This window comes from Convolutriloba macropyga, chromosome 8 (assembly GCF_964194025.1).
Source record: "Convolutriloba macropyga chromosome 8, txConMacr16.3, whole genome shotgun sequence".
Classification (NCBI taxonomy): domain Eukaryota; kingdom Metazoa; phylum Xenacoelomorpha; order Acoela; family Convolutidae; genus Convolutriloba; species Convolutriloba macropyga.
Window position 1 is genome coordinate 21543943 of NC_134475.1, and position 139273 is coordinate 21683215.

Below are 139273 nucleotides of genomic sequence, written 5' to 3' on the forward strand. Positions count from 1 at the left end.
ATGTCAAATAAAGCTCTCTGCTTCGAACTTTTAGTGACCATTGAAATTGCACCCTCGATTCTATGAGGGCGGAGTATAGCAATTAATAATTTCTCTTTGACCTTTTTCGTAGCAGCGCAAAAAGATAAAATTATCACTCAATATGTCTATTAATAGGCATTCCGTAGAAATGTTTTGGGATCAACTTTATTGAACAATTGATGTACTGCGTTGTTAGATAAGAAAATTTTGTTACATTAGCTGGTACAAGAATCACGTGCAAACATCTGTACGGTAAGCGTATATTATACAACTGCTTTGCGACCTATCGAGTTATTGATGGATCGAATCCATTCATAACAGATATTGATAGCAGTACTCTAATATTAATCTAGAAAAAAGTGTTTTTCGCATGCGTTAATGTAGTTATGTCCTACAAACAAAACCTCAACTGTACCTCAACTGAGGATGAGATTACCTCAACTGTACTAGAATGCTACTCTAGTCGAGACCTGGAATTTACGAAAAGACCTATTAACTCCAGGTGAGGGAGGTTAAATATTGAACATAAACTACACGGTCAAGGACCCTAGTTAAATTCGAGGCTAATTCTTTCCATAAGTCCATCCAAATTCTTTTTATATGCAAAATGAGGCAAACTAAAAAGTTCCGACAACATCTGGGTTCGATCTCGTGACCTTCTCCAATCTTACCCAATGCTTAACCAATTGCACTACATGTCCTTAACTTTGAAGGAAATTGAGAACAAGTCATTATAACGGTCGCGAGCGTAATTCCAGGACATGTTTTATTGTCCAGCCAAATTCCAGAACACCTTTATTGTCCAGCCAAACTCCAGAAGAACTTTATTGTCGAGCCAAATTCCAGGACGCATGTTTTAGTTCCAGCCATATTCTAGGACATCACATTAGGTCCAGACAATATCTTTTCATACCCAATATCTGTCGAGGACTGTCTTTTCATATCTTAAATCTGTCGAGAACGGTCTTTTAATATTTCCAGGTCTCGACTAGGGTACTTACTATTAGAAAGTTTACGTAATTGGTATTATTATAGGATAGCTGACATCATAGGCAGCTGTATCTTAGGATTTTTGACGTAATATTCATTTTTAATGACCATTTTTACTCGTAGAACTGCAGCAATTAACGAACACAAAAACTACGGATATCTATAAATTAAATTAATTAATCTAAAGTGCTTAGTTTAAGAGTGCGATTGTCTCTTGCATGCGTTAATATATCTGTCCAATACACAATACTGTTCATTGATATCGGGATAACCTCAATTATTGTGCAGTTTAAGTAAAAGATATCTCTACTGAATGGTCTATACAACAGACAGCTGTATTATTGTTTATTTTACGCAATTTTCAGTGTTATCGAACTGTAATATTTGTAGTTCTTGAATTTACACATTACCCACTTCTGTAAACTACAAAAATTCCTTTAGAGACGTACGTGATTTCGATGACCGTCAATACAACAAACAAGCGAAACTGTCCAATAATAATATCCACTATCAGATCAGAACTGAAACCGGACACTAACTTCAGGCAGTCTTGAAAATTAAATACACAGCGCTGCTGCTCTTTGATACCCGTTTTTGATGGTTTTATTTGGCCTATCGGTCTTGTCTCAGTCCATTTTTAACCCGATACGTCGAAAACCATCAGTTTCATATATCATTAACTTGAAGATGTGCTTGATTTTTGCGTCCATTGATAGAACACTACTATCAGCAAAGCTGAGTATCAGCACAGAAAATATTGTCACCAAGTGAATTGTGTGGCACCTGCTCTGTCACTTTTTCAACATACGGTCTCCGACGTCAATTAGATAATTTTTATTGGTGAGTGGTTGTAAGTATCAATGAAAAGTTCAGTTCCCAGGACAGCTATACTAACACATGCAAAAGACATTCAAATTTGTGAAACATGTATTGTAGACTCAAATTTGGAAGACTCAAAGGAATACTTAGAACGAGACCAAATTCTGCAATTTTATCGGTAATTTTTTTAAAAAAAATGATTTTAAATTATTTTTTTCTTGGTTTTTTTGTTGCTGCAGCCCGTCGTATGATGGAGAGGGAGGTGAGCGGTATCAGCGTTTCATGGGCCTTGTGAAAAAAGCTAAGACTTTTACTCATGTTTTGTTATCGTTGGATATAAGGATCCAAGAGCTATGCCCGTTCAATATAATTGCTCAAAAAAAAAATTTCGAGAGGCCTGTCGTCAAATTTGCCGGAAATATGAGAAGGAAAGATCTGGTCCCAGAACTAATTTCAAAAAACAATATGATTTTCCGGAACAAGCTTGGTAATCAGCTGAACCAAAAGTACAAAAGTTGTCCGACGCGAGGACTTTAGGGACTCCTGTGAAAATCTTTTTAATAAAATTGCTGAAAGGTATCGTCATATGGCTGTTTTAATCCACTCTGTGCTCAAAGAATTTAGCGAAAGTTTGTGATGAGTACTCTCTTAAATGTTAGTGATTGAATTGAAATCTTCGCTGAATTTGTTTGTTTTCTACTGTCACTATTCCGCTCACCCCGTATAACAAACTTCTCGTACAGCATCGTACCTCTCCATTCCTGTATATCACCTATGTTTGCATTTATGAAGTATGTTATCTTTTTTACCGTTTTATTTAAACAAAATAATTTACTTTGGTTCCGAACTTTGTGGTTTCAGCCTTTTCTAGTCTTCGGATGTATCATGTTTCAAAATGATCAAAATATCATTACAAATTTCATCTTGGGCGATCTAATTTGCACGTATTTTATGTCGCGGTCATTCTCAGTAGTTAAATATGCACGTCCGAGTACAACCGAGCCAATTATCAACGTGCCTCACCAATGAAGATCTGGTGGGCGGGTCTGAGAATTGAAAGGAAAAGACTACGGAGAACACGAGTGAACTTCCTGCGTTTTCTACGATTGTGGACAACCTCAATCAAGAAAATTTAGCATACATTCGAGGCCAGTATAAACACAAACTGCTGTATACAGCAAAAAGTGCCGTACATTTGTACTTTTGATGCAATTCCGAGGTTTTAAACAAAAGTTTGCTTTTGGTTTATCGTTTCATTGCTTCTTTCAATTCCAAATAATGTTTAAAATCCGTTTCATGAGCAGGCTTCAGTGTTTTATCAGAAAACAAATATAAAGCGGCAAAATAATGCTGAGTAGAAGTGAGTAGAAATGCTGAGTAGAAGTGGTCGAGCAAGCAAAACCGCGGGTAATTATTGGGTAATTATGCTCTGCATTTTTTCCTTCGAAGCAACATATTCGGTGGGAGTTCAGTTTGTTCAGCAACAAGACATGATGTAATATTAAATGCCCAGATAACCCGCAGTCGAAAGTACTTAATTGGCAGATCAAATTCAGAAAAAAAAACAAATTTGTGCTCGGGTGAGTCATTTCGGATAGTTCGGTAAAACTCTCTGTAATTTTTAAAAAGTTACATGATCATAATAATTTTTATTAAGTGTTACATAATGAAACTTTTCTGGTTCGTTACTGATTTTAGCTGCAGTATAAGTCCGGGTACCGAGTTGATACGAATAATCAAAAAATGTTTACTTCAATTCAGAAATTGAGCAGGAATTAGAATACTTTTGCGGCTAATGCAAAACCTCTATGCCTCCCTCCAAGCCCGGGCAAACAGTTTATGGTCTTATTTAGTCAAATATTTAGGTCAGCATTTATAAGATTAAAAACTACAGATTGTCCAAAAAGTTATGAATGTCATAACAATTTGTGGCATATTCAACAATTCCTCGCATTCAGAGTTAATTTTAATTTCCGATGTTCGATAATAATTAGTAAATACTTCAGACCCGCATGGGCACGTTGACGCGTTATTAACTGTGGTGGAAATTTGAAATTGTAACTGCGGTCAGCATTGACGTTACGTTTACAATAATGACCTCACGTGTATAATAATGTCACTATTGTCAACGCCGCTTGCACAAATACAGGCTTCCTGGATATGTTAATAATCCCGGGTCACCACTTCTTAGTAGTCATACAAGGATCATATATGGTATCATACAAATCATAACGTATTTCCTAGTACGATCCTTGTATGACTACTAAGAAATCATATATGACTACTAGGAAATCATATATGAACCTTGTATGACTACAAAGGAATCATATATGATCCTAGTATGAATAGCAAGAATCATACATCAATTTTTCATAAATTTTTAAAAACATTTCTGTCTTTTAAAAATTTCATTCGGCAGGGACTCACTTATGTGATTCCCCGGCATCACCTTGTGATCCCCCAAAACACCCAAACGTACAATATCATATGCACACTTGGGAACGTAACTAAACAGTAAGACCAAAAACATAAATAGATTTCTGATATTCTTTGAAGCCAGTTTATACCTATAAATGCTCATTTATAAAAAAATATTTGCAACAATTTTTGCAGATAACCTCAAATTCGTTTTTTCTGAATATAGTTAAGTTGGAAAGTTTTTTTTCGCCCACACAAAGCATCAAATGTGGAATGCAAATGCGATATAATAATTTATTATGTACTCTGACTACATTATACGGGAATTTGTCGAACCAATCAATGTTTTATGCGTCATATATGACCTTGTATGATTTCCGGGAAATTTTTTCAACATCGAAAGAAAATGAAAGATATACAGTTTTTAGGTTTTGAATTTTTTTGTATGATCCCTGTATGATTTCTAGGAAATCATATATGATCCTTGTATGACTACTAAGAAATCAAACAAATCATATATGAACTTGTATGAATACTAGGAATCATATATGACCTAGTATGACTACTAAGAATTGTGTATGATGAGCAACCCGGGATAATAAATTGTTTACTGGTGTCTTTACAGAATAAATATGAGCACTTACACAGTTGATCAATACATATAAAAAAGAGCAACAGAAAGATCGCCATTAGACCATAAGGTCCGTTTTCAGGCGTCTCATAGTCGGAAGTGACATTTCATGTTATTTATTTTAAAAGTTATTTTATGGAAATAAAAATTAAAATGATAGCCAGAAAAAAAGGAAGGTTAGTATTAAAATGATTACAAATTGGTTATAATTTTTGATGAATAAAGTTTCTATTTAAAGCCATAAATTAAGCTAGTGAGTTGTTCATTCAGTAAAAAATAGTTTTCCAGCTTTTCTTGAGCAAAGTTATTTAACTGTGCACCGCTCAAATTTTTCACTTTTGTTACAAAATTAGAATCCAGTTTGAGAAAAAGGTTTAAGAGTTTTCGGATTTTATTTGACAGACTGCTTTCGGTAAAAGATGAATTAAGGGGGACAGCTGCAACTCGTTTTTCGCATGAGCACAGTTTTGACAGTTCAATTTGTGTAATGAAGTGATTTATGTCCATGATGCAACTTTCACGTCTTATGCATTTTGTCGTCAATTTGAAAACTTCGTACAGATGAAGCTCCTGGGCAGAAAAAACTTTGTATTTCTCTCTGATGAGCGAAATTGAGTCAAACTTTCGAAAAAAAAAGATTACTCTTAGTATTCTATTAATTTTTGCATCGATTTTCTGCATCGTAGCTTTACTGGCAGTCCCATAGACTAGAAACCCGTATTGAACCACTGGTTTAACATAAGTGTTGAAAATCTTGATCAATTGGCTGTGATTTAAAATTTTTCTCAGTTTATAGAAAAGTCCGCAAAATTGTACCAATTTCTCTTCTACGCGTTTTGAGTGTTCTCTAAAACAAAATTTTTTGTCAATCATTATGCCCAAGTAACGTAAAGAGTTTAGATTTAGAAGGCGCTTTCCGTTCATTGTAAAGACATCATTTCCGTCATGCTTAGTCTTAAAGGTTATGGTTTTACTTTTATCCGTGTTGAGTGTAAGTTTGTTCATTTTAAGCCAGTTTTCTGTTTGAGATAAGATCTGTTGATGTTCCCGACAAGCATTTGCTTTATTTGATTTTGTGTAAACTGAAGTATCATCAGCATAGAAATTGAAGTTCGAGCATGGGCTGTTGGTTTTCAAATCATTTATGTAAACAATGAAAAGAAGTGGGCCTAATGTAGACCCTTGTTGTACCCCGTTTTTGACTTCTGTCATTTGCGACTTCCTTTGTCCAAACTGTACAAATTGTTTCCTAATTTTCCTATATGATTCCAAAATATTTTATACAGGACCCTTTAGTCCATTCATTTTACACTTTTGAAGCAAATTTTTTCTGTCAATAGTGTCGAAAGCTTTACATAAATCTAAAAATGTGCAATAAGTGTGCCCGTATAAGAATGTTTTGATGATCGTATCAACTCAACCAAAGTAATAACTGCGTCAACAGTTCCTCTTTTTTCCCTAAAACCGAATTCTTTGCTGATTAAAGTTTCAAAGTCCTTAAATAGTTAGAAATACGATATAGAATAATTTTTTCTAAAATTTTACCAAGAGTGGGTAAGAGAGATATTGGGCGGAAGTTATTGAGTTCACTTTTTTCACCTTCTTCATGTAGCGGTATTACTGATGCTTTTTTCAATGAGTCCGGAAAAATGCCTTCCTGAAAACATGCGCTAATCAGTTTGGATAATTACGCGCGGTTGTAGCTGCTACAGATTTTATAAAGATGTAGTTAAGATCCATATAGTCTTGGCTGTATTTTGACTTATACTCCTGGACAACTCTAAGCACTTTTTTTGCTCGTTGGTAAAAAAAGCATAGATCGAATTGATTGATTTTTTAATGAACACTCACTTTGTCTAAACTTTTTATTCAAATTTTCACGAATTTTTGCAAAGAAGTGATTGGAACAGTCTACTTACTTTTGATTGAGATTTTGTATTTTTTCTCTCTCATTTCCACTACGATTTCTTAATAATTGAAAAAATTTTCTGTTTGATTTTGCTGCATGCTTTTCTATTATTTTATGATAAAATTGTTTCATTTTACTTTCACCATGCGTTTGACTTTTTTACGTTGTCCTTGGTACTTTTCTTTGGCCTCAGTTGTTTTTTGATTTCATACATTCTCTGAACATCCAATTCTTTTTCGCAGTTTTTCTTTTCAATTGGTTATCAACCCAGATGTGATGGTTTTTATTTTTTACAACCTGCTTAGGAAGATATCTGTCCAAAATTGATTTCAGTAAAATTTGAAACTCTTCAAATTTGTTATCAATTGTCTGGTATTTCTTACAACTTTCCAGTTTTGATATTTCATGACTCAGAACAATTTTTTTTTTCAATAAGGGAGATATCTTTAAGTTTTTGCCAGTTTCTTGAAGTGATGTATTAATATTTGTTTTCCAACTGTGTTACTGCTTGAAACTCAAGAAATACAGAATAATGATCAGTATACATGTTTTTTTTTTAACTTTTAACTCTGCTGTAAAATTGCAAAAAAAAAGATGTCTAAGTTTGATTTTGAGCATTCGGTTTCTCACGTGATTGAATTTTCATCAATTATTTTCATACAACATCATTTCATATTTACCTTTAACGTCTCTCGTTTCTGATTGTTCTTCAAAAAATTGATATTAAAGTCACCAGAGACGATATTATAAGATTGCGGTTCTATTACTAAACGGTCAAAATAACTTTCAATTTTTGTAAGGGTTTCCGTGTTAACTGAATTTGGCGGCATACACATGTAAGTTACATAGATGACGGTTTCGACGGTTCCGTTAACTCTCATAGTGAGTGCCTGAAGTCCATTTAAATTACACGATTTAACATCTTTTGCTTGTAGAGATTTTTTAATAAAAATAGCAACACCACCTTCTCTTTTTTTCTGTTGATATTAACGAGAGGTCTATAACCCTCTAGCAACATTGATTTTGTGTGATGAAATTCCTTGAGCCAAGTTTCCGTCAGACAGGTTGCCGGCGGTTTCTCGCTTATTCTTTCTAGTAACACTTGTAGATCATCAAACTTCTGTTTAGTGAACGAATGTTTTGAAGCATGATTTGGAAACAGTTCGAAATGTTTATCGATAAGAGTTGAAGTTTTAAATTAATTGATTAACTAACTAGCTATGCAGGCCGCCAGACACAGCCTAATGTAAAAAGTTTACAGATGATTTAAAAATTAAAATGGAAAAAAAAAACAAAAAAACAAAAAACTCAAAACAAAAGCAAAAAAGGAAAAAGAAAAGCAAAAAACTTTCAGCAGAATAGTAGTATCAAATGGAATCAATTCCCGCGAAAATCACATGAAGAGAGGAGCAATGATTACAAATCTACTCTTCCTTAACCCCTGTCTTTTCAAAAAGACTGCGTATATCACAGTCCGAAAAGACTACTTGCGGAAATCACAGACATAGTTAGGGACAGAGAACTTTGCTAACCAAAGGTTTTACCAGCTGGTGGTTTTCTGCAGTGTCAGGAGCAATAATAATACTAAATTTTAGAATCCTAATAAAAAAATAAAATTGCTCTTCCGGTTGAACTTGATGGGAAATTTTGAAATATTGAAACAGAAAGCACATTTCAACAAAAATCAAGAACAATTATTTTGATTCAGATTTTGTTTTCTAGTTCTCATCTTATTTTACTATTTTTGTCGTTTGGCAGCGGGAGATCTGACGTCTACATCATCGTCCTGAACATTACGCTTTTAATGGTTGTGAGCTTGTCTAATTCTTCTATTTCGTTCACCCGAACGAATTGAGGTTTTTGTTCGTTGTTTGCAACGAGCACGGAAACAACGCAATTGGGTGTTGTTGTAATTAAGTTGCGTTTCGTCCTCTGCTTTGATTTGAGCCTCACATTCAGGGAGTGGCTCGTTTATAAAGATATTGTTTCCATTGATTGCGTTCTTCTTGTTTCGTAAGGCTCGTCTTTTCTTAAAAATTTCTTTTTGGACAGCAAAGTAGATGAACGTGCAAATAACAGTAGGCATATAGTTGTACTTCAATTGACCCGGTACAATATGGCAGGTTTTCATGCTGGGTCTCTCCAGGTACACTCCAGAAAATTTATGAAAAAATTTCAATGTTTTGAGGGTAGCGTCCAGTACACTTCGACTATCAAATGGGGGGTTAACGATTAAAACGCTATCTTTCCTTGAGTACCGTTCCTGTGCTCTGAGCCTATCGTTCAAGTTTTTCTTGTTTTTTGTTAGCATTTCAATTTTTTGGTCTTGTTCGACAAAAGTTTTACGAAGCTTAGATACTTCCGTTTGTAACTCCTCTTGTATTTGTGATGTTTGTGTGTTGTTTTTACTCACGATACCATTGGACATATCCTCCGTGTTAGTTAATTCCATAGTCCAGTCAATAATAATAGAAAAAAATAGAAGTTCAATTCAGTTGTTTTGATCAAAAAAAGACAAGAAAAGATTCAGTTTCGATAAGCTAGCTAATGTTTTATAGAGTAGAAACATCAAGGTCAAAAAGAAGAAAGAAATAGAGCAACCGCTCGGTATGAAAACTATTTGTGTGATATGTTTCGGGTATTTCCATTTTTAAGGCAAACATCAACTAGTTTTGCTTGCTCACTGTCACTGGAGTCCGCAAAAACATAAGTTTCTGCTCGTAAAACAAAGTTTTGAATAACACTGACATTTGCGGCTAAATGTAATTGCACCAGTTTTTCCCAAAAGAAAGGATCGATGTTTGTAAATTTTGGCAATTTGAATCGCTGCTTCAGTTTTTCGGGTTAAACCTCTGGTCAAAATGCCATAAGGTATCTACAAAGGTTGGATTTAACGAATTGGAGTACCTCAATCCAACTTGAAAAGTAAAGCTCAAATTTTATGTTAATTTTAAAAAAATGACCACAATTTTTAAATCTTTCGGTTCGAAAAATGATTTTCAATTTTTAGAATTGGGCTCATCTTTAGTTTTAAGTTTCAGACAAAGATTATCTTTTTGTACAACACAAGTTTTAGGGCTAGATTTCTCTTGTAGAACTACTTTTTGCATCTTTTCAACTAACTGCCCAGCGATAGCTTTTTCATATAAAATAAAAGATAGACAGCTATTCTTGCAGTCATCACTTTCTAGAGCTGTGAACGGTCTTTTCATTTTCAGGCAAGATTCTTTTTTACTTGAAGGTTCGTGCAAGTTCTGAATCGTGTTGCAAGAGTGTAGAGATTGTCTAAACATTAATGAAGTTTATTTGGATGTGTCAAGTTTTTCGAACGTTCGGTTGCGCTGCAACTTTTTTGAACTAATTATAAACGGAATGCACTCACATGTTTTACTGTTATACTACAGAACCTTATTTCTCATAACAAATCATATCAAATCTGAATATAACAGATGAATTACTATCAAGTCAAGCTTTTCTCTCTAACAGCTACCAAACACCTAATGATAAGTAAACAGTTCTATTTATAGTAGCATATCACGTTATTGACATCACGTTGCGCGCTGTGCAAAGTAGTTATATTATGGCTGGTTTGAGAGATCAGCAACGGACCAAAAACGAAGCTGAGAACTTTAAGCGATACAGAGATAATCTCAATCCAGAACAGCTGTATGAGCAACTCAATAAGGACTTGAACGAATTCAGAAATCTGAAAGTGAATGCCGCTTTCATCGGAGCCGCCAAATCGGGGAAATCTTCCTTGGTCAATGCTGTTTTGGGTCAACCATTAGCGCAAGTTGAGCCCAATGAGACGGTTGAGAAACCAGCTGAACCTTATCAGGTATTATAACTATTTGTTCTTCGCCCTAGTCGAGACCTGGAAATATTAAAAGACTGTCCTCGAAAGATATTGGGTATGAAAAGAATTTGTCTGGACCTAATGTGATTTACTTTGGCTGGAACTAAGACAACTGTCCTAGAATTTGGCTGGAACTAAAACATAGGTCCTGGAATTTGGCTGGACAATAAAGGTGTTCTGGAATTTGACTGGACCACAAAGGTGTTCTGGAGTTTGGCTAGACAATAAAACATGTCCTGTAATTACGCTCGTGACCGTTATAATCACTTGTTTTCAATTTTCTGCAATCGGTTAAGCATTTGGGGTGATTTAAGAAGGGCAAGAGTTCGAACCCGGATGGTGTCGGAACTTTTTAGTTGGCCTCATTTTTGCACATGAAAAGAATGTGGCTGGACTTATGGAAAGAATTAGCCTCGAATTTAACTAGGGTCCTCGACCGTGTAATTTAATTCAATATTTACCCCCAACCTGGAGTTAATAGGTCTTTTCATAAATTTCAGGTCTCGACTAGGGCGGTAGCTTATGATTCTGAGCAGTACAATCTGTGGAATTTTTTTCAGGAAAAAAGATATTTCTTATTTTTGGCTTATAAATTTTTTTACACTCCAATTTATTTGGAGTGTATTTAAAACCGGAAGTAAAAGTCAATGCAGCATGTGATAACTAAGTGTTTAGGTCAAATGGTTGAACGAATTGAAGAGCAGAGAGAGAGAGAGAGAGAGAGAGAGAGAGAGAGAGAGAGCGAGAGCGAGAGAGAGTGAAAGAGAGAGAGAGAGAGAGAGAGAGAGATGAGAGAAGGATTTTCTAATCATACTTGGTTTTTGAGAACGAAAGGCTGCGCTTTTGGAGTGTGTTTGGGCGTTGTCTTTTTTTTACCACTTAGGATGAGTTCTGGTGGAGCATCTCTTTTTTATCGAGAATTTTTTGGAATGTTTTTAAAACAGAGTGTTAAAAATAATGCAGCATGTGATAACTAAGTGTTTAGATCAAACGTCTGAAAAGCAATGAAGAACAGAGAGTGAAGAGTATTTTTTGATTTCACTGCCTCTTGGAGAGACAGAGAGAATGAAAAGTAGGTGTGAAAAAAACTTTGCTGAGCAAGCAAAAATTTTTTCATCATGTGCTGGTTCTTCGAAGCAGATTTTTTAGTTTTACTTCGACTTTTCAGGCAATGTGGTTTATCAAGTAACTGCATGCTTGGGAGCTTTTTGATATTTATGTGCAGTCTTGATTTATTTTTTTGATTTCGCCGCTTTTTCTTCTTTTTTGTCGGTGGTAATTTTTTGAGTTCATAGTGAATCTCGGAACTGTGTAGAACAGTTGCTGACTTTCCTTCACAACCACGTGAAATTGTCGTGAACCAATAGTAACGAATCAGACAACTAGCTTGAATTTGCTCAAGTAGTACCTTAAGTCGCGATAAAGATTTTAGTTATAATGCAGGTAGTTCGAGTTTGAGTTTTAGTTTTGCATTTTTTCCGTATGATCTTCACGTACGATGAATGATTACAAAATATATTGACAGGCTTAAACATTTTGATACGGCTTTGAAAAAACGCAGCATTAAATTTCGCTTGTCATGCTTGCCATTTATTGGTCCTCGTTTTTCTTGAAAACGCTTGTTTTTTAAGTAAGCTGTAAAAACAACTCCGCTTGGTATTAAAGACGAGAGCTTCATTTCTGGTCTTTTGTAAAGTCCCGTCGCTCGCTCAATTTTTCACTGATCGAATCACAACATCAAACCCCTCGATGGTCTCAGTAACTCGAGCAGATTTATGATCTGTTTTCGATCAACCAAACAAAACCAAACAAAGTTTTTCCATACGTCCTTATTTCTGTCGAGAATTTGAAATAGGAAAAAACTTTTTACGAAATATCTCACAAATGAACTTTAAATCTTCGTCTCTGAAAAATACATTTCATCCAGTACCACTGCCAATCAAGTGCACGCTTCGTCAGGGTATACCCAGTTACCGATCCAAGTAGGTTTAAGAACTTCTGGGCAACTCAAGTCGACTCCCCTCTGATCGAATCAAGTCCCTCCTTGTCTAGACCTGGAGTTATTAAAAGAACGTCCTCGACCGATATGAAGCGTAAAAGAGTGTCTTGTACAGATTTTTGATATGAAAAGAATTTGTCGAGACTTTCAATGATGTCCTCGAAATTGGCTGGAACTAAAAAAAACTAAAAAACACCGTCCCTGAATTTGGCTTGATAATAAAATGTGTGCTGGAACTTGTCTGAACAATAAAACTAGTCCTGGAATTTGGCTGGACAATAAAACGTGTCCTGGATCTACGCTCGCAACCGTAGCACTTATGAAAACAATTTGCATTGACTTTAACTAGGGTCCTCGACCGCGTCATTTCATTCAGTATTTACCCCTCTCTCACCTGGAATAATAGGTCTTTGAATAATTCCAGGTCTATAAAAGAACCTGCCCCAGCTTTCTCTGCTCCAGTTGGTCTCATCAGAGCAAATTTTGGTTAGGATGGCCTGGTACCACAGGTGCCCAGAGCCCCCAAAGAGTCTGATCAATGCTCGTACACTTCATCATGAGAGACATTCAGCAAGCATGAAAGCTGTATTTTTTTGGGGGGGGGGGAGGAGAATTTGCGTTTTTCCATATAAATTTGTGGTTTCTTTAACTGAGTCGAGTTTTTGCAACTGCCTCTGATATCATAAATGTGGTTCCAATTAAAACAGTTTATATTCATAAAAAAACTAGGATAACCGAAACTAAAGTAAAACAAAACTTGTTTCATAAACGGACTTATGAAAAACTTTGAATTGTCGAATTTGATACTTTGAAACTTTGAATCTACAACTCAATTTATTGATTGTATTCAAGCAAATTCCTTAAGCAGGCACATTTAAAACAAAAACAAAACAACAAAAAAGGGCAACATCAACTCTAAAAACCTATTTTCCCGTATCTGTACACGAACATCTGAGCAGCTTTTTGAAAAAAAAATCGCAAATTTATTTTGTTGCTTATTAAAACGAAAATTATTTTTTGAACAAAAGTCAGCTTTTTTCAGAAACCAATCTTTCTGGTATTCCTTTATTCCTCTGTCTCAATTCTAGAAAGTTCATTCCATATTCTCAGATATCTTCTTTATCATACACGCTGTTCCCGATGGTAGAAATACGGAATCGTTAGTTTTCATTCGACATATTCATGATCTTTAAAAACACTTAACGGAAACCTTTATATATATTAAACCAAAACGACCATATCCTTTCGGCCAAAAAATGGATAGATTTTCGTGAAAAGTCTTCCCATTGTCTCTGTCATTAAAATGCCTTGATTTGAATAGTTTTGTTCTGAAATTAACTTAAAAAAGCAGAAATTGCGAACACAATTTTATAAAAGACAGCGACTGCGAGTAATCTGAATTGTATTTGGACCCTAAACAACGGTTAGACCTAAACCGGCTTTTCCATTGCTGTTTGTCCAATAGGAAAACGTAATTACTCCAAATGTTTTGGATATTGTGGATCATGTAAAAAAAAGAATATCAAAAATAATTGAAGCATTTTGGATTATTATTGAGTTAATTTAACAAATATTCGTCAAAATTTTAATTCAAGAGCGCTCTCAGAAAAAATCAAGCCAAACGAGCCCTTTTCGAATCAAGAAAAATTGTGTCAGTAGTTTTTAGGTGTGTTTATTGGTCAAATTTAAACAAAGTAGACGAAGAAGCTTATTTCGTGTTACTTTCAATGAAAAAGGCTGATTATCAACAATTTTAGTCTAAAAAATTTGACCAAACAGCCCAGCAATATATTTTTATCCTTTAGAGATAAAATCAAAAACACAATGGAAAATGTGAAAAAAAACAACAAGTTTAAGTCCTGTGTTCACAAAACTCTAAACCTCAATAAATTTGTGGAAAAATAAACAAAAATCCAAAAAAAAATTAATTGCAAACTCTTTTCTGGACAGGCTTCTAGTGATACCACTCACAGGACCCTACGATGAATATATAAATCGGCATAATATGACTGAACAAAAAAACCAAAATGGAGTTTGTAACTCCTCTTTATTAAAGTGGATCGGATCAAAAAGATGAAAATCTTAAAAACTTAGAGAACTAGAACAGACTACCTACTCATATAAGAATTCTAAAGATGTCAACAAACTTTGAAGACGGGTATAACGTCCTCTTTTCAGCGAAATTGAAAACAAAATGCTCTTAGACTTACAATTTGAATCCTTATTCTTGTCTAGAGAGTGAATACGTTCTCGATTGCTCTAACTTAAAATCAATAAACTTTGATAATTGCTACTATCTTCACTAAATATTTGTGAAAATTTAACTTAACGGTTATACTCATGAGCTAACATGTTTCCTCTTGAAAAAAGTACTGCAGAATAAAGCAAACTCAAAATTTAGCAAATACTAACAAAAAGTAAAAAAAAATTGGGGTGTTCACGTTAACAGAGTTCATAATCTGATCACGTGTGACATAAAAAGCAAACAGAGGTGGGACCATGACCAATACATGAGTAGAACTGAACATAACACGTACAGCTACAACTTGTTCATACTCGTTCTATGCCGCGAAATTCATGTTGTATTCGAATCTTTGTTCAACGAGATTCTAAAATTTCAATTCTATGAAGTTCACATTAAGTTCCCAGATATCTTTTTTATCATACACGCTGTTCCCGGAGGTAGAAATACAGAATCTCTAGTTTTCATTCGATATATCAAAATTTTTTTAATACATATAACGGAAACCTCTATATATGTTAAGCCAAAACAACCATAAGCTTCCGACCGAAAAAATTGGATGGGTTTTCATGAACGCCTTACGATTGTCTCTGTCACTAGAGTGCTTTGATTTGGATAGCTTTGTTTTGAAATTAACGTAAGCAAAGCAAAAAATGCGAACACAAACACAAAAAAGACACCGACTGAGTGTAATCTGTACTTTAATTGGAGCAAAAACAACGATTAGACCGACATCAGCTATGCCATTGCTGTTAGTCCATTTGCAACACGTAATGGTTCCGAGTGTTATGGATAATGAGGATCATGCAAAACAAAGAATATGAAAACTAATACACGCATTGTGTATGATTATCGAGTTAGATTCCTCAAAATTTTACTTCAAGAGCACTTCTATGAAAAACTCAAGTAAAACTACCCCTTTTTGAATCAGGAATTGCTGTCTTTATTGGTCAAATTTAATGTAGACGAAGAGGCTTATTTTGTGTCACTTTTAATGAAAAAAGGCTGAGAAAAGTATCAACAGTTTTAAGGACAAAATTTGATTAAACATCCCAGCAACACTCTTGCATCTTTTAGAGATAAAACCAAAAAGACAATGAAAAATGTGAACAAAAACAACGAAATTAGGTCCTATGCTCACAAAACTTTTAACCTCAATAACTTTGTGGGAAAACGAAATTCAAAAAATTTAATTGGATACTCTTCGCTGGACAGGATTTCTAATGATACCACTCACAGGACTCTACGATGGATATATCAATCGGGATAATATGACTGAACAAAAAAACAAATTGAGTATATAACTCCTCTCCCATTAAAGTGGATCGGATCAAAAAGATCAAAATCTTAAAAACTTAGAAAACTAGAATTTATCAAATTGTCTGAAATGAGGAATTTATGAAATTGGCATTTTTCAAATTGGCTGAAATGAGGAATTTATACCTGTCTTCATAGGCTCGTTGAGAATGAGCTCAATTATAGAACTCTTATCTGAGTAGATAGTCTGACTCAGATAAGAGTTCTATAATTATCAACGAGCTTATGAAGACGGGTATAAATTCCTCTTTTGTAACAAGCCAATTTGACAGATGCCGTTAAACATAAAATTTGAAGCCTTTATTTTATTTGTATATTAGAGTGAATACGCTCTCGATTGCTCTAACTTAAAATCAGTAAACGCTGATGATTGCTATTATGTTCGATAAATATATGTGGATATTTGACCTAACGGTTATACCCCTGATATTACATGTTTTCTCCTGAAAATATAAACTGCATACTGCAACAAACTCAAAACTCACAAAAAGTGGAAAAATTGGGGTATTCAGGTTAACAGAGGACATAATCTGATAATGTGGGACATAAAAGGCAAACGGAGGAGGGGCCATGATCAATACATGAGTGAAACTGAGCATGGCACGTACAACTACGACTTGTTCATACTCGTTCTGAGCGGCGTAGTTGACGCTGTATTCGAATCTTTGTTCAACGAGGTTCTAAGGTTTCAACGGAAATTTTTGGTTGTGCGAACTTGTATTGACGAAGATATTCGCCGAGGCGCAAATCAAAATAGAGAGGAAGCTCATGTTTTTGGATCTGTCCGTACCCAGTTGCTGGGGAACCTCAGAAATTTGGCACCCGACCGGATGAACGATTTGCGGCTGTTCTTGGTGAATAATTACGATACAGATCGTCACGACTTTGCCCAATTCAGACAAGCGCTGCTAGATATGTGCCACGTTGCAAAGCGTGAGGCTTTAATCTACCAGCTGAACGTGACATGTGATCAAGTTCTTCAGATGAAATACGAGGAGCTCAAGAAAAGGATCCCAACAGTTTCTCAATTGGCAGCCATCAGCACTGGAGTGCCCGTACTCGGATCCTTTATGGAATCAGCAGAGGTCATTTTGACAAGAGAAATTTTTACCTATATGCAGCAGTTTGGGTTGGACCGCGACAGTGTTCAAGCTCTTGAGATTGCAAATAGGATTCAGGGAGGACAACTGGAGGAATTCGTGCGAAGATCTCTCAAAGATCCAGTTTTAACAGGAATCAGAGAGGGAACTTTGGCATACTCCCTGGCTGGCAATCATAGAACTGTGCAAGCTGTAGAACAAGTTGCAGCTTTTACAGCTGGGATGGCTGCAATTTGTGCAAAAATGGGGGGTGCCCTTAACTCATGGCAGGCTGGGTTACTTGGGGCTCTGTGGTAACAGCTCTGTGTGTTGGTAGTTATTTGTCTTCAGAGAACTCTACTTCACAGCTATTGCGGATATTGACTGAACTGCACAGGGTGGCGGGAGATAAAGAAAAGGAATGTCGGAGGCTCAAAGTGCAAGCAATGCAAAGATGCCAATGAGAAAAATTATGTTTTCTTTTCTATCATGTTTTTCTTTTGCGCCCGTCACCTCCCGGATCGAGATGTCAGCGCCGTTTCAGCGCATTATTTATGTAACAAATGCGCTGAATGCGCTGAAATGCGCTGAAATGTGGAGAAGGCGCTGAAAATTCAAAATTTCAGCGCAAAAAGCTTACCTAATAATGCGCTGAAATGCGCTGGAACGTTGTAAGAAATGCGCTGAATGCGCTGAAATGTGGAGAAGTCGCTGAAAATTCAAAAATTCAGCCCAAAAACCTTACCTAATAATGCGCTGAAATGCGCTGGAACTTTGTAAGAATTGCGCTGAAATACGCAGATTTTTCTAGAAATTCAGAGCAAAAACCTTACATAATGCGCTGAAATGTGCTGAAATGCGCTGAAACTTTGCATGAAATGCGCTGAATTTTCAGCGCATTTCAGCACACTTCAAGGTCATTTCAAGCTCAAGGTCATTTTAAGCTTCCAAATTTTTGGTTAACCAAATCGCCCACATTTTGCAAGTTTTGTCAACTTCATAAAATTTCAGGGCAGTGCTACAAAAGCATTTGTGATAAAAAACTTTTTGCCTATAAATCTTTGATGTCAAAGAATGAAATCGAAGACAGAAAATTAAGAAAAACCGACTAGCGTTTTGAATAATTATATCTCATTTACATCTCGATTTCCCATTGCAAACACATGGAAGAAATTCAAGTTTGTTCAAGAGTTCCTGATGTCAAAAAGATACCTTAATCTCTCCTCTCCGCCTAGTTATTTTGGCTATATGGCAAATCGTTACCTTAGATTCTCTTAAACTTAAGAGTAACAATCACAACAGACCAACTACTCAAGAACAAATCCTCTAAAAAATGTTTGGAAGAACGACTTCAAAAAATTACAAAATATGAGAAAATACTTGGAGGACAAATATTTTCCAACTAGTGCACAAACGCAAAACTGATAATAAAATACAACGATATACGCGTACTGAAAGGCCGCTTTAGCATAAATTTTTACATTTTCTCAACTTAATCTGGGCCCAAAAGTCATTCATTTAGAAATTTATTGTTTACAGAGGATTAACAAAACTTGTTCCCGGAACATTAACAAACCCAAACTTTAGATTATTAATTGGAAGCGCGGTTCAATTAAATTATTATGGCAAAACCGAAACTCTCATCTTTTCAATGAAATTTTGAATAATACCAAGCAAAAGTTTAGCGTACTCAGTTTGATCATTATGATGGAAATCAATATGACAAGATTGAGAATCAATATGAGAAATGAATGGGATGAGAATGGTTACGGACTAATACAATTTTGAAAACATTTTGGTGCCTATTTTCGACTCTTCACAAAAATTTTCAAAGAATTTTGTACCAAAAATTAAGAAGAAAAGTAAGCGGACAACGATTTTGTCTGAAAGTTAAATCTTTTTTCTCAGGAAACCCCAACAGTACTCATTGCTTACGATAGGTTTACAGAAGCAAGACAACACTCACTACTATCCTTTCAAATAGTACCTCCAGTTCTCTAATATGAGGATTGAGAACTTCATACTACTCTTGTTTTGATTTTCTAGAGAGACATATCTTCTGTCGAGAGATACAAAAGAAGCACAGAAACAGCATGGAAAATTGATATAACTGAGATGTCTTTTAAGAATTTCATTTTTTCAGGGGATATGGAGACTTTAAATTTTTCACTTTTTAATTTTCCACGCTTCCGCTCAGCCAATATGATCATTTAATCTTTGCTGTAGGAAATTTCTTGGTTATCGGGGATTTTTAAAAACTCAGGATTGGTATCTTTAAAGTTTTCAAACTTTGAATCAAAATATGCTCAAAACATATTTAAACTATTTTTTTTTCCAAATATAAGTTCGAGCGTTTACAGTCTAAAAAAATTGCGTTAAATTAACATATGGTTGCTCGGAAATTGATGATAGAGCACATCTAGTTGGAGGATTTTTTGTGGACTTGTTCAGCTAATTATTTTAACTACACAAAAAATTAGCCTCATTGTAGTGTTAAAATAAACTGATGCTACTTATCTAAAGCTTAGAACAATAAGGCTTAAAACAACTGCTGCCTAACAAATGAAGTTTCGTGATCATCCTAACTGTCCAAAAAGGAAGATATGAATGAACAATTGTAAATTCTTTTTAAGGTTGAATTTTTTTTATTACATAAAAATTTCTCGTAATTAAACATCCTTAGGAGCTAGCCTGGTCTAATTGCTGCGTTAATGGCAGTGTCACATTAATATAGCCGTACCACCACACAATTTCTCTGATTACTTTCAGCTTTCAAACGTGACAGACAGGTAAATACGAGTGGTATTCAGTTCAATTTTAAACCTATGCTAGTGTTAGTAGCTTTGAAGTGTAAAGAGTGCCTAATTTGAATAGAAAGTCTAAAATTATGAAAACGTCAATTTTCAAAATTTTGAGCTTAAATGAGGTAATTTTCAAGTTATTCTGTACATTTTTTAGCTTTTTATTTAACATAACTTCAATCAAATTTGATATCTTTCATTTGAAGTTTTTTGCAGGCAACAACTTTTCAAATCATTTTTCCGAGGTATTTTCTTTTCTTATGTCACAAAACCTGTAGAAAATGAGCCTATTTTTTCGTATTTTTGCAAAAATAATTTCTTTTTAAAAATTTTCAACGAATTTTGTACCAAAAATTAAAAAGAAAAGTAAGCGGACAAAGATTCTTTCTGCATGTTGAAACTTTTTTCTCAGGAAACCCCAATTCAACAGTACTCATTGCTTACGATAGGTTTTCAGAAGCAAGACAACACTCACTACTATCCTATCAAATAGTGCCTCCAGTTCTCAAATATGAGGATTGAGAACTTCATACTACTCTTGTTTTGATTTCTTAGAGAGACTAATTTGAGTAGAAAGTCTAAAATTATGAAAACGTCAATTTTCAAAATTTTGAGCTTAAGTGAGGTAATTTTCAAGTTATTCTGTACGTTTTTTAGCTTTTTATTTAAAATAACGTCAAGCAAATTTGATATATGTCATTTGAAGATCCTTTTTGCTTGCTCAAAATTGCTTGGATGATTTTACTGTCGAGAATATATGAAATTTGTTGATAAAATACGATCATTTTCTATTCTTTCCTTTATATATTTTGTCTTTTTGCTTCTCTTTGTCTCTTTTCTGTTTTTAGTCTTTGTTAGGCTTATTATTTTTTTCTGATATTAGTTGGCCTAACAAATTATAGGGACAACTTCAGCATAAATAAATTAAGGCAATTTACCTAGGATGTTTGCCGCCATTTAAAAAATTTGGAAATTTTGTGTTTTGTTTTGTTTTAGTTGAAGTAAACTAAAAAATACTGGCATCCAAAAAATAAACATCCATAAACTTCTTCAAAATTGTCAGTATTTTGCCATTTTTAAAATTTTTGACAGTTTTTGTTGTCCTTATACCTGCCTTGATATGTCTCCCTTGCATAAAGAAAGAAAACTTGGTCAACAATACAATTGTACCCAAGTATTGACAATGTAAAAGCTATTTTTAATTTTGATAATAATTTTCTAAACTGTTTTTCTTGTTTTTAGATTGTCCAGTCCAATTGGTCCGCTAATCAACTGTAGGTTTTTAGTTTTCATTCAATTATTTTTGAATTGCATTTTCAGACTGTTCATTTTGCTTTTCCAGACAAAAACAAATTGTTTGGTTTTAAGAACTTTCGCTGTTTTTTCAATATTTGGCTGGACATCTTTTTGATTTCCCTAGGCTAGTTTTAATGTTCGCTCAAAATATTCAATCAGTTTACCTAGAGCAGTTGCTCAGCAAATAACTCTGGAAAGAACGGTGTCAACCTCGAAAAACTAAAATGAAAGTACTTTTATACTCTCTAATTGGGAGACACTTCGATGCACTTTGAAGAGTAACAACATTCAGTTTTAAAATTCTTTTAATCTAAATTTCTAACGTTTATCAAAGCTACTAATAATGCGTTTTTTTTGGTTTTATTTTCTGACATAGATCTCTATTTTGGAAGCTCTGCGGTTTTGTTTTTGGCATTTTTTCAACATATTTCTGACAATGTCCCGTCTTTTTATGTGTTTTCCGGACCGATTTTTGACAATTTTGTGGCGTATTTTAGTCTTATTTTCGACTATTTCCCCCAGTTTTGCAGCTTTTCTGTGAACTAATTTTGACAATTTCTTGGTCTATATCTGAACGTTTTTGGAACTTGTCAAAACTTGGTCATGATGTCTAAGTATAACTGCACATCATAGCCTAGAGAAACATTTCGACATGCACGTCTTAGTGAAGACTTGCAATTAGACGTGTACGTCGTGACTAAAACTTGCACTTTGACTGCCAGGACTGAACGGCAAATCAATATCAGTACTGGGCACGTCAAATTGCAAGTCTTATATCAGTACTGATTCAGAGCTATGATCATGTCACTTTTTACACTTGCCAGTATAAATGCAAGTCTTGGCCTAGACGTGCAAGTCTAAATGCAAGTCTTGGCCTAGACGTGCAAGTCTAAATGCAAGTCTTGGCCTAGACGTGCAAGTCTAAATGCAAGTCTGCGCTAATTGTAAAAAGTGACATAAATAAATTATATTAGCAGTCTAAATGAAACGCTTTGACGTGCAAGTTGAAATGCAAGTCTTGGTTAAAACTTTGTAAAAATCCAAAAAGACTCTCAGTGTGCATAAACAGCGAACATTTTGAGAAGGCGATTTTCTTCATACTATTACAAACCGCTTGACTTGAAAATGTGTTGAAAATTTTTTTTGGAATGCATTCTGAAGAATCGAGTAATCAAGCAGATATAATTTAAGCAAAGCTAGCACCATAATGTTTCAGGAGCAACGCTCTCTTTGAAAATGCGTTCTCGTCCAATGTCTTGATTCCTAAGATACTGAGTTGGGAATAGCACTAGATATCCCTGAACTTCTCGAGTGAGCCTCAAGGTACACGTTGTTTTCTGAGCCGGGTCTTCTGCTAGTTTGGGTTTCCGTAAATGATCACGCAGCTCCTGAAATCATTTCAGGAGTAATTTTAAAATCATTTTCGGAGCATCGGGTAAACCGATATTTAAAATAACATGTGTGCAAATTTTTCATTATCATGTGAACGAAAAGGTTAGTTTCAGCCGAGTTACTAGGTGCTAGTATCGTTTCAGAACCTCACTAATACGAGGTGTTTTTGTTTCGGGATCCCGAGGCTAGGAGTCAGTGCTATAATTTAGATGAGAACTTAAGAATACGCCCAGAATGCCCTTTTAATGACCAGGCTCACATCAAGCTACATTTTACTATGACTCAAAGTAAACTGATTTTATTAATATAGTTGAAGTAGATTTGCAGTAAACAAATTGAAGTAAACTTTTTGAAGTAAATATGAAGTAGATTTGCAGTAAATACTTGAAGTAATTTTTTATTAGACTTTTTTGTGTTTTGCATTATATCGAATAGTCAAAATACGACATCATCATAAAGTTGAGTAAGAATTTTAAAAAGAGAATTGAATAACTATGGTTGAGTACTGATTTTTTCCTGGTAGTCAATTCCGGTGATATAAAACACTTGATAAAAGTATAAACCTTCTCTATCAATTGCCTCCTCTTTTGTTGAGTTTCTTTTCTTTGTTTATTTCAAAAAAGGACCTCATTTTTACAAAAAAAATACTTTTTTATGAAATACAATATTGTACTTCGGTTACATTCTGAAAACAATAATGAACGTCAAGATTTATGACCAAGTCAAAAGTTTTAAAACCTTTCGGCTGTAAAACGGAAGAGCCAAAATAACTGATCTCAAGCATCGACTTCCTTAAAGGAATCTGAAGCTCTTCAGCTGGTGTCTAAAAACAAAAGGAAACAAGGAGGCTCGGTAATGTACATTCGCACAAAAAGTTCCGACCCCGCTCATCCACATTTCATTTTTGGCATAATTGTCTACCAAATGAGGAACAGAAGGAGAACCCCCAAAAAATCAAGTAATTTTCAAAAAAAATTGGTGTATGAACAAAAATATCGCCTCCAACTTAAATACTTCAGTGGGATAAATAAAAACCGCATTAGATTGATGATATCTGCCATTATTAAGAAAGCGAGGCAAGACGAAAAACAAAATCAAACAACAACAACAAACTTAAATTACATTCAAAATTTGTGTCAATTCAAAATTTGTGTCAATTTTTTGTCAACTTAAATTACATTCAAAATTTGTGTCAATTTGTTCAATTTTAAAGCTGGGCTAGAAATAGACAAAAAAGAATAAAAACAGCAAAGTTAATAAATTTGCTCTTTTTTATAAAAACAATTAATTTAAAAATCAAACCAATAGACAAACCAATAGATATCAAAAATCAAACAAACCAAAAGATATCAACTGAAAAAATCCAAATGATGTTTTAACACCGATGCCTATATAGGAAGGCATTAAAACCTGTCTTTATTCAAATTCTCATGCAGGTACAAAAAGAACAACAAATAGATACAACAAACAAAAATTCAGTTGAAACTTGCGATAAAACGTTGTCGAAGCCGTAAAGCCACATTTTGCCCCTCAAAATATGTCTGGTTGCGTCGTCTTCGAATGTCAATGATGTATTATGTGACCACAATAATGTGTAATGTGTTATGTGACTCATTATTGTAACTAGGTAAAAATTGTCAAAAAAGAAAAAGGGGTAAAAAAATAAGAAATACTTTAGTATTTTTCCAAAACAATTATTTTTGAAGTCATGAAAGTCATCAAATACAAAATGACAAAATTAAATATGTTCATTTCGTGGTCCAAAAGAAGCCCTTGAGGCCTGTAGTTTTTCAAAATAAGTCCTCAGTTTACAAAAAGAACATCAAACAAAGACAAAAATCAGAAATTAGTTTACTGTTTTATTGCAAAAAACCCGTTTCGAAGCCAGAAAGGTCATTAAAAATTCTGTAATTTCTTTAGATTTTGCACACTTGCGCCTGCACTTGACAATATTAGTGTCAAATGTGACCTGTAAGAGGCGAGACTAAGGAACAAATACACATAAAAAAAAGAACAAAAAAAGCAAAATCTAAAAGAAACAAAAATGCGAATCAGCTCTCTACTCAAATCAGAATATAGGCTCATCTAATCAACCATAAACAGCCAATGAGACCTGTCATTCTCCAGGAAATTTTGTACAAATAAAAGAAAAAAAGAGAACGACAGTTGAAGACAAAAGTAAAAAGGTAGTATCAAAGCCCGAAAGCCATAACTTAACCCGTACAACTTAAAAAATAATAAACTTCAAATTAGTAGAGAGAAGAAGTATTTTTTCCTTGCTAATACTGAGCTACAGGTGGACCAAATTAAGAGAAAAATATTGGCAAAGTTCAAAAAGCCATTATTTAAATAGAAATCAAAGTTTAAAATGTCAAAATGACCACATGCTTTCGAGTAAAAACCAGATAAATTGATTTGGTACCACTTAGGAAGCCAGTTTAAACTATCACCAGTGAGCCTTGATTTGAATAGTTCTGTTTTTTATTAACATAGGAAAGATCGATTTTTCTTTTTTTAAAAAAGACCGACTGATTAAAATCCGTATTATTTCTGGATTGATAAGTCCAAGACTAGGCCAAAATTAGCCTTGCTATTGCTGTTTTTCTATCAGGGACACTTCGATTTTTTTAGATATAGTTAACCATAGAGAAAAGTGAGCAAAAAACGGCAAAACTTTAATTCCAGAACACTCTCAATGGAAGTGGAAGTAAGACCAGCCCCATCAGGAGTTTACAAAGAATTGTGTTAGTGTTTTTTGGTTGCGCACTGCCGGCAAATTTAATCAAAGTAGAACAAAGAAACTTATTTTGAGCATTTTTTTTAAAAAAGGCTGAATTTTGAAATATTTAGCCAAAATTTTTTTAAAAAATCAAATCAAAACAGTCAACAATATTTCTCGTCTTTTAAAATCAAATTAACAACACTATTGTTAACATATTTATTTAAGCAATATTGACTAAATTTTAGGCAAAAATTCCGGAAAAATGTGAAAAAAATAAACGAAAATCGGTCTAAAATTCACAAAAATTTAAACTACGATAACTCGCTCTAGAAAACGAAACTCAAAATATAATCTTTATTAATTCCATTTTCTGCGCTGGATGGGCTTTTTAATGATAGCACTCACAACTTTCTACAATGAATATATCGGTCGGTCATAGTTGACTGAAAAAAACTCATTTGAGTATATAGTTCCTCCCCCTTCAAGAGGTGTCGGAACAATAATTATATAAAATTAAAGGATACATTGAATATTTAACTACGAGTTTTAACTACAGAAGTTTTAACAATGAAACTTTTGGATTGATCCCTAACTGTTTATAACGAAAACAACAAAATAATTAAAAATTAAGATTTCGCAAATTAAGAACAACTGTTTTTGGAAAAAATTGAACGCTCTTGTTTGTCCTCAAAACACAATTGTAAATCAAGATTTATAGAACAAGAGAAACGGTAACTTTATCTGTTTTATTCAAATTTTTTCATCCATATTTTTCAATAAAATCCTCCAAGAAGAAATTTAATCGATGATAAAAAGTCATGAACTCACAATCCCTGAGATTAAGCCCATTGCCTTCATCACTTTTGCAAAGGTCATAATATGTTTTTCCGGAGCCGAGATTTTAGGGTCAATCACTGCTTATTTTTAATGAGATCTGGGCTGAATGCGTTGAATTCTTGTAAGAATTTTGGCTAACGCTGTAAAAAATAACATTTAAACAAACTCATCGCAGTTCTCTGCAGAAAATTAAATTGCATTCAGCGCTTTTACCTTTAAAGTTGATAGATTTTGGAAGAAAAAATTGCAATACAACGACCCGCACTGTTGTTTTCTTTTCAAAAACTGATGACAAGGATTACGCAAAACTCACCTCGAATGAGAGAATGTTGTCGGATGGTACGGCGTTGAACACTTCATCGTAAACTTTAGTGTTCTTGGCAGCTGTGGCAGTCCAGACCTTCTTGAAGAAATCGCTACTCACTGGGTCATTATACTTCACTGTTTCGTCTATCGTCATCAAGTGCTCGCGGAACAGCTTCTGTCTCAGACCCCAGCAGAACCTAAATTATACTGCATACAGTTATCAAGTTTAAGCAACGATGTTGGAGTAGGAGTTCAAAGACCAAATCAAACGAAATGTGCAATTTTTGATGTTCAATCTTAGCGTATATATAAGAACCTCTTTTCCATCACATCAGGTGAATAAGAAACAGCGTTGGTGAAAAATAAGATCGTTACAAAACTCAAAAGAACTCTTATTTATAGCGACTACAACCATGGCTCCTCCTGCTTTTATAATTGAGGGCAAACTCTGGCGAAAATCACAAAAATGCTTGTCAGCGTCAGGAATTCTACGTCTAATTCCGCAGTATTATGTTAGAAATCATCTGCAAAAACGGGTCTTTCCCATTATAGCCCCCCCCCCCATTATGGTATAATTACCATGATTGGGGGGGGCTTTAGGTTATCTGACCGCTAAGCTGGGGGGGGGGGGGCTATAATGGGAAAGACCCGCAAAAACTTAGTGGGTAAAAATATTTTGATAAACAGTGTTGAGAAAAAAATTGACTTTTGACTTACTTGCCGGCTGCGTATGGTTTTCCATCCATTTCCGACTCAATGAATTCTTCATCTCTGAACACAAGTGCCATCTAAACAGAGGGATCTGTATCGTTTGGACCCCCAGCTTAGTGGGTGCATATTGTTTGCACCCTCAGACGCATGTGCCTTATTTTCATATAATGATTTACAATGTAACGACACGTGCTCTGTAATGGGGGGGGGGTTCAAAACGTACTGGGGGCACAAACGCAAAAGATCAAACAAAGTGTACTCTTATTAGAAAAGGTAGCTATGTCAATGCTCTAATGTATCAAAAATTTGTCAGGTCAAAAGTTTTATCATCCATCTATTTTAAGTAATATGCCTTATTTAACATGATCTGATCGGCGGCACCTATTAACAGGGAAAAAATCAACATTTTAAATGATGTCGCATGATGTTTAAATGTGATTGGTTAGGGCTGTGCAGCGCATTTGGTAGCCTGAAAAGTCAAAGAACATTTTTAAATGAAATAAAGCTCTGGAATTTCATAGCATACAGTTGGAAACGAAATGTGGCAATTAGAGAACTGAAATAATTACTCTCAAATAGCCACAACACTTCTGTTTGATTATCCCTGTTGACTTAAAGTAATCTATGATAGAATGAAGAGGTAAAAAGCTACTTAGAAAACGGTTACAGCCATTCGTAACCAACGAAACGTATTTATGAATTGAAATCTTGTGTCTGGAACACGCGCTTATTACCTTTAAAAGATTTTAGTACATTTTTTGGAATTTCAGAGAACCCCTCCTGGACCTTCCTGCTTCATGACCACGGTCAGTCAATTTCAATCTCATTGAGTTGAGCAGTACTTTAGTTGAAAGCAACCCAACGCAAAGGAAAGGACTAATCAATTCTTAATCTTACGATGCAGACAAAAAAACTCATGTGAAACCCCAAAGAACAAATGTCTTTATTTTTCCGGAAAAATTAATATATTTTGGGTTGCAGACAGAACTCTGCTTGCAAGCTCTTTTTAGTGTCTCAAAAAACAACCAAAATGAAATACTTCTGAATTAACGGCTGCAAACGTTCCTTCTTTTGGCAGCCAAGTTTCCAGACATCACTGCAAGGAGTTCTTTCAATAAAGTTAGACGTTAGACTCAAATTTTAAATATTGTCAATTATTTCTCAGTATTAGCACCGAAACCATTCTTTTAAACACTTCGAAAATAATATTTTTAATCAAAAGAAGAAGCAAGCTAAATCCCACAACAATAAAATCTGAGATTATTTGTCACAATTATAGTCGCCAACGTCCGCAAAGCCGCTTTATCGACGCCATTTAATTTTTTCAACAAAAACAACCATAAAAGAAACATAACCAACTAACATAGGGCATATTGCTTGCAAGCAAGCGGCGAGCGTTTGGCTTCCGTTGTAGTCAGCTAAAGTCAAAAATGCTAGCATTCTAGGGGAGCGGAGGAGCGCAGTGAGGGTGGTCAAGAGATGGTGGTCGTTACGAGAGATGCTCATTGGAGGGGGTGGACGGGCGAATGTTAGGGGGTCACTGAGGGGGGCCAAACTGCTAAGATTGAGAACCGTTCTTCACGCCATGAAATTGTCTCCAAAAACAATTCCGTTTAATTGCATATTTAGCGACCAGTAAAGCGTAAGGCTCTACGAGAGCTGCTCGGCCACTCAATGCTCTCCGGTCTTTACCTGTTGGTCCCATTTTTATGAACAAAAAGTTAAAAGGGTCGAATGAAATTTGGTCAAGCGAAAAATTGCATAAAAGTATAACAGGACAAATATAATTGTTGCGAAAATTCTTTGAGAGCGATTAACTTAAAAGTTACAAAATGCAGAAGCGGAATCAGAATGATAGTCAGTTTCCCGTCAGTATGTTTAAGGCGAAAGACATTTCAATGAAAAGCCAGCTTGATCTGACGAAGCAAACAGTTCAGTAGCGCTTGAAATTTGTCATTTCTCTGCAGATTGAGAAGACCAGAATTTAGGGAAAAAAGTCAAAGAAATGTCGCAAAATATGATGAAGCAGCAAACAGCAACTACATCAAAACACATTCACATCAATTTTAAGAAGGTAAACAAAATTGATCCACTGTCTCAACGAACTTCAATTGCAGACTGATCTTTTGTATAACCACTGCCAACTCAATTAGTCGTCCAGCTGTATCAGTTTCGATTCAATTGGATGAAATTTGTCTCTACAATCAACTCCAGTTCCAGCATACAAAACGGAAAACAAACAGCCAGTCACCGAACAACAAAAAAAGCAGCACTATACATATCAAAGTTATTGTGGCACATTTATCTTAACTCACCCACGGCCCTCTTAACTTGCATCTAACAAAGCTCAAACTAATTTGTTTCATAAAGCTAAAATCCACGATCGCTATTAACGATCGAAATTATCGTTCAATTTTTATATACAATAAGGAAAATATGCGTCACAGGCGTATCAATTTCAATGAATACCTCGCTGTCTCTGTCTCCCATGAGACTCCTGTCGTTGATGTTGGCACTCCCAATGATGGCCACTCTGTCATCCACTATCATCATCTTGTCATGTGCAAAGATGATCTCACTCACCAGTCTCTCGTTCAGGAAACTGTGTGTACGAAGACCACACACCTGTCACAAATAGGCACACACGCTTAGAGAGGTAAATTGAATATGGGAGCTTAAAAAAGTGACAAATATGTTCAGATAACTGACATTGTGCCTTCGTTGAAATGAAGAATTTTTCAGCCTCTCTGGAAGTCGGGTCTTTCCCATTATATCCCCCCCCAGCTTAATGGTCAGATAACCTATAGCCCCACAATCATGGTAATTATACCATAAGGGGGAGCTATAATTTCATGGGGGGCTATAATGGGAAAAAAACCTTCGAAGTCTTCAAAGTGAACAAAAAATCTCTATTTGCAGAACTGTATAAGTTAAATGGTTTTTTATAATTAAATTTGAGAGTCAGAAAGTCAAATTTTCAACAAAGCCTACATTGTCAATAATCCCAATGTTTATGCTGCACTAACTAAATTCCCATTTTTTTCCCTCCTTGTTGAGACAGATGTTGACAGATCTGCCCGCAGGGAAGGATATATTAATTTATCTCAGCGCTATCAATGTAAGCGTCAAAGCAGTTTAAACGTTCATTATTTAAAAGTTTATACATTTTTTTAACATTAAGTTTAGAATTGTTCACTGATGTTTACTAGGTTTGTTAAAGTAAACTATATATCCCTAGTTGAGAAATTTTAAACATAAGAAATCGTCGGTATCGTCGTTCTTTTCTAGTCAAAAACGACAAAATTTCCTATGAATTTTTTGTCGCTATCGTCGTTTTTGTTCGGTATTTAACATAAGAAGGATTCGGTATCGTCGTTTTTATACGTAAGAGAGATTCCATATCATCGTGTTAAAATTTAAGTGAGATTCGGCATCTTTTAGAGAAACACCAGGATTTTTAAAACTCCGGGTCTGAAAAGCAGATCAGTCCAGCGGACTGAAGAATGAAAACGATCGGCACTGGGTGTTTTTGCTTATTAATGTTTACCTAAAGAGACAGTAATTTGATAGTATTTTTTCAATCAATTTTCCTATGCTGTTCATAGAATCAACGAACCGATATGTAGTCTGTGACAGGAATTCCCCTCTGAAATAACCGACTGAAAAGATTGTCTCTCCCTCTGCACAGAGTTAGATACATCCAGTTTTGTATCTTTTGGGGCACAGCTCCCCCCGTTTGCCCAATTTGACCCGGAAACCCTGGCACCAATGGCAGCACAATATAAACCCTGAACGTCTTGTTTTTGGAATGCGCTTGTACAATTTTCTCCTCAATTTTCGCAGCTATTTGGTTGAAAAGTACAATTCCATTGTAGCTTGTTGATGACACAAAAAATTGATTTTCAATGTAAATATAATGCTCGGCTTTATCTATTGCGTTCATGTATGCTTCGTAAATTGATCTTTCAACCTTCGTTTCAAAACCTCCCGACCACGGACCCAGAGACCGCACGACTTGACATGTCGCTAAAAAGGTATCTTTTTCAGTATAAAGTTTCTTGAAAGCTTGTGGGTGAATAGATCGTGTGCTTTTGGGTATCAAAAGCGGGTACGAATGATTCTGGACATTGTAGAGACCAAATCTGCGGCTTTTGTAAACAGCTCTGATAAAGTTCCATCTCTGGATGAAATGTCGGGCGACGTCTCGGGCACAGGCTCCGTAGACCACACTTGAAACGTCGTGCCAGGGCATTCGTGGTGTTGTGTTACGGTCTATTACGTTCTCGAATGGCCGACTAACATCGGTGTGATCTGATTAAAAGACGATCGAAATATGTTCCCTTAATTAGATTAAGTTGGATCATCTAATGCACGTGGAACAGTGTTGTGGTTAGGCAAATACAAACAAACTTGAATTTAATCAACTGTGGATTGGGCAGGAGTTAGAACTATACATTTGGCAGTTTTCAGAAAGTGTCAAAGAAACCTAGGACTTCAAAACTCTTAATTATAGTCAAAATGTTCATTGGAGCTACTCTTAATGTGATCAAACAGCGACTTAATTTTATGTCAAAGACGTCGGGCATGGGGGGAGCCCTTCGTAGCTGAAAGCTCGTAGGGTTGGTACGCAGAACTCGACTGCTTTATTGACATTGTAAAAAACATTCCGCCTTAAAAGTCTAAAAAACAGAGGAAACATATTTTTGTTCTTTCCTTTTCTGATGATGTTGACGTAATCTTGTCCAATCCAGAGGTACTGGTCTGGTTGTTCATCAGTGTCTTGCTCTGGATAGTCGATGTCGTCAATAGAACTCTGTTGGCTGATGTTACTTGACTGTCTCTGCAGATCTTCTGAGAATCGGATATGCTGTTGTTGTTGGATTGGACTTGGCCTCGACGTTCCTGAAAAACAAACAAACATGAAACTTGAGTAGGACAGTTAGTACGTTTAGAGCTAAAATGTCAAAAGCATAGAATTCTTACCCTCTTTCGTATACTAGTAAATGGCTCGATAAAACCAGACTGTGCACTAGGAACTGAAAACTGCTCATTTAATTGCTATATGGTGAGTTTTGTAAAGCCCAGTTCAATGAGCGATTTAATTTTGCCCAAATCTGTATACAAAAATTTTACGACTATTACTCTATAATGTGTAACGATTATCCAAAAATTTAGCAACAAAGTTAGAAACTGATATTGCTTTATAAAAATGTTAACTATGCTTTTATCTCACTGTGCAAAAAGTTCTGAACTCATTGAATGAATCACTAATAAGTTTTACTCGAAAATTAAATCTAAACCAGAAACAAGACGGCTAGCGCAATTCTGTGCGTAGGACAGAATGCTCCAACATACCTCTCAAGTTTGCAAAAACAACTTTTAAATTCTGCCAGAGAAACCGTTGGGAGTATCCGAAAGCGACTTATATGCATTGGAGAAAATTAATTGTACTGTTTGAACCAAAAACATGCACTCTTTTTTCAAAAGAGCAAACTCTAGAAAGATAAGTGTAGTACAATCAGAGAGACAAATACACAATAATACAAACAAACACAACACACATTACACAAACAAACAACAACACACAAATACAAAGCCCAACATAAAAAAAACATTTTTAAAAAAATTATTGTTTTGCCAATTGGTCACTACTCAAGGTTCGTCACGGTTAATTTAGTTCCTCTTTGTTTTTTCTAACCGGACTTTTTGAGGCAATTGTATCGTAACTAATTTTGACACTAAAGGTTGAAACGTAACATTTCAAAGTTTTTTGAAAATTCTTTTCAATTTTGATCATTCGTGAGTACCCTGGGACAATTAAATTTTCAAATCACACAGCAATGTTAGCAGCGGGATTTAAAAACAGATTTTTAAGATTGAAAACATTTGAAGCTGCAATTTGCAGCAAATAGTAAGTAGTATTTCTAATTTTTCTTTGCGATAGTTTTTGCACTCTGCCTATATTTCTGTCTAACATGTGCACTATCTCTCTCACACTAAATATCCCTTTCTCCCCCTCTCGTACACATGTACCACACACATAAAAAACGCACGCGAATAAATACAAACACAGACAAAATTAAATACAATCACCAAAAAATTTTTAAAGTTTTCATGTATTAAATTTTATTGTATTAAAACCTGACAATCCTTAAACTCTCTTATTTTCAAATTCGTCTCTACTTCTATATACGAAATAAGATTAGTTCAAACTATCCGCTCTGACATTATAAAGAATACAAATAAAAGATAAGAAGAGATTTTTTTAAATGAATTTATTTGATTTGATGTTCGTTTCGTGATACTGGCATTTTTACATTTCCAAGGTTTTGAAAACACTCAAATGGTTAGTTTGGATAAATGAGAAGAGGTTTTCGCAAAAAGAACTCTAGAATTTAGAAGAGATTACATTTTTGTGATTTTAGTTTTACATTTTGGAAGTTGATTTTTCTATTTTCAGAGTTCTAAATTGCGCGAAGTCTTCAATTTCACAAAAATCTTTTTGATACGGCAAAAAATAAATCTCACAATAAAATTTAACCAGCAGAAAACAGAAAGACGGATAGAAATGTTTTTAAGCAAAATTTTGTGAAACACTTACTCATCCTTTTTGGAAATTTTCGGTCGAGTAGGTTAATTTTTAGGCTTGAAACTGTAAAGCATTATTGAAAAATCTCCATTTAACCTAACTAAATTCACTACAATATTTTTCGTTTATGCTAGTTAACATGTGCTTAATTGCTTAATTATTTGCATATTCCTTTGTTTTCCACTAGTTTATTAAACTAGTTTATGATCATCTTTAATTGATCATGTTACATAATGGAATGCATTAATTGTCATGGTTAGTCCTACCTTTAATTAGACTATGTATATAACATTATCCGAACAAAAACATTTAATGATTTGTTCAGAGAGTATGATGGAAACAAAATTTTGAGTACGAGAGGAAAAGGAGACAGTTCCGTTCTGAAAAAATATACCGGGCAAAAGTGGATTTGTCTCTTGCAAGTCCTCACTTTCCTCGGGCACCAGTGGCGGACGACTCTTGGGTCTCTGCTTTCGTCTGTTTGCCCTGAACCTGGGCATTGACATTTGAGACATGCTCCTGGCTCGATTCAACTGGCGCCTCATCTGAGAGAAAGTACTTCTGGGTAGACGTTGGAATATGTGGCTGGCTCTCTTTCGGATACTTCTGGGCACGTTGTGGTCTATTGGCATGGCGTCTGATCCTCCTGTGTCGCTTAATCGATGCATCCTTAAGAAAGGATTACTTTTAAATCCAGGGGTAAACAGTTAGATTTAAAATAAAAGACAGAAACTCAAATTCAATAAATGCTTCTTTTTAATAGCCGCGAAGCGCTAGCGGCTATTATTGGGGACATTGTTTCATTGTTTTTTTTACGACTCGAAGAGGAGTATTGGTGGAGCGTCTTTTTTGATCGATAATTTTTTGGAGTGTATTTAAAAAAGGATGCAAAAGTCAATGCCTCTTTGGAAGTCAATGCAAGGACAAACAATTGAATAATTGAACAGCAGAGAGGGTGAATTTCGTTCATATCGCGTTTTTGAGAGATCGAGAAAAGTAGGTGTAAAAAAATTTCGCTAAGCGAGCGAAATATTTTGATCACGTAGGGCATTTTCGAAGCAGCTTTTCTAAATTTTACTTCATTTTTGGTAAAGTGGAATTCCTAAACCATATTAACAAGTTACTGTACGATTGGCAGCCTTTTTGACCATTTCAGTCATATATGACTGTTTCATATGCAATCTTGTTTCTTACATTTTTTTCTTTACATTTTTTCTGACTTTCAGAATTATTTTTCATGTGTAACGGTTATCTCAGAGTTGTTGACAGGGTAATGGTTTTTTTCTTAATTTGTTTTTTCCATGATAGTTTGTTTACTTCGGTTGTTGCTTCAAAATGAATAGTATAAAAAAAGTACAGGTACCAATTATTGGTGTACTAGTGTAAGCTATTTTTTTGCTTCGAGTCGATTCTGGAGTCTACTGACTATGTTTTTTTCTATTGGTCTTCGGCATCGACGATTCTTGCGGCCATTGACTTTTTCATTTTCAGTGACTTCTACAGCTTTGCAGTTAAAATTTGTGTGCGGTAGACCATTTGTTCTGCTTTTATATTAGTTGCCTCTCTTACCTCAATCAAAATAAACACTTCTGAACTCACTTAATGAACGTTAAATTTTATAAACATTTATTAGTTAAAGGTCAATAGTGTGCATCTAAGTAGTGCCCTAATTCTTGAGTAAAAGATTTTTGAGTTTTTGAATTTTCGAATATTAATTTTGAACAAGCTCTTTTAGGGTTTCAAATCAAACCCAAAAAATCTTGGGGTCTATGAAAGGACTGGTAGTTAATCTGTCTATCTTATTTCTTTAGTTGTTTCAATTACATTGAAGGCCACAAGCGTCGCTTAATCGATGCATCCTTAGGAAAGGATTAATTTTAAATCCAGGGAGAAACAGTTAGATTTAAAATACAAGTCAAAAAATCAAATTCGATAAATGCTTCTTTCTAATAGCCGCGAAGCACTAGCGGCTATAATTGGGGACATTGTTTTTTTACGACTCGAAGAGGAGTATTGGTGGAGCGTCTTTTTTGATCGATAATTTTTTGGAGTGTATTTAAAAAAGGATGCAAAAGTCAATGCCTCTTTGGAAGTCAATGCAAGGACAAACAATTGAATAATTGAAGAGCAGTGAGGGTGAATTTCGTTCATATCGCGTTTTTGAGAGATCAAGAAAAGTAGGTGTAAAAAAAATTTCGCTAAGCGAGCGAAATATTTTGATCACGTGCGACATTTTCGAAGCAGCTTTTCTAAATTTTACTTAATTTTTGGTAGAGTGGAATTCCTAAACCATATTAACAAGTTACTGTACGATTGGCAGCCTTTTTGACCATTTCAGTCATATATGACTGTTTCATATGCAATCTTGTTTCTTACATTTTTTTCTTTACATTTTTTCTGACTTTCAGAATTATTTTTCATGTGTAACGGTTATCTCAGAGTTGTTGACAGGGTAATGGTTTTTTTCTTAATTTGTTTTTTCCATGATAGTTTGTTTACTTCGGTTGTTGCTTCAAAATCAATAGTATAAAAAGTACAAGTACCAATTATTGGTGTACTAGTGTAAGCTATTTTTTTTGCTTCGAGTCGATTCTGGAGTCTACTGACTATGTTTTTTTCTATTGGTCTTCGGCATCGACGATTCTTGCGGCCATTGATTTTTTCATTTTCAGTGACTTCTACAGCTTTGCAGTTAAAATTTGTGTGCGGTAGACCATTTGTTCTGCTTTTATATTAGTTGCCTCTCTTACCTCAATCAAAATAAACACTTCTAAACTCACTTAATGAACGTTAAATTTTATAAACATTTATTAGTTAAAGGTCAATAGTGTGCATCTAAGTAGTGCCCTAATTCTTGAGTAAAAGATTTTTGAGTTTTTGCATTTTCGAATATTAATTTCGAACAAGCTCTTTTAGGGTTTCAAATCAAACCCAAAAAATCTTGGGGTCTATGAAAGGACTGGTAGTTAATCTGTCTATCTTATTTCTTTAGTTGTTTCAATTACATTGAAGGCCACAAGCGTCGCTTAATCGATGCGTCCTTAGGAAAGGATTAATTTTAAATCCAGGGAGAAACAGTTAGATTTAAAATACAAGTCAAAAAATCAAATTCGATAAATGCTTCTTTCTAATAGCCGCGAAGCACTAGCGGCTATAATTGGGGACCTTGTTTTTTTACGACTCGAAGAGGAGTATTGGTGGAGCGTCTTTTTTGATCGATAATTTTTTGGAGTGTATTTAAAAAAGGATGCAAAAGTCAATGCCTCTTTGGAAGTCAATGCAAGGACAAACAATTGAATAATTGAAGAGCAGTGAGGGTGAATTTCGTTCATATCGCGTTTTTGAGAGATCAAGAAAAGTAGGTGTAAAAAAAAATTCGCTAAGCGAGCGAAATGTTTTGATCACGTGCGACATTTTCGAAGCAGCTTTTCTAAATTTTACTTCATTTTTGGTAAAGTGGAATTCCTAAACCATATTAACAAGTTACTGTACGATTGGAAGCCTTTTTGACCATTTCAGTCTTGTATGACTGTTTCATATGCAATCTTGAGCTATTTTTATGATTTCGCCGTTTTAAGACGTTTTTTCAAAGGTGTTTGTACTCTTTTTCATATTTTCACTGATTGGTGTTACATAGTTGGTTGAATTGAGCTTCTATGTTTGTTTTCGTGGCCTTCTGACACGGCAATATCAGTTAAAACTTGTTTTAGCAAACTTAAATAGGCTAAGTTTAAACTATTTGTTTAACTTTTTCCTTATTCGGACATTCTTTTTTCTTACATATTTTTTTCTTTACATTTTTTCTGACTTTCAGAACTATTTTTCAGGTGTAACGGTTATCTCAGAGTTGTTGACAGGTTTATGGTTTATGGTCCAAACAATTAAAAATTTTGAGTTGTTATCTCAGAGTTGTTGACAGGTTTATGGTTTATGGTCCAAACAATTAAAATTTTGATTACATATATCTTGTGCTCAGTTTTGTTCTTTACTTATGCTCAATTTTCCTCCTTTTTCGAAATGTATAGTTGGTTATGTTTTGGTGGTATCGTTTGAGAGTCAAATTGTGAACTAAGTTTAATTATACCAGACAATCTATCATACTCAATGCTTTTCGAGTTGCAATTTAAATAAGTTACCAAGAATTTTTTTCCTAATTTGTTTTTTTTTCCAACCGATAGTTTGTTTACTTCGGTTGTTGTTTCAAAATGAATAGTATAAAAAAAGTACATGTACCAATTATTGGTGTACTAGAGTAAGCTATTTTTTTTTGCTTCGAGTCGATTCTGGAGTCTACTGATTATGTTTTTTTTTCTATTGGTCTTCGGCATCGACGATTCTTGCGGCCATTGACTTTTTCATTTTCAGTAACTTCTACCGCTTTGCATTTAAAATTTGTGTGCTTTACATCATTTGTTCTGCTTTTATATTAGTTGCCTCTCTTACGTCAATCAAAATAAACACTTCTGAACTCACTTAATGAACGTTAAATTTTATAAACATTTATTAGTTAAAGGTCAATAGTGTGCATCTAAGTAGTGCCCTAATTCTTGAGTAAAAGATTTTTGAGTTTTTGCATTTTAGAATATTAATTTTGAACAAGCTCTTTTAGGGTTTCAAATCAAACCCAAAAATTCTTGGGGTCTATTAAAGGACTGGTAGTTAATCTTTCTATCTTATTTCCTTAGTTGTTTCAATTACATGGAAGGCCACAAGCGTCTATTTTCCGGCAATCTGCTGGCTATGGTCTATTGTACTGGGGGTGAAATATACCCAATATTTTATCCTAATGTTGAATTTACCACTACGATTATCTAGCATGATACTTTGCTTATGCATTTGCCTCGTGCGCCATGGCCATGCCTCAGCAGCCGGTCGGATTTGATATGAAGCTATTACAATGGGAATAAATTATCCGCTTAAGTATGATAAATCATGCTTGTAATACCGAGTGCTAATTTGTAATCGGATTATTGAGCGAAAAGATCAAAGGGAATAAATTGAGTAAATTGGCATTGGGTATATTGGCATATTGGTTATTTTGAAATTGGGCACATTGTGGAGTAACGAAAATTGGGTAATTTTTGGACTATCGGAAAGGTACACCCATTTTCTTTCTGTGGTGTTTAACTGGATTCCACCGATCATTTTATAGCGCAAACAATCGCCACCTCAAAAAAACTATGTATCCTTTTTCACGTGCTTTTATAGGCTCTGAGTTTTATTTCCTTCTCATCTCAAAAGTTTTAGGAGACGCTGTCTGTCAATTTGACTGCTATTTTTTTTTCAAATAGGAAGCGTCTGCTAATGCGTAATTCGCTTATTTCAGCTCCCCTTGATTTGAAGAGGTGCAAACAGAGAACATCATTGGCTACTCACATATCATCCCATCGTCCGAAGCAGATATCGATTCCACCAACATACGCGATCAATTGATCCACAACCACAATCTTCTCATGATGTGCCCAAAGAAGAGTCCCAATGTACGGATGCCTCATAACCTTAATGTTTGGGTGCAAGGACGACAGAACCCGTTTTGCATCTTTACTCTGCAACCCAATTGCCCATTTTATTTCCTTGTACAGTAAAATATAAACCCTAACGCCTTGCCTTGCTTTAGTCTCCAAAACGTGATCAAGTCGATACCTCGGATCTAATTTATGTTCGTCACCCTGGTCGTATTTCCTTATTAGGTAATAAGAGGGCGTCAGCCACCAATCTGTTATGAAAATTTCTTCACGTGCACTCATTAAAGCGTGATATAGCGACTGAAAATACTTAAACCCATCAATGAAAAACATGCAACGACTGTTTGGACGTTCGGGTGCAAATGATTCGTTCGGGCCTGGTTTTGCGTATTCACATGAAGCTTTGAGTCGCTTTAGCGATTCGTTCCAAGGTCCGATAGCTTTTTCGCTAAGTTGATAAACTGAAGTTTTGTTATAGCTTGTCAATTGCAGTTGATTTTTATTAATTTTTTCCACCCGGAAAGCTTGATCGATAAGCAACACATCCACAACTCGAGATCCGACTACGTGTAAAATGCAAGAATCTTTTTGTAATAGCCAGCCAGCTAAAGTAAATTTCCAACTCATAAAAGCTTTCACGTGTTTCGTTCTCCTTCGTCTAACTGAAGTTTCGATTTGTTTCTGGCCGAGATCAGGAATGAATGAGAAAAAAGAGCACTGTAGGAATCGAAAGAGGGCTGTTTCGTTTGCATGGTGTTTGATCAGGGAGTTTAAGTAGGCTAGAAGTTGAACCCTGAATGTCGTCAGCTCCTGAAACAAACTGAATTGTTCATTTATTACAACTAGATACCTGTAGATTACATCTACAAATGAAAATTGTACAGCTCTAAAAAGGTACTTTTCAATTTAATGCATAGTTCTACCTCTTATTCTCTTCTGTAGAAAGGAAGGGATGCATATGCCAGGCCGTTTTATATTTCTGCAATAAGTTCACACCTCTTTTTTTCTGCATAATTAAAAAATATAGCAGGACAAGTCCTGACGTACAATTCAAAGAATTTTCATTGGCTAAACAAAAAACTGGACCTAAAAAGGACTATGAATGAATTGGGAAATCCATTTCTTAAAAAATCAGATTAAAATAATTTAAAAAAAACAGAAAATCAGTTTCAAAATGCCGCATGTGAACAAAAAAACCACTAGCGAGAAATGAAGTTTGGTTCAAACCAAAAACTAGGCCTAGAATGAACAATGAATGGATTGGGAAAACCATTTAGAAAAAATCCCGTCCAAAATATTGAAAACACAGTAAAAATCAAAATGAACTTGCCTCATGTGAACAGAAAACACTAGATTAGAGCAAAAAAATTTACGCCGCAAAACCCTTGCTTTTTCGCTTCACTTCCTGTTTTGGCAAGACCAAAATCACTACTCCGATTTGACTTCAAAAATCATGAAAATGTGTGAACAGACCATATAAAAAGACAGCGCCCCAATACAATTCAAATTCTTTGAACTGTAATAAGGGGCACCAAATCTCATGAAGAGCAGATTTTAGCTCAGAATAAAAAAATTAAAGCGTAAACATTTTTAAAATTGATCTGAAGAAATAAACTTCTGAAGAAATGAAGATCTGAAGAATTAAACTTCTGAATAAATAATTTTTGTCAAATTTTGAAAATTTTCTGTTTCTAATTTTTTTTTTTGAGGAAAAGTTCATCTCAATTCCACGTCTCAAATCAAGATTTTTTTTTCGAGTAGAACCAAGAAGCTGAAAGATTGGTGCAAATAGGGTTTTGAATTAGAGATTTCCCTCTTGCGAGTTTATTTTCCAAACTCGCCCGATTTTTAGGCTTTCAACTTAAAATCCGTGGTCCTCTTGATGATACAAAATTTTACTCCATTTATTTCCTATACGAAAAATTGTTAAAATTCCATTCAAAAACAGAAATTATTTCGATAAACGCAACAATTTTTCTTTCATAACTATTTTGGGCAAAGCATCCACAATAGATCAAATCATCTCCAAACTTTGTTTTGCAATTATAATTTTTTTCAAATTGCTTCCCTATATAAACAAATGCTACATCGTCCTCTGCATTCACTGGAAGTGGCAGTGACAATTTCTAACTGGAAATTTTTGTAACATAAAAGATGCTCCCTTGATTTACAAAATACTATCGTAAATTATAGGGACCTGAAATAATAAAATCTTAAGGTAAAACGTATTGCGGAAACCTTTTGACGAAAATGTTATCGTTCCGACCCACTTTAGTGGGGGAAAGAACTATATTCTCAACCGGGTTTTTATTTTTTCAGTCAGTTTTCGCCAATCGATATATTCATCGTTCAGGGTTGTGAGTGGTATTAATATAAAAATTGACAATCGCAGAATTTTGTTTTTAAGAGTTTTTTTTTGAATTTTGCTTTTTTTCTGAAAAAATTGTAAGAGATAGTATAATTGATTTTACGCGTAAAGATAAGAAAGAGTCGGTGAATTCTTTCAACCAACTGTTTTGGAAAAATTTTCAGCCAATTATTTTTAAAGAAATTCAACATTCCCCATTTTTTGTAAGAAAATGTTTCATTTACACCTATTTGGCCCAATTCTTCCAGTTTCACCGGTGATACAGAAATAAAGACTGCTTACATATTCTTTCTTGTCTCAGATTGTACCCCCGGTTTCAAAAAAAAACAAAAAATAGCAAATTGTGGTCTTTCGCTAATTTAAACACATATTCATGAGAAAAGCACAATTTATCTTTAATACATTAGGATTTACGTTTGCCAAAAAACTTGCGTAATATGTTAAATATGCGAAATTGCGTTGTTTAAAAGCCGCCCGGCAATAGCGAGACCAGTTTTGGCCTCATCGTTGATTTATCCAATAAAAAATGTTCAAACCTGTTTAAAATTTTTGTGCAATTTTTTCACCCCAATTACTAGAAAGTCTTTTTTCAAATATAAGGTCTTTTTACAATTAAAAAGAGGTCCACTTTGTTCGAATAGGGTCCAATGAAACAATAATTTGTCTTATGGGTAAAGCTAAAGGTTTTATGGCTCCAAAAAAAAAATTTTCGTAATTTTTTAATGAATTCTTGAGGTTGGATTAAGTAGGTACTCTTATAACTAAGTCTAATTATTCAAAAATTTAGTTTATGATCCCGGGAGCTTTAAACGCAACTATCTAATGCTTTTTGATGTATATGCTTTTTTGATTTTATAAATGGATAAGTATCCAAAATTCATCGTATATTCTTGATATAATAATTTTTGGTAAAAAAAACAATTTCGGTATCATTTGTTACAATTTTTTTGTTTTAATGGAGAAGAAGCAGCGGTAAGACCACTTTAAGTATAGATGTGTACTTCTACAGTTCAAAAACTATTCGGATGTGGCGCTTTATATATTTTTTCGAATTGCATTTGCTTTATTATTTTTTCTTCACATTCAATACAAATTAGACTGTTTTCAAAATAAATCTCAATTATTGACAAGTCAAAATTACGTGCCAGTAAGTATGCATAACAATTTCAGCGAATAGCATATGTTTTTTAACTTCAACGCCGGTTGCACGAAATTGTTAGTGAAAATTTGAATTATGTCACTATTCAGTGTTGACGTGCAGACTTTATCACAATAATGATAAGTACAATTGGCTTACTAAGTATTTTGAAGTTACACGTTAATCTATTGACATTTTCTAGTTGGTGGGTCTGGGTTTAAGTGTCTTAATGTTTTGAAAAACTTTTAATAATGGTTTTTTGAGATTTGCCACAAGCAATCTACTTTCTGCAAACTTTTAGGATAATCTCATTATAGAGATAAATCTCATTCTTTTTCCAGTGTATTATAATGTAGTCTTGAATGGGTGTTTAAATTTTACAATGCATTTTTGGCGTTGGTACTACGAGTACTTACTTATTTTTTTTATTTTTTGACATTTTCCATTTTTTGAGGTTCACTTTTTCTGCCTTTTCCGGTCATCTCATTATTGGCAGATTAGTGGGAAGTCTCATATCACAACAATGGCATTTAAATAAAGCGCTGTATATTTTATTTACATTTGTTGTAAATTTTGATCTTATAGGCGCTGACACCGTTTCCACGCAAAATTGAAATGACTTTTTGTCTGTATTTGTTCCTTTAGTAGTCGTATGGGAGTTTGATTAACAGTTTCAAAAGTTCTGTTTTAAGGTATAAAAGAGCGTTTGAATAATTTCCATTGATAGCTAATTGCTTTGAGGACTTTGAATTTATTATTTTTTAAAAAGTGTAAGCGTATTTTCTAATTTTGTCCTTTTTGTTTTCCGTGTACTTGTTAATTATTCTCAAAAAAGACAGGTCCGATATCTTTTCTGGTGAAATGCAAGTTGTTTGGTTTATTTCACTTTTTTATCTGACACTATTTTTGACTTTTTCAATAAGTTTTTTTCAAAAAACGGATGGACATTGAGTTTTGGTCGTTAGTATTGTTTGTTGTTTTTATTTGATTTTGTTGTTGGTCTTGCATTTTAAGCGCCTTAATGGCAGTTGTCATCGGCCCTAATGAGTTTTTGTTTTTGTCGTATAGTGGCAAAAATATGATTGATCATGGTTGGAACGTTATGTGCAAATGCGCATTATTGAGCCCCCTTGTCAAATTGATATTTTGAGGACTTGAGGGTCATCTTTCTCTGAGAGAATTTTTTGTAGGTTTGACTAAAATTGAAAAGAAAAGATTTTGCAAGTTTGAGGCTTGAAAAATAATAATAGAGTTAGTTCTTCTAAAATTCCAAACTCAACATAAAAAACATATTCAATCAAGTAGTTTCAATTAAAAGATTTTTTGGTTTCGACCCCTTTTGAGGGGGGGGGGAGGAACTATATACTCAAATGGGTTTTTTTTTGTTCAGTCAATTTTGGCCGATCGATATATTCATCGTAGAGAGTTGAGACTGATATCCTTAGAAAGCTTGTACAGCGCAGAATATGGAATTTATAAGATTTTTTTGATTTTCGTTTTTGACAGGGAGATATCGAGGTTTAAACTTTCGAGAAATCAGAGTGAATTCCGTTGATTTCATTCACCTTTTTTCGGAATTTTCGACAAAAATTTTGCCAACTTTGATAAAATTTAAAACAATTTTTCAAAAAAATGTGGTTGATTTTACGTTTACAGACAAAATATATTGTCGGCTATTTTCACTGATTTTTTTGTCACAAATTCCGGCTGAATATTTCACAAAATTCAGACTTTTTCATCAAAAACAGCACGAAATAGCTTTCTTTAGTCCACTCTGATTAATTTTGCAGTAAATGCACACCCAAAAACCACTAACACAATCTTTGTAGACTGAAAAGGGGGCTAATTTCACTTCATCTTCCGTTGAGAGTGCTCTGTAAATAAAACTTTGCCGTTTTTTGCTAACTTCATTCGTTGATTATCAAAAACGCAGCACTTATTTTTGATTTTTTAACTAACAAAATATCTATATCAATGATATTCCAAAACTTCAATATTCCTAATGGACACTCAGCATTAGCAGGACTAGTTCTGTACCAATCTTGGACCGTTATAATCCAAAAATAATTCGGATTGTCGTCAGTCGGTTTTCTATAAAAAAAAATCGATCTTTTTTATATTAATTAAATAACAGAACATTTCAAATCAAAGCTCACCAGTGATAGGTCTTATTGGCTTCCTAAATACACGAAATTAATTTATCTAGTTAATTGCTTGAAAGCTTATGGTCGTTTTGACTTCTAAAATATTTGATTTTTAAATAAAAAATGGCTTTTGAACTTTGCCTCCCTATTTCTCTTAAGTTGATCAACTTCTGGCTTAGTGTCAGCAATCAAAGAGTGCTCCTTCTCTCTGCTGAATTCAATTTTAGTCTTTATTGTGAATTTACGCCTTAAGTTATGGTGTTCTGGCTTTGATACTACTAGATTTCACAATTTTTTTTTAATTTTTAGATATTTGCCCATTTTTCCTGTTTTCTAGTTTTGTCAAATTATCAAGTTATTGTCAGTTCATATATCACATTTTTCGCGTTCAAAAAACGCACAATTCATAATATTTAAATCCTTAAAGATATAGATTGTGGTTCTTCACCGCTTCGACAGTACTTTCTCGAAGAATTTAATTGAATTTTTTAATTTTGTCTCAGAAGATAGATAATGGCTTTGATGACTTTGAAAACAATTGTTTTCGAAAATGAAAAAAAAACATTTCAACTAGGCAATTTTGTTCCTTTTATTGTCTGTTTGTTACCTGGTCTCATTAATTAAAGGGTAAAGATGACATTATTTTTGTCAGGGGATGACCTTCTTTGACCTTCTTTTTGTAGACGTAGGATATTGTTACCAAGTTTCATTAAAGAGAGGTCACAAAATACATTTCAAGGGAAGGTCTCAAAAGAGATTGGTGTCACAAAATCTAATGTTTTTAAAGAATTCGTTAAGACTTTACTGGCTTCGACACGGGTTTTTCATAAAAAAAGTAAATTAGTATTTGATTTTTGTCATATTTGACGTTCTTTTTGTAGACGTAAGACTTGTACTGGATAATTTCAGGTCTCGAGGGCTTCTTTTGGAAGAACAAACGAACCTATTCAATTCTTTTGTTTTGTAATTATGGCTTTCATGTCTTTGGAAATAAATTTTTTTCGATAAAAACAAGTATTACATAATCTTGATTTTTTCTTTTTGGTCCAATTATTACCTAGTTTCATTAATGAGAGGTCACATAATTCTTTTCAAGGAAAGATGTCAAAAGAGATTGGTGTCACAAAATCTAACGTTTTAAGAGAATTCGTTATGACTTTACTGCCTTCCACACGGGTTTTTCACAAAAAAAAGTAAATGAACTTTTGATTTTTGTCATATTTGACGTTCTTTTTGTAGACGTAAGACAAATTCTGGATAAGTGAAGGTCTCAAGGGCTATTCAAATTTTTCATTTTGTAATTAATGGCTTTTATGTCTTTGGAAATAAATTTTTTTCGAAAAAAAACAAGTATTACATAATTTTGCAATTTTTTTATCTAATTATTGCTTATGCCATTAATGAGCGGCCACATGATACATTATCGGTGTTCGACCAAGGTGCAATCGAACATTTTTGGGGGGGAAAGTATGGCTTTACGGCTTCCGAAGCATTTTCTAGCAAGTTTTAATTGATTTATTGTTTGTTGTCCATTTGTTTTTCTTTTTGTAACTGCATAAAAAATTGAATACCAAGAGTTCTTAATTCAGTTCTAAACAAGCATTGGTAATTGTAAACCTATTGGATATTTTAGTTGCTGCCTAATGGTTTTCATTACTTTGAAATTAATTGTTTTTTTTTAAAAGCAGCGAATTCTCTAACTTTAGAGTTTCTGTTCATTTTTGTCTAATTGTTACCAAGCTTCATTATGAACTGGTGAATAACCGTATTTTATGGTGAATTACAAGTTATTTCGTTTATTTTCAGTTTTGTCTGACGCTATTTTGACGTTGTTATTAAGTTCTGTTTATTAAAACGGACATAAACTTTTGATGTAATTAATGTTTGTTGTTGTTGTTTGATTTTGCCGTTCGTCTTCGCTCGCTTTCTTAATATCGGCATATCTCAACAATCTAATGCATCTTATTTTACTCCACTGAGTTATTTGCTTTGGAGGCTCTCCTTTCGTTCATACACCAGTTATTTTTTTGAAAAATTCTTGAATTTTTTGTGTTTTTCCATCTGTTCCTCATTTGGTAGACAATTATGCCAATATTGTGGATGAGCGGGGTCGGAACCTTATGTGCAATCGCACATTACCGAGCCGCCTTGTTTAATTTTTAAGTTTATACGATTGATTTCTCGTGTTGAACATCACGTTTCACTGATAAGCATTGTTCTTTTACAATAAATGATTATGCTTGGAGTTTCTACAACTGGTTAAAAGATTAAACGAGTTTAAAGTTTTCAGTTAATTTTACTTTGTCAAAGAAGGTCAGTCGCTCTTCAAGAAAATTTCACAGAAAGTGCTTCAAGTTGTTCTATTGATGAAAATAGACTTTTCTAGCAAAAAAGATCCTTTTTGATATGCTTGAGATGTTTTTGCAACATACTACGCCACAAACAGACTCTCATAGGCTGTCTTGTAAGGCGCTATACAATTTTGTTCATGGGGAAAGAAATAACCTTTTCAAACAAATGTGAACTTAATTCTGACTCATCTTGCTTTCTTTAAACAGAACAGCTAGTTTTAGTTTACAAGGTGATATGCTACAATCTGTTAAAATTAGGGCTCCCTAGAACTGAAGTGCAGAATTAAACTCCAAATGTAAATTAGCAATTGATTGATTGAGCAAAATTTTAACGATAATGCGACACAACTCTTCCGCGTTAGATTAACCGCATAGCGAAAAAACTTAACTTACTTGGTGAAAGAAAAATAAAATTAATAGATGGAAAAAGTACATGGCTAACGTCTCCGAATTTGGGCACATTATCCTGGGCACGGTAGAACAGTTTTGAAACATCCGGGAGGTGTGGCATGTCCATTTCTGAGGTCTCTCTCTGGGCAATCTGGCGCATCTTGGTCCTCGCTCTGGCAGCGATGAAACTCCTATTCAGCGTCACAAGATCCACAAAACTCTTCTTTACTGACCACGTTGTTTCTCCGTGCTTCAGTTGCAACTCAATCCTGGAATATTTTGCATTCAAAGAAAGAAGCCTGCTTGCGACAGTTCGGAAATTTTATAGCAGGCCATACTTACGTAGTAAATCGGCACTGAATTATTATAGTTCAATAAATATTTTTGTGATGGCCATAATTTTATCATGTTGATCTTTACTATGTCAAGGTATAAAACCAGAGAAAAACTTTCAGATTTCTCAAAAATCAGACTTCTCTTCAATTTTTGGATCCTCATCTCTTTTCTGAAGCTTTTCGAATTGCAAAAAAACTCAAATTGCAAAAAAACAGTACTTTGTAAGAGATCAATAAGTAAGAACGGATTTTATGCAACACTTTAAGAAACTTTCATTATCAACAGACGCCCGTACCGAACGACCATTTTCCATCAGACCAGATTCGGAGTCTTTCCAGAGGTCTTTTTTTAAGAAAAAAAGCTGATGCGGTGACACTTGGTGATGATGCAACAACCACTGAAAAAATTTCAACTTATGGTCCCAAACAAGGTCATAGATGGATTATTCTAAGTCAATTAACGATTTAAATATTTCAAGAGAAGAACATCTGATCTGAGGTACACAATAATGCAGTTGGAGAAATGATTTATTCAAAAGTGAATCGGAACGTCATTCTGAGAATAACTGAAACGGTCACATTCATAACTATTTCAATTTCCGACATAATTGGTTGACCTTAATTTCGATAGTTAACTCCCAATTGATTGTAAAATTAACAGAGTCAACTGGTTTGGAAAATAAAGTCCTAAGAACTTTCGCATTGCAGTACAAGAAAAATTGTTAAAACATAGATGGCAGATTGCCAGAAAATAGCTGCAATAGCTTCTTAGATCTGCAGTCTCAATAAGAACAGTAAAAAAAAGACAGACCAAACAAATTATTCTTTTCATTGAATGCTGAGATGTTAAATTTGGATTAAAAATCTGTATAAGTTATTGCTGCCTCTATAAAAAGCTCTCAGATAACTTTCTTTTAGAGTGGAGACACACATTCACTTGGCCCTATCTCTTTGAATGAAAGTAAAACAAAGTCAGTTTTAGAGTCAGGAAGTCATTTTTGAGAGTGAGGTAAGTCACGTGTGACCAAAATTTTAATCACTCGAATGAACAAAAAAACTCGCTCCACTAAGAGCGAAAAATGACGTCACGCACGCACTTCAGTTGAAATAGCATGAACGACTGAACAAAAAGCAGATTTGAAGTGGTTGTGACGTCATATGGTCGTAACAAAAATCTTGACGACGAAAACAAAAAAAGAGAAGGCGAATAATAGCCCCAGCTATCGCTGTGCGCCTATTAAAAACTTGTAGCTCATAATTTTTCTTCGATTTGTCAGGGAGATATTGAACCATTTTTTTGTTTTATTTCAATCTTGATGTTCAAAAATTAGAAATTCTCTAACACGAGACAAACGAATTGAAAATTATTTTAGACAGAGTTCATATCAAAAGACAAGACAAAACTTGATCTACTCTACAATTCTAATTTTTGATGTCAACCTGATACCCGTTAACAATTTGTTGAAAAGAATTAACTGATGAAGATTTTATGCATATTTTCATTTAGAAAAAAAAGTAGATGAGAAAAACATCAGTAATTAATTTTTTTTCTATGTCTAACGTCTGAAGACATCGCTTCAATGTGTTTTTGCAAAATACTGTCTTTGTTTGTTTTATTTTTGTTTCAAATGAGTTTTCGTCGGACTGATTGATCTTGTTGGACTTCAATTTCCTTAGGAGCTGCTCTTTGTGGCAACGTAATTAATTGACAATGAATGTGAATTCTATCAAAATGAAAATATTAAAGAAAGTTCTAATCAGAGTTGGTCCAAAAAATAACTTCAATTTGAGCTTCGCAAACTTGATCGTTTTAAAAATGTTTTCCTAACGGAACAATAAAAAAGTTGTGACAAACTTAAGAAGTATGTTGGAACATCATTTTCCACGCAGAGGCTCGCACGAAGCGTCTTGTCTTTATGTAAGATTTGGTGTCATCCCTAACCTAATTTGAGCGACTTTGTCCTTGAACTCCCTGGAATTGGGTCTGACATATCTGAGGTCATCATCATAACTGAACTTGACCTCCTCGACTGAAGGCGGCGTCTCTCCAAACACTGTCACTTTCTTCCTTAAGTCCCTCGAGAAGATTGACTTGTACGTCGGGGTGGTAGGCATTGCTAGAAAATATAAACTTCTATTGAAAGATTTCATTTTTAATATCTTAATACTTTATAAAAAGTAAACCCAAATTACAAACTGCCAGGGAAAATTGGCCGTGCTCGATACAGAAAGTGGAGTGTTTCCTATCATGAGCGTGGTGGTCAAATCATGAAAATTAAATTCCACCGCAACATTGCGTTCTTAAAAGTAGATACCACATTTTAGTCGTACCTTTTTGCGTTTTTTGAAAGCGCATTACCCTCCGAGAGACTGGAAGTGGAAATATAAATTAAGTGGAAATATACCAATTCTATAGTTTAACAGCAGAATAATTCCTCAATTTTGTAGATGTGCTCAAAAATTAGCATGTAAATAATATGGTATAATTATAATCCGTGCCTATTAGTTACAATTAGCTTTCGTTGAAGAAAAAGGTTTCAGGACAATTTACCAAATTTCAAGTTATGCAATGCCATTATACCCAATGCCAACTTTAGTTAAACCTATTGTTAAAATTGCCAGAACGACTATATAATTAAACAAGGAGGCTCGGTAATGTGCGATCGCACATAAAGTTCCGACCCCGCTCATCCACAATTTTGACATAGTTCTCCAGCAAATGAAGAACAGATAGAAAAACCCAAAAATTCAAGTATTTTTCAAAAAAAAATTGTTGTATGAACGAAAAGATAGCCTCCAAAGCGAATAACTCAGTGGAGAAAAACATGATGCATTATATTATTGAGATATGCCAATATTAAGAAAGCGAGTCAAGACGAACAGCAAAGTCTAACAACAACAACAAGCATTAATTACATCAAAAACTTTATGTCCGATCAAAAAAACAAAACTTAATAACAAAGTCATAATATAGTCAGATAAACCTGAAACTAAACAAAATAACTTGTAATTGGCCTGAAAAGATATGGGACCAGTCCATAGTAAGGTTTGGTAACAGTTAGACAATAAAGAACAAAAACAGTAAAGTTGAAAAATCGCTTAAAACTATTAAAAACAATTAAATTCAAAGTAATGAAAACCATTAGAAATCAACTGACATATCGCATAGATTTACAAAAACTAATGCTTCTATAGAAGGGGATTAACAACTGTCGGTATTACATTGTTTATGCTGTTACGAAAAGAACAACAAATAGACAACAAACAACAAATCAATTAAAACTTGCCTGAAAATGATTTCGAAGCCGTAAAGCCATTATTTGGCCCCCAAACTATGTCTTATTGCACCTTTTTCGAACGCTGATAATGTAATATGTGACTTCTCATTAATGAAACTAGTTAAAAAGTAAAAAAAAAGGAAAAAATGGCAAAATTAAGTAACGCTTGTTTTTTTTTACTTCCAAAAACATGAAAGCCATTAAATACAAATTGAAATAATTAAATAGTTTCGTTTATTCTTCAAAAGGAAGCCACTGAGACTTGCAAATATCCAGAATATGTTTTAAGTCTATAAATGAACTTCAAATATGACAAAAATCAAAAATTAGATTTTTTTATGGAAATTCTGTTTCGAAGCCAGTAAAGGCATAACGAATTCTTCAAAAACATTAAATTTTGTGACACCAATTGTTTTTGACACCTTATTCGGACAACAATATTGTCATATTTGGCCGGTAATTAACAGACTAGGGAACAAACAGACAATAAAAAGAACCAAATTGGGAGATTACTGAGTTTTTTTTTTAATTTTGGAAAACAATTGTTTTCAAAGTCATTAAAGCCATCAGCTATCTACTAATATCAGAATATCGGCTCGTCTATTCTTCCATGAAAACCAAAAAGACGGGGTCCTTGTACAGCATATTTTTTAAAACTAAATAGACAAAGTAAAAAAGACAGTTAAAAACAAAATTAAAAAGTTCAATTAAATTCTTCGAGAAATTAGTGTCGAAGCCGTTAAAACCGTAATCTAAATCTTTAAGGATTTTAATATAATCTACTGCGCCTTATTTTAAACGCCAATAATTTGATATATGAACTGTCATTTACGTGATCATGCGACAATTATAGAAGAATTGAAAAATGGGCAAAAAGCCAAAAATTAAAAAAAAATGTAAAATCTGGTAGTATCATAGCCAAAAAACCATAACTTAAAGCGTAAAACCTCAACAAAGACTGAATTTAAACTCATTCGAAAGAAGAAGCATTCTTTCAATGCTGACACTAAGCTACAAGTTAACAAATTAAGATAACAATTGAGGCAAAGTTCATTAAGCCATTTTTTATTTAAAAATCAAATATTTTTAAAAGTCCAAAAGACCAAACATAAGCTTTCCAGTAACGAATTAGATAACTTATTTTGGAGTTGATTTGGAATCCAATTGGACCTATCACTAGTAAGCTTTGATTTGAAATGTTTTGTTATTTAATTAACATAAAAAAGATCATTTTTTTAATAAAAAAACAGTCTGATACAATCCAAACTATTTTTGGATTGTAACAGTCCAAGATTGGTCCAAAGCTAGCCCTGCTAATGCTGTTTGTGCATTCAGAACACCTAACTTTTCGCATGCCATAGATATAGATATTTCGTTAATTAAAAAATCAAAAATAAATGCTGGGTTTTTGATAATCAACCAGTAAAGTTAGCAAAAAACGGCAAAGTTTTAATTACAGAGCACTCTCAACGGAAAATGAAGTTGAAATTGCCCCCTCTGGAATTAAAAAGATTGTGTTAGTGGTGTTTGGGTGGGCACTTCCTGCAATATTAATCAAAGTGGACTGAATAAACTTATTTCGTACTGTTTTTGATGAAAAAGTCTGGATTTTGAAATATTTAGCCAATTTTTTGACGAAGAAATTAAATAGAAATAGCCGAAAATATTTTTTGTCCTAAAAATAAAATCAACAAGACTTTTTAAAAAAAACTCTAACAAATTTTAGCAAAATTGGCGAATTTTTTCTGTCAAAATTCCGAAAAATGTGAATAAAATGAACGGAATTCACTCTTTTTTCTAAAAATTTTAAACCACGATAACTCCCTCTAAAAAAACGAAAATAGAAAAAAGCTTTTTAATTCCAATTTCTACGCTGGACAAGCTTTCTAATGATATCAGTCTCAACTCTCTACGATGAATATATCGATCGGCCAAAATTGGCTGAACAAAAAAAAACCCATTTGAGTATATAGTTCCTCCCCCCTCAAGAGGGGTCGGAACAACAAATAGCCGACTATATAAATAAATGACCCGTGGGACTTGATTAGAAGCGATATGAAATACATCATTAAAAGTGGGCTTGCACTGTGTTAGGTACTTAATTGTTGGCATTTCAAAGGAGTTTTTAAATTTGCAAATTGTTATTACGACGGAAACAAGAATCAATTTCCACATTTGAGAAAAAATAGTTTCATAATAAGGAAAATAAATGCAATGTGAAAGCTGCTTTCGCGATCAAGCGCAAATGGGCAAGCGAAAACGTGGGACACATTCTTGGTAGGAACAATTATTTCGATACCGGTACACGTTTGTAATGAGTCAATTTATGAACTGTCTCCATGAAGCATTCTTAGGAAAACATGGGGGCAAAGAGTAAACTGAGCATAATATTTCTAGCATAACAAGAAGAGATTCTAGCTCAAAACAGAGCCTCCAATTTGAACTCCTGTATCTTATAGGCAAAATATGACGTAATCACATCTTCTCTCCAGGTCTGCTGCTATTTGGTTCAAAAGTATAGTTGTAATACTTCTCATTCTGTCACCGAAAATTGTTGTTATCTCACCTAATTCGTCTTCAGTCCAGGCGTAAATATTCTCCTGATCATCTGCATCTAAGTCAATAGAGGGTGTCAACTGATCTCTGCTAGTTGCATCTGCAGTGGCTACAGCTGTTGAAGAACCATCTTCAGCTTTGTTTCCTTCATCGTCTAGTTCAGTTGTCCTGTCTCCTTCTGTCGTAATAATAGGACGAGTAGCTCTCTTAGTGTCCCAGAATAAATCATGGATGTTGATTCCTGAGCTTGGTCTGAAACAATGCCATCAAACAGAATTGTACAACTTGGAGCAGAATTTCTTTGATCGCAATGAAATAGTCATGTCCGATTTCGATTTCTTATAAGTCGTTAGGTTATTTAGTGACCTTAAAGCTCTGTGAAGCTCTATTAATGCGCAATACCTTTGAAGACAAAAGCTACATACTACTCAATATTGTGACAGCAAATAAGAGCGGAAAAGATAAAACGAGTGGTATTCGGCCAAAAAAGGTATCAAAAGATAATGCTGACCCTAAAATGCATATGAAGACTACTCCTTGTCTCAAAAGAACTTTCTGCTTTTCTCTCTAAACAATAATTTCGCGCTGGATTTATGCATGAACCAAAATGTCAGATGGGATTTTATTGAGTAAGACTGCTGTGATCGTTCCGTAATCTGAGCACTGCGTATAAGATAGTCAGCAGGTGTGTCACTTCATCAATTACGATACAAAAAAGCGAAAATTATTCATCAAACGTCAATTTGTGCTGAAGAGAATGTTTGATATTTACTAAATTAAGAAAAAAAACTGATAGCGTGAAGAGATGAAAATAGTTGCAGCTAAATAAAATATTTTGGCTTAATCAAATCAATTGGGGTGAAACTTCTACCTAAAATGCTGTCTTAAGAATACAACATCTTAGATTAAAGCCACTTTACAAGCTAATCCGTAGAAAACTCACTTCATCCAAAATCTAAGAATAAAGCAATGAAAACAAAAACAAAATCGTACAGCCTGGTAATTGATCTGTAAGCGCTTTCTTTTAATGCATTTTCTCATGTCGAAATCAGTTTCTCATTTTGAAATGCCTAAGATTTTGAGACAACGGACGCTCTTCTGGAGTAAGTAAAACTTGAATCCTGCCACCGGTAAAATACTGGGCCGCTAGCAATTATAAGTGTCCCTGTTCAACATTTCTTAGTAGTAGTACAAGGATCATATATGATGTCAAACAAATCATTTCTTAGTACTATCCTTGTATGACTTCAAAGAAATCATAAATGATCGCTTTAAGTTTTCGTGGGAGAAAAACAAATGAGAAGGCTTAACTGCAAATCATATTGGGAGCAGTTATTGCATAACTTGTATGAAATCATTTATGATCTTTGTATGACAACCAAGAAATCATTTATGATCCTTGTATGACTACAAAGAATTCATATATGATCCCTCTATGACGACTAAGAATTACATCCATGTTGCTAGTGGAGGTAAAAGGAGCATAAAAGAGGGAGCATTGCAGATCATTTTGTGAGCAAAAATTACCTAAGATGAAGTTATTTAAAAAATATTCTATGTATAGTTTCTGCTATTTAATCGACTTACACTTGTTTTGAATAAAATTGATAGATTTTTCTGTCATTTCTAGACTTTTTTTCTTTTTGCCCATACGTAACATCAGGAGGCATAGTATCACTTTCTCATGGTTTTTCCTTCAGCTACTCAAAGTTTTTAAAGGAAGCGTCTATTTTTTTTGACACCGCCAATTCTCAAGTAGCAAAACTATTTCTTCGCACTAATGGAACCATTTTTCACTCTCAGCTGTAGTTACATTTTGGATTAATTTTGAAAATTTGTATGTTATTGAGTCTGACAGCCAAACATAAGAAACTATATTATTTTATCTTGTTATGTTTAATTTAATATAACGTCCTTCCAAACGCTGGAAGAATGGATAGAAATGAGAAAGCAATGAGGATTTGCGAGAATTTAAGAATATTAAATCTATTAATTTCCAAAACAAGAGAAACTGACAACGTCTATTTTTTTAAAGTTGGTTTGATAATTTTACTTAATCGAAAAAGTAATAGAAATTTTAAAATGATGCCTCTGTTGAATAAACCAGTCTGTAAAATGAGGGCCTTAATGTGCACACAAAATGTTGAAAGCGATAGAAAATACAGCTCGAAGATGATCGAAGTATTTAAATTTTGTTTAGTCTTCTCCTCGTTCTCTCGAAAAAGTGTTTCTTGTATTTTCGTGCAAATCAAGAGTATCACAACTGATCAATTGAAAAAAGTTTTTATCGATTTATTCCTTTTCATCTGATTTTGCTCCTTTAAGCTTGACCGTATTCCCTGTATCAAAAAAAATTAAGTGAATGGATCGAATTTCTATTTCTTGGCAAGGGTGGCAATAATGAGCCAAAAAGGGGAAAAGTCTAGACAAACAACTGAACTAAATTTAGAAAAAAAATTAATTTGTTCTTTATATAATACAAGTAAACATAACACAAAGAGTTTTTATACTATGCAATTGAAACCATTAGTTTTTTTCACACAACAATAGGCGAGCCGAGTCAGGCTCACAAATATACCTATTTGTCAAAAGGAAAATGCAACAAATTGGCAAAAATTAGTTTAAAAATCATCCTTTTCTCCACTTTTCTTCACAAAAACAGTTTTATACCACAGAAGCTGTAGTTTTATGGTATCTTCAAAGCATTTTGAGCAAAATGCGGTCGTTTCAATTCCCAATGAATGCGAAAAGACAAAACGAAACGCAAGAATAGATTGGTTATTGGCAAAATAGCTGAAAAACTTAGCTGAAAATAGCTGAACTTAAATGAAAAATTTTACCACATATTAATTAATATAACGTAATAACAATTTTATCGCAACAAAATTTTTTATTACAAATTTTCCAACGTTTGACAGCGGAGCTGATCGAGTAATATAATTAGTGACATTTGAAGTTCGAAAGACTTCTGAAAAAACACACCTGTCAAAGTCTCGTTCTGTTGATATAATCCTGAGAGATCCCCCTCTCAGTGGTTTTCTGTAGTCTGGTCTGTCAGCAGGAGTCCTTGAGAAGACGGAGTGTGAGTGGTAGAGTGCCTTCCTATTGGATGCCATTCTACCCAATACTCCTCCAGAATGTCCCTCTGTCTTCGCACGAGATCCAGGGCGATCACCTATGAAATTTATGTATGCTATGCAGGATCTATTTTGTCGAATAACAAGTTTACGTCTCATGGACCATAGTCGTAATTAACCATGAGTCCGGACTGCAATGTGGAGCCGAATGGCTAAATAGGATGACGAAAGGGGGCACCAGGAGGCACAAAACTTTTTACGGTAAATTACCTTAGTTGTTTTTACCGACAAAAAGTTTTTATTCTCAAAAAATCTAAATTCTAAAAGTCAAATATTTCTATTGGTAGTTAAATATCACAAAAATTCTCTAAAGCCAAGAACCGCTGCTAAATTGTTACTTTGCGTTCAACGGATGCAATTAAAAAATAATTTCTGGACCGAAAAATCAGAGAGCAGCTCAAAGTGTTAAAATGTTTGATTTTTATCTTCTCTACGCTTTTCAAAACCCTGCCGATTGCCGGAAAATAGCCACCCTTGATTGCAATAACCAAGATTGGGATTGAAAGAAGAGAAAAAAGCTAATGAAGAAAGTGATTTTTGTACATAAACAATTTTAAAGTGCAAACTATTTTGATGTCATTTTGGACCTGAACATACTCCTGTTTCGCAGTGAGACAACACAGGGGCTAGTGTCAATACCAATAAGCATTAGAGATGGTAACCAAGAACAAAGTTCGAGTAATGGGCATATAAAATTGGGCTTTATGGGTTTATCCCGTTTCTATTTCTGATTTCGTTTTTGATACTGACTCTGTTCATTTTGAATTGCTTTGCTGAGCAACTGCTGTCTGAAATACTTTTTAGCAAAATGAGAGAAGATTGAAATTAGCCTAGAGAAGTCAAAAAGATTTCACATTAAATGATGAACAAGCTGTGAACTAAGGGAAAGCAAAAAAACAACAATCGACGAAGTAAAAAAACATAGCAAGACAAGGCCTCACGAACAAAAAATTTTCTTTGACTAAACAAAAACCTAGACTTACAACGGACTAAAAGTGAATTAGGGAAAAAATTTCGAGAAAAGTCAGTTAATAAATTTTTTTTAAAAAAAATCTGAAAATCAATGTCAAAAGTCCGCATGTGAACAAAAAACCACTAGCGAGAAAGTGATATTCAGTTCAAACAAAAAACTAGGCCTAGAATGAACTATGAACTGATTGGGACAATCATTTAGAAAAATCCTATCCAAAAATTGCAAAAAAAAAGAAAAAAATAAGGTGAAATTGCCGTATGTGAACACAAAACCAATAGCGAAAAAGCGAATTTTTGTTCAAAGACCGTTTTCTAACTCTACTTTAAATTTAGAGTGAAAACACAATCAGGCCACAAAACCACTCGTTTTTCGTACGAGTTCACTTCCTGTTTCGGAGTAACCAAAATCACTACTCCCATTTGACTTCAGAAACCATGAAAATGTGTGAACAGATCTTTAAAAAAAGACAGCGCCCCAATAAAATTCAAATTCTTTGAATTGTAAAAATAGGATCTCTATAATAGCCGGCTGAGATTAAAAATGATATGACATGTTTCTTTCAGTTTCTGGCACGTTAAAGCTTGATTAAGAATCGAATCAAGGCTTTTTGTTCGGGAGTAAATATATTGTCATATTGGGCTGGACTTGAAAGATAATTTTTTGCTAATTCAATTAAAAATTATACTGTTTTAAACTGAATTAACATAAATGTCACATATTTGACCGAGATTACCCAAAAAATTACAAATCTTTTCAATGATTAACTCTTTCTTATCTTAGAATTCTGAATTTTCAACTAAACTTAGAATGTTTAGATTTGAAAAAAGAACATCTGATAAAGTTTATCAAAACCATGTCGTTTTTTTGTTTAGGCTGGAATTAAATGTTAGCAATTGTTTTCATTAAACCAATAAAACTTAAAATGCATTAGAATTAAAGAAATTGGTGCAACTTTAAAAGAATAATTAGTTCAATTTACATCTTTTTTTGCTCTGCTTTAGAATCAATATCATCTTTGTGCTGTGTGCTTGAGCGAAGACTTTTTGTTTGATCTAAAATCGCTTGTTGTTTTCCATAATTGCAACTCAATATAAAGTACTTCTTGTACAGGCAAAAACAAATCTACAATATAAAAAATGCAATCAAAAAGTGAACCACAACATGTACAAAATTTGGATCTTCATTAGCCCCATCAAAAAAAATCAAATCAAATAATGAATTCCTCTAAATCAAATACTTTGTACACTACAAAATTTCTCCATCAAATTTAGTAAAAAAGAACGAAGCTTGGTGAGCATAAGGATTATCACCCACTAAAGTGGTTCAAAAAATTGGTTTTTCCAATGAACTCGGTGCTAGAGTCCGAAAAATTACAAAGAACTTGTCAAGATAACTGAAATATCAATTAAAAAATTTTTTATGTGAAGACTAAAACAATTTTCATAACTAATTTCTGGCATACACCGAAACGATAAAAATCTCAAGCAATCCACAACACACTTAGATCAACCATTTTTAGCAACTTCGTCAAATTGATTAGCCATAACAAAACATTGAAAAACCGGTAGTTATAAAATCCTTCAGTTATGAATACTTACTTCCGCTAGAGGCGTCATTGCTGGTCAAGCCTCCCCCTCCTCCTGCTCCGCCAATCGAATCGATTCGATTTTGGCGAGTGAGAGTCCTTTGTGATAACGAGAAATTCATTGGCAGGAGTACATCACGTGACTCTCCTTGGTCAGGGGACATATCTGCTAAAATGGAGACGATTGAATATATTAACCCAATCAAACTACAACGCTTACTTGTAGGATAAATCGTACAAAAAATCATACAACGTCATCACCGTGCTCTAGAAAGATTTTGTGCTATCATTGCGAGATACTCATCAATTTTGTACGGCTTATAGAAGATCCGTTTTTCTGAAGAACCGTTTTTATGAAGAACCGTTTTTCATAAAATTTTTTATAAAATTAAAGTTTTTCAAAAAAGTTCTTCTTTATAAAAGCAATTAGGCTACCACTCTAGAAAATTCTAGATAGTTCCTTTCCCAAAAACGGTTTACGTTCAACGGCTTCAGAGGTTTTTCGACATTATCAAACGTGTCGCCCAGAAATCAAACTTCCGGCTGTGAAATGTGTGATGGGTAAGTAAGTATACCCTAGTGATGAGCGGATTCAAATCTTGCAAGAATCTTGCAAGATGATTCAAAACTTTCAAGATTCTTGCAAGAATCTTGCAAGATATCAATCAAGGCAAAAAAATAAATCGGGGTACAAATGTTTTAGGAAACATCTTTGAAGCAAACTTTTGTTTATTAAACAAATTACAAAACCGAATTCAATGAAAAAAAAATTAGCTCGGATTCAAAAACTTGCAAGAATCTTGCAAAAATCTTGCAAGTTTTTGAATTCTGGAAAGTTTATTTGTGTGTAATTGGTGGCTGAAACTAACTGAATATTGATTTATTTTGATTTATTTTGTCTGGTTTAGTCGTTTTGTTTGTTTCGGAGAACTGTGTAAGTGCGGTTTTTTTGCCGTACTGAATCAGTACTCCTATAGCTTATTTCAGTAACTCCGCCACTGCCGGTCCCCAGCCCGGAATGAAAAAGGAGGAGGGATGAACCACAAAAATCATACTGGAAAATCTCGAAAAAGTCGGTTTTTTAACTGGACTGAATTAGATTTTCCGACAGTAGCTTAACTATTTCAGCTCCATCAACCGCCGAGTGCAGCCAGCGAACCAGGTAAAAAAAATCGAAGAATTCAAAATCTTGCAAGAAACTTGCAAGATGAATTCATAATCTTGCAAGATACTTGCAAGTTGAATTCAAAATCTTGCAAGATTCTTGCAAGATGATTCAAATCTTGCAAGAATCTTGCAAGCTGCTTGCAAGTAGTATGCATTCCCTTCCAAGATTGCTTGCAAGATTCTTGCAAGATTTTGAATTCGTCGATCACTAGGGTAGGTAAGATTTCCGAGAACCGAATCCCATTGGAATTTACGGGAAACGATGCATCGAGAGACTTTAGTTGCAAATTGCTTTCCAAAAGGGATCTCCTACAAGTCATACGGGATGTGATTTAGATTCATATTTAACCCATTTCGGTGTAAAAAAACAAGTTTGTTGTAAAACTCAGCTTTTTGTCTTTTGCATGTTTCGTTGCATTGAATTGATTAATTTATAAACGTTTGTTCTATAACGAAAAAAGGAAGCAAAACAAAATGGGCAAAAAATAAAAGTAATAGGCTCTCAGAAGATATCAAATTACTTAAAGATGCTTTCTAGCTCCAAGCCAAAAATTGGTAAGGAAACCTAAAATTGTTTTTCTTACCAATTTTCTCTTGTTTTCTTTCCATTTTTCTATTTCTCTCCTTTTCTTTTCATCTCAGTTAGTTATGAGGTTATATGAATTCCAACAACTTCAGAAAATAGAGAAAAATGGGGGGGGGATATGGTTTTCATGGCTGCATCCGTAATTAAAACCAATATTTGCATTCGTTCTACTGTTTTTCTAAACACAGCTCTTATTTTAGGGTTGATCAAGACAAACATTATATAAAAAACAACACTCTTTGCGTTATAATTAAACTGTTTGACAATTTTCAAGGAAAAAATTGTGAATTTTAGGGTAATTATTATATTCTGCAGCAAAAATTTAGCTAACAGCGTATATTCCTTCCGATCAATTTTTAGTAGATGATTTTTTAATAAATGATGCGTCAAACCAACCAGTTAGCCCTCTCTGTTTTTGAGAAAATGATAACAAAAGTTTCAGTCACATTAATAAAATGTCTCTCAGTGAACATTCTAAATATCCAGAAACATGAAAAAGAGCATTGCCGAGGTGATATTAGATTGTTACGTCATAGAAAATTATATCCTCCATGTTCAGACAAAAAAGTTATCTATAAGAACTTACAAGTCTATTGACAAAATTAAAGATATTTTACAAGTCGATGCTTCATCTTATGAAAATTTGCTAGTCAGGTGAATAACTCACATTCCGTCAAAGTTCGCTCCACCCACGTTTCGTCATCTTGGTTTTCTTTGCCCATACATCCCTTTTCGATGGCAAAAGACAAAAAACAGCGGTGCGTTTGAAACAAATAATTTCAAACAAAAACTTCGTAAATTTTTGAATTATAATATTAACAATATTGTAAACTAATTTAACAGAGTTCATCACTGCTTAGTTTTATTTGCAAAGTTTTAAAGCCTTAAAAGATATATGCATTCTCCTTTTCAAATTTATTTTGACTGATTTTACTCATTTTTTATTTACGTTGTTTACTATATTCACTTTAACTACCAAAAATTTTTCTCCACCTGGTGGTTGCTTGCCGCATTCTGAATTATTATTTTAACTTTCTGGTATTCATTCTCAATTCAAGCAGAACGGTTCTGTTTAGAGAGTTTTCAAAATTTAATCAAAAAAACTTAAGAATTTAAAAGTTGAAAAATTATTTTGCAAGGACTCGAACGATAAAAGTTTATGTTTGAAAAAAATTTATTTCTGCAAAAATTTGTTCAGGCGATCCATTACCTTGTGAGAACTTGTAAGAGAACTACGGAAACCACGCTGTTAATTTCAAGAGTAAAATTTATTGTCCAAAATTATTGAAACTTAGCCGTCGAAAAAACCAGAAATTTTACAGCATCTGCGTCCCCCAAAAAACACAGCCGGCAGATTGCCGGATAATAGCAACGATAGATGCTTGTGGCTTTCCATGAATTGGAAAAAATAAAGAAATAAGGTAGACAGATTGACCACCAGTCCTTTTACCTAAAAGCTAATGAGCTCTACCTAAGCACACAAATTTTAACTGCAAAGCAGTAGAAGTCACTGAAATTGAAAAAGTCAATTGCACGAAGTCAGGTCGCAAGAGTCATCGATGGTGACAACGAATTAATAGCATAGCACACCACGTCCTGACGTACAATTCAAAGAATTTTCATTTACTAAAAAAAGACTAGACCTAGAACGGACAATGAGTGAATTGGGAAACCCAATGTAAAAAAAAAACAGATCAAAAAAATAATAGGACAGGAATGCAAAGTTAAAATACTGCAGGTGAACAAAAAACCACTAGTGAGAATTTGGTTCAATTTAGAAACTGGGCCTAGAATGAACCAGGAATGAACTGCAAAAACCATTTAGAAAAAAAATCCGATCCAAAACTATGAGAAAACAGTTAAGATCAAAATGAAAGTGCAACATGTGAACAAAAAATCACTAGCGAGGAAGCGAATTTTGTTCAAACACCGTTTTCTCACAACACTTTAAAATTCGAGTGAAAAAATTCCACGCTGCAAATCCACTCGCTTTTTCGCTCCACTTCCTGTTTCGGTGTGACCAAAATCACTACTCCATTTTGATTCAAAAATAATAAAAATGTGTGACAGATCTTAAAAAAAGAGAGCGCCCCCAATACAACTCAAATTCTTTGAATTGTAAAAAATCACGATGTCCCCAATAATAGCCGCTATCATTTATTTCTTCTAAGGCAGAAAGTCCAGCCTTACTTCAAGTTTAAGAAAATTTAGTTTTTTTCTATCGGGAACACGATGTTCGAGATAGGGATAAGTCAATCGCTTCAGCGTTTTATGAGTTTTCCACTAACAATATTTGCAGCACAAATTATTTGCAAAAATATTGATCGACAAATATCCAAGCTTGCTGTTACCGAGTAAAAAAGCGATTGAATATAAAGCGAGACATTACACATATATTAAAATGCGTACAAAAATTGTTCCAATTTACGCATAAAACTCGGAAAAAGTTCGTATAACCGAATTTTGAGTAAATATAACCACGATATGTACGGATTAAGGTAGTTTTCGGCTTATTATTTCTAGGTTCTCTACACGATTGTTGGCTGATTATGACCCGATTTTTACGTCAATAACATCAGACAAAAAACCGGTAAAAGAGCATCGAAAAAATCCTGCCGTCTAAACTCATTTGTTGCTATCATCGATGAGTTAATACGCTGCTTTATATCGTTTGTATAGACTGACTATATCAATTTGAACGACGAATTAAACCTATTCGAAAGAGTGTTTTACACCTTTAACACTTGCATTAAGTTCCTAATCCATATTTAATAGGGTTGGTGCAATTACGGCTTCACGTGCCAGCCTCAATATGCTTGAAGGTATTTTATAATGGGCAAATCAAAAGAATTGTTCTACTCACATATTGATACAAACGATTCAATGATTGGTTCCAAACTTTTTCTGCTTTTCTTTTTCCAACACAATTAAGTTTAAGCGCCTCCTGCAATGTTTTGTACACAAAAAGCCAATTACTTTTAGGGCGTAATTACCCGTTGCGGAATAAGCAGACGGAATAAATATTAATAAATCTAAATTTGAGAAGATAAGACCAAATCAAGTCACACCAAATTAAACTTGAAGTGTTTTGAGAGCAGAAATACGCCTTTTACCTGTGGGAGGAATAAAGAGACTTTGATTTCATAGCACTCGAATTTGATCGGAACAGATATAAAAGTATCACAGTTATTAACCGTTTCCTTCCTTGTTCCTTATCGTAAATTGAGGAGGAGACAACAATTGGGAGAGAAAAAGTTACGGATGAGCGCTTTTGGGGAAAGTCTTCTGTTCGGGTGCAATGGTGTCATTGTGAGAATCGTTTGTAATGGAAAACACGTTTTGGAGGTAATTCGTTTAACAAAAACAGATGTAGCAGAAAATGTTTTTAAAAAATACGTTTGAAACATGGCGTGTACCATTAAACCATTTCAACAACTATGTTCAACTTTCGCACAATCACTTCTAAAAGTTCGTTGAGTTTCGAATCGTTTCATATAAAAAACAATATTGATTCGAAAAAAATAAGGTGTAAGTGAAAATGTCGTCTTCTGATTTTCTGCTAGGCTCAACAGTGAGGGGACTCTGTCGCCCAGAAGATCGATCAAATAAAATAAACCAAAGGTTTTGAATTGGTGAAGCAAGCGTTACTTTGTTACTCTGCGATTTCCCCTCTTCCACTCTTGTAAGCTGTTGCAAATTAGATTGCCTTGAAATAAGTCAATTCACAATGGGGCTCGTAATATCAATTCTAGTTATATGGATAACAAATGTAAGACAATTACTTGCACATCAATGGAAAGGACAAACTCGAAGACAATTTATAATAGTAATTAAAATAATGATAACAATAACTGTGGTTCACTTCCCAAATGAACTAAATCAAAAACCGCTCACAGTATCCCAACTGGTCTTGCAATTACAAACTTCCAAAGTTCAATCTCACTCTAAATCTCTTTAAAGTTTAGTCCCACTAAATCAAAGCTTTCTGTCGCTTGTGCAGAAAACTCTCTTGTGTTCAAACTTTAGAATTCTCCAACATCTCTCTCTTTCTCTCTCTCTCTCTCTCTCTCTCTGCCTAAATTTCTCTGTGTCACTTCAATTTATACTCAACCAATACGCTCTTATCTTAAGCAAACAAACTTTAATCTCTTAAGTAAACAATGCAACTTACACTTAAATTTGTCACATTCTGTGGGAGGGTTTTGTTTGCTATGCAAACAACCAATATCAAATTATGCTCTGTCATTCAACTGCTAGCAACCATTGTTCAATTTTCTTCTTATCTTAAGTACTCGACTTTTGGACTCTTATGTAAACAAACCCACTCCGCTTTATCTCATGTTAATTAAATACACTCTTGGAACTTAAGTAAACACCGTAAGTCATTCTGACAGATTGATACATCCGCAGGAGGGGTTCCCTTCACTAAACAAACAGATTAACGTAAAAGTCCGCGGTCCTTATCGCTCTTATTTGCGCACACAAATTTGGCGCCAAGTCAATTTCGTCGCTTTTGTTATTCAAAGACTATTGGTCTCCATGTGTAAATATACCACTAATTCATGCTCGCTAAAGCTAAAATAATGGCTTGGTATGCTTTTCCCAGCATTCCGTGCAATTCCCTATACAAAAATTAGTCAAAAACCAAAATTTCCCAAAAACCCAAAAATTTGACCTCCAGAGGTCAATTAGAGGTCAATAGTCGAAGATGAAGGGTCAACTTGGTAAAAATAACTATTGGCGCGGAAAGTCCTTCCATAGTTACACCGACCCACCAATTTTTATGACCTAACTCCTAATAGAACACGAGCAGTGACCGCGCACACTTTTCATCGACCTCCCGGATGACCCCAAATTTCCAAACTTAATAACTTGCGAAGTAGTGGTCAAAACGTCTTCGGGTAAAGTTTTATAGTAACTATAGGGTGCCACCAACTTGCCTGCCAAGTTTCATGACCAACGGATCAGCCGTTGCGAGTCGTTTGCAATTTAAAAATTTTTAACGAGTCGTGGGTGCCGAAACCCGAAAAATCCGAGTTCGTCAAAATTGACCGGGGTGATTATTTTTTGTCACTAACTGTCTCAGGTTATCATATTAATACCATTTGAAAGTCATTCAGCCGCTCAAAAAGGCTAATTTCCGGTTTTCGGCTCTTGGGCGTCCCGAAGCACCGACTTCCGGTCGCACCCGGAAGTTAAAAATAGCACCACTAGAAAGCACTTGAAAAGTTACACTCACCCTCCAATTTTCATAAGGCCGCTACCAATACTCCACGAGCAATTCAAATTTTACGTTCCGCAGCACGGGCGTGCGCTAGTTCCGTGCAGGTTGGTGTGGGGTCAAATCCGACCTCAAAATCGGATTCCTCGTACCCAAATTAGTCTATCGGCCAATTTTCAGGTCAATCCGACGTCAACTTTTCGAAAAAAGACTATTTCAATTTAGGTGCTAACTACATTCCTGTGATAATTACCAATATACCTAAAAATCGCCTTTTTATATCCTAAACCCTCCCAAGATCATGCAAAAACATTAATTCATACGTGCAGGACATTAAAACTGATTAATCGCCTTATTTCTGACTGAAACATTCATATTTCACAGTAAAATATCTAAAAACCTTCCAATCACACTATTTCCGGTGTTAATAGCTGGAAGGTGGGTGGTCGGATTCGCCTGAAAACTATTCTCGCAATAGAGGACCACTAGGGGTACCTTCCCATCATTGACCGTTTATTACCCCATAACTCCTTCCCATCCTGGGGGGGGGTCGGACAACTTTTTATCGGTAGGGTATTTCGAAAAACTGATAAATTGCCTTTTCTTATTTCAAAATGCAAATAAATTTCTCACAAAACCTTCTAAACCATTACCATGATCACCCAATACATTACTACATCAGTACATGCTGGTACGACTGCTTCATACCGTTAATTCGTCCTTAAACTATTAAATTTATACTTAAAACATCAAAAAACCTTCTAAAAACACCACTACCGGTGCCAATAACTCACATCAAAAACACCGTAATCGGCAGCGCATCCCTATTATATATGGAAAATCATTAGGGGAACATCCGTACAAATTTTCGGAGTACAACGATGACTATAACTTAGAGAGTTTAGGGGTACCAGGTTTGGAGTTGCCAATTATTTTGTAAATTTGAAATCACACTTTAATTTGGTTCAAATTGAAATTCCAATTCTGTTCAAAGTATCTAGATCACTTCAAATGTTCGATCTCTACTTTTCTTCTAAACTTAAATCACTCATTTCGACTTTGGCCTGATGCAGAATTTCAACTTTGCTAAGTAAACGAAAGATATCGACAGCTCGATATGCTTTTGTTCATCAATTTGTTTGTTTAAGATATATCACTCAACTCCCCTCTCTGGCGCCTTCAAAACAATAACCCTTTAAGAAAGAAAGTTTATTTCAAACACCTTATTAATTTGTCTAACTTGACCTAAATTATTTGACTTAACTAGCGCTATCTGGTTATGAAATTTCTATTGAGTTTATTCTTATGCTTTCTACAGAAAAGATGTCACAGATTGTGTTATCGGCACCAGATTTTGATTTCCTGAATAACGAAGCCACGTGAAAGTTTGAACAACATTTATTTTTCAGCCGTGGAGCTCCGATGAGGTAAATGATTAGAAAACTTTAGTTCTAGCAATTTTTTCCTAGAAAATATATCTAGCCTCCACAGCTCGAAGGAAAAAATAACAACAGGAAAAAATTTGTTATTTGTAGTTAACGCACATAGATATAAGCTTCACCTATTGAATTCAAAAGTTGATTAAGTTTCGAGAAACCTATAAGAAAAAAAATTGCAAATGGCGACGTAAAATTCACACAGATAGATGTCTCGACTATTTTGTTAAATGTTCATTAAGATTTTAGAGGCTTTAAACTAATCAAATTGGTAATTAAAAATAAAATTCACTAAATTGGTAAATTGCGACGTAAAGAAGTAATGCGCATATAAAAATATCTTACCCAATATGTTAAATATTAATTATATCGTCAAAATTAAAAAGAATTAAAAAACCAATAATTTGGTAAATTATGACAAGAAGTGCTGTACACAAATAGATGCTTCACCTTTTGCGTTAAAGATTGATTAATTTGCCAAAAAGTTTACAAGATTAAAAATTATCTAAGTTGACAAATGTCGACAAGAAGTATAATGCACACATATATAACATATTCACCCATTGTGTTAGTGACGCCAGTTGAGTGTGGTCTGGACTGTTTGTTATTGGTGTGGTTGGGTGTAGTGGTGTTGTGGAGTCTGGAGTCTTTATGTTCAGCAGAAGAAGCTGTCTCATCAATCACTTCGCAAACAGACTGCCCGTCTACTCCATTCCCTTCTCCCTCTTTACCAACCTCACCTGAACAAAAATGGGTTTAACGGTTTCATAAGGCTTATTGAAATTTTATATAAAAATGGGCAAAATTAGAGCACCTAAAAATGCGAACCTAAACGTAACGGGTGCCTAGGTTGGCAAACTTTACTAACGCATCGAAAAGTGTTTTTGGGCACAAACTCCTAACCCAAGAATCCTTCAGAGAATTTTTTTCAGTGAGCTGCAGGTGCTAACGATCACCATTATCTCCATCATGCAAATCGTTAGAAAAATTAATCAGCATAGATAGATGTATCACCCAGTGTAATAAATATTAATAATTTTTGAAAAAAAATAAAAGAAAAAAATTGTATATGGTCATTTTAAGTGCATTTACCGACACAAGAATGTAGCAAGACATGATTCATGACTGGAAAAAAGGCTGTTTTGCAGCTTAGTAAATAAACTTATTAAATTGTCAAACTTGGTGTGATAGTTAAATGTTTGTAATGATTTAAAAATTTTGTGAAGGCAAGTTTTAGAGGCAAGTTTTTATGTAACTTGTGAGGAGATTGCGATTCCACATCTTAAATTCAGCGCCAACCAAGGTCTTCTTTTGGCGGATTACCATGCGCGGAATCTGGCGGGGAACTTCAACATCTTGTCGCTACCCGGAGCACATATTCAACACGCTTACACCTTCATTCCGGCCGAAGGTACCCTCGAAGTAATAGTCATTTTCATCGATGGTAACGGGTTCAAAACGTCCACCAGGTCACCCCAGTAGGTTGCCTAAGACCTTTTTGAGGTACCTGACTTCATCTGTAAGAGAACAAAGAGCAGCGTTTTTGCTCTGAGAATACCCAAATGAGAATATATTGAAAGAAGTAGAGCGAAAGTCAACATCCTTCAAGCGAAGGCAGAGATAAAATTGCCGGAGGTCAACCAAGCAGCCTAGTGGAAATACCGAAGAGTCCGCAGTTTTGTGACAAGAAAGCACTATTTATGCAGCGACAGGACACGCTTGAACGACACCGATCTGAACAATATCAAGAACCCAAGTTTTGTACAACAAATACAAAAAGGAACTGAACGACGCCGGCATCACGAAGGCGACAACGTGCCAAACAGACGACTGCCTGTGTGCTGCTCGCTTCTGGTAATTATCGGTAAGCTGCTATTTCAATTCTTCATTGATTGTACAAAGGTATCCTTAGGTGGCACCTTACAGTCAATAACTTGTTGCAACTGCAGCCACCCAATTATCGTGCAAAAGTACCCTCAGGTGACATTGCATAAACTGTCCCAGCCTTTTCATTTCCTCGATTGATTGAGCAAAGGTACCCTCAAGTGCTACAGTTCAATCATTCAAGGGAAGAAGCTGTCGAACGCGCCGAAGAAACACACCCGCGACCGAGAAGATGTACCATTGTGTCTCGTGAATTTTGCGCCTCCACCAAACTCCGAAATGCACTGCTCTCCCCAGGGTTGCGATAAACGGCATTCATGAGCTCGGGATGTATACGATGATGCTTTGCAACACATGTGTGAACAACAAGAAAGGCGATAACATCATCAAAGGTCGAAAGATTTCAACAGTGAAGGAGCTGAAAAAAAAACTGAACAATTTCAGTGTATGGAAGCTAATTAACAGAACTCGTCAGCATTAGAATTGATGTTGCTATGAACAAAACATGGCAAAGTTGAGAAGATGTACACTTCTGTTGTAAGGCGCAATCTCAAGAAGGAGGTGGTATCAGAAACCCACCAGTCAGCAACACTGCAAGAAAAAGCGCAAGTCACATCAGTCATTGCCTTAGAATACGGCGGGTCCAAGAAGACCCAGAGACATCGAAAGCAGATAACATGATTCCAACCACAAACAAAACCCTAACTCAGTTGGCGTGAAAACCGATATAATGGAAGTTTGCACACTAGGGAAACTTGAGTAAAAGCAAATAAAACGTCTTACATTGTTGATAACTGTCGCAAACAATTGTGAATCGAGTTTGATTCAGGCTGAATCAAAAACAGCGACCAACTTTCTGCTAAGCGCATGTTTTTTCGGCCTGCAATGTCAAGAGAGGGAGCTGCAGCGGAAACTTAGTAATGGAGAAAAGGCGTTCTCTGCTTGATGAAGGAGAGCAGAGGAAACAGTTGACGAAAAGGAATCTGCAACTTTTCAACGAAGAGTGCAAAAGTGGATATAGAAGAGAAGGACGGAACATCAACAGAGAGCATATGACAAGGTCTCTTGAGTATTCTTCAACAATACGCGTAGCCTGTTGAATTTTGAGAGACGTGCGAACATAGCAAACGCAATTCTGACCGAAAAGTACCACATTGTATGTCTATATGAAACTTCGCTGAAGTCGAAGATAAATTGTCTGAGTTACTCCTAGATGGTATCACGATTTATAGATCTGATAGATTAGATGATAACGAAAAAAATGCGCATGGTGGTTCGCTCATTGCCAAACAGAGTTTCCCTGAATCTAATGATATAAACCACGACCTCCCGGGCTCTTGTGTAGCATGTGGCAAAAAACTGGCAAATATGGAAACTTGTTATTAAAATATTAGAAATCGTCATTGGAAAATGCTTGAAACGTTATGCAAGCCAAAAAAATCTTCGCCTTTTAATTTCGTTTCTAGGACTGTAAAAATGTTCATTTTCTAGTCACGTAACGATATCTCAAAAATAATCAAAAGATGATCTTTAAAGATTTCTTTCACGAAAATATCCTCTTCCTAGTTTTATCAAATTTTTGCTTTGATAAAATGTCTAGATTCCGCTTTTCGTTCTTTATAATCAAGTATAGATTTCAAAAATTTTTATCATAATTGTCTAACAAACTTACAAAAACTACTGGGAGAGTAAAATTTTAGGAAAATTGAATGAAACATCGGTCTGGTTGCCTGAAAAAGCAAAAAAATTTAAAAAATTTTTTGATATTTTGAGCCTCATTTTGTACTCTAGAAATCAAACATTTTGAAAGTCTCTGTTAAGTAATTGATTCAAATTGTGAAAGGCGTTTCAAGGGTACCACATTTGTATCTCACCAAAAAAGATATCACGTGGCCAAAATTGACTTAACGAAGACAAAAAAAGCAGGGTAGCGTAATTTTCCTAGCTCCGAAATAGATTTGCTGATTTCTCATTTGCATTCCCAAATCTCATTTGCATTGAAACGATCAAATTGCGTGATCTCTTGCGATCAAATTGAAACGATCAAATTGCGTGAAACAACAACTCTTTCTAAAATGTAACAAAAACGACTTTAAATGACGAAAGCGCCCTTTTTGGGGAGACCAAATGGGGAGATAAAACTATTGCTTTTATTTTCGCCTCGTAAATGGTATAAATCGATGTAGTACAACACACCTCAGATATAGTTCAAATCCAAACATTCCTATTATCAGGTAAAAAAAAAAACAAAGTTACGCACTTATGATAAACAAGTAAGGTCGCTAGTCAATATCTGTCTATCAACCAATCATAGACGAGGTATCACGAATGACCACAAACGAGTTCTGAGTCTGATTGTATTTGATGACAACCAAGATTCTTGTGATCATGTGCACTGCGTTGCCTAATTTTAAGAGATCAACGTTATAGAATTTTGTAGTTCTTTTTTTCACCACAATTCATTTGACCCCCACTTATTTTAATTATCTTATTATTTCAAACTTCATTTTTCCCCGCACACTGTTTCCCACTGAATCCCTAATTTCTGTTGTCAAAACTACAATTCGGTACCAAACCCTACGTATTCCTAATATTCAAATCCAATAGTACCAATTATACAATGGATTAAAATCGGTAGGAAATGACAGAGGAGAGAAATGACAGGAGGCAAAGTTATAAAGGGTGAAAAAGCGGGGCATCAAATTTTTCGAAATATCACGGAGCTGAGCAACTCGTGTTACCCAATTTTGCACCCTCCATACATGTTTAAGAATATAAATGCCGAATGTCTTTTTTATATTCCATAAACGACATACACGAACAATGCATATTTACAAAAACCACGAAAAAGCCAAGGGGCAATAACAAAGAAGTTCCAACTGATCAAACCTGGTGATGCTTCATCATCAGCAGCTTCTGCATCAGTAATAATCACAGGTATTGCTTTGGGACCCTGGCTGTTACTGTTGATACTCTGCCTCCCTATCAAATCCTCGTCCAAAAACCCAAAACCCAACTCATAAATCAGCCGTGAACTCTCCTCTAAATCAGTTCCATGCTGGCTTCCAATTGACGGATTTTTCGTAAGAGATGCCATTTTTGGAACCGACTTCGTTGTCTGGTAACTACAAACGAGTGTAATCCTTCAGTTTTGTTTACTATCTACGGCCAGAATTTGACTAGGTAACATTTTGACACAAGTTTGATGTCTCAAAGTAGATTTTGTAGATTTATACAACTTCAGCTCAAGTCCGAGTCACAGTTGGTACAAAATTCATTAAAATTTGAGAGAAAACATGAACGAAGCAAAGTTACACTTAAGCGCAGATCGGTCAAAATTGTTAATACATTTGCATAGCTAACCAAACAAGTGAAAGGTGATTTTACGTTGAGCTGTTATTAATGACGCAAATTTGGACCAAATGGTAGAAAGTGTAGCATGAGTTAGCAAACTCATAATTAGGGCAATATTAACTAATAAATCGCATTTGATTTAATAACCCATGTGGAAATATAGATTGTTATTTGTTCTATTATCTATGTTCTTACGTAATAATTCCTGCAAGTTCTATTTTAAGTAATAGGCTATTACAGAAAGGAGTACAATTTTAAACATTATAGGTAAATGAGAAGAAAGAGTTAACGAATTACTCGTAATAATGTCAAAAAACATCAGCTGGAAATTTACAACATAACTGCAAATGGTAAAGCGCTTATATACCTAATCACATACGAAATATTCCCTGCCGAACGTAATAGAAGTGAACTTAATTTGTAACTCATAACTGAGGTATAAATAACCAGGTAAGTAACTTAACGGAACTTCAAATCCGTAACAGCTGTTTTAGGGTAAAGTTTTGCAATTCGTCAATATTCTCAAAGAGGCCATAAATGGGATTTCGAACGCGCGATAGCCATTAAGTTTTGCTTATAAAGCTATTTGCTCAAGTATTATTTCCGTTTCGATATCGAAAGTCGCCGAGTTCCCCAAAGATCTGCGCAGATTCTATTAAGTTATCTTTCGAAATAGCGAATTAAATTCTGCATCTAAATATACTCAAGTAACAACTTCATAAAACTGACTAAGATCAAAGGATAGGCTTCAAAATTCTGCAGAAGCAGAAAATGAATACCTTTTATGCCAGTTTGAAAATATTAACAAGCCGATCGGCGATGTACTTTCGCACTTGTTACAAAAACATCACTAGCCAAGCAACTTATTTATTGGTTACGTGACTCTGATGAAGTCACTGAGAAAGTCTGGCATTAATCGAAAACCGCAAAGTGATTCTAGATATTTGCCAGAATTTTGAAGTAACTTTAACAGAGTCACGTCACCATTTTGAACACGCGTTGTGCAAGTTGAGTCAAAAACAATTTACTTGCAAAAGTGATTACAATTTTTGATTGCGTATAGAATATATCTTTCAGGATCTATACCCACATCCAATCAGCCCTTTTCTTTTCCCGGTGAAAATCTTTTGATGAACCATTTTTTACGTTGACTTTTGAATCATTTTTATATCTTTTCCGTCTGTGCCCCTCAAGCATAGTGGGTGCATATTATCTGCAACCCCCAGACGCATGAGCAAATTTTTTAAAAAGTATTTTAACATATAATAGCATATGCTCTCTGACTGGGGGATAAATTCAGAGTAGAGAATTAGAGTCTCATCATTTGAAAGCTCGTCCAGCGTAGAATTCGGAATAAAAAAGATTTTTTGAAATTCCGCACTTTTCGAGAAGTCATTGAGGCACAAATTTTCCTGAATATTTCACTAAATTCCGTTATTTCTGTTCACATTTTCTGGATTTTTACTGAAAGTTTTCGTCAATTTTGATAAAATGAACAAAAATTGTTAAAATAATGTTTTTAAAAATGATTGGTTTGAGTTTTTAAGACAACAGAGTATTTCTGAACCATCTGGTCAAACTCTTAAACATAAATTTTTGGCTAAGTTTTGTAAAATGCATCACATTTTTCAACAAAAATTGCACCAAATTCAAATCTCTAGCCCACTTTGTTTCAAATTGAATTAAGGATAGACATAAAAACTAAACATTCCATGAAAGTGCCGAAGAGAATTATTTATACTTCCGCTTCCTAGGAGGGTTCTCTATTATTAAAATTTTGCGGTTTTTTGCTAATTTAACACGATAAATAACCATAATGCAACTTTTTTTTGACTTTTATTTGTCAAATTATTCACATCTATAAAACTAGGACAACTGATGTGACTTAGCAGACAGGGACAGCAGTGGGTTGGTTCTTTTTGGGATAATTGAGGATTCCTACAAACTAAATATTATTCGGATTGCTTTTGGGCGCTGTCTTTTTCGAAAGTATTTCTGATTTTTTGTTCTCTCATATTAATCACAGACCAGATTTTTTCAAAACGTTTTCTTGCCAATTAGGGGAAATAAGCACACTTTATCTTTTCAGTTAAAATCTCATAGTTTCTTTGGCTTTAACACAGTTTCTACTTAAAGTTGTTGGTGAAATTGTTCGATTTCCTTCTGTAATCTGGTTTTTTATAGACTAATGACTAATTCTCTTCCATTATAGTTTCAATTGGCTTAATGAATAGTTATAGCGTAATCTATATAGTAAGGTTCAGTTGAAATGTTAAGGTTGCTCTAATTTAAAAAAAAATTAATAAAAAAAAATTTTTCTGAGCATTTTCTCTATCATATCTTCTTTTTGTTAATCAACATATAGCTCAGTGTCTGCCGAGAAAAGTCTTATTAGGTTTCTCTTGACTTATATGTTAGTCATTAATGCTTCGCTTTGTGTTTTACGGAATGGTTTTTTTGGCTTCGATACTAAGTTTTTTTAAGTTTTGTTTTTGATTTTTAAATCTTTGCATAATTTTGTGATTAAGTTTTTGTCTAGTCAATTCAATCACCATAACAACAGGTCATATATACCATTATTAAAGATGCCAGAGGTTTCAATGAAAAACTGCTAATATTTGTAATACATTTTGGATTCCCTATTCTCACACCGATTCAACACCGTGTTCTCGCAAAATTTGTTGGAGTTTTTACTTTTGTCGGTATTTTCGGAAGACTTAAGACATATTCTCTCAAAAATCAAATCAAGTTAGTCTCCTTTGGAGGTAAAAACAGAACCAAATAAATATTTCAGTCCATTGCTAATGACTTTCACGACTTATGTAAGTTGTTTCCTGAACATTTGAACCTAACTTATAAACTTACCATTCTTTTACTTTCTGTCTGCTTGTTACCTAATCTTATTAGCAAAAAGTCTGACAAAATTTTGTGTTAAAAAGTAGCGCATTTGTACGTGCCTAATGTTTAAAGTAAAAAAAAATTGAGTTTTAACAAGTTCGACATCGTTTTCTCGGAACAATTAATTGAGTTTTTCAATTTTGTCGGTATTTCTGAATTTGCGGTTCTTTTGTCGACTTATGACGTATTCTGAAAAGTGGCAGATGTCTCAAAGACTTCCTGTAAAGATATAAGGGATAATATTGGACGGTTTGAATTAATACTTGATGATTTTCATGACCATAAGATTAAAAATTTTTTTTCAAAAATCAGCTTTTTTGCAATTTTACCTCTTTTGTTTTTTTTGTCTAATTGTTAAGTAGTCTCATCAGTGGCATGTGGTATAAACCATTGTTGGCAATGAAAAAAGCGCAATTGAACATAACCACTTTTTATGAGTGAATTATGCTCTAGACGGTTCCAAAATTGTTTTCTCGGAAAATTTAAATTAATTATTTATTATTGCTGTATTTGTCGTTTTCGTCGTACGACCTATAATGGCTAATTAAGGACCTTGAAGGCTTTCTATTATATGGTGGTTCAACTGAGAATATTGGACGATTAAAATTGACAGCTGGTGGTTTTCATGAGTTTACAATTAGTTGTTTTTAAGAAGTTAACTACCGTTTGTAAAATTGCAACTTTTCGTACTTAGGTCTAATTGTTTAAGTACTCTCAGCATTGTAAGTGACATATCACATTGCTGGTGTTGATAAAGCACAATGAAAATTATCTAATGTTTTCAGTGAATAGACTGTACCCCAACTTTACGGCTTCGAAACTATTTTCTCGAAAAATTTAATTAAGTTTTTTTGCTCTATTTGGGGTTTTTTGTAGTCGATGACCTATTAGGTATAACTAAAGGTCTCAATGTCTGCTTATTGAGGTACAACGGAAACAATTCAATGATTTCCGTTAATGAGTTATGATTTTCCTGATTTTGAAACCAAGTTTTTTCAAAAAATTTTATCTTATTTTTTAACATGGCCATTTTCTCTTAATTGTTACCTAGTGTTTAGAAAGGGCAGATTCTATATCTTGTCTAAAAAACATTTAATGGGTAGTTTTGTTAGATGTTTTTGACTTTGATTTTAACTGTTTTTGTAAATAAAATACATTAAATTATGATAGTAATTAATGCGTGTTGTTTGTAATTTATTTTGTTGTTTGTCTTGTCCCGTAGTCCTTTTAATGGCACGTCCCGTAGGCCCTCTAGTAGATACGTTATTGTATTCATTCGCTGGTTTGAGTTTAAAGAATTTGTTTGTTTCTACGGCAGTTAATTTTGTTGGAACAATATGTGAGTTTTGGAGTTTTGTTCATCTGTTCCCCATTTGGTAGACAGTTAATCTAAAAATGTGGATGAAAGGGGCCGGAGCTTCATCTGCTAACGCACATCAACAAGTATCCTTGTTTATATATCAGAAAAAAGTTCATTTTTGTCAAAAAAGACGTCAGACAAAGATAAAACACTGGTAACCTTGACTGGAGGTAACCTGCAATGGTTGGAAAACCTCTGGAGAAGAGTGATTGAAGTGAAAAACGAATCAAACCCTGAATTCTATGGAACTTCAATCAACATGTGTTCCTTTAGTGGGGCTGTATGTAACATCTGCATATTTAATTTCAAACGAAAAGCGCGTTTCTACATATGGAGTACTTTAAGATCTGGCACTTCGAGTGGATACATCCGCCATTCTAAAATCTGGCACTGTTAGGATCTGGCATTTTAAACTTTCCCGTAAATGTTTCGACAAATTTTGAAAAAAACTGAAATTGTTTAAAAAGTTCCTCACTGTTGAATTTGAGCTTTCACAGCGTGCGTAGGAAAAAACATCAGCATAAAAACTGAGATATTTAAAACTCTTTTGTATTAGTTGTTCATTAGTCATCGTAAAGGTCCCTGTTTAAGTTTTATTACTAGAACAGTCATAGTCACATGATGTGCAGCTAAAACTAATAACACAAAGACTGAACAATATTAGCCTTAGCAAATGGCTTTCTTCATTTACATCAGCTAAGCATTTTACTGCAATAAACTGACTTGACCAGTAAAAAGCATGTTACCGTGTTTTGCGTTTTAAATATTCTTGAGCAGTAAATTGTTACTTTGTCTTGTATTGAAAATTACTCCTAAGCAGTAAACTATTTGTTATGTGTTTCGTATCTACAAACTATTGAAGCTGCAATTCAATTGTTATAGGCCCCACATTCTGGTAAATCAACTTGTGAGTACAAAAGACAAAACCAACATAAGTTTAAGTTTATCATTCTCTTTTGTAAAACAAGTCTTATACAAATATCTTTGGCTCCAATTTGATTCCTTGTCGGAGTGATCTGGTTAAGATTTAAGGATCCCGGATTTTGTGATCTGTAGCAATCCAGTCCATTTCGATACTGAAAAATTTTAAGATTAGCAAGTAGTCATCAGTCGAAATTGTAATTTGCAATAGTAAGAATATAGCAAATACACAGTTACAAATGCCAACTGCAAAAACGAAACATCTGGATAGGTTTTGAACGACTAAAACGAACGGGCCGTGTAAAGCTCTCATCGTCGCAACCAAATTGGAGAGCAGCCGGATCATTACCAACAGGGATTTATTTTCACATTCACTTTGATACAAAACTGACAAGATCTTCCATTGCCAACAAATCCGATACAAAACTCAAAACGAATTTTAAAAAAAGATTAAGTTTTCTGTCATTCTGACAGCTTCATTAACGTGACAGCTTCCCTGAAGAAATGGGACATTTCCTGTTACCACCCAAGCACTATGTAGATGATATTTTTGCATCACGGCAGCAGAACTAAATATATTCCTAAATAAAAGCACACTGGTTATTTTTTTACTGCCTATGTGATTGAAAGACGAGAAAACTTTTTACAAACAGTTTAGAACAAAATTAGCGAATTCTTTCAGACAAAAATTCAAAAATTTGATAAAAACATAAACTTCCTTTCATCCAAATATTAAATGCAAAACGTTATTTCCACATATACTTTAATTTCGAACATAAGATGTGATTAGATTTAGTAAAGGCAGATTGCTCGTATTTTCACATTGAAATGTAAATTTATATTATAAGTATGCTTAAGCAGGTACAAATAGGAGAGTGAAAATGTGGGACTGCGACAGAAAAGGTCCAATAATTGAAAACAGTAAAAACACTAAGTTTTGGCGAAGAACCGCTTTTCGCTCCTATGTTACAATAGAATTTATGAAGGAAAAAAACAGTCAATTCTCAAAAAAAACTTTAAGATTTTCTTCACAAATTTTTTTTAAATCTAAACTCCGACGTGAAGGAGAAATATTCTGTCTTCTTAATACTAAATTTAAATTCTAAGGCTCTTTGGACAATAAGTTTGCGGAAACATTTTAAATCAATTCCGTTTCGTCATCGTTTGGTGTTTCAAATAAAAATTACTGATTGTTTAAATTATTGTATAAATTAATGATTGAAATTTATTGTTTTCTGGTTCACGGCCAAATTCAACCCGAAGACTTTGTTTTGGAAGTGATTATATTTATTTTTATATATGTATTTATATATATATATATATATATATATATATATATATATATACATATAAACGTATATATATATATATATATATATATATATATATATATTTATATATATATGCATATATATATATATATATATATATATATGTATATAAATAAATATATATGAATATATATATATATATATATGTATATATATATATATATATATATATATATATGTAGATATATATATATAAATATATATATATATATATATATATATATATATATGTATATGTATATGTATATATATATATATATATATATATATATATATTGATTATATAAATTTATAAATATATATATATATATATATATATATATATTATGTATATTTATATATATATATATATATATATATATATATATATTTATAATTATATATATATATATATATATATATATATATATATATACATATATATATATATATATATAAATATATATCAAATTTAATTTCAACTTGTACTGTATTGAAAAAAAAATTGTTTAAGGGCTTTGAAATGATACCTTTTGTTATTCGTCGCAAAATGTATCTATCGTTCAAAACTGCCCGAGTTAGGAAATGTTCTAACATGTATGTAAGAAATGCAGTTGGATTCGCTGACTTCTCACAAACTTCAGCGCAAAACTCTTGCGGTAATTTGCGCTGAAATGCGTTGAAACTTGTAAGAAATGCGCTGAAGCCCTTTGAAAATTTAATTTTCAGCCTACTTTTTTTTCAAACTATTCTCGTGTTGACTGGGTTTCAAGCTCTGCTCAGAAATTTGCTTTATTTATGAGAGAAGCGCATTTCAGCGGTTTAAAGTGCATTTTTAACAAAACTGCATTTCTTACATATTTGATCTTAATTGAAAAATTAAGATCAAACTAAATGGTAAGAATTTCAGCAATCAAACCTATAAAGCGGTGAAATTCTGACAATATTTACAATAATTTGCAGAAATTTAAGAGCATTTCTTACAAAGGTTGAGCCCGTCTGAGCGCATTATTGAGTAAAGATTTCGAGGTGAATTTCTGAGAATTTCAGCGCATTTCATAACATAATTTCAGTTCTTTCAGCGAAAATTCTTACAAAATAATGTTGCTGAAAAAGCACTGTCATCTCGACCCGGGTGTCTTTTAAAAAGTGCTTAACCCCTACTTTATGGAAGGCTCGAGCGTTGATTTCATTCGGGTGCAGCAGTTAAGAGTAAAATTTTCTATCGTTCAATTTTCCGTCAAAATGAATGCACGAGAGCAGATCCGAAACTGAAGTCTGTCCATAGAATTTTCTAAATGAAACTCTTCCCTAAAATTTTAAAGATTGGCAATGTTCACCAGTTGATCAAATGCAAAGATATTCAAATTAGCCCTTTTAAATACTAATCCAATAAAAGCGCTGAAAAGGTAATGTCTTTTATGGGCAATTTGAATAAACTTATCAGACTCAAAGCCCTGAGAATATTGCTAGTATACATGAACAAAAATAGCTTTGACTGTGAAAAAATTGTGAAGCCGCAGACACAGACAAATCTGCTGTTATAAAATGCTGGATTTATTTTGAACATTTTGAACAGAACTGAAAATGTAAATGAACAAAACTATTTGAAGTCGTTTTTAAAAATTTATTGTGATGTCTGAACATGCAGTTAATGAGCTATAGCGAGAAATGATTTTAACTACCCGAGTCCAAAACAGAAGTTAATCTTGTAAGATCTTGCAAGACAGAGTTATTCTTGCAAGACAGACTTAATCTTGTAAGATCCTTGTTAGAATCTTGCAAGATTAACTTCTTTTGGAAGAATCTTGCCATTAGGACAGAAAACAGCCAAAACTTGCTAAAATGAGGAGCTATTGGAAGTTGACAACACCATCCCGTAGAAAAAGAAGTTTAACCCATATGAAAAAAAACCATTTCAGACAGTTGTTTTTTTTTAATTTCAGACCTACGATCAAAAATTCTTTCAACTTGCCCTCTATGTCTCATGTATTATACATACATTGATGTCTTCCGGTGACCTCTTTCCTAAACAAACACCGCCGTTTTTCGAAAGTGATGAATTAAAAAATCAGAGCTCAAATACGACACAGGAATGAAGTCTAGTACGTAGTCGAGCCATAACGTCAAAAAAAACAAATTAACAAGGCAAATAAAAAACTTCCAGAAAAATTTTGAAAGCAGAAATATAGTGCGCTAAACAAAAATAACAGAAGAAAAACGAATCAGAAGTATCCAAACACTTGAGTAGCAAAGGGCAGTATATCTTGAAAACGCACAAAGAAAACAAAGCTTTAAAATTTAATCAACTACTTCAGATCCCAATTTTGGATCCAATTTCTAATTTTTTCTCATTACCTTTGATGCAAAAATTGTCAGTGGAACAAATGACCAGGCCAGGCGCGTTTGTAAACTGAAAGCACTTCACCCGTCAGACAATAAAAAATTGTTGTGTATCCACGTTCCGATACAATCTCTTCCCATCATAAGGTTTTCCACGTTGTTCGGCTATTTCAGGAGTCTTTGCGACGTCTTTCGAATTTCACTTGACATAATATTACATTTTTCATAATTTCACATTCGTCAAAGACGTCAGACATTAAAGACTGATGTAAATCTACGTTCCGGTACAATATCTTCCCATCCTAAAGATTCTCACAATGTTTGGCTATTTCCAGAGTCTTTGCGACCTCTTTTGAATTTCTTTTGACAAAATTTTTATAACTTCATATTCGTCAAAGACATGTTACAAACAATTTTACAAATTATTGTAACTTTTCAATCAAACTTTTTACCAACTTCAATCATTTTATCTATTATTAAAAAAATAGCCACAATATTTGTTTGAAGCTAAGAGATCATTTATATGTAACGTATCAGCCACACTAATTGATTTTTTCCAACTAACGTTCCAATTTTGGTTATTTTCGTTTTGACAATTCTTGTCGCCCTTGATTCAAACTTAGGTCCCTTTTATCCCCAATGACTCTTAAGAATCTTGCAAGATTAGTATCATTTGAAAGAATCTTGCCACCAGGACAGAAAACAACCAAAACTTGCTAAAATGAGGAACTAATGGCAGCTGACAACTCCGTCCCATAGAGAAAAAGTCAACCCATATGCTTTTTAAAATTTCAGACCTACGATCAAAACTTCTTTCAATATGCCCTCTGCATCCCAAGTATTATACATACATTGATGTCTTCCAGTGACCTTTTTCCCCCTAAACAAACAACAGCGTTTTTTGAAAGTGATGAACAAAATCAGATATCAAATACGGGATCTTATTACTTTTGATGCAAAAGTTGCCGGTGAAACCAATGACCAGGCCAGACGCGTTTGTAAACTGAAAGCACTTTACCCGTCAGACATTAAAAAATTGTTTCATTTCTGTACGTTCCGGTACAGTCTTTTCCGCATCTTAAAATTTCCAACAATGTTTGGCCATTTCCGGAGTCATTTTTTACAATCGTTTTTAGCAACTTCTGTCATTTTATCAACTTTTAAAAAAGCCACAATACTTGTTTGAAGCTAGGAGATCAATTACAAGTGAAGATTCAGAAACACCATAAGATTTTTTTGAAATAAGATCAACGAATTTAGTTTTTTTCTAATTCTGTCGCCCCTGATTAAATTTTTGGGTTTTTTACCTAGTGACTGTGTTATCCCATGTAATTTATGATGTTTGGAATAGAGTTATTGCGATTTGAAATTATTGGAAATTTAGCCGTGCAAAGTTTTTAGAGGTAAGCCCATCAAAAATTTTGACAGATTTTGTAAAAACAAATCCGTAAAACGTTTTCCGAAAAAAATTTAACAGAGCAGTGATTAAAAACAGCAAATAACTCCAATTTGAATGCCAAATGTTTTTCGTTGATACATACTCCGGTTAGAAATAATTTATATATTTGTTATTTGCAAATCTCAAAACGCAAGAACCGCTTTTGTCTATTCTTTGTTCGACATAATGACTAGATTTTAAAAGATTACAACAATTGAGAGTTTCAAAGCCTAATACTATGAAAAAAAATAGTTGCTTCGGAACCATAGCTCAGCTCTCCTCATTTTTTAGACGACATTGGTTCTTGTATCCAAATAATTTTGGGCGGAACAGTTAAGGTTTTTGTTAAAATTCATTGAACAACATTGAAAACCTGATCACAAGAAATTTTACCGCACACGCTAAACCCAACAGCAAAAATTGAAAATTGGTAGAAAAAATAGTTTTGCCGTTGAATTGAAATTAGCGCAGATGTCTAAAGTTTCTCTCTACAGAAACGAAAAAGTATTTCTACAGAAACGAAAAATAACGAAAACTCAAATAAAAAGTTATTTCAAATCAAATATCCATTACCTCCATACAGTGTTGTCAATTGTCAACAAGCATAATATTTGGTGCCAAGTGAAATATTGTATGGACATTGACGCTGATATGAGCTAAGAAATGACTTGATTTCGTACGAAATTAAGAGAAAGTTTTCCTGGAATCTAGAAAAAATTGCAAACGTAAACTCGAAAAACCTTATACAATGAATGGAAAGTTATCGTAAACATCGTACAAGAGATTCATATTGGTCAAATTTCCAACTTCTGTAAGTTTAGTTAGTCCTTTCAATATGAAATGTTTTTTGTGGAAAAAGTGTATACAAGACACGTTAAAAAATGTTATACAAATTTTTGCAACTTTTCAGTCTTTTTAGCAACAATTATCATTTTGACTATTTCTAAAAATCAATTAGCTAAAATACGTGTTTGAAGCTAGATGATTTATAAGTGAAGTTTCAGCCACACCATTTGATTTTTTTTTAACCAACTTTAGGTCAATTTTGCGTTTTGTTTTTGTTTTCTTTTCTAATTTTGTCGCCCCTTATATTTTAGGTCTCTTTTGTTCGCAATGACTCCGTTATACCACTTAATTTAGGATATTTGGCAACAAAACAAAAAATGGTATTGTTGCCGGTTGAAATCATATATCTATTACCTCCATACAGTTTCGTCAGTTCCCAGGTTGAGGTCCTCGCTCAAAATGATCTATGAAAATACCCATCCAGACTATTTTTGCTTATGAAAATACCCAGGCAGACCAAAAATGCCTATGATCCAGACTTTGCCTCGTTCAAAACTTTGGTGCGTTTATGTGCTCGTTCAAAAACGCTTATGAAAAGACTTGTACAGACAAAAATGCGATATGATACAGACTTTGGCTCGTTCCATTTATGAAAAGACTCAGAAAGACCGAAAAACTTTATGATCCAGACTTTGGATCGTTCAATTTATGAAAAGACTGGAGCTAAGAAATACCGACAAAAATGGCGTACGAAACGTCGGTATTTGTCGGTTTTTTGTCGGTTTCATCGGTTCTGCATGTATGAAGCGTTGGTTTTTGTCGGTATTGTAGAAATAATCCCAAGTTGAGGAGTCCGCTCAAATTCCGCTCAAAAAATGCAAGAGATGACCGGAATGAGCGGAAACTGACCGGAATGAGCGGAATCGATAAAAAATACTCCATAGTCAGTATACTCCATACCCAGTTTGGATCGATTTGGACAACTCGTCAATCTAACGAAATAGACCTAATTTTGAAATTTAAATAATCGAAATATTTGAAAATTTCCGTACGAAAAGCTAACTTTTTTCCTAGACAAGCTATAGCAAAATTTTTTTTTGTTTTACACTCTAGGTACTCGTGGTATACTCCATACCCAGTTTGGTTCGATTTGGTCAATTCCTTGACCCGGTGAAAAAGACATTTTTTTAAATTTAGGTATTGGAAAAATTGTTTTATAGTCATTTATCATTTATTTTTTATCATTTATAGCCATTTAGCGATTTATTATGCTTTGTTTTGTTTGGCAGTAGAGTTAAAGTTTGGTTTTTTACCTAAAGATTTACTCAAAATCTCCTATAGTTGTTTGTTTGTAACTCCGCCTTAGCCGGTCCCCAGCCCGGTTGAGAGAAGGAGGAGGGGAAAACACCAAAACATACTGCAAAATCTCAAAAAGTTGTTCGTTAGTCCAAACACTACCTACATTGAGGTTTTGGCCAGAGAAAGACATAAAGTCAAACTAAAAGGAATCAGCAACAAAGCAATTCATATTCCTACTATTTATTTTTAAGAAAAGCAACATTTAGGCTCCGCTGGTCAGCCGGCAAAGGTCGGCATGGACTTTTGTTATTGTTTGGCATGTAAGTTGAGCCAATTGGACCTAATGAACTCAAATAAAACAGTCATATATAGTATAATGCAAAAATGTCACTTTTCATAATGTTATCAAAGCTGTAAGTAGATAGAAAACCTCTTAAAAGCTTGTAGAGAAACTTCAATTGTCGGGAAAAAAATTTTCGACCCCAGTTTTATGCCGCTAGCTATAAGTTGCTTTCAGTACTAAGGCCCTTCTGCTATAGGAGGTCCCTAAAAAAGTTTGAAATCTTCATAAAAGTTCCAGTTAACATTTTTTGCGGCGCCATTATTTAAACATTTAAAAACGTTTAGTATCACATCATAGATTTTACCATTGCAGTATATACATGATGTTAACGTGTGACTGGTCCACAAATACTACCTACATTGAGGTTGTGGCCAGAGAAAGACATAGAGTCAAACTAATAGGAATCAGCAACTAAGCAATTCATTTTCCTACTATTTGTTTTTAAGAAAAGCAACGTCTTGGCTCCGCTGGCCAGCCGTTAAAGGTCGGCATGGACTTTTACTATTGTCTGGCATGTAAGTTGAGCCAATTGGACATAATGAACTCAAATAAAACAGTCATATATAATATAATGCAAAAATGTCACTTTTCATAATGTTATCAGAACTATAAGTAGATAGAAAACATATTAAAAGCTGGCAGAGAAATTTCAATTCTCGGGAAAAAAAATTTCGACCCCAGTTTTATGCCCCTAGCTATAAGTTCACTTGAGTACTGAGGCCTTTATGCAATAGGAAGTCCCTAAAAAAGTTTGGAACCTCCATAAAAGTGCCACTTAACAATTTTTGCGGTGACATATTTACACATATAAAAACGTTTAATATCACATCACAAATGTTACCATAGCAGTATATACATGATGTTAACGTGTGACTGGTCTCGAAATACTACCTACATTGAGGTTGTGGCGAGAGAAAGACATAGAGTCAAACTAATAGGAAACAGCAGCAAAGCAATTCATATTGCTACTAATTATTTTTAAGAAAAGCAACATTTAAGCTCCGCTGGCCAGCCGGTAAAGGTCGGCATGGACTTTTACTATTGTCTGGCATGTAATTTGAGCCAATTGGACCTAATGAACTCAAATAAAACAGTCATATATAATATAATGCAAAAATGTCACTTTTCATAATGTTATCAGAACTATAAGTAGATAGAAAACATCTTAAAAGCCGGCAGAGAAATTTCAATTCTCGGGAAAAAAAATTTCCACGCCAGTTTTATGCCCCTAGCTATAAGTTCACTTCATTACTAAGGCCGTTTTGCTATAGGAAGTCCCTAAAAAAGTTTGGAACCTTCATAAAAGTGCCACTTAACAATTTTTGCGGTGACATTTTTTACACATTTAAAAACTTCTAATATCACATCAAAAATGTTGCCATTACAGTATATACATGATGTTAACGTGTGACTGGCCTCCAAATACTACCTAAATTGAGGTTGTGGTCAGAGAAAGACCTAGAGTCAAACTAATGGGAATCAGCAACAAAGCATTTCATATTCCTACTATTTATTTTTAAGAAAAGCAACATTTAGGCTCCGCTGGCCAGCCGGTAAAAGTCGGCATGGACTTTTATTATTGTCTGGCATGTAAGTTGAGCCAATTGGACCTAATGAACTCAAATAAGACAGTCGTATAGAATATCATGCAAAAATGTCACCTTTCCTAATGTTATCAGAGCTGTAAGTAGATAGAAAACCTCTTAAAAGCTGTCAGAGAAAATCCAATTGTCTAGAATAAATTTTTCGACCCCAGTTTTATGACCCTAGCTATAAGTTCACTTCAATTCTAAGGCCGTTATTCTATAGCAGGTCCCTAAAAAAGTTTGGAACCTTCATAAAATTGCCACTTAACAATTTTTGCGGTGACATTATTTACACATTTAAAAACGTTTAATATCACATCAAAAAGGTTACCATTGCAGTATAAACATGATGTTAACGTGTGACTGGCCTCCAAATACTAACTACATTGAGGTTGTGGCCAGAGAAAGATATAGAGTCAAAACTAATAGGAACAGCAACAAAGCAATTCATATTGCAACTATTTATTTTTTAACTAAAGCAACATTTAAGCTCCGCTGGCCAGCCGGTAAAGGTCGGCATGGACTTTTACTATTGTCTGGCATGTAAGTTGAGCCAATTGGACCTCTTGAACTCAAATAAAACAGTTATATATAACATAATGCAAAGATGTCACCTTTCATAAAATATCAGAGCTGTAAGTAGATAGAAAACCTCTTAAAAGCTGGTAGAGAAATTCCAATAGTCGAGAAAGAACTTTCGACCCCAGTTTTATGACCCTAGCTATAAGTTAATTTCAGTTCTAAGGCTTTTCTGCTATAGGAATTCCCTAAAAAAGTTTGGAACCTTCATAAAAGTGCCACTTAACCATTTTTGCGGTGACATTATTTACACATTTAAAAACGTTTAATATCACATCAAAAATGTTACCATTGCAGTATAAACATGATGTTAACATGTGTCTGGCCTCCAAATACTACCTACATTGAGGTTGTGGCCAGAGAAAGACATAGAGTCAAACTAATAGGAATCAGCAACAAAGCATTTCATATTCCTACTATTTATTTTTAAGAAAAGCAACATTTAGGCTCCGCTGGCCAGCAGGTAAAAGTCGGCATGGACTTTTATTATTGTCTGGCATGTAAGTTGAGCCAATTGGACCTAATGAACTCGAATAATACAGTCATATTTAATATAATGCAAAATTGTCACCTCTCATAATGTTATCAGAGCTGTAAGTAGATAGAAAACCTCTTAAAAGCTGGTAGAGAAATTTCAATTGTCGGGAAAAAAAATTTTCGACCCCAGTTTTATGCCCCTGGGTATAAGCTCACTTCAGTTCTAGGGCTTTTTTGCTTTAGGAGGTCCCTGAAAAAATTTGGAACCTCCATAAAAGTGCCACTTAACAATTTTTGCGGTGACAATATTTACACATTTAAAAAAGTTTAATATCACATCAAAATGTTACCCTTGCAGTATATACATGAGGTTAATGTGTGGCTGGCATCCAAATACTATCTACATTGACATTATGGCCAGAGAAAGACATAGAGTGAAACTAATAGGAATCAGCAACCAAGCAATTCGTATTCCTACTATTTATTTTAAAGAAAAGCATTATTTAAGCTCCGCTGGCCAGTCGGTAAAGGTCGGCATGGACTTTTTTATTGTCTGGCATGTAAGTTGAGCCAATTGGACCTAATGAACTCAAATAAAACAGTCATATATAATATAATGCAATAATGTCACCTTTCATATTGTTATCAGAGCTGTAAGTAGATAGAAAACCTCTTAAAAGCTGGTAGAGAAACTTCAATTGTCGGGAAAAAAATTTTCGACCCCAGTTTTATGCCGCTAGCTATAAGTTCACTTCAGTGCTAGGGCTGTTCTGCTATAGGAGGTCCCTAAAAATTTGGAACCTCCATAAAAGTGCCACTTAACAATTTTTGCGGTGACATTATTTACACATTTAAAAACGTTTAATAACACATCAAAAATGTTACCATTGCGGTATATACATGATGTTAACGTGCGGCTGGCCTCCAAATACTACCTACATTGAGGTTTTGGCCAGAGAAAGATATAGAGTCAAACTAATAGGAATCAGCAACAAAGCAATTCATTTTCCTACTATTTATTTTTAAGAAAAGCAAAATTTAGGCTCCGCTGGCCAGCCGGTAAAAGTCGGCATGGACTTTTATTATTGTCTGGCATGTAAGTTGAGCCAATTGGACCTAATGAACTCAAGTAAAACAGTCATATATTATATAATGCAAAAATGTCACCTTTCATAATGTTATCAGAGCTGTAAGTAGATAGAAAACCTATTAAAAGCTGGTAGAGAAATTTCAATTGTAGGGAAAAAATTTTCGACCCCAGTTTTATGCGCCTAGCTATAAGTTCCTTTCAGTACTAAGGCCCTTCTGCTATAGGAGGTCCCTAAAAAAGTTTGAAATCTTCATAAAAGTGCCACTTATCATTTTTTGCGGCGCCATTATTTAAACATTTAAAAACGTTTAATATCATATCAAAAATGTTACCATTGCAGTATATACATGATGTTAACGTGTGACTGGCCTCCAAATACTACCTTTATTGAGGTTTTGGCCAGAGAAAGACATAGAGTCAAACTAATAGGAATCAGCAACAAAGCAATTCATATTACTACTATTTATTTTTGAGAAAAGCAACCTTTAGGCTCCGCTGGCCAGCCGGTAAAGGTCGGCATGGACTTTTATTACTGTCTGGCATGTAATTTGAGCCAATTGGACCAAATGAACTCAAGTAAAACAGTCATATATTATATAATGCAAAAATGTCACCTTTCATAATGTTATCAGAGCTGTAAGTAGATAGAAAACCTATTAAAAGCTGGTAGAGAAATTTCAATTGTAGGGAAAAAATTTTCGACCCCAGTTTTATGCGCCTAGCTATAAGTTCCTTTCAGTACTAAGGCCCTTCTGCTATAGGAGGTCCCTAAAAAAGTTTGAAATCTTCATAAAAGTGCCACTTAACATTTTTTGCGGCGCCATTGTTTAAACATTTAAAAACGTTTAATATCATATCAAAAATGTTACCATTGCAGTATATACATGATGTTAACGTGTGACTGGCCTCCAAATACTACCTTTATTGAGGTTTTGGCCAGAGAAAGACATAGAGTCAAACTAATAGGAATCAGCAACAAAGCAATTCATATTACTACTATTTATTTTTGAGAAAAGCAACCTTTAGGCTCCGCTGGCCAGCCGGTAAAGGTCGGCATGGACTTTTATTACTGTCTGGCATGTAATTTGAGCCAATTGGACCAAATGAACTCAAGTAAAACAGTCATATATTATATAATGCAAAAATGTCACCTTTCATAATGTTATCAGAGCTGTAAGTAGATAGAAAACCTATTAAAAGCTGGTAGAGAAATTTCAATTGTAGGGAAAAAATTTTCGACCCCAGTTTTATGCGCCTAGCTATAAGCTCCTTTCAGTACTAAGGCCCTTCTGCTATAGGAGGTCCCTAAAAAAGTTTGAAATCTTCATAAAAGTGCCACATAACATTTTTTGCGGCGCCATTGTTTAAACATTTAAAAACGTTTAGTATCATATCAAAAATGTTACCATTGCAGTATATACATAATGTTAACGTGTGACTGGCCTCCAAATACTACCTTTATTGAGCTTTTGGCCAGTGAAAGACGAAGAGTCAAACTAATAGGAATCAGCAACAAAGCAATTCATTTTACTACTATTTATTTTTAAGAAAAGCAACCTTTAGGCTCCGCTGGCCAGCCGGTAAAGGTCGGCATGGACTTTTATTACTGTCTGGCAAGTAAGTTGAGCCAATTGCATCAAATGAACTCAAATAAAACAGTCATATATTATATAATGCAAAAATGTCACCTTTCATAATGTTATCAGAGCTGTAAGTAGATAAAAAACCTATTAAAAGCTGGTAGAGAAATTTCAATTAAAGGGAAAAAATTTTCGACCCCAGTTTTATGCGTCTAGCTATAAGTTCCTTTCAGTACTAAGGCCCTTCTGCTATAGGAGGTCCCTAAAAAAGTTTTAAATCTTCATAAAAGTGCCACTTAACATTTTTTGCGGCGCCATTATTTAAACATTTAAAAACGTTTAGTATCATATCAAAAATGTTACCATTGCAGTATATACATGATGTTAACGTGTGACTGGCCTCCAAATACTAACTTTATTGAGCTTTTGGCCAGTGAAAGACGAAGAGTCAAACTAATAGGAATCAGCAACAAAGCAATTCATTTTACTACTATTTATTTTTAAGAAAAGCAACCTTTAGGCTCCGCTGGCCAGCCGGTAAAGGTCGGCATAGACTTTTATTACTGTCTGGCATGTAAGTTGAGCCAATTGGACCAAATGAACTCAAATAAAACAGTCATATATTATATAATGCAAAAATGTCACCTTTCATAATGTTATCAGAGCTGTAAGTAGATAGAAAACCTATTAAAAGCTGGTAGAGAAATTTCAATTGTAGGGAAAAAATTTTCGACCCCAGTTTTATGCGCCTAGCAATAAGTTCTCTTCAGTACTATGGCCCTTCTGCTATAGGAGGTTCCTGAAAAAGTTTGGAACCTCCATAAAAGGGCCACTTAACATTTTTTGCGGCGCCATTATTTAAACATTTAAAAACGTTTAGTATCACATCATAGATGTTACCATTGCAGTATATACATGATGTTAACGTGTGACTGGTCTCCAAATACTACCTACATTGAGGTTGTGGTCAGAGAAAGACATAGAGTCAAACTAATAGGAATCAGCAACTAAGCAATTCATTTTCCTACTATTTATTTTTAAGAAAAGCAACCTTTAGGCTCCGCTGGCCAGCCGGTAAAGGTCGGCATAGACTTTTATTACTGTCTGGCATGTAAGTTGAGCCAATTGGACCAAATGAACTCAAATAAAACAGTCATATATTATATAATGCAAAAATGTCACCTTTCATAATGTTATCAGAGCTGTAAGTAGATAGAAAACCTATTAAAAGCTGGTAGAGAAATTTCAATTGTAGGGAAAAAATTTTCGACCCCAGTTTTATGCGCCTAGCAATAAGTTCTTTTCAGTACTAAGGCCCTTCTGCTATAGGAGGTTCCTAAAAAAGTTTGGAACCTCCATAAAAGGGCCACTTAACAATTTTTGCGGTGACATATTTACACATATAAAAAAACGTTTAATATCACATCACAAATGTTACCATTGCAGTATATACATGATGTTAACGTGTGACTGGCCTCCAAATACTACCTACATTGAGGTTGTGGCCAGAGAAAGACATAGAGTCAAACTAATAGGAATCAGCAACAAAGCATTTCATATTCCTACTATTTATTTTTAAGAAAAGCAACCTTTAGGCTCCGCTGGCCAGCCGGTAAAGGTCGGCATGGACTTTTATTACTGTCTGGCAAGTAAGTTGAGCCAATTGCACCAAATGAACTCAAATAAAACAGTCATATATTATATAATGCAAAAATGTCACCTTTCATAATGTTATCAGAGCTGTAAGTAGATAAAAAACCTATTAAAAGCTGGTAGAGAAATTTCAATTAAAGGGAAAAAATTTTCGACCCCAGTTTTATGCGTCTAGCTATAAGTTCCTTTCAGTACTAAGGCCCTTCTGCTATAGGAGGTCCCTAAAAAAGTTTGAAATCTTCATAAAAGTGCCACTTAACATTTTTTGCGGCGCCATTATTTAAACATTTAAAAACGTTTAGTATCATATCAAAAATGTTACCATTGCAGTATATACATGATGTTAACGTGTGACTGGCCTCCAAATACTAACTTTATTGAGGTTTTGGCCAGTGAAAGACGAAGAGTCAAACTAATAGGAATCAGCAACAAAGCAATTCATTTTACTACTATTTATTTTTAAGAAAAGCAACCTTAGGCTCCGCTGGCCAGCCGATAAAGGTCGGCATAGACTTTTATTACTGTCTGGCATGTAAGTTGAGCCAATTGGACCAAATGAACTCAAATAAAACAGTCATATATTATAGAATGCAAAAATGTCACCTTTCTTAATGTTATCAGAGCTGTAAGTAGATAGAAAACCTATTAAAAGCTGGTAGAGAAATTTCAATTGTAGGGAAAAAATTTTCGACCCCAGTTTTATGCGCCTAGCAATAAGTTCTCTTCAGTACTAAGGCCCTTCTGCTATAGGAGGTTCCTAAAAAAGTTTGGAACCTCCATAAAAGGGCCACTTAACAATTTTTGCGGTGACATATTTACACATATAAAAAAACGTTTAATATCACATCACAAATGTTACCATTGCAGTATATACATGATGTTAACGTGTGACTGGCCTCAAAATTCTACCTTTATTGAGGTTTTGGCCAGAGAAAGACATAGAGTCAAACTAATAGGAATCAGCAAGAAAGCAATTCATATTCCTACTATTTACTTTTAAGAAAGCAACATTTAGGCTCCGCTGGCCAGCCGGTAAAAGTCGGCATGGACTTTTATATTATTGTCTAGCATGTAAGTTGAGCCAATTGGACCTAATGAACTCAAATAAAACAGTCATATATAATATAATGCAAAAATGTCACTTTTCATAATGTTATCAGAACTATAAGTAGATATAAAACCTCTTAAAAGCTGGTAGAGAAATTTCAATTGTCGGGAAAAAAATTCGACCCCAGTTTTATGCCCCTAGCTATAAGTTCAATGGAGTACTGAGGCCTTTCTGCAATAGGAAGACCCTAAAAAAGTTTGGAACCTCCATAAAAGTGCCACTTAACAATTTTTGCGGTGACATATTTACACATATAAAAACGTTTAATATCACATCATAAATGTTACCATTGCAGTATATACATGATGTTAACGTGTGACTGGTCTCAAAATACTATCTACATTGACATTATGGCCAGAGAAAGACATAGAGTGAAACTAATAGGAATCAGCAAAAAAGCAATTCGTATTCCTACTATTTATTTTAAAGAAAAGCATTATTTAGGCTCCGCTGGCCAGCCGGTAAAGGTCGGCATGGACTTTTATTATTGTCTGGCATGTAAATTGAGCCAATTAGACCTAACGAACTCTAATAAAACAGTCATATATAATATAATGCAAAAATGTCTCCTTTCATAATGTTATCAGAGCTGTAAGTAGATAGAAAACCTCTTAAAAGCTGGTAGAGAAATTTCAATTGTAGGGAAAAAATTTTCGACCCCAGTTTTATGCGCCTAGCTATAGGTTGCTTTCAGCACTAAGGCCCTTTTGCCATAGGAGGTCCCTAAAAAGTTTGCAACCTTCATAAAATTGCCACACAACAATTTTTGCGGCGCTATTATTTACACATTTAAAAACGTTTAATATCACATCAAAAATGTTACCACTGCAGTATATACATAATGTTAACAAGTGAATGGCCTCCAAAACTACCTATATTTAGGTTTTGGCCAGATAAATACATAGAGTCAAACTAATAGGAATCAGCAACAAAGCAATTCATATTCCTACTATTTATTTTTAAGAAAAGCAAAATTTAGGCTCCGCTGGCCAGCCGGTAAAAGTCGGCATGGACTTTTATTATTGTCTGGCATGTAAGTTGAGCCAATTGGACCTAATGAAGACAAATGAAAGAGTCATATTTACTATAATGCAAAAATGTCTCCTTTCATAATGTTATCAGAGCTGTAAGTAGATGGAAAACCTCTTAACAGGTGGTAGAGAAATGTCAGTTGTCGGGAAAATACTTATCGAACCCAATTTTACGCTCCTAGCTACAGGTTCACATCAGTTCTAAGGTCATTCCGCTATAGGAGGTCCCTAAAAAAGTTTGGAACTTTCATAAGGGTGCCTCTTAACAATTTTTGCGTCGCCATTTTTTACACATTTAAAAACGTTTAATATCACATCAAAAATGTTACCATTGCAGTATATACATGATGATAATGTGTGGCTGGCCTCCAATTACTACCTGCATTGAGGTGTAGGCCAGGGAAAGACATAGAGTCAAACTAATAGGAATCAACAACAAAGCAATTCATATTCTTACTCTTTATGTTTAAGAAAAGCATATCGGTACAGCTGCAAAACTAAAATGCAAAAAAGTTTTTGTATAATAACCATTCCAAGAGGTGACCATGTTATTATGAAAGCACGAAGTGCATAATTTATTGGTTTTCAAACGTTTTCGACGCATTTTTTAAGATAATTTGTACTAAAAACTGAGTTTTTTGGAAAAAATATGACCATGTCCAATGATGTTTATTCTAGTTATTCATCAACTACTGATTTAAATTGGCTCAAAATAGTCTGAATAGCTTTATTTTTAGTGCATCTTTATTGCAGAAAAATATTTTCATGGTATATATTGAGTAGATTGTAACAATTTGGCTTGAAACTGGAAGAAAATTTAACCTTACATATTACCTCATTAAACAGATTTATTGATATCTTCACGATTACCGTATCAATTGGTATGTTCGTAGGCTTGTTATCTTGCTCAATTCATGTACTTTGTGGTAATAATTAGATACCAAACTTAAACAAAAAGTTTTGTGTTCAAAAACGCAAACACTCGGACTTTATTACTGCTTTTTCTGTGCATTTCGGTATAACCTGCAAAAACGATTGTTTTGGAGTTATAGAAACTGAAATTTCGTATGACAAAACTTTCTGAATGTCAGCCATGATATGCTCAAAGCACGAAGTCTGTCATTTTTTGGTCAACCAGCCGTTTGAGACATGCATTTTGATATAATTTCAACTGAGCTGGGATAATTTTAAAAAAAAATTACTACGTTTAAAGTTGTTTTCATTAATTTCTCAATAACTACAGAACCAAATTTGCTCAACATAAGCGCAATCGCTTGGTATTAAGCACCTCGTTACTGCTGATAAATATTCTCATGACAATTGGACAGTGGTTTGTAGTATTTTGGGGGTAAACTAGAGAATTACTCCAAAACCTCGAAATTCATGATGGTCGAAATTTCGGTGTTGTAAAACAACTGTACTGGATGTTTTTAATGGTTAATTAAGTTACAATAACATGTCCTGAACGCACCCATATCATTTTTCAGTGCGTTCCCCGGCAGGAAAACACCAAATTTCGTCTCTGTAGCTCTGTAACTGCCCAAATTGAGGTGTTTGGTAGCAAAGGTGCATTTTGAAATTTTTCGGGCAAGAATGGTCCAAAAATTATGTTCTATAGCTTATTTTACTCCTTGTTATACGTAGAAACTAGGTACTAGGTGCTCCATATAGGTAATTAGTGGTCTTGGTGGTGAATTTTGCCTCTGCAGGTGGTGCAACCCCCCTTGAGGTCTTGGGGGGTACCAAACGTGCATTTTGAAATTTTTCGTGTACGGATGGTCCAAAAGTGATGTACTATGGCTTGCTTTACTCCTTGTTAGATGTAGAAACTAATGACTAGGTGCTGCATATAGGTTTTCAGCGGTCTTGGTGGTGCATTTTGCCTCTGCAGGTGGTGCACCCCCCCTTGAGGTCTTGGGGGGTACCAAACGTGCATTTTGTAATTTTTCGTGCATGGATGGTCCAAAAGTGATGTACTATGGCTTGTTTTACTCCTTGTTATATGTAGAAACTAATAACTAGGTGCTGCATATGGGTTTTCAGCGGTGTTGGTGGTGTATTTTGCCTCTGCAGGTGGTGCACCCCCCCTTGAGGTCTGGGGGGTACCAAACGTGCATTTTGAATTTTTTCGTGCATGGATGGTCCAAAAGTGATGTACTATAGCTTGTTTTACTACTTGTTTTATGTAGAAACGAATAACTAGGTGCTGCATATAGGTTTCGATTGGTTAGTATTTTAGAAGTTATTAACGATTTTCGATCTCGAACCTCCGAAAATGACCACATGCTCACTGCTCGATCTTTAAGTTTTCTGTAATCAGAGTGTTTATGTTGATAACCGGTTAATATGAGTTGCGATATCATTGCACAAAACTTTTAAGACTATGTTGAATGCTTTTGATGCACCCTTCGGGAAACTATAAACGAACTAGCGTTTGGTGCCAATTGAAAACAGGGCATAGCGACTGAATGCTCGGTTACTTTTCATTGGTTCAAGGAGTTGTCCAAATCGAACCAAACTTGGTATGTAGTATCGCCTGTGTAGTTAGAGCATAGGAAAAAAGGAATTTTTGGTATAGTTTACCTAGGACGAAAGTTAGTTTTTTATACGGAAATTTGCGTACTTCTCGAATAACGAATATTAAAAAATAGGTCTTTTTCATCGGGTCAAGGAGTTGTTCAAATCAAACCAAACTTGGTTTGTAGTAATCCCAGGGTAGGTAGACTCTAAGACAAAAAGATATTTTGGTTTAGCTTGCCTAGGAAGGAAGTTAGTTTTTCGTACGGATATTTGCGCTTATTTCAAATAAGCAATTTTAAAAAACAGTTAATTTTTATCGGATCTTAGAGTTGTTTAAAGTGAACCAAATTGATATCCCGGCCTACCAGTACTATTTAGGTTGTAATGCAAAAAGAATGGTCCGCCTAACTTTCATAGAAAAAAACTTCGTATTTCAATCGGAAAAATCGGCTTTTTCGCTTATTATATTTTAAAAAATAGTTAAATTTTATCGGATCTTAGAGTTGTTGAAAGTGAACCAAATTGATATCCCAGACTACCAGTACTATTTAAGTTGTAATGCCTAGAGAATGGTCCGCCTAACTTCCATAGAAAAAAAGTTCGTATTTCAATCGGAAATATCGACTTTTTCGCTTTTTCTATTTTCAAAAATATAGAAATTTTATTGGGTCAAGGAGTTGTCCAAAGTGAACCAAACTTGGTATGGAGAATCCCCAGTGTAGGTAGACTCTAAGACAAAAAAAGTTTTTGGTATAGCTTGCCTAGGAAGGAAGTTAGTTTTTCGTACGTTAATTTCCGATTAATTCGAATAATTAATTTTAAATAATTTTAAAAAATATTTAAATTTTATCGGGTCAAGGAGTTGTTCAAAGTGAACCAAACTTGTTATCGAGTAACTCCTGCGTAACTAGATTGCAAAACAAAAAGAATTTTTGGTATAGCTTGCCTAGGAAAAAAGTTAGTTTCTCATACGGAAATTTGCTATTGTTTCGAATAACTTGAAATTATTGAATTTTAAAAATAGGTCTTTTTCATCGGGTCAAGGGGTTGTCCAAATCGAACCAAACTTGGTACCGAGTATCCCAAGGGTAACTAGATTGTAAAACAAAAAGAATTTTCGGTATAGCTTGCCTAGGAAAAAAGTTAATTTTTCATACTGAAATTTGCGAATTTCGCAAATAACGAATTTTAAAAATAGGTCTTTTTCATCTGGTCAAGGAATTGTTCAAAGTGAACCAAACTTGGTATCGAGTATCCCACGGGTAACTAGATTGTAAAACAAAAACAATTTTTGGTATAGCTTGCCTAGGAAAAAAGTTAGTTTTTCATACGGAAATTTGCTATTGTTTCGAATAACTTGAAATTACTGAATTTTAAAAATAGGTCTTTTTCATCGGGTCAAGGAATTGTCCAAATCAAACCAAACTTGGTACCGAGTATCCCAAGGGTAACTAGAACGTAAAACAAAAAGAATTTGTGGTATAGCTTGCCTAGGAAAAAAAGTTAGTTTTTCGTACTGAAATTTGCGATTGTTTCAAAAAACTAATTTTAAAAATAGGTCTTTTTGATTAGGTCATAGAGTTGTCCAAAGTGAACCAAACTTGGTATGGAGTATCCCCAGGGTAGTTAGACTCCGAGACTAAAAGAATTTTTGGTATAGCTTGCCCAGAAAAAAAGTGAGTATATCATACGGAACTTTTTGAATTTCTCGAAAAAGGAATTTTAAAAATAGGTCTTTTTTATCGGATCAAAAAGTTGTTCAAATCAAACCAAACTTGGTATGGAGAATCACCAGGGTAGGTAGACTCTGAGACAGAAAGAATTTTTGGTATAGCTTGCCCAGGAAGCAAGTTAGTTTTTCATACGGAAAGTTGCAATTATTTCGCTTAAATTGCAATTATTGAATTTTAAAAATTGGTCTATTTCGTCGGGCCAAGGAGTTGTGCAAATGGAACCAAACTTGGTATGGAGTATCCCCTGTATATATAGAGTCTGAAACGAAAAGATTTTTTGCTATAGCTTGCCTAGGAAAAAAGTTAGTTTTTCATACGGAAATTTTGACTTATTCGCTTATTCTATTCTCAAAAATATAGAAATTTCATCGGGTCAAGGAGTTGTTCAAATCAAACCAAACTCGGAATGGAGAATCCCATAGGTACCTAGAGTGTAAAACACAAAGAATTTTTGCTATAGCTTGCCTAGGAAAGAAGTTAGTTTTTCATACGGATTTGTGCAATTATTTCAAATAAATAATTCTAAAAATTGGTCTTTTTCGTCGAATCAAGGAGTTGTCCAAATCGAACCAAACTCGGCATGGAGTATCCCCTGTGTACCTTAAGTCTAAAACAAAAAAAATTATTGCTATAGCTTGCCTGGGAAAAAAGTTAGTTTTTCATAGGGAAATTTGCTATTATTTCGAATAATTTTGCGATTATAATTTTAAAAATTGGTCTATTTCGTCGAATCAAGGAGTTGTCCAAATCGAACCAAACTCGGCATGGAGTATCCCCTGTGTAGGTAGAGCATAGGAAAAAAAGACTTTTTGGTATAGCATGCCTTGGAAAAAAGTTAGTTTTTCGTACGGAAATTTGCGATTGTTTCAAAAAACTAATTTTAAAAATAGGTCTTTTTGATTAGGTCATAGAGTTGTCCAAAGTGAACCAAACTTGGTATGGGGTATCCCCAGGGTAGTTAGACTCCGAGACTAAAAGAATTTTTGGTATAGCTTGCCCAGAAAAAAAGTGAGTATATCATACGGAACTTTTTGAATTTCTCGAGAAAGGAATTTTAAAAATAGGTCTTTTTTATCGGATCAAAAAGTTGTTCAAATCAAACCAAACTTGGTATGGAGAATCACCAGGGTAGGTAGACTCTGAGATAGAAAGAATTTTTGGTATAGCTTGCCTAGGAAGCAAGTTAGTTTTTCATACGGAAAGTTGCAATTATTTCGCTTAAATTGCAATTATTGAATTTTAAAAATAGGTCTATTTCGTCGGGTCAAGGAGTTGTGCAAATGGAACCAAACTTGGTATGGAGTATCCCCTGTATATATAGAGTCTGAAACGAAAAGATTTTTTGCTATAGCTTGCCTAGGAAAAAAGTTAGTTTTTCATACGGAAATTTTGACTTATTCGCTTATTCTATTCTCAAAAATATAGAAATTTCATCGGGTCAAGGAGTTGTTCAAATCAAACCAAACTCGGAATGGAGAATCCCATAGGTACCTAGAGTGTAAAACACAAAGAATTTTTGCTATAGCTTGCCTAGGAAAGAAGTTAGTTTTTCATACGGATTTGTGCAATTATTTCAAATAAATAATTCTAAAAATTGGTCTTTTTCGTCGAATCAAGGAGTTGTCCAAATCGAACCAAACTCGGCATGGAGTATCCCCTGTGTACCTTAAGTCTAAAACAAAAAGAATTATTGCTATAGCTTGCCTGGGAAAAAAGTTAGTTTTTCATACGGAAATTTGCTATTATTTCGAATAATTTTGCGATTATAATTTTAAAAATTGGTCTATTTCGTCGAATCAAAGAGTTGTACAAATCAAACCAAACTCGGCATGGAGTATCCCCTGTGTAGGTAGAGCATAGGAAAAAAGACTTTTTGGTATAGCATGCCTTGGAAAAAAGTTAGTTTTTCATACGGAAATTTGCGAATTTCGCGATTAGCGAATTTTAAAAAAAGGCCTTTTTTATTGGATCAAGGAGTTGTTTAAAATGAACCATATTGATATCCCAGACTACCCGTACTATTTAAGTTGTAATGCTAAAAGAATGGTCCGCCTAACTTTCCTAGAAAAAAATTTTCGTATTTCAATCGGAAATATCGACTTGTTCGCTTATTCTTTTTTCAAAAATATAGAAATTTTATCGGGTCAAGGAGTTGTTCAAATCGAGCCAAACTCGGTATGGAGTATCTTCTGTGTAGGTAGAGCATAGGAAAAAAAGACTTTTTGGTATAGCATGACTTGGAAAAAAGTTAGTTTTTCATACGGATATTTGCGAATTTCGCGATTAGCGAATTTTTAAAAAGGGCCTTTTTTATTGGATCAAGGAGTTGTTCAAAATGAACCATATTGATATCCCAGACTACCCGTACTATTTAAGTTGTAATGCTAAAAGAATGGTCAACCTAACTTTCCTAGAAAAAATTTTCGTATTTCAATCGGAAATATCGACTTATTCGCTTATTCTTTTTTCAAAAAAATAGAAATTTTATCGGGTCAAGGAGTTGTTCAAATCGAACCAAACTAGGTATGGAGTATCCCCTGTGTTGGTAGAGCATAGGAAAAAAAGACTTTTTGGTATAGCATGCCTTGGAAAAAAGTTAGTTTTTCATACGGAAATTTGCGAATTTCGCGATTAGCGAATTTTAAAAAAAGGCCTTTTTTATTGGATCAAGGAGTTGTTCAAAATGAACCATATTGATATCCCAGACTACCCGTACTATTTAGGTTGTAATGCTAAAAGAATGGTCAACCTAACTTTCCTAGAAAAAAACTTCGTATTTCAATCGGAAAAATCGGCTTTTTCGCTTATTATATTTTAAAAAATAGTTAAATCTTATCGGATCTTAGAGCTGTTGAAAGTGAACCAAATTGATATCCCAGACTACCAGTCCTATTTAGGTTGTAATGCCCAGAGAATGGTCCGCGTAACTTCCATAGAAAAAAAGTTCGTTTTTCAATCGGAAATATCGACTTTTTCGCTTTTTCTGTTTTCAAGAATATAGAAATTTTATTGGGTCAAGGAGTTGTCCAAAGTGAACCAAACTTGGTATGGAGAATCCCCAGTGTAGGTAGACTCTAAGACAAAAAAAGTTTTTGGTATAGCTTGCCTAGGAAGGAAGTTAGTTTTTTGTACGTTAATTTCCGATTAATTCGAATAATTAATTTTAAATAATTTTAAAAAATATTTAAATTTTATCGGGTCAAGGAGATGTTCAAAGTGAACCAAACTCGGTATGGAGTATCCCCTGTGTAGGTAGAGCATAGGAAAAAAAGACTTTTTGGTATAGCATGCCTTGGAAAAAAGTTAGTTTTTCATACATAAATTTGCGAATTTCGCGATTAGCGAATTTTAAAAAAAGGCCTTTTTTATTGGATCAAGGAGTTGTTCAAAATGAACCATATTGATATCCCAGACTACCCGTACTATTTAGGTTGTAATGCCAAAAGAATGGTCAACCTAACTTTCCTAGAAAAAATTTTCGTATTTCAATCGGAAATATCTACTTCTTCGCTTATTAAAAAAATGATTTTTCAAATAGGAAAAAAATCGGTTTTTACTTAGGTGCCCCTTTCCCTGTGCCCTTAGAGGGACTTTCCCATTATGTTGTCTGTCTTCCTTGCCTTTATATGTTATGGTGCTACATTTTGTTGTTTTGGTGCTATATTTTTTTTTTTTTAGGTTCTGGCTTATCCGGAATCTGTTTGTGTCTTTTTAGCTATCAGAGCCTCTGTTTTTTTCTTGGGCTGCAAAGGAAAACTCGCCTAAAGTGCGGACAGTTTTTCTTGCAGTTTGAGATAGTAAGAGGTATCACGAAAAAACCTGGACACATCATATTTCTTAAAAAAGGTTTATAAAAAAGATGTAAAAAAGTGTATGGTGCAGACTTTAGCTCGCCTATGATAAAGTTTCTAGCTCGTCTGTGTTGCAGAAGTGGTGCGTCTATGGGACAGGTTTTGGCTCGTCTATGCTGCAGAACTGGTGCGCCTATGGGGCAGTTTTTGGCTCGTCTATGGGGCAGACTTTGGCTCGACCGTAAGTACTTGGTGCGTTTATGTTGCTCGTTCAAAAAAATTCCTCGCCTGTGTATGTTTGAACGCACCATACCCCCTGTGTGCGTTCGAAAACGGTCTGCGTCATAAACGAGCACAAACGATAACCTCGACCTGGGTTGTCAACACACATATTATAACAGGTGCCAAGTATAATTATATTGAAATAAACGCTGATATGAGCTGAAAATTGGCTTGATTTATTTTCAACAAATTCATTAAAAAAAACGAAAATTGTAGTGCAAGCTAAAATGTAAACGTAAACTAAAAAAACCGTAAACATTGTATAGAATTTTACTTAAGATGTTCATATTGAAGTCTTTTACAGCACTTAACTCTGCACAAATGGAGAATTGGACATCAAAACAAGCAGGATATCAATGAAGAAAAGTATCTTCAAATCTCGAAAAATCTAAAATTGAGAAGGATGACAAAGATACAAGGAACTAATACATTATCTTCAACACCAGAGCGTGAAGCCTAAAGAAATGAAATCTAGCAAAAATAGAGAGAACACAAATTAGAAACTGTAATATTTTTTGCTATCAAAGTTTTGGCAGCATCTTTTGGCAGCAGGTCTCAGCAAAATCTTAATTCAACAAAAACTTGGAAAAATGGAGCCAGTTTTTCTTATTAGGCCGCATTTATCGCAAAACTAGTTAGGTGTGATAATGGGGTTAACCATAGTCTATTGCTCTTTAAGGACTGAAAAAGGGCAAATTGTATTATTCTGCAATGTTTTAACATAATTCTTTGATAAAGACGAGTTGAGAAAATTTGAGAAAAATATTTTGAGAAACATTTAAACTTCAATGATTCTCGGAAAAACAGAACAGAGTCATCCAGCTAAACATTTTAAGCCAGAGGTACTTTCTAATTAAATCAATTGTAATTTCCAACCATAAATTAACCGATGGGACTGGTTTTTCCGATCGAACAAATGCGAAAGTGAGCAAACAGCTCCTCCCCACTTTGTGGGTTGGAAAAACTAATGAAACGAAAAAATGTAACTTACTTTACAGTTTCCTGGTACAATGTACAGAGCAAAGCTTCTGAAGTAGTATGTGTCGTATTTTAAAAAATTACCACCGACTTCGCCACGCGAAGACACACTTTCATTTTGTGAATGGATTTCGCTAGGCCAAACGCTTACTAATTCCTACCCTTGATTTTGCAGAGCGGGATCAAAGAGATTAAGGCAGCAGAAATTGAATTAAGAATTAAGAACTCTAAAATTGAAGTGGTTGTCAACAATGGAAATCAGCTTAACATACATGTATACAAGGCGGGAAATAGCAATCAACTGAATAAAATCGGGAAACAAGAAATAAGGTCGAGGGGTAAATAAAGGATGAAGGGCAAAATGAAGTGAGATTTAAAATATTAAATTTTATCAAATTCTACAGCACAAATTAAAAACAAATAAATGAAAAATTGCACAGGTATCACATACCCCATTGAGTGAGAATAAAACTGTACAATTAGGACAATTTTTTAAAAATAAAAACGATATTTATAAAATTAATACTTGGTCACCGGTCAAATATGTTGTAACAATATATTTACTGGTTATCATAGCTAGTACAATGTACTATAATATAATGTTAGTTTTATTTAGTTCAAACGCAGTTTATCAGAGTTTTCTTGGTTTTCAGCCTGGTAAACCGTCATTGAAATGGCGTCTTTTTCGAGGGTCGGGCTTCTATAGTCTGATAGAGCACGAACTCGCGGTTCAAGAAGCAAAAACTGTTCCGATCACCGCCGAGATGATTGGTTCTTCCGGAACTTGCTCGGCTGTTGACTTGACAATCTACCACCGAAACGTCTGGTGTTTGAAAATTTTCAACATCGTTTTAAGGGCTTCGGCCGGATGAACATTTATCGTTAATGGTCTTGGATAAGGACGGTGGAGTTTGCTGCGGCGCTGATATCGGGGCATTCGGAGGAGGGATGATTAATTCGTTTGGCTCGCCGATGCTTGTTGGCTTCTGAGCGCCGAAAAGTTCGTAAGTTTGGGAATGCGACTCCGTATCGAGCGTGCAATGTTAAGTCTTGAAGAAGATACGCCGCTGCCTGCCATTCGTCGCTGTTTCAATTTTTATCACTTTTTAGTTTTCGTGTTAATTCGTTTACATGGCTTTGTATTCTTTCTTTTACTAGCTTTTTGCTAGTGCGCGGTCCACGACGGTTGGCATACACCTTAGGGGTGTCTGGCATTCTTGTTGTGTTCCAAATTTCGTAATATCACTATAGTGGACAGTGACAGTCACCTTCCCCGGTTCTTTAATTGTTGATGTTGTTGAGCTGACCTTGATAATGTTAGATCCGGGAGCGATTCCTGCATATAATTCTACGAGATTCTTCTTCGATCGTCGTTTCCCATGAACTTTCCGAGCTAGTTAGATTTTCAGGGCGCGTTCCAATATTAGTATGGGTCTGCAAAGAAGGAGAAATTGGGGCTCTTTTGAAGGTGCGGTAATCCATGGCCAATTGAAATTCCGCTGGCATATCTGCAAGAACATAAAATCCAATTTGAAAACTGTACGTTCCTGTCGTATCATCGCTTATTATTTTAAAAATACAGTGATTAGCGGTATCGAGGTCTCAATTCAATTGCCTATATGCGTATTTCAGGTCTAATCTAGAAAAAAATGTGGTGTTTTGCAACTCGGGATCACTAATTTGTTGAGGAATAGATTCGATGAGCGTATCGGTGTTCGGCATTTGCGTTTTGTTTTTGTGTATTGTTTTATTGTGTCTTTTAAAATCAAGTGAAAGTTTTATTGATTAAATGAATAAAATTTTTGTCGAGACAATTTGTAAGTTATATTGGGTATTTTAATCAAATAATTTTTAAGTTCAGTATTTTTGTTATCTTGCCAACTAATGGGCATGCGTCTCCCTTTTTTGTGTCGAGGCTGGAAGTTTTTGTGAAATTTAGATTTTGTTACATGAGTTTTCGATCTTCCAATACGAGTTATTAAATCTAGAAACTAAAGAGCTATCTTTTCTTTAAACGCGAATTGTGGTAAATTATTTTTATTTGATTACTTTGTTGCCATGAGGATTGTGTGACTGCAAGTCCTAGTTGATCAGAGAGATCACAATCGATAAGTGGTTTGAGGTCATCGTCAACGACTGCGAAAGTGGCAGTATAAGTATGCCAGCCGTTGCTTCCGTGGCACTTCCGGAGTCAACGAGTATATTTGTGGAAAAATTTTCGATTTTGATAGGCAAGTTAAGAGGTTCTTTTTTTCTCGAGATCGTCGTGAATAGTAGCTACCAAGTTATCGTCGCCGCTACTGTAGTCGGATTCGTAAAGTGCGGACAATGATTGCAGAAAGTTTAGAGCTCCTCGGGATTAGGTTCTTCATCTACTGTGTTGACTGACCTTTTCTTTGGGTTTTGAGATTTCTGATTCTTTTGTTTGAGTTAACTTTTGCGAAGTGGTATAACAAACGACAAGTGTTGCAAAATTTATCTTTTGCTATGCATTTGTCCTGGCGATTTGGAAGCCACGGTCCCCCACAATTTGAGCAAAATTGCGGGGGTGGACGGTTGCCTAGCTTATGGAAGCTATTCGAAAGAGACCAATTCGAGGAGCGGGTACTAGGCGATTACTGAATTGCATTCACACTAGCCGGAATTAGAGTCTTGTTTTGTGCTTGGATTTGATGCTGATTTTGCATCCCGAGTTCCATATTGATTGATAGCTCTGAAGCTTTTTTCGGCTCCACTGTCTGTTCTAAAAACTCCTTTAGCATTTCAGGGTTGATTAAATTAGTGATGAAGACGTCTCCGGTCCAGGTTTCTTCTTTGTTCTGGAAATCACAATTTTCAGCAAATTCCTTGAGTTTTCCATAGAAGTGCTCCACAGTTTCTCCACCGAGTTGTTTTGTGATGAGGAAAAAGGTGTCTGTCAAAAGTTATGCTCCTGGGCCTGAAAAATACGTCTTCTACGATTTTCCATAATTCAGCAGTTCTGCGGATGTCGATCATGATATGGGGGTTCTTGCTGTTGAGGATCCAGGCCAATACAGAGATAGAGAAGGAAGATTTTCGGTTGACGAGAGGCCATGGTTTGTCTCCGCATATTATTCCCTTTTCGATTCCCTTTTCATCTTTTGTTGAGCATTTCGGGCCTTGCGTTCCGGTTCTGAATGCGCTGAGAAGATTGATTGAGAAGTCTATCCAGAATGATGTTGTCGTTGGCGAGCAAGGCTAGTTAATATTGTACCCTTCACTTTTTCTATTGGTGAGATGGGTTGGGTGTAGGCTTATCCCAAAAGCCGTCAATTCCTAGTGGAGTTCTTTCGTTGCCGGCTGCGCTATAACAAACTTTATTAAATTACCGTCGACTTCGCCACTCGAAGACACACTCTCCATTTGTGAGTGGATTTCGCCAGGCGAAAAGCTTACTATTTTCTACGCTTGACTTCGCGAAGCGGGATCAAAGAGACTATGGCAACTGAAATTGAATTGAGGAAAAATGAAGTTGTTGTCAACAAATGAAATCAGGTGCACAGAAATGTCTCATCACGAGGTGGGAAATAACAGCCAACTGAATAAAAGCGGTTAACAAGAAATAATGTCCAGGGGTAAATTAAGGATGAAGGGCAAAATGAAATGAGAAAAAAATCACATCGTATCAAATTTTACTGCACTAAATAAAATGACTGAATGAATAATTGCACAGGTATCACAGTATGAATGACTATGATAACTAGAAGATTTTTTAAATCTTGAAAACAAAATAGATGATATACAAATTTTTTAAACGCTTGCAAATAAAATTTGTTAAAAACTCACATAGGTGTTCTTTGACCTATTCCTATTTGAATATGTTTGATTGAAATACGTATGCAAAGTTTAAGTTTTTGAAATCTTAAAAAGGGCAAAGACACCAAATCAATAGTGTTGGTAAACTTAAGTTAAATTTGGTTCAAACTTCTAACTTAACTTTCTTCTTTATAGCTTCTATTTCAATTTAACGTTGTCAAGTAAGAGTAATTGATAATAAATTCTAGACAACGTAAACCAAATTTTTATATCAACATGAAATTAAACACAATTGAGCCATTTACACAAAAATAATTTTCTTAGATCTAGAAACGCAGCAACAATTATGTCTAAAAACGCGGAAATAATATTGTCAGTTTCAGTCAGGTTCATTGAGGGTTTAGTCAGTTGTGTAGAAAAGACTACTAATGTGGAAATGCAACCACTAAACTTATCTTATGTTCACAATTTCGGCTTACATAGTATTTTATCTTTAAAAAAGAATATATATATATATATATATATATATATATATATATATATATATATATATACCCAGGTATAGGTATGGACTTATGAAAAGACAATGCTCGACCAAATTGCACTATTAAAAGACAATACTCGACTCATTTGAGCTATGAAAAGAGTTTAGCTGGACTTTAAGACATATAAATCAACGTTTTTGAAGAAATTCGCGAAAATTCGCGAAACACGTAGTAATTGTAACCATCAGATGACAAAAAATGATAAAATATACTTCTTGATAGTTGATGCGGATATATTACATGACCCAAAGGGATTTTAATTTACTCGTTGAATATTGCATCTTACTTATTTTTCAGATATTTTTTTTCTGTTGAATTTTGTCTCAAAGTTACGCAATATCAGGTACGTTAAATTAAACTGAATGTTGACTTTTCGTTAAGCTTCAAATTTTAAGCTTTTTCTTCTATTGTCTGGCGTATTTAGATTTGAGCCAATTAGTTGGTTTCACTTGCTTCTCTATATTTTTTGGAAGTTGTCTAACCTTGGACGCTAACGCATTGGTAGCAAGAATCACGTTTTTTAGGGGTCAAATCTTTTCCTTCGACAGTCACAAAGTTAATTGCATTTATCTTAGGTTTTTTTTGGCAAATACTTTGTAATGGTTCTTGAGTTCACTTACTAACTAGAAACAATATCATAGAACATGGGCATCTTTTAAATCGTTAAGGAGTTTTTTACACTGAAAATAGACTAGTCGAATTTCGCTACGTTAAGTAGCTTCTTTACAGCTTTTTTTGCGATAATATACACAAAGAAGGCCAAGCCAACTTCGGTATTGTGTCTCTTGAGGGCCTCTCTGATATTCAAATTTAAAAATGTGTTAAGCGTTCAGCATGTTGTTGAGATTAGTTTTAAGAATCTAAGAGGGCTCATGCAATAACAAAAATTATATTTACCGGAAGAAAGGGGAAATCACTTCCTGTGCGGTAAAATCATAACAAATATTTTAAAATAATTTTTCATGAAAAAAAATTTGTTCAAAATCTGCTACCTGAAGCTGGAAGAATTAATTAACGGTTTGTGGAGTCAATTTTCCTGTACATCAGTTCCCATTTGCGTAGTTTTTAATTGGCGGAGTCAGGCGTATTCTAAATTGCGACTTCGAGGTAAACAACAATTAACTCGTTTTGACGTACACGTGCTGCTCACAGCATTTCGGTGACAGCCATTAAAAACTGCTTTAAACGAGGTTTGAAATCTGTTTGATGTGCCGGAGAAATTTAATCAACAACAGCGCTTTCTAACAAAAATACATAAAGAGAAAGAACATCAAAGTATCGATTATGCAGTTGGCGTGAATATAGCGTTTTTTTAGAATAGAACAGCAATCCATCACACGGTCTTTAAATGAGCAGGAGAAATAAGCCTTAGTGTCAACGCCTCAAGTACCAAGCGTCACAGAAAAAAAGCAAATGACAAGAGATCATTAACGGAAGCTCATAAAACACAAAAAGCAACTAAAACACCGTACATGGAGAAAGATCTTTAGGAGCTTGATAGCAATCCAATGAAGCCAATGAACCTAAAGCCCAACAAAAAAAGCTTATAACATAAAGATCATTTGCAAATTAGCAATGCATATCACCCAGCAAAAACAATAGATAGACTTTTAAGAAAAACAGACTAGAAGAAAAAAAACAGAACGAACTATTTTACACACCCAATTATTTGCAACATGCCTAAACATCAGGAACTACAAGTTGATCAAGTGTGTAAAGTGTTCAACTGAAGCGTTGCTAGAAAGTACACACCATGTTGCGAGAAATCTATTGAGTACAAAGTTAGAAAATGGCATAAGCGAGCAAAAACCATAACAACGCTATCATCAAAATTGGCGTCAAAGTCACTAAGACCCAACCGAAGTCAGCTATTTACCACTAGAAAACGTTTACAACTTTATATCTTTACCTTATATCTTACAAAGGAGCCGAGTAAAATACGATGAATATAAATAATTAGCCACGTCACATTTTGAACCCTAGATGTTGTGAACCCTAAATGTTGTGAACCCTAAATCTTAGAAAACAAAGCGCATCTGGTTGCCTCACATTAAACGGTTACGTCCTGGTAGAAAGCTTCAACTCGAAAATTTAAAATTATTTCATTTAAGGATCTTGTCGATTCCTTCGATACATTGCATTTACTATTTTTTTCATGTTCTGATAGTTCCATCAAAACCAGTTTTTGATAGTTCCTGTTTTACAATACTAACTAGAAACAATTTTCGAAACAAATTGAAATAAATTTTTTGTTAATATCGAGGAACAAGGGCATTTTTTTAAATGTTCCACAAATTTTTACATAGAATGTGTTCTTGCAGAATGTCGCTATGTTCATTAGCTTCATATCAGCTCTTTTTCAATTAGATACACAAACAAGAGAAAACAAGAAAAAAAGAAGAGAAGAGAATCGAAAAGTTTTTTTCTGTACATGACCTAGCCGACCTCGTTATTATGTCTCTTAAGTATATCTTAAATAGTGAAATATGAATAGTTTGAAAACTGTTTATAATTGACTAGCTTTTGATAAGAATTTTAATACATTTCTAATGATAACTGGTCGTAATTTGTGCCGTTGAATGAATTTCCAATTGAATCCTCTCCGAAATGTAGCGCCCTCAGGTAAGTTTTAAAACCTTGTATCTAACAACAAATTTGCAACTATAACCTGTTTTTTAGTTTTGCTCAAATTATTTTGATGACATCTGAATGACTACCACTTGTTATCAAGAGTAGTGATAATTTTTTTCTAAATAATTATACGGCCAAGCTTTAGTGCAATCGATTTTTGAGTTGGTTGTCGTCAACAATTTGTTCGATATAAGCTATGAAATCAAGGTAACTGTTCTGTAGGTTACTGGAGTTCAGATAACCAACTTTGAAACAACTGCTTTCAGCTTTTATGTGTTGTTGAGATTTGCCTTGAAAGTCTTAAGAGCGCGCGCGCAAATGAAAACTTTTTACATGGGGAAATGCGAAAACAGATCCTCTACAGTAAAATGAAAACAAATATTTCAAAACTCTTTTTTATGGAAACAGTTTTGTTCAAATTCTGATAACTGAAGACGAACAATTAATGAACAAATTGTTGAGGCAATTTTCTGTACACGAGTAGCCACTTGAATTTAACTTTAACTGGCACAGTCAGGTATCTGTCAATAAAACAAAAACGGAATAAATAGAATCCGATCACCAAAAATATTAAAAAACAATGACAGAAGCGCTACTTGGGTTGTTTAATAGCAAGAAGAGTACTAAATACTGAGAAAATCAAAAAATTAAGTCAGGAAGTCTTCGAAATTAAATAAGGTTTGAACTCGGAATATCCCAAAAAGAATGCCGTTAACGTCTTTCATGCCATTAACTAGTTTCAGAAACATATTCACTAATTTTCAAAACAAGTAAGTTGATTTGATTAAACCAATCACAGGCAGTTACTTTAAAACAGTCACTACTGAGGACCGCAAACAAGCCAAAAAACAACCAAAAATTCAGAAAATCAGATTTTCTATTACAATTTCTCGTAACAAACTGTTGCGAATTCTTTAAAACTATTAAACAGATTCTGAGCACTGAAGATTGGTTAATTGAAAGTAGTTGAGGTCAGTCAAAACACCACTAAAAAACAAAGTAGAAAAGGCACAGATACCCGAAAATCTCTGGAGGCGTCATTTCTTTCTGCCAACTGTGCTAGAAAAACTTTTCGCTGTTATCAATGCAATGTTTCAGCTTTTGACATTTTCTCCAAAAAGTCATTGAACGAAACAGAAACAAGGTTGAATTTCCAAATGAATGCAAAAAATTCATTCATAACGGAAACACTACCGCTATGTCGGTCACCGTTTTGAACTAATCGTTCAATGTAATGCCTCTAAGAGAGAGACTGAATTTGCCACTCAGAATTACTTTTCAATGATTTTAAAATGACCGAGAAGCGTAAACAGACCCCTTAGAAAGCATAAGCAAGAAAATGCTTGACCTAGAATCTGAAGCATTGAACAGACAAATGACCTGACTATACTTTCACAAACAATTAAGCAAATGGCCCTTGAAAATCAAAAAGAATCAAAAGATAAATTAAGGTTATATAAGAAAAATATCAGTGTAGAATTTTTCAAAACCATCAAAATCATAAAACATGAAATAGAAATCCCCTTTCAAAACCTGTAACTACAAAACCGCTAAACAAAAAATTGAATCAAACGAAAAATTATCAAATGTAAATAATTACCGAAAAATTCTGGTATGAGGTATCAAAAGTAGTTTTAAGCATCAACGCCTTGAACATCATAAGCTAATAAATCCAAACTTACATGAAAATATTGACAAATCAAATTTTTTTGATTACTAAAAAAGAAACAAAAGATCACAGTTTTGTATATTGCAATTAACAAACATTAACAAGAATTTGAAGATTGTGATTAAAACACAAGCAAGGAAGAAAGTTTGAAGTGAGTTAATTTGGCAAAGAAGTTTGTTGCGAAGATCCTCAAAATCAATAAAATCATGACAGCTGTAACATGACATCTGAAAACTAATTCTGAATCTTTTTTTCACGTTCAGGTTTCACAAAAACTTAGCTGTATAAAATTTTTATTACCTAGGCCGTTTGGTAGTCCGCTAACAACAGTGCTTAAAACATTTTATAAAGCAAATTTTACATAATAAGAACTTAGACTTAACCTTAGCTCCTTACCAGTTCATCCCGTCTACGAAACTGGCTAATAAAAAATTCAAGAATAACTGGAGGATTGCACAAAACTTAAAAAAGAATCGATTTTGAAAACAAAATTCTACTTTCCACAAATGCCAGAAAGTGTCCTCTTCAACAAGCACTTTATCTGCAATAGTTTTTTCCTAGTTACATAACCAAACTGCAATAACTTAATCAATATTTTCAAACAAAATCTGCAAATCATAGTTAAATACAAAAAAAAAACAAAAATACACCCTATTTTCGCTATAAAAATTTTTCCGAGTTTTCATGCTCGAACAAAATGACAACGCAAACATCACTCCCAAGTTTGTAGTCGGAGCAAGAAATAAAGAACAGATGCAGCCGTTTCAAGTCCGAAAGCAACTCTATAGTTTGCAGATGTACTAATTTTTAGCTTGGTCTGTTGACTTATAATTTTGGTAGAAGAGATCACTGACTTTTCGCTTCAATTCAGAAAGTTTCAATTTGATATCAATGCAAATAGCACTAGATTGAAACATTTTAGCAAATCCATAATAATTTTTTGCCTATATACGCACAAAATAATTAAACTATTCAAAATCTTTTGAATCGATAAAAATAGAATAATTGAGTCACGATCTAAGGACCTTAATCACGATCTAAGGACCTAAAGATTAAATAAACAACTGCTATTACCATGAAAAATATCTTCAAAGAAAATATATTTGAGAACAATTAACAATAGCATAATTTTACCAACAGAAAAATTGCGATTCGGACTAAAATTTCTGTTTACAGATAAATTATGGCGGGCTGTAACCGGAAACAACATACGTGTTCTCCAGGAAAAATGCAAACCCTATGATAATTCGCCAACCTAACAAAATTGCAGAAAAACCCATCCAAGCAAAAACTTTTCCAATACTAGTTGTAAATTCAACACCGTTTTCGATTATAAAAGTGGCTTTGAAGTCACATGAACATAACTGACTAACGCCAGGTTAATTTCTCTCAAACGATAGACGAGCGTCTGGCTTCGTGAGCTTATAGCCTCGTGTTAGACACATCAGCTTGAGAGCTGGCAGATCATTGGGGGTCTCAAGAGGTTCGAGCGTTCGGGGTTACAGTACGCGCTGAATAAGGTGGAGGGGGTGGGTGGGGGAGGAGTAAGGAGATTAAATGGCATGGTCATTCTCTAAGAACAGCCCTTTACGCCATGAATATATTCACAACAACAGTTTCGGGGAATCGCATACTTTGAGGCCAGCAAGGCTCTAATCTAAGAGAATTGCTCAGTGGCTTAATTGTCTCCGGGCTTCACCTGTTTTTGCATTTCTAAGAAGTCAAATTGTCAGACAAAAAAAATCAGGCAAAAAGAAGGGAGAAAGAAAATTGTAAATAATAAAAAAAAACGACCAATAGGAACAACAAAAAACAGTTTGAGAGCATTTAAAAATGCGGAGAACATCTATCTTTTTTTAAATTTGACAGCTGAAAAAGCGGAGAATCAAAATAAAAACTCAAACATTACTTCGAACAGTCAAACGACTCAATGAAAAATCTATGGGTCCTTACGCCAATATTATTCCGCAGCTACTTTTGTCAAAGTAAGAAATGGCATGAACAAAAAAACTTCTTTTTGCTTTTTATTCGATCAGCATTGTGACGTAGTATACTTTTCACGCAGGTTGTTTCATGTCTCAAATTCACTGCAAACCAATTATCATCCCAAACCCATTCTGCGACACCAAACCCATTCCAGTCTACAGTGATGATCCCAATTCTAATCTTTGAGTCATAAGACAGCTCTTGATTTCAATCTTTTCAGTAAATGATGCGTCGCTTAACTGATAGTCATAAAAACGAAAAGATCTTCAAAAACTCAGACATGCGTAACGAACGGTTCGTAAAACTAAAACGGAAAACTGTATTAAAATTAGTTCAAACAACAAGGTAAAGAATCAAAATTACAAACAGCATGAAAATCAAAATCTATAAAACATCAACATTGATTCCTAGTTCGCATTCAAAGAGACAAATGAGTCATTGTGCTCAATTTCACATGAAATCACTCAAAGTTTGTATTAACGAAATCTTGCTTTATTTCTTTTTCCATGAGGTTGCATCAGTTTTGCACGTTAATACTCCTGACTACCAGCTGTTTTCGGCTTGCTTTGACTCTTCTTAGGCAGCAGAACAGCCTGGATATTGGGTAGCACTCCACCTTGTGCAATGGTTACGCCCTAAAATAGTATATTTTTATTGCAACAACAGCTATACGTTCATTTATTTTTGTGTAAAAATCCTGATGTGAACTTTGTTTAAATTCAACTGTTTGCTTTTGCACACCAAAATTTTCCACTTGTTTTTGCGTTTGACTAACGCTCATTATTCTAACACTTCGTTGTACCAGCTAATGCCCTTTGTCGGTTCTAGCTTTGATAGTCCGTTCACGTCGTTCCCTTATAAATGCGAGCCGACATCGTTTTCCGAGCCACAGCTTTTGATTAAATTTAGTCCAGGCTTCCACAATTGGAATTGAAGTTTAAATCTCAGATTCATTACTCGAAGTCAATTCTTAAAATAGTAAACAAACATAACCGACTAACGTCGGGCGAATTGCTCTCAAACGACCGGCGAGCGGTTGGCTTCGTCAGTAGCTAGCCACGGTATAGTGAGGCTAGCTTCAGCTTAATTGAAGGGGCATTAGGTGAGCGCAGAGGGGGGGCATCGGGGGTCTTTGGCTGCACGGGGCCCTTACAGCCTGAAGGATGTGCAGGTGTGGCGATTGGGGGTGTGCGGTTGTTGTGTGTGTGTGGGGGGGGGGGGTCAACCTCTAAGAACCAGCCTTCACACCATGAGTATAAGTCTTCAAAACAGTTTCTGTGAATCGCATACTTGGAGACCAGTGAGCTGACAGGCTCTAAGAGAACTTAATGCCCGCTGGGCGCTAACTGTTTATCCCGTTTTAGAGGACGAAAAGTTGAATGGGTCATAGGGAAAATCGGTCAAGCAAAAAATTGCAAAAAGGCTAACAGGACTGATATAATTGCTAACTTCGTTTGAGAGCAAATAAAAAGGACTGTACTCAAGAGTCGAGTCCTCTTACTTAGAAGTCCTATGTGCGAGCTAAAACTGTTCAGTACCACTTGCTGGATAAAAATTGGGTTTCAGGACAATTTACCCCATTCCATTTTACCCAATGCCATTTTACCCAATGCCAACTTACCCAATTTACCCTATTGCTCAATTAACCAGCACGATCATTTAGCCAACTATAAAATAAATGGCCCGTGGGACTTGAAACTATCACAACCGAACATGGGATTATAATGTCCATAAATATTAAAAATCATCCTTGAAGTAGCGACTGTAATTTGTAATCGGATAATGGAAGGAAAAGATCAAAGAGCATTGGGTAAGTTGGTATTGGGTAACATGACATTGGGTAAAATGGCAGGTTGGGTAAAATGACATGTTGGGTAAAATGTCGTAGGGTAAAATGGCATTGGGTAAATTGTCATGTAACCAAAAATTGGTGCCTAAAATTGCTGAACAGAAGACCAAATTATCCTGATAAGTGACTCACCTGCAGCAGTTTGTTCAGTTCCTCGTCATTTCGGATGGCCAGTTGCAGGTGTCGCGGAATCACTCTCGACTTCTTGTTATCCTTGGCAGCGTTACCCGCCAGTTCCAAGATCTCGGCAGTCAAGTACTCGAGAACGGCGGCCAAGTACACTGGTGCACCCACGCCCACTCTCTCACTGTAGTTGCCCTTCTTCAACAACCGGGTGATTCGACCCACTGGGAACTGCAGTCCTGCTCGAGAGGATCGGGTCTTCCTCTTTCCCATTCCACCTGCCACCTTTCCGCTCTTGGCTCCACTTTTGCCTTTGCCACCAGCCATGTTCGCTTGTCTCAAAGTTTATAGGTTAGAATCGGAAGTTGATGTTCAACGAAAGCCGAAGCCACAAAAACTATCTGAAAACAATTAAAATCTAAAACCACTTAATTAATGATTTTTAGCTTTTTAGACAAAAACAGAGAAAGACAATAGTTAAATAAATGTTCAATTTCAACTATACACAGGAAACTATTTATAAACATTATTTAGCTAACTAGATAACAGAAAATAGTATTTGAGAAAGGGCGCTATGTGATGGATTAGAATGCATTATTTTATGTGTGTAAAAACCACAATCATTAAAATCTTCAAATCAAAAACAGCGTGTGCTACCTCGTTTTTAAAAAGATTTACGCCACAATTTAGTCCACTACAATGTTCAACTGATAATTAATGGTCTTTGCAGATAAATGATCCTAAATGAACGTTGAGGACTCCTTTGGTAATGGCGACCTATTAGCGATAATAAAACTCAAAGCATAAAAACACGCTTGGGTGATTAGAAGTGCTAATTCCTTGGTATAATCAGACTAAAGTTAATTTAGTCACGCTTACTCATTCATTAGATCTTATCCGGATGTTACTCATTACGTATCCCATAGACAATACTTCGAACTTGTTTATACATTGCATTGTTTTTCTTATTTGTTGGTGTCGCCAAAAGCGTATAGGTCGCATTTCGAGTTCCACTATTCTTATCAGCTCAAGTATTATTAAACATTTTCCACGGCATGATCTTTTGTCCTTTGAAATTGTAACATAAAACCAGAGCAACTCTAATTCCATCACTTTCGGTCAATGTGGTTATTTGAAGTGACAATCTTTGCAAATACAATCTAATTCAGCACAATGAATATCGTTCTTATTCAGTTAAATCACATGAGCGGAAGCACAGAATAATAGCGAATGAAGAATTAACTAAAAGCACGAAAGACATCAATATATACATTTTAACCGTGTTCATTTTGATGGAAACAATACAGCCCAACATGCTGCGCATAAGGACTGCGTAAAATGGATATAGTTGACGTCTGTGTGTGAAAAAATAAGAGTAATTTAAGTTGTGAATTAAAATTGATTGATTTTGGCAATGAGCAATTGCGGTGGCCTAAACCGTGTCGTCGTGGAACCACCATCTTGTCTTTTTCGGGTTGTTGCTACAGGTGCGCACGTATCTGTCGTTGTCTGGTGGGAGTTCTTTGCGTGGGCAGGAGTTGAGCATAGACACTATGGACACACATACACTCTCCACTGTCATGGCAGGCGACCAGTCCTCGGCCAGAATGGAGAGACAGATATGCCCATTGCTAAAAACACAAATAAGCTGTTTAAGAGATCCTTGTTTCCACTGTTGGAAAGCAGTTGCTATTTGAATACCTCTATAATGGTAAATTTTAATTGTAATCGCTGATCAGTCTATTCAAAAAACTTTTGATACAAAAAAATGCGTGCAATAAATCAATCGCAGGGCGGAAAGCAACAACTGGTCTTTTTTAAACTATTCGGTGGAGTTTGAAGATTTTGCTACAACGTCCTCTAGATAATTCAAGGTCTGGTACAACTCAAACGGAAAATATGGCATTCTCAATAAAAGCTTTTTTTTAAAAAAAAAAGCTCACTCCATGCGATTAATTTTCAGATGCACCTCCATCACAAATGCAAGTTGATTATTTGGCTGTCTTGACTGGAATAGCGAACAATTGACCGAATACGCAATATCCAAAACAAACAAAAGTAAACAATTTTTTGCGAGATCGAGAGAAGACGAAAAAACTTTTCTTTATTCTTGAAAACTTAGGTTATGCATTCCAGAACGAATTCCAGGCGATGAAAGCTGAGAAATCCATCCTATTTAATAGTTTCTCTGGATCTTTAGATTATGCACTCCAGGAGAGTAGCAATTTGATTCAATTTAATCAGAATTTACCAGCCAGCACGATTAACTTGTAATGAAAAAACAAGCGGCAAAATTGTTTAAAAACTAAAAGTCTCTAGTTTTCTCGATCTCTGAAAACAATAAATAAAACGGAAGATCACATCCTCGAGATAGTTTAAAATATTCTATATAAAACTGTACTGATAGCAACTCATTAAATTTTTGTGCTCAAGACAAGACTCAATAATTTTTTGGGAAAATGAAAAGCACATTTTTCAACAAAAATTTTTGTTTCTGCGTAATCACAGCGAAGCAGCATTAGGATTTTTGGTCTGCTTTAACAGTATCCTGTTCTCAGCTGTCCTTTTGCAATTATTCCCCACATCTCAGACTGCTCATTTTGCACGAATTTGTTTTGGTGACTGGCCACTTTTTTGCGTCTGAAATTTTCACTTGGTACCACTATTGCAGCCAAGAGTGGTCAAGCCATGGTTAAGTAAGAGCTCATCTCACACAGACATCATCACGGAGGCAAGGGCTCGAACTAGCGATCATTAGCGTGTCAATCGCACATTTTACCTCCGGGTATCAACTGTCTTTTGTTGATTTTCTTTTATTTTTAAGTTGAGTGGCAAATTTGTGATTTCCATTCAATTCGAAACGTAATTCATTTACCAAAACAAGATACTTCTTCTTAGAGAAAAAAAATATTGAAACAAAAATGGAAAGAATTGGTCTTAATCACTTCCTCGAAAGTTTTCGCTCAATGAGAAAATTTCTTTTTCAATACATTTGAGTTTTGTTTTGACTAAAATCGTACAAACATAGGATCCGTGATTTGTCCAAAAAAAGGATGACATAGAAAAAAATCAAGCGGAAGATAGTGCTAGTTGGTCGCAATTCTTAAATCATTTTCAAAAGAAGGTTCTAATGGCTGAAATTCAGCAGAATAATTTAGTGAATTATCTCCGCACTTTTGAACTGAACGAACTTTTGAAATACAAAGACCATTTTCAGAACCCTTGAAGTAGAAAACAATAGAAAACAGTTTTTAGCGAGAAAAAATTTAATACTGTAATACTGTTCTATCTCTTTACACTATATTTCCACTATCTCATTGCTTTCTCAAGATAAGTAATTTACTCTAATCTTTAAGCCCTCCACTTAATCACAAAGCCCATTTCATTCAATTTCAAACAAGCATAACAAACTAAGGAGACATTTGAAATCAGAAAAACAAAACAAATTTTGTTTGAAAAACGATGTTTCATTTTCTTTAGTTTTCTGCTTCTTTATAGTAACTCAAAAACTCACTTCACTTAGCCCAACAAAAATTGACAATATTCATTTTTACAAAACAGATCACACAGATTTTTTAACTTGAACACAGAAGAGCAAATTATTGAACTTAAAAAGCACTTATCCAGCCTTTTAAGCAGAAAATATGTGGGCTCCTTTTACAGCCTTAAGGTATAAAGAGCTACGGCTACTTATTTCTGCGCGCGAAGTATGCTTGCCTAGTTCTCTCAGACTAACCGACTCTATAAAACAGAAGATTAACGTCTATTAATACGGTGGTAATATAATAAACACCGAAGTCTAATAGACTGACTATGAATAGTAGAGTTAGCGCTATATGAGAGAGAATAGTTTCTTCTCAGTCTCTGATTGGCTGGAGGCGTATATCCATTTCAACTGCTACACTTTTTTGAATGATTGTGACGCTCAAATAGTTTATATATTTTAATCTTATAATCAATTTCTTTTTCTGTCAAATTTCTGAAAACAAATGTTTTTTATTGAGTTGGAGTTTGCCATTCAAAATTTGGCTTTCCTAATCACTGTGTATCTTTAGTATAAACTTAAGGATGATTTAAATTATACCAGCTCACTAAATTAAAAAATTGTTAACGTAAAAAAGCCTTATTTAGATTGTCTCAGTGTTTAAATTTCCTGCGGTTTGAACTGACGTACCCTTTTCAGCACTTTGAATGTTTTTACAATGATTAGTTCCGTTAAATTTAACCCTCCATTAACAAACCATTTTCTATAGCTAAATAAATGAAAACGCATCGGATTCAACAATTTGGTACAAATATATGAATTGAAGATTCTAACGTAAGTCCTGTTTCTTACATAGAGTATGTGCTGAAAACGTCTCCGGCGAAATTTTCAAGTTGCCAGCTAATAATAAAGATTTTGTATCTCAAAACAAAGAAAAATCTGACAAACTTCAGACGTCTTCAGCGAGCAGTCTTTGTTTATCATATTTTGCTTTTTGATCTCCAATGTTTTTTCCGGTGAAAAGATAACCTTGAACCAAAATCTGAACCGATTGTCTCCAAAATCCGCAGGGCATGAACGCAAATCAAGAATTTCTTTGAGTGTTCAAGACAATTCTGACTCTCAAGCTCTGACTGTTCCGAATAATCAAATGAAGCGTGAGTGTTCAATGCCATTATTGTGATCGTTAATTTTTCTCCCATCAATGGCTCACTAGGAGGGCGCCAAAACTAATGGTCAACTCGTGCCAGCTTCAAGATAGAGTTTGCTTGAGCGATGTCTAGAGGTTCTCTTAAAGGTACTCAGTGTACAATTATTACCGAATGAAATGAATCATGCTCCGTTGAAATTGATTTTTAACATTGTGGCCAACTCCATCAAAATTGGTTATTTCATTCAATACTCAAACTAATTTTCAAATTGATTGATCATGTATGTTATCATTGTCAACATGTTCAACTTCAAAAAAATCTAATGTTGACAAAAACTTATCCGAAAAAACGGTTTTTGTCTTGATAATTCCTCAGCGCAGTTACCAAGACAGTGAACTATAATGTGTTTATAGGGGGTTATCCTTAGAGGTAAGTTTCCCATGACTCTTGAAAGCCTTTGTGTTTCACATTCGTCACGTTCTGTCTGCCGGTTTATGTTATTTACTCCTCTTTTCGTTAGGATTGATGTTGTTCTAAACTTATCAAAATCACAATTTTTGCATTGAATTTTTATTCTTTGTCTTTTGCACTCGTCTTTTGCAGGACGACAGTGACCTATGATCTAAGAAAGCAAGCATGCTTTTTGGTAAATTGATACAAAATTATATTGCATCAGATTTGAACACCTGGCTATACCTTCTGCTCGTGCGAACCTGGCCATTTCAACACCTGGCCATTTTGCTCGTGATCATGCAGTTAATTTGACGCGTCAAATTATAGTTAAAAAAAAACAAAAAGGTCGATGCTTGGACACTACTAAAGCTAACAGAAAAATCTCCACTTAAGGAACACGTTAATAACTCGTATTGAAAATCTTTAACAAAAAAAAACGCATGTGAACGCATGACTACTGATCAAGTAACAAATTAATTCAAACAGAAACAATTATCAAACAATAGCTTCAACAACGTGTAAGAGATTTTCATACCAAACAGCATTGTAGCAAAACACATAAATACTATACAGACAGAAGAGTAAAAGATCAAAGCACGAAACACTACAAAGAGAACGATCGGCTTTCGATTCTGCTTTGAACAATTATAATGTCCACTTTTTAAAAGGAACAGAATTTTGAACAGCTCGTCACATCACCACCGTTTGTCGATTACGCAGACATATCGTCTCGCTTAAAATGGAAATACTAAAATTATACATGTACGAAAGTTAAAACCAAATGTACCATCAATATTAACGAATTCGGAGAGTCCAATTTCATCGAGAAATCGAACAACTTCTACTTGAACAGAGTCAGGCTATACAGATACGGTGGTTTGTTTTTTACTATTATCAAAACAAACCATTCATTTACCGACGAGATTGTGGACTTAAGAACAAGCTTTTTCAGGAAGCCATTAAGCTCATAACCCGAAATAGTGCAGTAAAAATGGAGAATTTTTAAAGTTCTAAAGTAAAAAAAAATCACTAGATAAAATTGAAGAAAATATTTTATTGCACAATTTAGCAACTGTTGGAATTCAAAGTAGCTGCTTCAGTTTTTCCTAACAAAAACTGCCACCTAAAAGTTGATTACTACCGAAAAGAACCTGATTAACAGCAGATTACCACGTCACAAATGATTGCACCAATGATTCATCGAAAGCACACATAACAAGATCGTTCGCGGTACAGACCTTCGAACTTTATGCGTGACATTCATGAAGTGAGCACTGGAGGAAAAAATACAAACAGTCCAACGGTATTTTTTCAGCAAAACTAGGTTTCTGATTAAGACAAGGTTTTCACCCAGATTTGTTTTACCCTCGCGCTAATTTCACGCTGATTGTTTGCTACGTGCTGTAGATGACCACCTGAATTTGAACCAAGAATTGAGAGCAAAACTGCATTCGTAGTGAAGTATTAATCACATTATGTTTTGTTGACTAGTTTACCTTTGCGCTTTTATCATCTTGTGGCCTTAAATCGTAAAATAGCCTGAACGTTTAACTTTTACCTAAACCACGTCGTTTATTCATTTTGTAAAAGTTCCATAATCTCTAGTCCCAAATTAAACCAAATAATCCTTCGAATGGAGGCAAAAAATCAGGAAATTGAGCGAAAAATGATTTAAATAAATTTGATCTACTCTAAGGATAAATCACTTTGAATTTCAACTCAAACCAAAAAAAGTAGGAAGAGTCAATAATTTCCGAAAACCCAAAAAGATTGTCTACAATTTTCTCAAGTTCTACTCTTATATGCCCCCCCCTGATGAATTGCTCCTGATCGGCGAGAGGTCGAACCGTGTCTCCCAATCTTATTTTCTTCAATTAGCAAAGCAGTCCAAACTAAAATTTTATTGTTTAAAAATTTGTTCAGCAAATAAAGAAGTTTGAGGTAATATTCAACAATGTAATAGAGGAAATAAGAAAAAACAAAATAACATGAAGTATATGTAACATTCCTCAATTTTACGCCCTTTACTACCTCATTAAACTCAACAGAAAGTTAAATTTTATTTAATTAAATACAATGAGAAAAACACTGTTTTTCAAAACACTTACTTTAATTTCATTTTTGAATCCAAAATTTATACAAATCAATATACTTCGAATGGAATTGAGTCCGATCATTTTTGTTATTTCTAATGAGTAATTCATGTCTCTTATTCGACACCTAAAACCTCTTTACTTCCGCACCACTGCTATACTGCTTGTGCTTTACTGCTTGAGCAGCTGAAAAATGATTATCGCTTCTTAAAGTGTTTTATGGGAGAAATATACTTAAGTGCAATTTCCGTTTTCTGGAAAATCGCATGCAATTCATATAAAATTTGCAGACTAAAAATAGTTATGCAAAGGAAGTCGGCGGTGTGAAATGCAGAAAAAGTACTCACCAAAAAGATAACAAAATTGTCTGTTTAAGTTACCTTTTTTAACAAAATTTCTCGTCGAGTTTTTCACTGCTAATGAAGTAACGAAAAGTATTGCAAAATGGTTCGAAACGCCTGTAGACAAACAACCTACTTAACATCAGACAAATTGCTCTATAAACAATTTGGAAGGGCTGACGTTGCTAATAGTTACCTTAAGCGTACTGAATCGAGCCTCAATGTTTTAAAAATGACAGTGCGCAGAAAATCTTGGGCAACATTAAGATCTCAACCAGTTGAAATCGTGAATTAAACCGTATGCTTGGCTCCTAGGTAGTTGCGGCGAAACTGACATACAAAGTCTAATAAATCTCTGACAGAACTATGGCAGGTTAATGCCCTCGTGCTTAAGCAGAAGTTCGTCCTGTTTTTCCGGCAAAACAAACCGTTCAGACGAATTAACGAACATTGCACGATAAAATGAGCAAAAAAACAGCACGAAAAAATGATACGGGCAAAACAATCGCTAAAAACTTTTGAGAGCCTTCAGTCGTAAGCTTATATGTTTCACGCAACGCAAAGAATCGTAGATCTAGGCTGCACAACATAACCAACTAACGTCAGAAAAATTGCTAACAAACGAAAAGAGTGAGTTCAAGTTCAATCTATTGCAGCCTGTTTCAGTCGGAGGGGGATAAATAAAAAGAAGGGGGCTTCAAATGACGTCCGAGGTTATTATATACAATTATATGCAATAAAAACAAAAGTACACCTATTTCGGCGTTTCTTCATTTGACTTTTACTAGTTAGCCCCCTGTTTAAAGATGGGAACAAAGCTGATGTAACATCTTGCAGGCCAATCAGTCTTCGTTGCAGCACCACAAAAATAACTGAAAAATACTGTTCGACTGCATGTACGAACAATGCCATCACCGATTTTTTGAGCATTTATGGCTTCAGACATTTTCTGTCTGCAAAACTACAATTACTCTGTTTCTCAACTCTGTTTATCGATCACTTGACAAATGCGACCCTGAACACGAATCATTAACAGTGCTTAACTGAAGAATTTTTAAAGCATTCAACACAGTACCACACGACAAGTTAATATCGAAAGTAAAAAGTTTTTAATGTGGAAGTTTGCTGCAATTATAGTCATCCTATTTAACAGAGAGAAAAAAATTTGTTAGGTTGAATGATACTGCGTCAGTTGTCAAATGTCAGAAGCAATTTACCGCAGGGCTAAATGCTCGGGCCTCTGCTATTCAAAAATATAAACGAGTTACCAGATGTTTTTCCAGGCATTGATAGCTACCGCTTTGCGGACGATTTTAAAGTGGTTACAGAGAACTAAGCAAGTCGCAATCATGCATCAAAAAAGATCGAAAAGTGTTGTAAACCGAATTATATGAAATTAAACGGAGAAAAATGAACCTTGCTCAATATCAAAGAGACTTCTAATGCTGTTTGAAAGGAGGAATGTTGAATTCTGTAGCAACCAACAGACACTTGGCAGTTCTGATATCTTCAGTTTAAATTGGAATGGTAACTGTGAAATACGAACCGTCAAACCCACCAATGCTTTGCACATTATCAGAGGAAATGTGAATAAACTATGCGCCAAGTAAACAAGCTAAATTCCAACAAGTAATACATTGTGCCAATTATGACATAATTCTTTCAGTCCTGGAACTCAAACCGAACTCCAATAAAGAAGCTTGAGAGGCTGCAAATGAAGGCAACTAATTAGATTTTGGGAAAAACTCTGGAAATGCCGATACACTAAAGGAACTTGAGCTACAACCTCTATGCTTGTACAAATGCATTACTTTTTGATGTTCCTGTCAATGATCAAGGGCAAGATCACGGTAAAACATTCCAATAATAGAACAAGACAGTAGAGTAGAAGTGACTTCAAAATTGCAAAAAACGGGTTACGAACATCAGATAAAAACTTTTGTTCCGTTCAAAATTACTTCAGAACATCATAATTAGAAAACTGGAAGCTAGCGACGAACTCGGCAAAAGTGCGATATCAAAGCTTTAGTGGTACTATTTTGTAACCTCATTCAATATCAATGATAAATGCACATGGCGTATTGTATTTAGAAATGGAATTTGCAATCCGTGGAAAAAGATAAGCTGCGCGAACTAAAAAACGAGGGTGCAGATCATCCGTGGGTATGAAAGATAACCAGAATCACCAATTACTACCACTTTAAACTTTCCGATGTAAATATACTGCTATGATAAAAAAAAACGCAATTGCATGATTACCAGTTACAATCAGGCTCTATTCTGTTTTGTTCCACTTTGTGTCTGGATATTTTTGTGCATTAGTATCACAATTACTATGTAGCGACACACATTTTTCAAAAGTAGGTGTGCACAAAAAACGACCTGGGTGTTCATTAACCTTGGTGACCACAATGAACACGGCGGAGTGTTCATTTTGATCAGAAACTCAGTCAACTGCGAAATTCCGGATCTTGATTTGGAGTTAGACTGCTATACTGTAGTGAGTTGGCTCATTCATAAAATTACTTTATGAGTGTTGTCTATACTCTCCCCACCAGTAGGCAAACAGTAGCAGCACAGAGGTTGAAATTTTAACAAATTACTGAAACGCATTTCTCAATAAACAAGACTTTTGGCAGCAGACAGCATCACCATTAGCGGTGATATTAATTTCAGCAAAACTGGTCGATAATGATGTCTACATGTGAACTTGAAATACATGTGATTTAAACATTGGTTGAAAACCTCCTCACTAGTTTTGCTGACGCCAAATAAGACAATCAATCTTCTGCAACAGCCCTGAACTTGTTATGGACTTCAGTCAGATTTATTTCTAGGCAGTCAATATCAAGTTGACAGAAAAAAAACTGTTATTATAACCCCCTCGCAACGCAGCTAAACTGTGTACATAACAACCAAACACCAGTTAGAAAATAACTGAGAATTTTATTGGGATGGACTGATTTCTGCCATTGTCGAAGAACCCTTTTCTCTATTTTTACAGCAATGTCGACGTCCCAATCAAATAGTGATACAGGTGGTTGACTTCTCAAATTAAAAATATTAATTCCTAAACTAACCAAACGACGAGCAGCATTGCAGCCCTGGATTAGCTATGAAACCTCAAACTAGTTTAGTCGTCTTGAAACAAAAAGAGACAGCTCGAAAATCAATACAGCTCGCTGTTACGTTTACTGAAAATCGAGACACGGAAGAAGTAGCTGGAGCTATGGACAACGATCTTAGTTGTTTTGTGGCTGAAGTTTTTGAAAGTCACCGATTAAGTTATGTTCAAAAACATCTATCCTACATTCGAAGGAGTCCTCTCTTGCCAGCAAGGACGTTCTGGGAAATTAAATTGCCGAAGACGACTTATCCAAAGCCAAATCATTCAACAAGTTCTAGTATTTTTGGAAACAAATCACACTCATTGGAAGAGTTTAAAAACGATAATCCTGACTATCGTCGTTTTGAGGACAATCAAATGATTGAATTTCTTGACGTGACGGCATTGAATAAATCCACTGGCTCAGACTATATTGGCAACATTAATGAAGAATTGCTCAAAATTTTAACCAAATCACTGAAACTTATTTAAGATGTGAACAAAGCTGATATAACATCTTACAGACCAATCAGTCTTCTTTGTAGCGCCACAAAGATAACTGAAAAAAACTGTTTGACTGCATGTACGAACAATGCCATCACCGATTTTTTGAGAATCTATGGTTTCAGATATTTTTGGTCCGCAACACTACAATTACTCTGTATCTCAACTCTGTTTATCGATGACTTGACAAATGCGACCCTGAACACGAATCATTAACAGTGCTTAGCTGAAGAATTTTTAAGGCTTTCAACACGGTACCACACGGACAAGTGAATATCGAAAGTAAAAAGTTTTTATTGTGGAAGTTTGCTGCAATTATAGTCATCCTATTTAACTGAGAGAAAATATTTGTTAGGTTGAATGATACTGCGTCAAATGTCAGAAGCAATTTACCGCAGGGCTAAATGCTCGGGCCTCTGCTATTCAAAAATATAAATGAGTTACCAGATGTTTTTCCAGGCATTGATAGCTACCGCTTTGCGGACGATTTTAAAGTGGTTACAGAGAACTAAGCAAGTCGCAATCCGAATTATATGAAATTAAACGGAGAAAAATGCACCTTGCTCAATATCAAAAGAGACTTCTAATGCTGTTTGAAAGCAGGAATGTAGAATTCTGTAGCAACCAACAGACACTTGGCAGTTCTGATATCTTCCCTTTAAATTGGAATGGTAACTGTGAAACACGAACCATCAAACCCACCAATGCTTTGCACATTATCAGAGGAAATGTGAGAAAACTATGCGCCAAGTAAACAAGCTAAATGCCTAAAAGGGCTACATTGTGCCAATTATGATTTATGGATCTGAGGTCTGAAATTCAAACCGAGGTCTAATGCAGAAGCTTGAAAGGCTGCAAATGAAGGCAACTAATTAGATTTTGGGGAAAGACTCTGCAAATGCTGATACACTAAAGAACCTTGAGCTACAACCTCTGTGCTTGTACAATTGGATTATCTTTTTGATGTTCCTGTCAATGATCAAGGGTAATATCACGTTTCCAATAATAGAACAAGACAGCAGAGTTGAAGTGACTTCAAAATTGCAAAAAACGGGCTACGAACATCAGATAACAACTTATCTTCCGTTCAAAATTACTTCAGAACATCATAATTAGAAAACTGACAGCTAGCGACGAACTCGGCAAAAGTGCGATAACAAAGCTTTAGTGGTACTATTCTACAACCGCATTCAATATCAATGATAAATGCACACGGCGTATTGTATGTAGAAGTGGAATTTGCAATCCGTGGAAGATAAGGTGCGCGAACTAAAAAACGAGGGTGCAGACCATCCGTGGGTATGAGTGATAACCAGAATCTTCAATTACTACCAATATTTAAACTTTGCGATGTAAATATACTGCTATGATCATTAAAAAATGCAATTGCATGATTACCAGTTACAATCAGGCTCTATTCTGTTTTGGTCCACTTTGTGTCTGCTTATTTTCGTGCATTAGTATCACAATTACTACGTAGCGACACAATTTTGCAATAGTAGGGGTGCACACAAAACGACCTGGGTGTTCATTAACCTTGGTGACCACAATGAACACGGCGGAGTGCTCAATTTGATCAGAAACTCAGTCACCAGCGAAATTCTGGATCTTGATTTGGAGTTGGACTGCTATACTGTAGTGAAATGGCTCATTCATAAAATTACTTAATGTGTTGTCTATACTCTCCCCACCAGAAGTCAACCAGTAGCAGCTCAGAGGTTAAAATTTTAACAAATTAATGAAACGCATTTTTCAATAAACAAGACTTTTGGCAGCAGACAGCATCACCATTAGTGGCGATATTAATTTCAGCAAAACAGGTCGATAATGATGTCCACATGTGAACTTGAAACGCATGTGATTTAAACCTTGGTTGAAAACCACCTCACTGATTTTTCTGATGCCAAATAAAACAATCTTCTGCAACAGCCCTGAACTTGTAACGGACTTCAGTCAGATTTATTTCTAGGAAGTCAAAATCAAGTTGACAGAAAAAACTGTCATTATAAACCCCTCGCAACGCAGCTAAACTGTGTACATAACAACCAAACACCAGTTAGAAAAGAACTGGGAAGTTCATTGGGATGGACTGATTTCTGCCATTGTCGAAGAACCCTTTTCTCTATTTTTACAGCAACGTCGACGTCCCAATCAAATAGTGATACAGTTGGTTGAACTCTCAAATCATAAAATCTATTCATAAACTAACCAAACAACCAGCAGCATTACAGCCATGGATTAGCTATGAAACCTCAAACTTGTTAAGTCGTCTTGAAACACAAAGAGAAAGCTCAAAAATCAAGACAACTCGCTTTCACGTTTACTGAAAATCGAGACACGGAAGAAGTAGCTCGAGCTATGGACAATCTTAGTTGTTTTGTGGCTGAAATTTTTGAAAGTCGCCGATGCAGTTATGTTCAAAAACATCTGCCTTGCATTTCAAAGAGTCCTCGCTTGCCAGCAGGACGTTCTGGGAATTTAAATTGCCGAGGACGAATTATCCAAAGCCAAATCACTCAAGTTCTAGTGTTTTTGAAAACAAATCACACTCATTGGAAAAGTTTGAAAACGACAATCTTGACTATCGTCGTTTTGAGGACAATCAAATGATTGAAATTCTTGATTTGACGGCATTGAATATATCCACTGGTTCAGACTATATTGACAACATTAAGGAAGAATTGTTCAAAGTTTTGACCAAATCACTGAAACTTATTTAAGATGGGAACAAAGCTGATATAACATCTTACAGACCAATCAGTCTTCTTTGTAGCGCCACAAAGATTACTGAAAAAAACTGTTTGACTGCATGTACGAACAATGCCATCACCGATTTTTTGAGAATCTATGGTTTCAGATATTTTTGGTCTGCAACACTACAATTACTCTCTCAACTCTGTTTATCGATGACTTGACAAATGCGACCCTGAACACGAAACATTAACAGTGCTTAACTGAAGAATTCTTAAGCCTTTCAACACGGTACCACACGGACAAGTGAATATCGAAAGTAAAAAGTTTTAAATGTGGAAGTTTGCTGCAATTCTAGTCATCCTATTTAACAGAGAAAAATATTTGTTAGGTTGAATGATACTGCGTCAGTTCTCAAATGTCAGAAGCAATTTACCACAGGGCTAAATGCTCGGGCCTCGGCTATTCAAAAATATTAACGAGTTAACAGATGTTTTTCCAGGCATGGATAGCTATCACTTTGCGGACGGTTTTAAAGTGGTTACAGAGAACTAAACAAGTCGCAATCATGCATCAAAACAGATCGAAAAGTGTTGTAAACCGAATTATATGAAATTAAACGAAAAAAAATGCGCCTTGCTCAATATCAAAAGAGACTTCGAATGCTGTTTGAAAAGAGAATTGTTGAATTCTGTAGCAACCAACAGAGACTTGGCAGTTCTGATATCTTCAGTTTAAATTGGAATAGTAACTGTGAAATACGAACCGTCAAACCCACCAATGCTTTGCACATTATCAGAGGAAATGTGAGAAAACTATGCGCCAAGTAAACAAGCTAAATGCCTAAAAGCGCTACAAGGTGCCAATTATAACATATGGCTCTGAGGTCTGAAATTCAAACCAAGGTCTAATGCAGAAGTTTGAAAGGCTGCAAATGAAGGCAACTAAATAGATTTTGGGAAAAACTCTGGAAATGCCGATACACTAAAGGAACTTGAGCTATAACCTCTGTGCTTGTACAAATGCATTACTTTTTGATGTTCCTGTCAATGATCAAGGGCAAGATCACGGTAAAACTTTCCAATAATAGAACAAGACGGCAGAGTAGAAGTGACTTCATAATTGCAAAAAACGGGCTACGAACATCAGATGACAACTTCCCTTCCGTTCAAAATTACTTCCGAACATCATATTTAGAAAACTGAAAGCTAGCGACGAACTCGGCAAAAGTGCGATATCAAAGCTTTTACGGTACTATTATGTAACCTCAATCAAAATCAATGATAAATGCACATGGCGTATTGTATGTAGAAGTGGAAATTGCAGTCCGTCGAAAAAGATAAGGTGCGCGAACTAAAAAATGAGGCACCTAAAAAATACGAACCATCAAACCCACCAATGCTTTACACATTATCAGAGGAAATGTGAGAAAACTATGCTCCAAGTAAACAAGCTCAATGCCTAAAAGAGCTAGATTGTTCCAATTATGACATATGGCTCTGAGGTCTGAAATTCAAACCGAGGTCTAATGCAAAGCTTGAGAGGCTGCAAACGAGGGCAGCTAAATAGACTTTGGGAAAAGCTCTGGTATGGTTGATAGAATAAAGGAACTTGAGCTACTACATCTGTGTTTGTACAAAAAAAATTAATGATGTGTTGATGTTCCTGTCAATGATCAAGGGCAAGATCAGGTAAAAACATACTGTCCGATAAACTTTCCGATAATAAAACAAGACAGCAGAGTAGAAGTGAATTCAAAATTGCGAAAAACGGGCAAGAACATCAGATAACAACTTTTCTTCCGTTCAAAATTACTTCAGAACATCATAATTAGAAAACTGAAAGCTAGCGATGAACTCAGCAAAAGTGCGATATCAAAGCTTTAGTGGTACTATTTTGTAACCTCGTTCAATATCAATGATAAATGCACATGGCGTATTGTATGTAGATGTGGAAATTGCAATCCTCGGAAAAAGATAAGGTGTGTGGACTAAAAAACGAAGGCGCATACCATCCGTGGGTCTGAGTGATAACCAGAATCTTCAACTACTACCAGTATTTAAACGATATGAACAAACTGCTATGATCATAAAAAACAAATGAAATGACATGATTTCCAGTGAAAATCAGGCTCTATTCTGTTTTGGTCCCCCATTTTGTGTCTGCATATTTTCTTGCATTAGTATCTTAGTATCACAATTAATATGCAGCGACACACATTTTGCAATGGGAAGGGTGCACACAAAACGACCTGGGTGTTCATTAACATTGGTGAAAAAATCCGCTAAATCACTAATTTACATCTTTTCCTATTGTGCCCCCAACCCAGTAGATTATCACTCTTCAGTTACAGAGCACGTTCCATTACATAGTAAACCATTATGTAAAAAATATGGCACGTCTGCTTGCGGAAGTATTTGCAAATAATATGCACAGCACCATCGTACACCCCTAATAATTTATCGTTATTATACCATAATGGAGGATTATACTTTCTTTTTGGTAAACACTTCCTTTGTTTAACTACATTTCATCTAACTCAATGAGCGATGTAAGTTGATTCTGACCTGTATACATGCGGATGCTCTGGTATGTGGTCTCCGATAAAGGTCACTTGAGGCGAGTCAAATGGGTACTGCTCGGAGAACTTGAAGTTGAGCAGGAACTCCTCACCACTGTAGATGCTTCCCTCGTGGGGAATCAGCCTCACTTTCCACTCGTCGAACTTGTCAGTGATATTGTCAAACTTGAGATTGAGATTCGAGCTGTTCTTCAGTTCCTGGATCTCGTTGTGTAGTCTCTTAGTCAGCCTGTGCGACATCTGTTAGCACGTGCGAGTTGAGAGTCTATTGTGAAGTTTCCGTCTCCAATGTTGCAACACGACGTTTTTCAGCTCCATTAAGAGGCAGAAGAAAGACGAATTGGTTTATCCATTATCATTCAGTCTAAAAATCAAGCAGGCTATGTACGTCAAATTGGACTAAAAAAGCTTCAATTTTTTTTAGAAACAATATAAAAATCAATCTATCTTGTTTCGGCCCCCTTTTATCGTGTTTTTATGCTCCCCAATTACAATTTATATATCGTTATATAACACGTTACTATATACAAAACAGCACATGCTTATGGACGGCAAAAAAAGTTATAAGCCCACTAAGCTTAGAGGCCGGGAAGATCTCTAATTAGCACATGCCTTAGTTCTACATAATGATACATTATGTATTGGTACGTGCTCTGTAACGGGGGATGCCTAACGTACTGGGGGGGGGGCACAGAAAATATCCAACATTTTTATTGAGGCAAGCCAGATATGAAGATAAATTAACCAACTGAAAGATCACGCTTGAGAAAATAACGCAAGGGATGCAGTTCAAATGCACAGCACTAGAAGGCAGTGAAAAAAATTCCTTGTTTTGAGCTCTTGTATGAAGCAGGACGTTGTAAGCAGAAAGTTATAAACGTTCCATATATCTCCTCAAATGTCAATTATCATTAGATGACTGATATTTTATCTACCCATTATGAATTCATTTTTGTTTTGAGCTCTTATCAAATGGAGGCAACAAAAAACCAACGGAGACAACAAACTAAAAAAACAGTAGAAAAACGAACTAGAGAAAATGGCCGACTTCAGCACTGTACTGAGAACTCTGAAAAATGAACAATGAGATCCACTGGTACCCTTTTGCGAAGAAAAATCTCAAAATGACTTTCCTGCAGTTCCTATTTAGAGATTGAGCCCCGGCTAAAAAATACATGAAACAGAATCCTGAAATACGTTTTCGAACTTAAAATAATGTATTTCATTTTAGGCCAATGAGGGTGATTTGAATGGGGAAAGGGGGTATGTAAGGCGTGGAAGGTTGAGGGGATGTGAGTGAGATTTTGAGAAAAGGGGCCGAAATGGTTCAAAATGGTTCAAAAGGGGCCGAAATGGAACCTCACCATTTCGCCTTTAATAGCAGTGTGCGTAAAGTCATTATTCTTTGGGAGGTAAATTAAAACAAGGAGGCTCGGTAATGTGCGTACGCACATAATGTTCCGACCCCGCTCGTCCACATTCTTGACTTAATTGGCTACCAAATGATGAAGAGATAGAAAGAGATGGAGAGAAGAAAATAATAAAAAAAACAAATATTATTTACGACCAAAACTCGATTTCTATAATAGAAAAAATCATAACAAAATCAAACTCGCATCAGATAAAAACGAAAACAAAAAACCAATTTAACCTATGATTCATTAGAAAAGATAATGCTACTGGTTAACAGGTTGAAAAAATGAGCAAATAGGTGCGAAGTTCAAAAATAATTCTCCATTATCGAAAACAAATACTTTCACTGTTATTAATGTCATTGGATATCAACTGAAACCACTAAAATGTTCATTTATATCTGGGGGGGGGGGGGGGCACAGAAAATATCCAACATTTTTATTGAGGCAAGCCAGATATGAAGATAAATTAACCAACTGAAAGATCACGCTTAAGAAAATAACGCAAGGGATGCAGTTCAAATGCACAGCACTAGAAGGCAGTGAAAAAAATTCCTTGTTTTGAGCTCTTGTATGAAGCAGGACGTTGTAAGCAGAAAGTTATAAACGTTCCATATGTCTCCTCAAATGTAAAATTATCATTAGATGACTGATATTTTATCTACCCATTATGAATTCATTTTGGTTTTGAGCTCTTATCAAATGGAGGCAACAAAAAAACCAACGGAAAAAACAAACTAAAAAAACATTAGAAAAACGAACTAGAGAAAATGGCCGACTTCAGCACTGTACTGAGAACTCTGAAAAATGAACAATGAGATCCACTGGTACCCTTTTGCGAAGAAAATTCTCAAAATGACTTTCCTGCAGTTCCTATTTAGAGATTGAGCCCCTGCTAAAAAATACATGAAACAGAATCCTGAAATACGTTTTCGAACTTAAAATAATGTATTTCATTTTAGGCCAATGAGGGTGATTTGAATGGGGAAAGGGGGTATGTAAGGCGTGGAAGGTTGAGGGGATGTGAGTGAGATTTTGAGAAAAGGGGCCGAAATGGTTCAAAATGGTTCAAAAGGGGCCGAAATGGAACCTCACCATTTCACCTTTAATAGCAGTGTGCGTAAAGTCATTATTCTTTGGGAGGTAAATTAAAACAAGGAGGCTCGGTAATGTGCGTACGCACATAATGTTCCGACCCCGCTCGTCCACATTCTTGACTTAATTGGCTACCAAATGATGAAGAGATAGAAAGAGATGGAGAGAAGAAAATAATAATAAAAAAAAACAAATATTATTTACGACCAAAACTCGATTTCTATAATAGAAAAAATCATAACAAAATCAAACTCGCATCAGATAAAAACGAAAACAAAAAACCAATTTAACCTATGATTCATTAGAAAAGATAATGCTACTGGTTAACAGGTTGAAAAAATGAGCAAATAGGTGCGAAGTTCAAAAATAATTCTCCATTATCGAAAACAAATACTTTCACTGTTATTAATGTCATTGGATATCAGATGAAACCACTAAAATGTTCATTTATATCTACATAGGAAGCAATTGAGACATTTCATTATCCAATACTCGATTGCACACAATTTCAACGCCAATGAAATTAACGATTTTTGTTACAATTTAAAAAGAAACTAAAAAATACTTTGAAATGTACAAAAAAATATATAATTTATGAAATCTCGTAGTAACTGTAGGAACAAAGCCGGGAAACAAATGTTTGAAGCTAAAAAAGTTATAAAAATTAAGTAATACCTCACTGGAAACGGGTTGTGACCTGTTTTTACAGGAACTGAGCTACAAATCAACCGGAAAACTATTTAAAAAAGCGAAGCTCAAAAAATCAAATTTATTTGAAAACAATTATTTTCAAAAACCATAGGAGACCTTGAATTACAAAAAGCGATAGATTAAGTATCAACATCTCAGCGAGCCAACTGAAGCTCTTAATAATGAGATTAAGTCCCGAGCCCACAAAAAACATACATAGAGAAGCCTAAACTTCAAACAATTTTACATTACACTGTTCTAGAGACTATTAATATAAGATGCTACCTGGAACACCTGTAAATAATCATTTTACCCCATTTAAACATCAACGAGCCTTCTTTATAAAAAGACTACTTAGACATAACAAAAAGAAACCCAGAAATTCAACAGTATAGAAATCTCGAAAAAATTCTATGTAACTAAATGGTCGAAGCAATCAGTCACAACGTATAACCAAGGGAGAAAAAAATGTTTGAATCAACGAAAGTAATTGGGACTTCTAATGAGTGTGATTGAGTTACATGGTGACGAAAATGAAAGCAAAAAGGAGATAGATGAAAAAGAAAAATTTTAATATTAATTTGAAAATCAATAAAACAAACAGCTATAAACTGAAATATTCAACTTGGTTGAGTTGTACCTCCTGGGGAAGCAATTAAGATCTATCGCTATCGGGTATAAGGCGCACAACAATGAAAAGAAAGACAAACATGGGCAAAATAAAAAAAAGTTTTGCGAGATAACTGTGTCGCAGCCCAAAAAGCATAAACTATTCAACAAAAACAATTAACATATCCAGATACGCCTTTTTCCAACGTTCTGCATTTTCCTCATATTGCCTTTCTTTAATTGAACTTGTCAATAATGTGATAATTCGACAAGGAAACAAAATGAACTCATAAAATATGCAATTATGATCAAAAAAGAAAAACAAAACGCGTAGTACCAAAATTAGTTGAATATAAAATCGTTAACCATATTAATTAGGAACTCACCGGAAGTTGGTTTCCGCCTGTTTTTACTTAGACTATGCCCGAAGTTGAGATAAATAAGATACAATAGTGGCAAAGTTCAAAAATTCAACAATATTTTCTCAAAACAAATATATTCAAAGTCATAAGAGACATAAGATAACAACAGAAAAATATGAATAGGTTCTTTTATACTTCCTAAAAACTAATTGCATCTTTGATTGGGGACACTAAGTGATTGGGCTAGAAAAGTATAAGAAATGAAAGCAAAACGAAAGAAATCCACAAAATTTTTACAAAAACATTTTGTCAGAGCCATTAAAGCCATGAGCTTAACTCTAAAACCACCTCGTTGGGTCTCGTTTATTTTAAATAGTTTCCTTCTTTAATTGAGGCCTGGTTTTAAATTCTTGTCCGTAATTTACATAAAAATCATTTACGTAGCGGAAATATTTTGAAAAAGGTCTCACGCCATTAAAATCTAAAAAATTTTTGTCGTAAGGATCCATAGTGAGATCAAGATCAGCCCAGATGTTGCTGCGCGTCTAACAAAACACTCAATTGTTGCAATCGTTGCCAAATAGATCAATTCTATACAAAATTTTTCAGTTTGGCAAAAAAAATGCATTTTGTATAATTATCGAGTTTGAATTGGCAAAAAATTGGCAAGATTATAATCCCAGAAGACTCATAAAGCCAGCTGGAGTACAACTAGCTCTTTTTTGAGCTTAGGAAGAATCTGGCCGCAGTTTTAAGGTTTCTCCTTCCAGCAAATTTAAAACAAGCGGGCTAAAAAAGCAAATTGGTCCCATTTTTGACGAAAAAAAAATCCTGAATTTTGAAAAATTTAGCACAAATTCTAGCCAAAAACTTGGAGAGAACATTTCAATAACCCTCCTCTATCTTTAGAGAGAAAATCTATAACACTACAGTTAACAACTTTAGCAAAATTGACGAAAATTTGGTTAAGATTGACGAAAACTTGGTCAAAAAAGTGAACAAAAACAGCTGAAATACGTCTAATATTCACAAAACTTTAAACCTTGATAGCTCTTTATAAAAAGCGAAAATTGAAAAAATCTTTTCAAATCCATATTCTATGCTGGACGGGCTTTCTAATGATACTCCTCACAACTCTCAACGATTATTATATTGATCGGCCATAATTGTCTGAACAAAAAAAACCATTTGAGTATATAGTTCCTCCCCGCTCAAGAAGGGTCGGAACAATAAAATGACTTATTTCGCTTTTAGGTCAGGTCAAACGCCTGAACAAAGTCAAGCTGCTAAAAATCAAGAAACATATCTAGTGAAATCATTACAGAAAAGACACGAAAGCTTACCTAAATCAAAAGTATCAAAGAAAAAACAACTATACAAGAAAATAACTATCAAAGAAAAGAAGAAATGGATACAGGACTTCAAAAAATCACATTTTTTCAGGTTCTTCATTCCGTTTGCTCTCAGACGACTGACTGTCTGTGGCTTTATTCTATCGTTGTCTGCTTAAAGAAGTTCACTTAGTTAAAATAATTTCGCCGCTCTTTCATTCGACTTTTGGTAGTTTACAATTGATTTCAGCAGCCAAAATTGTTAATAAGAGCAAATTAAATCACTCAAAACTTCCCCTTCAGTAAATTCAATTCAACTGCTTCAATTAGAGACTGCTTCAGAAGAAGAGACGATTTAGATCACACAAAAACATTAAGTCA

The 139273-nt window shown here is 34.7% G+C and overlaps 4 protein-coding genes across 7 annotated transcripts; 1 reads left to right on the forward strand and 3 right to left on the reverse strand.

Annotated features, from left to right (window-relative positions):
• The first annotated feature begins 10356 nt into the window (after positions 1-10356).
• LOC142344004 (interferon-inducible GTPase 5-like) lies at positions 10357-17813 on the forward strand. Its single transcript, XM_075395443.1, has 2 exons — positions 10357-10626; positions 16715-17813. Exons 1-2 carry the CDS (start codon positions 10369-10371, stop codon positions 17597-17599), a joined length of 1143 nt encoding a protein of 380 aa, XP_075251558.1. The 5' UTR covers positions 10357-10368; the 3' UTR covers positions 17600-17813.
• A 4690-nt stretch (positions 17814-22503) lies between these two features.
• Positions 22504-73370, reverse strand: LOC142344581 (phospholipase D1-like). 4 transcript variants are annotated; one of them, XM_075396365.1, is made up of 15 exons: positions 72839-73370; positions 68626-68805; positions 59669-59824; positions 56943-57135; positions 53971-54212; positions 50069-50243; positions 47835-48060; positions 39312-40210; positions 34366-34604; positions 32060-32248; positions 30963-31657; positions 29816-29971; positions 27353-27423; positions 26643-26832; positions 22504-22766 (listed from the first exon to the last, which is right to left on the reverse strand). In XM_075396365.1, the coding sequence occupies exons 1-15, from the start codon at positions 73044-73046 to the stop codon at positions 22575-22577; spliced, it is 4011 nt and encodes a 1336-aa protein (XP_075252480.1). In that variant the 5' UTR covers positions 73047-73370; the 3' UTR covers positions 22504-22574. The 4 variants fall into 4 exon arrangements, with proteins under 4 accessions (XP_075252480.1, XP_075252478.1, XP_075252477.1 ...); XM_075396363.1 differs by having other exon boundaries at positions 34330-34604; positions 59669-59821; positions 72839-73369; XM_075396362.1 differs by having other exon boundaries at positions 34330-34604; positions 72839-73368.
• Positions 73371-115322: 41952 nt separating this feature from the next.
• LOC142344005 (histone H2A-like) lies at positions 115323-117391 on the reverse strand. Its single transcript, XM_075395444.1, has 2 exons — positions 116999-117391; positions 115323-115652 (listed from the first exon to the last, which is right to left on the reverse strand). The coding sequence occupies exons 1-2, from the start codon at positions 117314-117316 to the stop codon at positions 115548-115550; spliced, it is 423 nt and encodes a 140-aa protein (XP_075251559.1). The 5' UTR covers positions 117317-117391; the 3' UTR covers positions 115323-115547.
• Positions 117392-117466: 75 nt separating this feature from the next.
• On the reverse strand, positions 117467-133754 carry LOC142344582 (putative ubiquitin-conjugating enzyme E2 W-B). The gene is made up of 2 exons (XM_075396366.1): positions 133380-133754; positions 117467-118620 (listed from the first exon to the last, which is right to left on the reverse strand). The coding sequence occupies exons 1-2, from the start codon at positions 133631-133633 to the stop codon at positions 118422-118424; spliced, it is 453 nt and encodes a 150-aa protein (XP_075252481.1). The 5' UTR covers positions 133634-133754; the 3' UTR covers positions 117467-118421.
• Positions 133755-139273: the final 5519 nt, after the last annotated feature.

Coding starts and splice junctions, on each gene's coding strand:
- LOC142344004 (XM_075395443.1), top strand. CDS start 10,369: ATGGCTGGTTTGAGAGATCAGCAACGGACCAAAAACGAAGCTGAGAAC. Junction 10,627..16,714: donor AACCAGCTGAACCTTATCAG/GTATTATAACTA, acceptor TGGGGTATTCAG/GTTAACAGAGGACATAATCT.
- LOC142344005 (XM_075395444.1), bottom strand. CDS start 117,316: ATGGCTGGTGGCAAAGGCAAAAGTGGAGCCAAGAGCGGAAAGGTGGCA. Junction 115,653..116,998: donor AACTGAACAAACTGCTGCAG/GTGAGTCACTTA, acceptor ATACTATTTTAG/GGCGTAACCATTGCACAAGG.
- LOC142344582 (XM_075396366.1), bottom strand. CDS start 133,633: ATGTCGCACAGGCTGACTAAGAGACTACACAACGAGATCCAGGAACTG. Junction 118,621..133,379: donor GAGCATCCGCATGTATACAG/GTCAGAATCAAC, acceptor TTGTGTTTTTAG/CAATGGGCATATCTGTCTCT.
- LOC142344581 (XM_075396362.1), bottom strand. CDS start 73,046: ATGGCATCTCTTACGAAAAATCCGTCAATTGGAAGCCAGCATGGAACT. Junction 50,244..53,970: donor CTGGACTGAAGACGAATTAG/GTGAGATAACAA, acceptor TATATTTTCTAG/CAATGCCTACCACCCCGACG. Junction 27,424..29,815: donor TGGGAGACAGAGACAGCGAG/GTATTCATTGAA, acceptor CCCTCTGTTTAG/ATGGCACTTGTGTTCAGAGA.